The 135,491-nt window shown below is 38.5% G+C and overlaps 4 protein-coding genes across 6 annotated transcripts; 2 read left to right on the top strand and 2 right to left on the bottom strand.

The window, feature by feature from the left end:
• Positions 1 to 300: 300 nt before the first annotated feature.
• On the top strand, positions 301 to 12,941 carry atxn1b (ataxin 1b). The gene is made up of 3 exons (XM_032554664.1): positions 301 to 606; positions 4,463 to 6,500; positions 6,671 to 12,941. Exons 2-3 carry the CDS (start codon positions 4,707 to 4,709, stop codon positions 7,352 to 7,354), a joined length of 2,478 nt encoding a protein of 825 aa, XP_032410555.1. The 5' UTR covers positions 301 to 606; positions 4,463 to 4,706; the 3' UTR covers positions 7,355 to 12,941.
• Positions 12,942 to 16,477: 3,536 nt separating this feature from the next.
• On the bottom strand, positions 16,478 to 70,308 carry itga8 (integrin, alpha 8). The gene is made up of 30 exons (XM_032554652.1): positions 69,910 to 70,308; positions 69,564 to 69,694; positions 67,097 to 67,197; positions 66,893 to 67,016; positions 63,831 to 63,892; positions 63,376 to 63,421; positions 60,885 to 61,010; positions 60,706 to 60,750; positions 55,532 to 55,575; positions 51,759 to 51,815; positions 51,592 to 51,644; positions 51,292 to 51,497; positions 45,282 to 45,479; positions 40,401 to 40,446; positions 40,203 to 40,310; positions 35,437 to 35,492; positions 34,009 to 34,166; positions 33,762 to 33,893; positions 32,387 to 32,454; positions 31,785 to 31,932; positions 30,209 to 30,301; positions 26,876 to 26,955; positions 25,113 to 25,193; positions 23,802 to 23,907; positions 22,559 to 22,717; positions 20,081 to 20,197; positions 19,869 to 19,982; positions 19,681 to 19,782; positions 19,468 to 19,590; positions 16,478 to 17,718 (listed from the first exon to the last, which is right to left on the bottom strand). The coding sequence occupies exons 1-30, from the start codon at positions 70,128 to 70,130 to the stop codon at positions 17,629 to 17,631; spliced, it is 3,195 nt and encodes a 1,064-aa protein (XP_032410543.1). The 5' UTR covers positions 70,131 to 70,308; the 3' UTR covers positions 16,478 to 17,628.
• A 2,794-nt stretch (positions 70,309 to 73,102) lies between these two features.
• On the bottom strand, positions 73,103 to 101,769 carry mindy3 (MINDY lysine 48 deubiquitinase 3). Of its 3 annotated transcripts, none has more exons than XM_032559095.1 (16): positions 101,639 to 101,769; positions 99,996 to 100,270; positions 99,622 to 99,701; positions 99,421 to 99,481; positions 99,125 to 99,331; positions 98,932 to 98,983; positions 98,029 to 98,143; positions 97,733 to 97,806; positions 96,842 to 96,921; positions 96,570 to 96,640; positions 94,454 to 94,534; positions 83,338 to 83,410; positions 80,501 to 80,573; positions 77,983 to 78,070; positions 76,060 to 76,131; positions 73,103 to 74,026 (listed from the first exon to the last, which is right to left on the bottom strand). In XM_032559095.1, the coding sequence occupies exons 2-16, from the start codon at positions 100,222 to 100,224 to the stop codon at positions 73,877 to 73,879; spliced, it is 1,506 nt and encodes a 501-aa protein (XP_032414986.1). In that variant the 5' UTR covers positions 100,225 to 100,270; positions 101,639 to 101,769; the 3' UTR covers positions 73,103 to 73,876. The 3 variants fall into 3 exon arrangements, with proteins under 3 accessions (XP_032414986.1, XP_032414985.1, XP_032414987.1); XM_032559094.1 differs by having other exon boundaries at positions 99,996 to 100,305; positions 101,639 to 101,768; XM_032559096.1 differs by lacking the exon at positions 94,454 to 94,534 and having other exon boundaries at positions 99,996 to 100,305; positions 101,639 to 101,768.
• Positions 101,770 to 102,476: 707 nt separating this feature from the next.
• LOC116717660 (probable assembly chaperone of rpl4) lies at positions 102,477 to 134,844 on the top strand. The gene is made up of 11 exons (XM_032559187.1): positions 102,477 to 102,720; positions 102,854 to 102,963; positions 103,043 to 103,189; positions 103,312 to 103,461; positions 106,044 to 106,147; positions 106,255 to 106,378; positions 108,234 to 108,326; positions 110,742 to 110,810; positions 118,860 to 118,913; positions 124,793 to 124,942; positions 133,268 to 134,844. Exons 1-11 carry the CDS (start codon positions 102,654 to 102,656, stop codon positions 133,436 to 133,438), a joined length of 1,239 nt encoding a protein of 412 aa, XP_032415078.1. The 5' UTR covers positions 102,477 to 102,653; the 3' UTR covers positions 133,439 to 134,844.
• The last annotated feature ends 647 nt before the right edge of the window (positions 134,845 to 135,491 follow it).

Below are 135,491 nucleotides of genomic sequence, written 5' to 3'. Positions count from 1 at the left end.
ACATTCATGCAGCCCGTCTGTCTGAGCAAAGCATTTCAGTCTCCAGCTCTCAGTCTCTCCCTCCTCTCGCAGTCTGTTGCTCCCTCCGCCCCTTCCTTCTCAGTGTGAGCGTAGTCTGGGCGCCGAGCCAAGTGGAGTGTGTTTTTTTGAATGAATACCTGATGCGGCTGATGAGGCTGGCTGGGGGAGGAGCTGTGTCAGTAGAGTACTGAGAGAGAAAGAAACAGGAGGAGGGAGGGATGGAGGGAGGGAAATGGGGAGGGAAAGGAAGGGAGGCAGAAACACTCACTCACACAGAGAGCAGGAGACAGAAAAGCAACCAGGCAGAGAGAAAGAGAGAGGGAGCTGGCGGACTGGTGGCCTTGCATAACACTCAGTGGAGCAAGCTTGTACGCAGGTCTTGGTGGGGTCTGCAGCACTGGGGAACTTCCTTTTACCACTGGCCCTCGTTGCAAAGGGCAGGTAAGCCTGCGAACCGGAATCCACAGAGACAGCTGCACAAAGGACAGAATCAGGAAGAAGAATCCTGGGATACTTAGACACAAACTGACACTGACAGGAAGAATCATTGGACATGATCTGCAGGCAGTGGCTGTGAACAGACTGGTGAGCTATTCTTAGTACTATTACTCGGTGGGGGCGGGAGGAGGAGGGGGGGGGGGGGGGTGTTTTTTCTTCCTGATTTGTGGCATAGTAGTAATTCTGTCCTGCTACTCCACTCATGCGCTCTCACTGTTAAGCCCCCAGAGACCGGAGTCCCAGCATCTGTCCTCTGATCTGTCCAAAGTCCCTAGTGGTGGATTTGACCCTGTTTACGTTTGTTGCCTGCATGCATGCGTGTGTGTGCGCACGTCCTTTGCTTGTTGCACGGTGCGATTGGAGTGTGCCAAGCAGTGATGCAGAACTCTGGAGTCATTGTGAAGACAAAACAGCCTGAACCCCACTGCCTGTTCTTACTGTCGCTGCCACACGGACGGTCCGCCTCTTAAAGGTGCAGGCGGCACTGTTGCACAGCCAGACAGGAAAATGTCTGTTTGAAATATTAGAAAAAAGCATTACACTTTACAGATCTGCTTTGTGGCATTGAAAGCTGATTTGTTTGTACTCCAGAGAAGGTGACGTCTTGTCTATATGCAGCAATTCCCTGTTAAAACACTTGTACATATTGTCCTGTACAGTACCTCCCCTCTCTGTTTCATGCCAGAGCTCAGATTGATAATGATGTTTTTGTTTTCTATATATAGCCTTTCGCTGGACAGGGTAATCACCGTGTTTCTATGACTGGTGGCAAATATTGTATAGATGGCATGTCCCTCCCAGGGACCTTTGGTCTGCTCTCCCTTTTCCAACATCTCAGTATACCATCAAGAAAGATGTGGTTTTCTTTCTTGATGCACCACTGCATAATCCCCCCTGCAGAAAAATGTTATTGCTATGAAGCAACGGATCAATGCAAGGAGTAAACACTCAGTGGGAGCATGAGAGAAGACTCATGGCTGTGGCAGAGAAGAAAGAGGTGGGGGTGGGTGGGTGGTATTGGAGGAACTGGCAACTGCAGCATAAGTGAAGAGATACAACCCTGCTAGGGAGACTCTCACCTGGAGACAACACAGAGAAAGGGTTCAGCCACACAAATCCATCTTGGAGGTTTATGCGCCATTCTGGTGTGGAGAAAAGGGACCACACATTGGGGATGGTGGTCCATTTCTCTCTATCTGATTGATGAGCTGAACAGAGCACGTCTTGTCCCCTCCACGCCACTGTGTTGTCATCCCTCTGTACACTCATCTCAGAGGTGTCAGTCCTGAGTCAAGGTTCCCATGCTGCGTGGCTCACAGTCTTGAAGGCTCGCCTTTGTTCTCCATAGTAACATCTAAGCCTTATGTGTGTTGGTGTCACTGCTCTAATTATAGGCTGACACAGGAAAATCTGGAGAGGCTTTTTGACTGCTGAGCTTTGTGTGTGCCGATCAGTCCGTTCAAACTGTTGGTGTGTCAGCTGGCTTTGTCTGCCAGTACTGCTTTGAAGACAGGAGATGCTTGTGCTTCAGATGTGATGTCATTACAGTGTTGACACGGTGTTGCTGAGGTGGGGTTGTTGCCAAAGTGCAGAGCGGTGCTGCACAGTGTAGCTCAGACAGACTGTAGCGACGGCTGCGTTGCTGATCGGGGAACTCTCGGCAAGGAGGAGGGGTGGGAGGGGGGCAATGGCGCTCTTGATGCTGCAGGCGCTGCTCAATGTGGGTCAGGGAAAAGCAGAACTCATATCTTCTCCTCTATGTCCTCCCCATTTCTTATCACCTTCCTCTCGTTCTCCCCCCCACCCTTCCACAGAGCTCTGCATCTTTTGCCTCCTTTCCCCTCTTCTTTCTATTTGCTCTCCTCTTTTGTCGCTGTTTCGCTCCATCTCTGCTGCTCCCCTCCTTTGTTACATCTGCTGAATCTTCTCCGCTGTAAACTGTGCGGAGGTTCTCGCTGCTTGTGGATGCAGTGACCTTGTCAAAACCAACACTAGAGGTAGTTGCTTCCAAATAAAACATGACCAAAGTTGCCTTCTGTTTTCGTTTTTTCCTCCCCACCCTCCGTCTTTATGTAACATGTCTGTGGTTGCCTTTTGTAGTGAACCACTGACATAAAAACACTCTGATGTGGTTGAACGGTAAAGTGAAGGTTCTCTAAACTGAATACATGGGGAAAAAATTGAATGTGTATTTCTGTGCTATATATGGAGAGTTCATTTCAGTGGAGTTCCTGGCTAATGAACAACTTTGAGTCCAGTGGATTTACTCACAGATAAGCCTGCCGGAAGGAACTGAAACTCTGACAAAGAAACGGTGAAAGAAAAGCTAATGAAAAATTTTAAATAAATGTTTGAATTTAATTAAAAAAGAAAGACAGGTGTGGATGAGAATAATTATGTTGTACAGGGACAGTTCAGGATTTTTTAAGTGTGGATCTGTTGAAAGGTTATAAGCTGCTAATATATCACCTGCAGTAGATAACTCTTTGGTGTCTTTTTTTTTTCTTTTAAATAAATCCAAGTTACTTGGTCTCTTTCTAATGGCTAGTCCAAGGTGCCAAGACCATAGCTGGTTGTCTTAGCTATAATCTTGAAAACATCACAGGGGTTTATGCAAAACCTGCTATCTTCATTCATTTTCTAAATATTCTTCAACTTCATTGGAAATAAATACCTAATAATAATAATTGTTAGTTCATAAAATACTGTTGGCATAAACGACAATGGTGTTTTCAAGATCAGAGTTGTTTAAGATGGTAGGCTACATTGATCTTGGTTCCTTTTGAGCTAGCTGTTAGTTTCAGCCTCTTGAACCAGCTACTCTGACTCTACACTAAACAAAACACTTAGAGAGTTATCTTCTACAGATATTAAATGCTCACAAATGTTTAACAGAATATAATTTTGTAACAATTGTAAACTAGTACTTTAATATGTCCTCTGTGTGTCGGTGAACTTAATTCCCCTGAAGTGCCAAGAACTTGTTTTGCTTTTCATTTAGTGTTCTTGTTATTAAGCTAAACTCCAAAATGCTCTTATTCATTGTTTGCTGTCAATTCTGTGTTCCTTTATACTAAAAGCTGCTCAGAGATTTTACAGCAGAATAGAATATATTTGCAGAAAAAAATACCCATTTATGGATGTGGCCGAATTCTTTAAAATAAAATTTCATACACCTGTAAGTTGTTTTTCCAGTACTTACTGACCCAGAGTATCTTTATGGGGATGGGTGTGATGTTTACATATTTCAAGCAAGACTCAACACATGTTTTGAGACTGCAAAAGACAAATATTACAAGAAGGGGTTTCTACAAATATTTTAAGAAAATTGTGGCATTTTAGAAAATAAGGCCCTGGAAAATGACCATGGTTATGTACTATCAAGGACACTGGATGCAAAAATCACAGTCGAGAACTGCTTAAGGAAGCCACTGAATGTAACTTTTTCAGCAAAGTGCAGCTAAATATGCACAAAACTGTTCTTTACTGTTTGTTCCTTATGCATTAACACCTTAAAGAAAAGATTTTGTTGTAGTACAAGTTCTTGTAGATCCTGGAGGAGGTGGAATCTCTATAGGGTACTCTCAGACAACAACAGCTTTATTCTGGTGCATGAAAAAAATTGAGTCAAATGTTGTCTTTATGCTTGGTGCCACCAAGTGGCAGAGCAAAGAATTAACTGGGTAAAGAACTAACTGGAAAACTAATCTACACATTTGTAATATTTTTAGGTAACACACACACTCCCCCCCATATATATATATATATATATATATATATATATATATATATATATATATATATATATATATATATATATATATATATATATATAGTGAAAAGGGTCTACTGTTTTTGACTATAGTAATAAAATAGTATTATTATGTAAATAATGTACGTATTGATGCCTGTAAGTATTAATTTAAGTCTATTTTGCTTTCAGATTTTTGTCAACATTGTGGAAGAGGCAGACTGGTCAAATATGATTCCTCATGAAGTTTGTGGAGCTCATTTTTTGAGCTGGAATGACTCCATCTTCTCTGGTGCAGCTGGAGTTCTCCATCAGTGAACACAACGAGTCAAAGCCAAAGAGAGCACACGGAGGGCCCTGAACAATACCACAGAGAAAATATTCTCATAGGTGCAGAGAAAGTAGTACAAAGGAGCATTAAGACATCTTGGGCACCATGAAAGCCAATCAAGAGCGGAGTAATGGATGCCTGCCTCCTAAGAAGCGTGAGATCCTGGCCCTGGAGCAGAGGCCAGTTGTAGTAGCTGCAACTACACCTCCTATTGCAGTACCTACTGACAGTCCCCACACAGAAAACCTGGCCTGGCTTGCAAGTGTGGCCAGTGAACGCTGTAAGTCCAGAGAGACAGAAAGTCCAAGATGTCCTATTCCCTCTACATCTTCTTCTTCTCCTACCACGTCTATCCCTTCCCCAGCAACTACCCTTTCTGCAGTGCCCTTGGCCTCTCTGCCTGCAGTTTATCCAGCAGCCCTTCCCCAACAAGCTGGAACAATCCAGTTTACCCAGCTGGGACCCAATGTGCAATTCATCAGTTCTGGGCCCTATGCTGGGTACATCTCCTCCCATATCATTCCAACTAATGCTACTTCTGCACCTAATAGCTCTGCATTAGTAGGACAGCGCACCCAGATAGATGGTTACACCACTGCCCTTATATCACCCAGCACTAAAGGGGAGCAGCAGTTTCAAATTGGACTCTCCCCTTCAGAGTTGGCTCCTGTCACACTTCCAAGTTCTCCCCAAGTAACCAATCAGTACATCCATCTGGACAATAGAACACCTTTGACTGTGAGTGGAAACGCTGTAGCATCACCTGCAGCTCACCTTCAGCTCCACCCTCATGCAGCTGTTCTCCCACAAACGCTTACACTTGCCCCATCACAGCTTGTGGTTCAGTATGCAGATGGTTCAGCTGGAAAGAAACCTGAAGGCCATGCTAAGAGTGTGCTGAATGGGGAAGTGGAAGTGGTCAAACAAGCCAAAGTCTCTGGGGCCAACCATCAGCCTGTCCAGAGCTATGAGGCCAGGCATATCCTCCTACCTGCTGACTATGGCCAAAACCCTGCAGGTTTGCAGACCTCTTTGGTGCTTGTTGCCCAGCCAAACCATGGAGTGGAACATGATGCTGGCTCAAATAAAATTTCCCTGGTCCAGACTGAGAAAGGAAGCATTTGTTTAGGAAAGCCTGTATCCAGAGCCTCTTCGTTCTCTTCGCTTTCTTCCTCAGAAGTGGTCAAGTCTGTTCCTCATACTGTCATCCAAACTAGTCTGGCTCCTGAAGAACTGCCAGTCAGTCTCTACTCCTCCACACAGCCTCCCATCATTGGCTACATCACCAGTGCAAACCAGCATACTGTCAGCTACCATGCAGCACTGCCACAGCACCTGGTCATCCCAAGTGGCCAGTCCCTTCTCATACCAGTCAGCAGTGCCAACAATGGCACAGAAATAGAGGTCAGTCGCACTGTCAGTGCCATTACTGCCACTACCCCTCAAATATCCACCGCCATGCCACATGCCTACCTGGCCACAGCTCTATCTAAATGTGAAGCTCTTGGCCCAGATGGAAATCAACCGCCCTCTGCCCCACCACAGGCTGCAGCCTTGCCTGCATTGCCCTCAAACCCAGTTCCTGCAGTGGTGGCTGCTCCATCCCAAGCTCCCACTCCTGTGCCCACTCCTTCTCCCTCCTCTGTCCAAGCCTCTCCCTCCGTCTCTTCCCCATCTTCTCCTGTAGCCCTCCCTCCTTTCTTTATGCGAGGCTCTATCATCCAGCTGGCTGATGGGGAGCTAAAGCGTGTGGAGGACCTCAAAACAGAAGACTTCATCCAGAGTGCTGAGATCAGCAGTGAGCTGAAGATTGACTCCAGCACTGTGGAGCGCATAGACTGTGGGCAAAGTCCCAATGCAGTGCTCATTCAGTTTTCTGTGGGGGAGCTCAAAGCCCAGGTAAATTATTTCTGAGTAATATCTTTCAGGTTTTCCACGTTGTTTCTAAAAACATTATTCAAAAATTTTAAGAACTCAAGTCTTTGTGTATAACAGAAAGATTTCACACTCAAAGACAAGATAAGAAAGTCTTAATAATATGTGTCTCTTGTGTTTATACTCCCATCTAGGTGTGTGTAGAGGTGCTGGTGGAGTATCCATTCTTTGTTTTTGGCCAGGGCTGGTCATCTTGCTGTCCTGACCGGACCACGCAACTGTTTGAGTTGTCATGTGCCAAGCTGTGTGTCGGTGATGTGTGTGTGTCACTGACCCTCCGTAGTTTGAGGAATGGTTCCCTGACAGATAGTCAAGCATTGGGGACCAAGCTGAAGATGGGTTCACTCTCTGACCTGTCCCACTGCGTGGATCCTAATGTGACGAACAGTACCAATCCCAACCCTCCTGGCAGTAACGGTAGTCTCCTCATGAAGGCTTCCACTGCCAACAGGATGGAGAAACTTCATGTTTCTGGACTTGGAGCAGGACAAACTGGTGGGCTCGTAACATCACCACCTCCAGAACAGTCAGAGAGGATGTTCAGAGGTGGACCAATGCTGGCAGGCTCTGGGGGGGCAGAAGTAAGACAGGAACCACTGAAAACAGACATATCTGCCCTCTGTTCTGATCCAGAGAGACCTTTTGTTCGCAAGAGACGCTGGTCAGCTCCAGAGCGAGACCAGACTGAGAAAGCTGAAGAAGAGCCACCTGTGACTCTGCCTAAGCCCTCCTTTCTACCCCAGGAAGTCAAAATCAGCATAGAGGGCCACTCAAGCGCTGGGGGCGAAAGATTCTTAAAGAAAAGAGTTGACTGTTAAGAGAATTTTAAAATACCTATTGTCGGCTTTGTGTTTAGCTTCTCTCTCTTTTCACTCAATCATGACTACTGTAATATAGCCTGAGATTCTGCAGGATATACATGTTTCCTTTCACACAAGGAAGAAGTAACGTAGAGCACCTTGACAAATGGTAACACACAAGATCAGTGCAATCAATGCTGAAAGCAACAATGAATGCAAAGTGAATGTTGATCATGAATGGTGGACGTCTATTATAAGAGGGATTTATGTGGGACTAGAATGATTTTTCTATTAACACAATGAAGCACAGACACTGTTGACATGTTTGAAGAAGTGTGTGAGTGGAAGGTTGAGCAAGAGACATTTGGTGTTTTAAGGACGATGATTAATTGGGTTGACTGAGAGCTTTTCTGTCTCATTGGTCTGATTTGACTTTTGTCCCATCATCTATAACTTTCACACCATCATGACTGCCTGAGCTGTAGTGAGAGGCCTTGTTCCTCTGCGCGAATGTTTGTGTTTGTTGGTGTGTATGCTTTTTTTTTGCTGTGGCTGTGAAATGGAGCAAAGGATATGAGGCGATACTGTTAGCTGCGAACTCGGTCCAAGTCGTGGAAATGATGACTAAGAAGGCTTGAATGTAACAATTCCCTTAATAGTGACTCATCAAGTCATGCATGTGCTGTTTGTTACCAGCCTGATGTGTAAAATGAGAATGTGGCTCAGAGTCTGATGCAATGCTGTTGCAACAGGCTAGTCTCAACAGTTTTGTGTAGATAAACTCCCATGGTGATATTTCTTGGTTCACTACTCTGAAACTTTCCTTAAAGGAATGCATGTTTCAGGGTACATTATTTATGGCTTCTGCTTATTCCATTTTTACACAGAGATTATGAAAAGTTTACATTTCAACAAAATGTTAATAACTGAGCTCTCTCATAGCTAGCCCTTCTATGATATTAAATATAGCTACTAACTCAACTTATTTTTGTTGGACAGTCTCAGTGCATTTGTATTAATGTATTATTGAGAGCAAAAACTAATAAATTGCAACTGTATAACAGGAGAATAAAACAGGACTGAAGTAATATATGTGAGGACTGGTTGCTTCACCAATATTTCTGCCCTGATATTTATTATACCTGGAGTGTTGCTTTGATTCTTTCATGCATATTTGAGAACTCCTTAGATCTCCCATAGTCCAGCTTAAGGGTGCTCAGACAATGCGCCGTCTCTTTTCACAAATTTCTTCCTTGGTGCTTCAGTCCACAGATGAGCTCTGCGCCTTCCTCGCTCAGCTCCACCAGAATAGCGGCAGCAGCATTTAGCAAACACCTGGTGGAAATGCGAATTTGCTGAGCTTATCATACAAACTATTTTGCAGCTCACTGCTCCTACAAATAGTTGTAAACAGCACAATGGAGGAGAATTGTTGTGATGACATGCTGAAAGGGGAGTGTTGGAAAGAGCAGGAATTTTTAAAGAGACAGAGGCCTAATTTCAAGGCATCAAATTGCAAAAACAAATTAATTTCAAATTATGTTCTACATATGCAGCATTTTTATAACAACTAAAGGTAACATAGTTACTTGAATGAGCTATAAAATGGCGCTATGTGCCTACAGAATTCACACTTTACCACCCCTTAAATAGATGATGTCCCATGAATCTTAACCTTTGTACACAGACTAGTGTAGCACTAGAGTCTCAAGATTCAGATAACACAGCAGGCTTTTACTGTGATAAAGTTGCTCCTCTAATAAAACAAAAAAGATTGACAATACATGTGTCTTTACTACAAATATGTAGGGTCTTTAATACAAAACATTTGCCCTTAGAATATGCAGTCATACCTCCACTAAATATAGAAACTCTTTTCAAAGAAAAACATAAAATCAACTTGAGCATTGAAACTGTGGACAGTAATCAATCTTGTTCTAGTCCTTACTCTACTATTTTCTTCCTGACCCCTAAGCTTCCCATAGCTGCTCAGGGAAACAGCAGTTTAAGTCAACAGAAGATTTACTCCTATAAAACTGCAAAAATATTGTATTATTTATAAATACCCATACTCACAAATTATTTGTATTAGAATACACGAGCTCAGAAAAACACACAACTTGCTTGACTCTTTACCTCCTGTTTACATAGATAGCGTTAAGCTGCAGACTTGGATCTGAGGATACAGGTGCACCAACATCACCACATCCTACCTGCAAGCTTAAATATTTGTAATTTTTCCAACATGCAACTAGAAAAATCTGACTGAAGTGCCAAGCTGTTATAGAAATTTAGAAAAGGCAGGTGTGAAACTTCCAAAAGTTATTACATCCAAGGTATGGTAAGCAGCCGGTCAGGACTCCAGCAAAAAATAAGGCTATTTTATTTTTGTATATGTGCTGGGATGTTTCTAGTTGCATCTGCAAAAGTCACTCCTAACATTTTGTTGCTAGTCAGAAAACTTGTGCAGATCGGTGAACAACCTAATTACCAAAAGGAGCACAACTCAGACAATCCATTTTCATCAACTTTTATTTTTTTAGTCACTGTAGCTACCTGTTTAATAGCAGAGGTTGTAATGTAACTTGTGAGTAACTAATATGTGCAAAGTTTTACTCAAGACATGTAAGTGGCAGCTATTTTGGAATTTTGGAGAGGTTTGCTAGTAAACTTCACTTCTCAAGTCATAATTTTGGCTTTTAGATGTTGCTCAAGCAATTTTTTCCGGCTTTTGATTTTAAAAAAGAAAAAACAAAAACAACCCAACAACATTGACATTAAGCCTAATTAGCTACAACTGAAATTCAATTCAAAACTCCCAATGGGAATTAAGGAGAGTTCCCATTTCCTTATTTGCATGCCATGTAGAAACTACATAACCAGATGAATATTTTATTAAGCGAGTTGAGGATATTGCTTTATTAGTAGTGATTAGTATCCCTCTTGAGCTATGAAAAGTTAAAATGTACATCTTTTGCTGATTTTAATTGCATACAAAATGCTGCTGCCACAATTTGTTTCATAAGATTCCCCACCAGAATTGACCTAAAGGCCTTGCTAGAAAAGTTGTCGTTCTGTCTATAAATATTGACAAAGGGTTCAGGTTTATGGGCGACTGGTCTCATTGTTGCTACTTTGCATATTTTACAAACACCAAGGCCTTGATATTTAACATGTATCAAGTTTATAGCAGTACATCCGGTTTTACATTGAAACCTTAACATTGGTTTGTCTCTCTCAGGTCAGCTCCTGATATCTTAGAGTGATGGTGTTGAGATTAAAACACCAAAATCTTTGTGTTTCTGTTCTAGAAAAAGGAGACCTTCTACAGTTCATACTCAGGAAGAAAGTGTAGGGAACAGATGGTATTTGTTGTGGTGTGCATGTGTATGTGGGAAGACCTGAGATAGCATTCCCATGTCATTAGTCAAGTGTGTGTATATGTGTGTTGAAAAGCAGCACTTTGATGGAGCGTCCAGTTGGAGCTTGTTAGCAATGTTGAACCTCTCTTGCAGTTTTTAGATATAACAATAAAAGTGACTTTTTCCTGTCACTTTGCATGTTTTGCAGGTTTGTCAACGAGAGACACCAATATAGAATGTAAATGGACATGAAGCAAATTTTATTTTTCTGAGGATTTATAAAGCTACTATTCAGAGAAAGAAAGAGATGCAGAGCTAACTAGCCACCTAGTGCTGATCATGTACAGTGAAATTGTATCTTAGAGAGTGTACAGAGTGTAATCTAACCTTTTAATGTACTGTATGTGCCACAAAGCCTCCTTCTTCAATCATTCCATTGACTCACCAATACCTACAAGTTCTGCTATTGTTTGTTCCGACTCTGGTATTGATCAAATGTTCATGAATGTGCTAGGTCTCTTTTGGGAACACCAGCGTTGCTGAGGCTCCTCAAAGTTTAGTTTGTGTGAAAAATGGACTGCAGTTTATTCTAATAGCCATTAAACTCCTAGGAGGTGTTTATTGTATACCCAGAAATCAGACTGTTCTGTTTGTGTGCGACTGCTCAGGCTATTTAAAAAAAAAAAAAAAAAACAACAACAAAAAAACACTGCCCTCTGACTGTTCTCCTCCGATGATGTGGTCTTATATCCTTCACTGTTACAAAGTAGAACTACTGTTTGTCTTAATAGGTATTTTCTTTCTCCTCACTTGGCTCATGTTTGTAGTTTTCCAAAGTGAATTGTTTTTCAAATACAGTGCTGACATGTTATGAGACAAACCAACTAATGAAATGTGGAGTTTATTTCTGACTGAAATGTTACGGTCATAGACTGATGTAAAGGAAGTGGATGTAGCATCATGGAAATTAATGTTCTGTTGTTTTTTCTGCATCTTTGAATTTGGCACCAGGCTCATTTTTGAATATTTATTTTCTGGCCTGATGTGAATACCAGAGTGGACGCCAAGCTATGGACTGGTGCTGTGATTCTGGCTATGAGATGCTAATGGTTCCCGTTATTTCCTGGACAAAAGATCAAATAAAACTTAAAGTAATTTTGTTACAATAGGTAAAAAAAAAAACCCTAAAGGACTTGGCTAGTTGATTAATTAAATCAGAACAAATTATATCAAAACTAATAATATAAAATAAACAGTGACATGAATTATAAGTCTATTATTCATATAAAACAATTATATAATAATAAAAATATAATGTATTTACAGACAAGTTAAAACACACTGATGTCTGTTGAATATACATTTTAAACATTTGTTTTGTTCAGAGCAGAAACTCTAAGTTAGAAAAGTGATTTATTTTCATCTGAAAAAAATTCTATTTTAATTATTGGATGTCACATTCAAATAAAAAAAAAGAAAAAAAAAAGCTATCTGGCCACTACAGAAGTTCACTGGTTTGTTCACATGATATTTAAATTACCAATACTTCAACGTCAAAGGAAATTGAGCATGTTGGTTGTTAGGAAATCTGTACTAGTACTGAAAGACGCTCTTTAGCATCATTTCACATTGAAGCAAATACTGACAAATATTTCACACTGAAAACAAAAAGCAGTTTTAGTCTTTTTTTTTATTCATTATGAAAAAGCAAAGATGTTTCTGCCTTATTTCTCATTCAATAAACTTTATAGTATTATGAATTAATTGCACTAATAATGAGGGTTTGACATAGCCAGTACACTCACAATGACTTATGTGAAAAATCTTCTGTATTTTATATATAGAAAATTCATCTTTTTTATTTTATTACTGCAGGTTTACAGTAAAATGCCTCAGTTGTCAGAGTTTTTAGCCATCCCTATCTGTTTTTTAATTGGTTTGTGGATCAAGATGCTACATTCACCTTTTACATGGTCTGTGGCAACTGAAAGTTTTCTTATGGCCAACAAATCCACACTTTATGCTGTCGCCTGCATTAAACTGTAATACAAATCTTTATAAACTGTTTACAGATGTTTTTTTTTTATTGTTTTGAAAATAATTACAAAAACTCTACAGTAAACTCTACACTATGCTTAAAGTTGAAATATTTTGGTTTTCAGACACATTCCTGTTTTTATTGTGGTTTAATCTTAACTGTTACATGTTCTGAACAGATTGATCAATAAAATCTGGAGAGGACATACACAGTCTGTCAAGAATAAATCACACTGTCACAACTGTTAGAAAGAAAATGTAAAGAAAACATATAACTATTTGTTCGTCAGAGTGTGTACAATTAAGCCCATAATAATATCTCTGGCAGATTTAGATTTGAATAAAAAATTTCTTTCCACCAAGAAGTTTTTTTTTTCTGATGGAAAATTAGAAAGTTATCTCTCAAAACCTGAAAACCTGCTAAAACAATGTTAAAGCAGTAGCCCTAACAAATGTGAAAAAACACTTAAAATATGTCATGTTAAAAAAAATGCTATCCTCTAAATAAGCAATATAAAAAATCTTTACAGCAATCAAACTCTTTTAATAATTACTGACTTTTTTTGGTATTTAGAGATTTTATCTTTGTAGTATTTAAGGTTTGAAAGCCTCCTTGCACCACTAAAATCTTTAGCTACCTTCACAGAGTCCTTATGAGGTTAAAGACAGAACCCCTGTCTATTTCAACTCCCAGTTGAAATAATCATGCTGGCTAAATTAAAAGATTACCTTAAGGTTAAATCTGCCAGAGGTATGATTAATTTTGGCCTCAACTGTACACTGTATTTAGAATTGCTTAATCATTAGAGACCTACAAAACCCTCCACAATTATTGGCTCCCCTGATAAAGATGTGTGGAAAAGCCTGAAAATTAATGGTTCTTTTAGAGGCTTGGTAAAACCAAGTGGCAATTATTAATGGAGAGATTTTATTTTACCTCCCATCCCATTCTCGTCACTGTGTTTGGTGATAAGCTAAATTTGTGTCATCATCCATTCTTGTTTGTAACATTTCCCGTTGCTTAAAACTGAATTGTTGCTTTTACTGTTGAAAAAAGTAGTAAGAAGTAACTTTCATTAAGAAAATGACTTACTAATGAAGATAAACACATCTGTAATGGCACATTCTCTCATCTTTGCTATTTTGAAGATTGACTAGAAGATATGTGCATCTTTATCATGACGTGTAATCGATGAAAACTTAATTATATGTCAACGTTTCAGGATGCACTCATCAAATTAAAAATAGAGAAATACTAACTCTGCTTATATAGTTAGTGGTTCTAATAAATGTGTCATTGGTAAGTTTATTAAAATATTTTTTTATTAATTTGGATGTTTTTCCCCACTGAATAAAATAGAATTAAAAGTTGGACTTCTTTATGTTTCGGTGTGAGACTATGTTGCTGGAATAAAAATATGCATTTCTTTCGGGCTTTTTTACTCATCTGTACCAGGGGCGGGAAGGTGCAGGGTCCATCGGCATTTTACAGCTACGAACAGGAACAGATTCTCACATAAGAGAAATGCTTGCTGTCTACTGATGGGATGTGCTGTCAGTAAGAGAACCTTATCTCCAGGCTGATTCGTAAGGAAGAACCTTGCTGATGCAGACAATTTCACATATGCTGAGCTGTGAGTTAAACAGAGCAGTAAAAATGAGCAGGTGTAGAGTCTGTAGAATAAAAGAAGATGGAACAAAATCACTTCAGAAGTTGGAGTTCAGGTGCCACAGATGTGAAGAGGCTTTAAAACAGACACCAGCATTAATTTGAAGGTTTAATGTGAATAAGGAACCATTTTGGTTAAAGATGGCTCCTGTAAATGAATAATTTCACAGTTTGTCTGTGCAATATTAAGAATGGCATAAAAGTGCCACATTGTGGTGATTTTTGAAACTGCACTTTGACATATCGGTGTATTAGAGTGAGGATGTCGGTGTGACAAATGCATAGAAGCAACAAACAATCTCTCTTAGAAAAATACCAGTTTACCTGTTAGACATCTTAACAATTTGTAAATAGCCAAAGTCTTCCATTATAATGTCGGTCTGAGAAGTAATTCTCATCGCCTTGTACAGACCTATAAAACAATTTAAATTGTCACTGTTCCGTTGAATAACACACAAGACGTTGCTTCACCTAAGATGTTTTCTTTTGCACCAGCTTAAACAACCCAGGAAACAGTGGGAGTCAAAGACTTTAAAAAATTTTTTGTAATTGGAGTCTGTTAGGATGAATTTCTGTATAAGATGCAGTGTGTCCTATCAATACAGTATGTAGTAAGTACCAATGTTTCTTTATTTTGATGGTGTTGAGATTTGTTGTTAAAATTCTTACTTCAAATGTTTGATTTGAATTTTTATCACATATATTCAAGGAAATAAAGAGTCTGAAAAAAAATGCAGAATGTGGTTTTCCTCAATGATAATTCATACTAAGATTCAAATGATGTCATGCAAAGTATTCACACCACTTAAGCATTTACACAATTTGTCCAATTATAGCAGCAACTAATAATGCTTTTTAATTGCAGAACTTGAACATTACACTTCATAAAGTTCAATAGGTATAAAAACTTTTGCCAGGAGCTAAATTTACACTAACATTAAAGTCTGGCGTAGAGAGCTTATGGTTTTGGAAAGGAGAAAGATACAATGTGCTTTGGCAATAATTTGAATGTACTATGTGGTTTGCCAGCAGTGAGATTGACAAATGTTTTCAGTCAGTTGGACCTGAAAATATCTTCACTTTTTCTCTCTTGTGTTGATTTTTTCAAGAGTAAGATTTCCCATTCCAGAGCACAGACAGTAAAACGCACCAGAAGTCCATTTGCAGAACCAATGCCATGTTACAAAAATCTTACATAAATTTAGAGTTTCAGATCGTGCAAATTTTAATGTGAAGGTTTTGTTTTAGCAAATAAAACAAATTATGCTAATTTGCAGTAGCTAAAACTAAACTAAAATACAAAAAGAAACTATTGCTCCAATGATGAATTCAAGTCATTTGATTCCTAATACATATGCTTCATAAAGTTTATGACCTTAAATCTCCTTAATAACTGACTTAGCAAATAGACAGAAATCATGTCTTTGTTTCGTTTACAACCTAATAAATACCACTTTGTGTTTTGATTCAAACTCAGATATACATCAATTACAATGAAGATTGCACAAAATATAATAGCTTGATTAGTTTCCATTGAAATAAAACATAAACACATTTAATAGATGCATTCTCTTTCAAAGAGTAACCGGCTTGTATTGTTTCATGCTGCTGCTGTACGGAAAATGTTCTGAATGAAAAAGAAAGCAAATGAGCAGCTACCTCCATTCATTCAGTGCTGACATGAATGATAAATCAGGATAAAACTGGTTTATCCTGCGTAGAGAAAACTTTATTCCATTAATGTTTCTATAGGACAACGGCTTCATGGCAATTAACAGTTCAACTAATCAAACAGAGTCTAATTTGAAACAGAAAACATTCACAGGTATATGAAAAGTGTTTAACTCGCTTAACTGTTTTTGTTAGCAGAAACCACTATAAAAGATTATACAGCTAAAAGCCACAAGGTGGCACTGTTCTGCTTTTGTTGTCATTTGTTTTCTGCAGGGCCAGAAAGAAAGTTAGCATTTTTCAGTGCACCGTTTGGGGGAGCAAGAGTCCTTCCTCTGAGTTAAAGAAACCCAGCAGTAACACTGTGAAACTTACCTGCGCATTTAAAGCAAACCACCAAAATCCTTTAATAACCAAAGTTTTATTCGGATAAACCTTCACATTTGATGTAAAAATGAAAACTTGCTCAAAAATTAAACTTACATTTTTAAATTACAGCATTGCTGACAACCAAATACTTTCTGACGGATGCTTATTCACATTAAAAACATGTGAATAAACATGTAATCTGATGTGTGAATGTCAACAATATATATATATATTTACTGCTGTGTTGTTCATAAAGTCTCATCTTCTCCAGAGAAAAAAAACTCAAAGGTTTGCAAACTTAAGCAAGCAGTGTGAAGCTTGAGCTGTGGAGATGTGTTCTTTTTCTTTAAACATAAAACCCCAGAGCTGCAACAAGACAATAAGTTATTTATTTTGTAACAGTTTCATCATGTTGGTACTTGTCTAAAAATGTGTTGCTTTTAGAAATAATACTTATCTAACACAACCAACCAATCTTACAGTATATACACATACAATGAAGACATGAAGCTCTAAAAAAGTAGTGCCAGTGTAACAACAAGCTTCAAAATCACACAACACCCAAATATTGCACGTACATTTATAAATATACACTTTGACATTGTGCCCCTTTTCTATACCCTATGCATGTGGTAGCGTGTTTAATGAATGTAAATGTAAACTGCAAGGTATACAGCTTGGTTCGAAGGAAACAGGGAGAAATTAAGTTCTGTGGATTATAAATCCATAAGCTACACTTCTTACACAAAGATTTGCAGGAATTCATACACACTCACTGAAACTCATTAAATGCACTTGTGCATAGATCTCAGTTGTCTGCACAAAAACAAGAAGTTTTGTCCTCTCAACATAATCCACTCGGTCTTCAGTTGTGGTGCTTCATTGGAACGTATAAACAATTGACATGTGTGGGTAATTTAGCCTGACTTGTGTGTTGTTTTGTTCCACTTTGTGTGCTGTGACCTCACTTGTTCTGGTCCCAGAGTTTGTGGCACTGCAGTTTTTTGCTTTTAGTCAGTTTCTTTAAAACAAATGAAGGTAGAAGACTTCCAAACCAGGGACTGGAGCTTCCAGATATTACAGATCTCAGATCTGACAGATCTCAGATCTGAATTAGGTCATTCAGAAGGTGCAGCTTCCTCCCAAACCACAAGCTTTGAATCAAGTGCTGTCATTCATCTTCTTCAGGCATCCCCAGTTTGATCAGATGTTAGCTTCTCCTGGTCAGAGACATTGTCATCTGCTGGCGGCCGTGCTCGATCGAAGAAACCACACTGAGGGAATCAAATTCACAAGTCAATATGCAACAGAACAAAAATGCTGTCAAAGACATATTAAAGGAACCATATTAGAAAACTGTGCCAAAGTTTAAAGTTCTGAGTCAATAGATCTTGATTAATGGTTGCACTTTAAGATCTTTCAAAGTTTTTCTTTGGTCTTTTCCTGGTTTTATGCCAATTTCCACTCTAGGACTGTGAGACTCTAGAAAATCTAATAATTTTGAAATCACAGTTCAGAATTTTTCTGTCCAATTGTGATTGATCTATGTTTTCCCTCACTCTTGTTTTCTGTCCTCACAGTTTCTCCAACACTTGCTGTAAGCTTTAGCAACTGAAATGTATACCTTCTTTATATTAAGTAGAGTGAAAGAAAGAAATCAGTTGGCTGCAGAGCTTATGAAATATTGCATCTAAACTGGCCTTAGCCTTTCCAATTTAAAATATGGTGAATCCCTATTACAGTTTATTGTGGTAATAATAACTGTAATAGTTATTATTACAGTTAATAATGAAGCTGCTTTGTTGTTCCTTCACATTTGTACAAATCAAAGCTGGCTCAGGAGAGTAAGAACATATTTTTTGTTCTTGTTGTTTCGACCACCTATGAACCGGTAGTGGACATCTAACCATAAGCAACTTTACTTTAACCTATTAACTGTTTAGGCATAAAAAGCTTCCAAGGTACAAGTTTGGGCTTTGAACAAATAATGCATAACTTTAAAAAAATAGATAGAATATGCATGGTTTATACAGAATCTTGAAGATTTTTTCCACAGCACATTAGTGCAGTACCTATTATTGTAATGGGGTGTGAGAGTCTTTAACATGCGCAAAACCTTTTGTTGCCAAGGCGGCAAAATATCTGTTTCCAACTGCAAAGAGGAACCTGATGACAGTAGAGGCTGCTTATCAGTGAGGTATAGCCTTCACCTACCAGCATGACCTTCTCATGTCTCATCAGGTCTTATGCCACAGTTACAACAAAATCCAGCCCACAGTGGGCTGGCAGTGCTTCTTCTAATTTATCATACTGTTCTTAGTGGTGCTTCTGGATGCCCTGCCACTGCTCTGGCAGCATCCTGAAGGATCTCAGCAAGCAGCTAAAATGAACAATCCTGGAACAACATGACAATACATTTAGCGCTATGATCGGTCGCCTTGAATTCAAAGAATAGTTTGCACTGGTGTCTGATTCTAAGGAGAAGTGCACAAATCTCCAAACTGTGCATGTAAGTTGAACAAAAGGAGTTGTGTCCTCCGGTCAGATACTGAAAATGCTCAATATTTTGACCAAACAGCCAATAAGACATCCTGCCACTGTATTTAGTGGTGAGAAGAAGACAGGCTGACAGGGTGAGCAGCAGTGTACAGCAACTCTCAGTGAGATCACCTAAGAGTGATAAAAAATAAAAAGAAACTGTTTTTACCTGGATCTTTGGTCACATCCTTACAAACCGTACAAAATAATCCCTGAATTATTCTAGTTTTTTTAGAACTATAAAAAATACAGAAAATATCTGCATGTTATGTCGACATAGTAAGGTAAAAGGACTAAATAGAAAATGTCAGAAAAGAAGACAAGTCCAATGAAAAACTTTCAAAAGCTTATGGTAGCCTGAGGAACTATTGATGAGTGCCACAAACTAGAAGAATGTTCTTCCTTTTTAGGACCAAAATCTTTAGAAATCGGAATTGGAATAAGAGTGTTGCACAATACTGTGAAAACTACTTCTGCTTATTTACCTTCCACATAGCTAATGTCAGCATGGCCAGCACCAGCAGGCCTAGCAGTATGGCCAGAATGATGACCCAGAGTGGAACAGCAAACGACACATCAGGAGTCCCCCACAAGACGAGGGTTCCCATCTGGAGAAAAAGAGATGCAAATGACTCCAAATTTATTTTTCCAACCTGAGAATATACATGCATAGTGATTGTTTACTGTTTCTTTCTTACTGATATTCTGTGTTGAGGCAGAGTAGGGGGCTGGATACGATAAGGCACAGATATGACCGTAAAGGACACCGTTGAGTTGAGAATGTATGGGTCGTTACGCCGCTTTAAGATAAAATACACAACTTAATGGGTGTGAAAATATTCAAAGCGCAATATTTAAATAATTGATGAAATTTAAGAATTACTACCTGTAGAAATGTATGTGCCCACAGTCTCGATCTAATCTTAAGCACAGCACTCTGGCCTCGATCCAACCGACCAACAACACACGTAATCCTTAGACAGGAGATGTTGGTGCAGTTCTGGATGTGGAAAGTAGGAAGACAGACATGAAGCACCTGTGAATCACTAATGAATGTTTTTCTAGCTTGTTTTCTTGAGAGAAGCCGGGGGGACTCACCAAGGTCTTGCTGCTATAACTTTCAGCTGTGCTGACAGATCGTTTGTGGCGGTGAGGAGGATCAGTGGTGTTCCTCAGGAAACCCAACAGCTCTGGGGTGTCCTGCAGAGAGGAGATCTGAAACAAGGAGACGGTGACAGAATATTAAGAGTCTGGGATTTAGAAATGGTGGATCTAGATCTTAAACATAATATTTATCAAAGAAGAATTTCAATTTTACAGTACAGACATATCTCTGCCTTGTTTTAGTGGTCTATAAGGTGGATGTAACCATCGCAAATAAGCAGAGGAGGAAGCAGTAAAAACAATGTTCAAATATCTTTGGCATGTATTTGGGCTTTCTGAAGACAATTCTACAGTGAAACTCAATGATTGCCACATATTGCTTATTTTATCAGCATCAAGATTTGGAAGACGTAATAAAATCCCACAAAACGTCCAGCTGCAGAAACAAGTGTAAAATCTTATCAAAGAATGTCTGGTATAGGCTAAAGTTGGATTTAAGGAGATTTAATTTCCCCGGTTACACTGTCACATTGACATTGAGAAAAAGAAAAGACAGGAGAAAATAACCCACATGTCCTCAAGTTTCAGATAACACAGATAGATTTTATTGTTTCTGCTCTGGAAGCTCAGCTTTGGAGGGAGGCCAGAGGGAACAGCTTGATTTGATATTTTAATTTAAATATTTAAAAAAGCCAGCACGCTGAGCACACATTGATTATTTTCTCTTCTCAGACCAACTATTTTTGGGACCAGAATGCCATTTGTTTTCTTCCTCTCCTCCAGCCCTGTGATTAGAAACAGAACCACAGACTTTTTAACGAATAAATGAGAACATTTTATGCCACAGTTGGCCGATTGATTAAATGACTGATTCTGCAGCGTTATCTCAGAAACATCAGTTTAAGAAGAATCTGCTGTAATCAAACCAGTGTGCACAAAGAAGCTAATATTTTCTTATTAAAGTTAAAAGAAAGATGGGATCACTGCTAATGGAAACACTTCCAGCGTCTGAAATAAGCCCGGTCCTTCCTCCTTATTTTAGGATCTTGTTGGAGTAACAGTAGTAACTGTATGCAGGACATTATTTTATATAAAATGGGATATATTTGTCTTTCACATTTATTGACGCCACTATAGACAGCCTTAAAATAACCATTTATGGTAGGAGTACACTTTCACACTGAAACATTTAAGCGTTTTATATTGAGCACCTTGCTTTACAGAGAAAACAAATCAGTTCAACCTAAAGGTTCTCATTGAAATAAATAAAAAAATAAATAATGATAATAATCAGAAAAGGTTCACCAAGCACAAACTCAACTTTCTCCAATAATCATGTAATCATGTTAGTCCCAGACCTAAATCATATAGGTCTTATATGACTCATTTTCTGGTAGATGCTGTCAGATTTCTCTTTTAATTCTCAGATTTCAAAGAGTTCATGATGCTGTTCACCTTAGACTCATTCATAGACAAACAGCTTCACAGATCCTCCACCATACAGAACAGTGGTTTTGAGAGATACTCTACTATTATTCATCATTGGTTTCATGGCAAACTCAGCTTGCTAGTACTGGTTTTCTAAAAAGCTCAAAGTTGGCCTCCTCTGACCGAAGCAGATCGTTCATTTCAGTTAATAAAGTCGAAGAAGCATTTAGAAAACTGTACATGTTTACGTTTGTGTGGGTAGGATAAAAAAGCATTTTGCCACAAGTCCCTTTACATACTTTTAGCAAATAAATTAAAAGACCGCTATGGAGACTTGGTGATCATTTGATACCAATCTTCGCTGAATCAAACTCTGACAATTTGTTGTAAGCCCCTTCCCACCGTACTCACTGTGTGTGGTTCTCATTCAGCTTTGTTTTTGCCACAGTTACCATTGTTAAAAAGTCAACTTTTAGAGCAATTTAAGGTGGGCTGCAAATTTTTATAGCCATGTCCTGACTTGCAGTGATCAACACATGTCTGCCTTATTTGAATGACAAGTTTTCTAGTCTTCCTCATTTCAAAGAGTGTTGAGCATTTTACCCAGAAAGAAGCCTCTGTGTCACGGCATGTTAATCTAAAATTGAAAACACTTCTAACCTCAACTTAAAATTGAGAAGTTTAAACTATAAAAATGCTTCAGCTACATTTGTGTTGTGTTGCACCCATGATTTTGTTAAAATAATATTTCATAACATGGGATTTTTGCTTCACTGAATGAATCCAAATAAAGGAAGACAATTTTTTAAATATTCGCCGCAATGAAAACACATCTTGACCAGGGGATGGTGCTGAAAACAACAAAACACTTGTCAAATGAGTCAAACAGAGGGTATTTTTAAATTGTAAAGGTTCAGGACATATGTATATTTCAGGTTTATGTATATTTATTGATTTCCATTACAGCAAGTATATCTATGAGTCCAAAAGTTTTGGTTTTGGAATACGTGTCAAATGCATGAGCTTGTAAAACATTGATGAAACCTGGAGGCCTTGTGGGTTGAGGCTGGTGTTTGTCCGGCAGCTAATTGGGCCGTCAGTTTGAATCTCCATGGCGTACAGCAGGTTCTCATCACGGAAACGGGCAGGCCAGCCGACTTGAAGCTCAACCTGCCCAATACTACTGGGACCGGCGTTATGGAGCTGGAGAGAGAGAAGCAAAAACAGAGAGCTGTCAAGGTTTTACCCTCTTCTCCCCTATTAGCAGGTCTCATGTGACCAGGGCTGTAATCAGGTTATCATAACTGTGGTACGATGAGACAGGCCACCTGTGTTTTCATGAAGATAATGCTAATGCAGCCTTCAGTCTCTGGGGATTGAAAGGCAAGACAAGTAAAAACTTCATCATGGTTCATTGTCAAAACTAGTGGGAATGAGTTATGAGCCTAAATCGACCCTCAATTTAATAAATCCTCTTTTTGCCGTCTTCGTCTCACCCCGATGCAGCTCTCCCATCACCCCCTACATATAATATACTGAAGCAAGTCATCCAAACAGGACATGATCCTATCCTGGTGCTGCAGGGCAAGAATTCAAAAAAGAGGGAAAAAAAACTCAGTCCTCTACAACTAGAAGCAGCTGCCCACTGGGAAAAGTACCACAAATGAAAATCATTATCAGCTGCAGAACAGGCCAGACAATGCTGCACTCAGGTTCAATGAAGCTGCCCGCCATTTAAAGCAAAAAGAAATCAGTGTAGACTGACAATGGCTTGCTGTAATCCGTCTGCAGTTCTCACTCCTTCTGCCTTTTTTGTCGTTATCTCAAAATTTTAATTTGCAACACTCATTTATTGCACATTTCTGTGTCTGTCCTCCCTCCTTCATTACTTAACTCCTTATTCCCTTCTGTTTTTCTTCCTTCTAAGGCCTTCCTACCCTCAAAGCAGTAATTACTGCTGAGCTGGAAACCTTTGATGAGCCACATCCTAATTCTTTATAGAGCCACTAGTTTTACTGTGACTGTGTTTTAGTGTTGCTGTTTACTTTATCCCGAAGAGCTCTCGCCTCCTCTTAGCCTGACTGCAACGTTCAACACCTATTTTATCCCCTCATTTTTTCTTCTTTATCACCAAAAGTAAGGACAGAGTTTGATGTGCCCTCCCCCTTCCCACTCCATAGCTCTCCACTTAATTTAATAGAAAACGGGCTTAGTAGTTTTCAGTTGATCTTTCTGTCTAATAGAGCTAATTGCTTTCAATTTTGACATAAATGCATCTGAAGTGTACCTCATATATGTGTGTGACTTGTGGACCAACGTCATCCTCCTTAACAGGTTTCTTTTTGGGTTCCCAGTTTGGGAATGGCAGCACAACCTGAGAGGGATGAGACACCCTGCAAGGACAAATTGATTGAATGTAAACACAAAGTTTTATCTGAAAATGCACATAGGGCAACAAACAGAAAAGAAAAAATGGCCAAACAGACATGCATGGACACACACTCACACCTTAGAGCAATTTAAGAGAGGACAATTAACATGATAAACATGATTCTGGACTGTGAGAGAAAAATGGAGTACCTGGAACCCAGGCATGCTTGTGGAGAACATGCAAACTCCATGCAGAGTCTTTTTTCTCTCTCTTTTATCTAGAGAAAGGATTATGTTTCTTGAATTTCAATGGAAGATACCTGGTTTTCAGTAAATGTTCTGACACCATCGCCTTTCAATGCTGTTGGAACTGCAGTGTATAAATAGTTTGATTTCCAGATAATTTAGGTGCATGTCCAAAATTTCATAAGCATCATATGAATGCTCATGAAGTTTTGTTTATATTGTCTTAATACAAACATTTAAGAAAATGACATAAACATTGCTCATTCTTGTGCAGTGGCTTTTTCTGCTTTTATGAATATTAGCAAATGTATCATTTTCAGCCATGGGGGATACTTTTAATCTGCAGAACATTTGCAAACTTTTACAATTGTGCAAACAGACTTAATCATGGTTTGCCAGATTAACGGAGCGTCCATGTGCAACTTTGACATCTCATATAAAGAAAAAAATAATAAAATCAGTGCCGGATACATATGTTGATCTTCAATCTGATCACTGTTGTGATACCTTTTGTAGAGTTTATAATGAATTAACTTCAGTGGAAAAAAAAGATGTCTAGGTTTTCAGTTAGCAGTGTGGTGGTTGCAAGCTGCATGGATGTGCAATCAAACTATTTCAGCCTCCCCCCATGATCAAGGCTAATTATCTCATTTCAACTGGAGAGTAAAATCACCATCATGTTTTACAACAACAGTACTTTAAATACAACTAAAATGTAATATTTGTTATATTTCTCCCACTCCTCCCCATTGCTTCTTCGTTTGCGTGCTCAACTGACCACACCTAAACAACAGCATGTCAGGCACCAGGCTTTGAAGTGTGTGTGAGAGCTTGTGTGTATGCATTAGCGTGGAGGAGCTGACAAATAACCCTGTATGCATATAGTTTGGTTTGAATCTGTCAATAAATATGTGCTGTTGTATAGAAATCCAAGCATCATTTCCTACAAACAACCAAAAACTTGCAGACATGTTGGACTCACCCGCGTAAATCAAGCTGAGCTTTAGCAGCAACGGTCAAATTCAGACTGACCATGTTACTTTCAGAGTTGTCCTTGTTGGAGCTGTAGAGAAAAATCACAAACACAATAAGCAAAACTACTTAAAAATGCCTTAAAATCTGTTTTTAAATACACTATCTAAACTTTTTAAAAATAAACCCCTTTCAAAGAGATGCATGTTTGTCATATATGATAAAATGAAAACAAGATGAGTATTTGAAAGAACGGCCCAACAAAAGGGTGAAAACAAAGTCAGAAATGACAATTATAAGCATCTGTGTGCTATGATGTAATAACCATTTCAAAACTGAGGACGCGGCTGTTCTAATCAAAAGAGATAATGAGTTCCAGCAATGATCTCAAAAACACATCTAAAGTGATTTTGGTATAAGTGCTAACATAAGCTTCTGGAACGGCCCTGACCTCAGTCCATTTGGGAATGATGGGCTGTCCTTTAAACTCAGTCAGTTTAAAGGAGCTGTGTGAATTTTGCCAAGATGTCCAGACAAATATTCAGTCAGAATTATGCCAGAGGCTTTTTGATGGCTGTAAAAACAACTTGGTTGGAAGCGACAAGCAACTAATATAAGTGGGAGTGTATGCATATTTTTTTAGCATGCATGTATAATATTGACACTATAAAGACAAAAAAACAAACAAACAACAACAACAGTGAATTCAAAGTTTAGACTCATGTTTATATTTATAGGATGTATTGAAGTTTCTTGTTGTGTTATCACTGTATGTAGGAGCTATTTATCTACTTTCAGTTAAATCTTGGAATTTATATTATTTAGTTCATTTTTATTTGCTTATTTTCTAGTTGATTTATAATTAGAATGTTTGTTTAATTTGTTATTTTCAAATAGGTTCTTTCGTTAGTAATTCACTTAATTAGTTGATTAATTTCAGTTTGGGACGCGGGTGTGTCACAGTATAAATAGGTAGGTTTTAGTTAGGTCATTATGCAAGTGGGTGGTCACATGGTTTTTTACCAGTGCCAGTATCAGTCAGTCAGTCATCAGTCAATCAGTGAGAGAACAGGTGCAGGAGTCAGAACAGGAGAACTAGTAGGATCCTGTGAATCCTGCAACTTGTTTTTATCTGGAAATTGGAATAAACTAACGAAAGAGCTGCATTTTGACTGTTTCGATCCCTTTTTTGAACTGCGTAAGCCAGAAACCCCACGGTGCATCAGGTGACTATTTGAGTTTAATTTACTTTGCTTTGATCACTTTTGACTCTTGAGTTTGAGACAAATAGTCACTACACTGTACAATGGAGGACAAAGAAAAGTTCAAATAAATCAATAAAATCGCAAAATGAATGTGACATTTTGTGTATGATGAGTGCATGTAAAGTTTTCACCCAGACTGTATGTCTTTCAATTCATGCATTTCAATTCATCTCATTTATTTCAAAGAGCTGCTGTTTTACTTAACCTCAAAATGTCCCAAAACTCAAAGATGGTCATAATGAAAATAGTATGATATTCAGCTGACTCCTTGAAAGGTTCACTTTGTGAATAGCTGCATGTACAAAATGACAAATGGTGCAATAAAAGAAACAGTTTGCATTGTGTTTCTCCTGTCCCTAGCTCTCTCCGTCCCTGTGGCCAGCCACATGAGACCGCAGACAGTGGTGGTATCAGCACGGACTCGGGACACATGTACACAGATCAGAGGAAAGACAAACAAATCCCTGTGTGTATGTTGTGTGTGTGTGTGAGCTCATGATTGTGTCACCTGTGGATCTGTAGCTCAAAGCTGATTTTCGGCCCGGAGTCCTCCAGCCTTTGGACTGAAAACCTCAAACCGACGGACAGCTGTTCGGGAACATCAAGAAACCCAAGAAACAGAGAAAATGTATTAAAATCACGTGACGACAGAATGAAGAGGGACCCTATAGGAAGACGGTGAGGAATTAGATGCATGTGTACATCAAAGGCAGCGCTGAACAGACAGTAAAATCCTTGTAACCGGATCCCCCCCCCCGTTACTTCATAGTCACAATATCTGGATTGTGTATGCGTGTGTTGGTAACAGCAAGTTTCCTAAATCTGACAAAAGCCAGACTACAGACACATACTTAAAAACCACAGTCAAGTTCCTTGTCTCTCCTCTGTTTAAATCTCCCTGTCCTCCAGGCTAACGCAAAACACGTGGAGGCTTTGGTATGCCATCGACTGCAGTGGCGCGTGTGTATTTACAGCACATGTGATCTTCGCTGAAAAACAGGACGAGCCTCCGATGCAGAGTGGGGGAAATGACAGCATGCAGACTTGTATTAAAAACTTCAAGAGCCATATCTCCAGGGGGTGAAGGGCTACAAAGTCGAGCTATCTTTACGGGACACGTTAGGGAGACTTGGAAGGGAAAAACCAGGCGGGGGAAGATCTAAAGAGGCAGGCATCAAATGTGGAACGAGCCTCCATCAGCTAATGAACATAGAGGATGGGTGACAGGGGAACTCAAGGACAACACAGTCCACTCTGCTACTGGTCTGTCGTTTGAAAATCTGAAAGTTGCCAAAAGTTTTTTTGTTGTTGTTTTTATTATGTCTTCTTTGTGAAGATGTGTGTAAAAGAAGCTGCTATTGACACCCATTTTAACTTTCCAAAAGAGCTTGCAGTTGTCATGTCAATCTGAATCGCCTGTGTGTCCACAACACATTTAGGTGAAGTAAATAAACTTCTTCTGCATTTGGGTACAGTAGTCCTGGGGCTGCTCAGCTTTGGCTCATTAGGTTTAGCTATAATGCAGAAAAACAATGGTTCTTCAGAGCAACATTGGGGGAAGTGGTTTGAGAACTTCTGTGGGGTTATTTTGGTGCTTTCGTCAGTCTAAGCTTGCAGCATTGCAAATAAAAAAAAGTTTTTGTGTAGTTTGTTATAAATGTCACATGTCAACATAAGATATGTGTAAAACCATTTCTTCACAAACTCATTAAATTTGACTGAGGTTTTTGAAAGATTTCTAAATGATTTTCCTTACAGAGTGGTGTCCATATTTTTCTTAAAGATGTAAATGCTTTAATTTGCTGTTATACTTAACTAAAGTATGACAAAATGATTTTTATGCAAATTCTAACCAGTGTCCACATTTCTTTCATTTTCTATAGTCCATACAGCATCTTATTTCACTGTTTTATCAGTAGCACCTTCAGATAGTTTGAACAGAAAAGCTCCACACACCATTTTATACCCATTTCATTAATGATACATTACCAGGTTAATTTTCTAGATAGTTATATATTTTTATGAAATTTGGAAAGAGAGAAAACAATAATATTCATGAGATTTGAACATTTTATAATTGTTATCTTATATTGAATTCTTATAAATAGTCTGGTAGAAAAGAGTCAAGACTGCAGTGTAATTCATGGTGAAGGACAAAAAAAAAAAAAATCCTCCACCTGAGTTGCAGACAGCTCCATGTTGCGAAATAATCTCCTACTAAAGAGAAAGATATTGATCGAAGTATTAGCTCTACGTGATCAAACGTCTTGAAATATCAGACATAATAAGACTACATAAGATTAAAACTGAAGAAATAAACCACAGTGTCTTCATAAATTCCCAATTTTTACTTAAGGTTGGCCAGATCTCTCGTAAAAAGAGATTTTCAATCACAATGAGACATACTAGGTTAAATAAAATCTATGTTCATAAGAAAATAAAAAGTAAATATGTTTTAGTAAATCTTTTGACACTTTTTTCAATTAAAAAAAAATCCATAGTACAATTATAAACCAACTAATATTAGCTTGTTCTTTCATTACAAAGAGCAAAACAATTTTCTTTTTTTTTACTTTCTGCACATCAAGCACAGAATGCACAACTACTACTGGATTAAGCAGCGGTGTACTCTTTTTGTATTTTGCTTAATTCTATGCATGAGGATAAAAACAGCAATACATAAATGTTATATATAGTAAACTAATTTCTATAAACTATTTTAGGATTAAATGTTGGTTTTCTGTTCTAAATGAAAGCAATTAGCCCATAATAAGTATTTCATATATACTGTGATATTGTGTTATTTTTACCTAAGGCTATCATAAATCTCATTCTTACACACCAAATGTGCACCGTCCACAATTTGAAGCTATCAGTGGTCAAACACTGACACAAAATGAGTAACAAAACCAAATAAATGTAAAAACAAATGTAATAGAAAACATGAAGATCTGCAATTAACCACTAAAGAAAACACTTTATTAGATTACAAGAATGTTCTTCTGTTCATTGTGCATCATATATTAGATACCATAGCAGTGGAGTTCCACTGACACTTGGTAGATGTTTGATAAACTAAATAAACTAAACTCTTTACAATAAAGAAAGAGAAAATTCAGGCATAGCGGCAGACCAGTGAATAGAAATCTGCATTTCTTCAGGCATGGACACCAATCACTCTGTTCTGAGTCTCCACAGCCGTCATGTGGCACAAACAATGAGCTCTAGTGGTCCGACTAGTGCTTAGAGAGCTCATATGGAGTGTGTGTAAAGGTATGTTCTGCATAAGTTGATGGATTCCCGAGCGTCCAACAGGGCAAGGGGAAAAGTTGAATATGGGAAACATCTGGCCAGCTGTCAAGCACACAAACACACATGGCCTCCTCCTCCAAACTGTGAAACATGACCGCATAATTGATTTATCAGAATGCCCCGTGTCAACTCCCAAGAGCTGACGCACCTCTCTGCCAGCCTTGACATCTTTAAAAGAAAGCCTCTCATGCGACAGGCTCTTTTTTTAGCCGAGCGCATGTGCAACAGAGTGCTAGAATTTCATGTAGGTAGAGGCCGCTCTTTATCTTACAAAGCCTCAGCTTCCTGCATGTGTCGGCCGCGCAGGAGCTTAATGGATTATTACCGTGGCACGCATGCACAAGTTGAGCGAGACGCAAGCACAGCCATGGGAGCCAGAGGGTGAAGAATGCGGGTCAAGGTGATGATCGGTAAACTTTGGAAACCATCACTCAAATTAGGCTTGAAGGGGAGGCGAGGATTTCTTAGCAAGGTTGTTTTATTAAAGCGCCTGAGTCTGTGTTATCCTTTTTGAGGAGTCACAACTCACCTCCGTTCCTGTCACCATTGGGTTCCCGAGGTCACAAACCACCATTCTGGACTCATTGATTGTCTTGTACTCGCAGTTCAGCTGAGAGAGAGACTGCAGGAAGAAAAACAGATGAGGCTGAGAATGTTAGGAAAGAGAGAAGGAAGTAAAGAGGGACCATCAAATCAGAGTCAAGAGGAGGGGGGAGATAGGCAAGGAAGAGTGATGGATACTCTGACACTAACAATATAATCAATCAAATAGCTCCATTACACACTCATTAGCACACGCAAACACACGCACACCCCGGCACCCAAACACACACACACGCGCACAAGCTGAACCTATCCATTACCATGGTTCCTAATGCAGGATGTTAATCATAATAGGGGCTTTTGGGCTGATGCCAGTAAAGCATATCCTGCTGATAGCCTCGCAGTAATTAGGCCAAATGCATGACTTAATGACACAACAGGAAGTGATGCTGCACCTTAACTGCAGCCTCAAATAGCACACCCCCTTAACTCATATTTGGCTGAGCCTCAATAAGAAAACTGTGTTAGTCTACATACACTCTCCATCAGCATGAATGTCATGTTAAATTAGATTTTTTAGGGATGCATTTGAACCATTATTATTATTATTTGTTTGAATTAGAAAGGAGAGATAAGACTAATTCAGAGAATATTTAGAAGAAAAACTGGGTGCACAAGTTTCATTTTAGTTCTGATTGTGTCTTATTGTCAGTTTTAAAACCATACATAGTGGCTCATATATATACATATAAGTCTTTTTAATATATAGATTAGCAAGTTGATGAGAAACCAAACACTTTTCATAGCCAACTTGACAGAAGAGTTCATTAATTTTTTTTTGTTTCTTGATATGGAACCCACTTTTAAACAAGCTACATATCTTTTTTATTTTAGTTTATCTTAGATCCTTTCCAAGATCATAATGTTAGCCTGATTTATCCATTCAAAAAGTTGCTTTATTCTGTGTTTAAGATCACTGCTAATGAAGGGAAATGGAGAAAAATAACTTCTGGAAAAAGGTTTTAGAGTCAGATGAGACAAATATGAATGTGTATGGCCAGCATAGCAAAAACATGGTCGAGATTGAGATTTTTAAACTTAAGAAAATTCTAACAGCAAGCATGGTGACGGTAGGATCATGTCGGGGGTTTGTTTCACTACCTCCAAATTCTTCAACGTTACCTCAGATAAACAGTTAAATGTTTGATACATTGAAACAACTGGATGTTGCATAAGTATACCAAACAAACATCAGAACTGAAAGCAGGTTAACACAACATCCAAGTGAACTCAATTTAATAATTAGCAATTTATGGAGAATCTTTAAGAGCTAGATCTGAACCAAGAACATCAACCTGGAAGCTTACAAGAATGGTCAAAGATCAAGCCTGAAACACGCCTGAAACTTGGTGATTGCTAAAAAAAAATATTTCTGGCTTCTCTGAAACTTGCCTTGGGAAATTTAACCCAATAGAAGTGTGTGTTCACTTGTGCATCCAGTTCAAAATTAAAACATCATGTCTGCGATGAGTGTATGTAAGCTTCTGATCCTGAGTCCCTACCTCTACCCTGCGCTCCACTCCAATGTAGTCGGCCTCTGGTGGTATCAGTGTGTGCAGCTCGCTCTCGTAGGCCCCCTCTCCGCGGTTCATTGCAGTGATGGTCAGCATGATCAGATTGTCGTCTCCAATCACCAACTCTGAGCGATCCCTGGATTTGTGTGTTGAGACAACAGCACACAAAGACAAAAATGGACAAAAAGAAGCAAATTACTGCATTTATCATTTTTAGGACTGGAGTTAATGTGCAATCAGCTGCAAAGGAATGCACCAACCCCTCCACCCCCCAACAGTGCGTGAGCCTGTATATGTTAGTCACTGGCCGGTGAGAGGATATTTATATAAAGCTGCCATGGAGATGCCGTACAGCTGGAAACACTATACAGAGAAGGCTGTTTCACATACACGTGTGCACACAAAATCTCTCACAGGTTAAAAAAGGACCAAAATGTGAGCAGGTTCAATGTAAACTTTGTTCATTGGTTGAGGAATAGCAGATTTCTGTCTTTTCTTTAGCTTTTCTTTCTTGTGAGCCTGTTCTTAGGATGTCTAACTGTTGAGCATTTGCAGGTTGGGGTCAAAGGGCATGACTGTTAAAGTCTTACATGCTGGCGGAGAGCTGCAGGTCGGGGATGCATATGTTGTCATCACCGCAGTCCAGCAGGATGTAAGCCTGGGAAGAAGAGGTTATGGGAAAATGTTTCAGGTTACTCTAGACATGTGGTTCTCAAACTTTTCTCACCAACTTTTGTCAAGCATCACCTTACTGACAAATATGTGCTAACAGAGATAAAACTATCTTTAAAAAAACTGTATTAGTCTCTTGGTACACACTTAGTGGTATTTACAGTAACTTTTTCATTTTTCTTTAAAATTTCCAAGTTTAAAGATGAAAAAGTTAACAGAAATTTCCCCTGAGTTTCCCCTGTTCTAAGTGAAATATTGTTGGAGGTTTCTTTCAAATCTAACCTCTATCCAATATGACTCCCTAACATGCAGAACGTAATAGCCACTGTAAGAACAGTTCATGGGTCCTTTCTTTTTTTAAACACATGCCCGGTACTTCATAACATATGAGAACTGTTGCTTTAGATTTGATCATGAAACAAAAGTAGGCAAAAATCATCCCTGAAAGCTGGAGATCTGTCTGAACATGTACATGTTGAGTTCTCAGATTATCTGACAATCTGACTAATTTGTTCGTAAAAAGCTAAGAAAGTCTTCATAACTTTCATCAGTGGGTGTTGAAAAAACACAAAAAGTCGAGACATAATTGACAGTGGAGTCTTGCAAATTATAGACAACCTACAAACAGAGAAATCTGTGTTTTTCAAATAACTAAGATTAAGTAATCAACAGGTGGATGAATATTCTTTAGAAGTTCAATCAAGTCAGCTCGCCAAACCTGAGCTGTGGAAAATTTAGAAGCTCTCAGTGTTTATTTGAACACATCCAGTTTGTTACAGAGCAATCAAAGGAGGGCTTACATTTCATCAGTTGCATGTCTAAAATGTTCTTCTTTTGGTTTTGTTGTACAGCAGGCCATTTCTTCATCATTTCCTAACCGTCATAGATTTTATGGGTAATGGGGTTGAGCCTTTATATCATTTAAAGTTGGTTGATATGTAATTTTGGCAGCATTTTTATGTGCATGCGGATACTTTTATTGCATGTCAGGCTGGAACTCAGAATATATAAAACAGACACATCAGGGTTTTTATAATCTAAATGAGTTTAACGTCATCATTTCACGGGTTGAGCATCTTAAAAAAGCATGTCAGCACTGACTAGATGATTATGTGGACACCCTAGTATTCCAGTAGATCATTTGATTTCAAAATCAGATGATCATCTGGTAATGGTTTTCTAATCATCATCTAAAGTTTAATTGGTGGGCCACAGAGCAGCAAGCTTTTCCTGGAGAGCATTTTCCTGGAACTAAAGCCTTCTGTTGTACTTCTCCACAGATTCTTCACCCACATGTTCCTGGAGGAAGGTGCTGCTATACTGGTTGAGAATAGGAGGGAGAGTTTTGTCACTAGAAGGTGGGGCCAGGCTGTAGTTCAGGGCCAGTGCAATGGGGGTCAGCTTATCCCTGAACTCGTCCTCCTCCTGTGAAGCAACAGAATTAAAAATAATATGAACTTAATTATCATTCTAGTGGTTAAACTAGTAAATTTAATATTCTGTAACACTGCATGTGTGTGCTGATGTGGGATTTGCTCACCTTCAGATAAATCTGGTAGCTCAGACATCCACGTGGGCGACGTTGACCGAGCCTGAGGAGCCCTGAGTGCTGAGCCTGCTGGGTGTCTAAGAAGAGGACTCTCTTAACCCCGCCCCTTGTGCCTTTCAGCCAATCCAGATGCAGCTCTGCTTTTAGATCTGAACAGATGATGTCAACAGAAAAGGAAGGATTCAGATCTCAGATAACTGGACTTAATGACAGCAACACCACAACAATAGTAGTGCAAAAAGATATTATTACAGTAAAAGAAACACACCCCTTCACTGTCAATGTGTTATACTTTATGTGGCTGTCAAGTTTTGCCCATTTTGTCATGTTACATCCACAAACGTCAGTGGATTTTTATGTAATAGACCAAAACAAAGTAGTGCTTATTAATAAAAGATGGTTTTCAACATTAGAACCTGAAAAGAGCAGTGTGCACAGTGCTTTGAGACAATAAATTATAGCTCTACTTTTTTACTGCAACCACAAATACAAGTTTTTCAGGGAATGCCTCTACCAGATTTGCATCTGTGTGAAAACTGTAAAACTGTCCCATTGAGGCTCTGTTGTATAGAGTCTGTTTCTTCTTCTTTCAGTGAATTCTGACAAGCTTCTCTCATCCTGCTTGAGAAAAAGTTTTTCACTGCATGATGTTGCCATCACCATTTATAAACATATAAATATGGATGATCTGCATTGTGTTTACTCACTAATGACTTCTAACAAACCTCCCAGCTGTATTTATACTGAGATTGAATGACTGCACTTGATTCAATGCCAATTAGGGGAATTCTCATAGCAATTGTTTCAGTGGAAAATCTGTACACAAAATATGTTGTTAAACAAGTTCTAAACAGTGTATTTTTTCATTTTACAATTAGGCACTACTTTGTGTTGGTCTGTCACATGAAGTTCAAGTTAAAACACTAAACGTTGTGGTTACAAAGCGACAAAATGTAAGTAAGTAAGTAAATCTAAGTTAAGTGTTACGAAACTATTTTCAAAACTCCACAGTTTTTATTCTGATGGATCAAACATTACTACAACATCAAAAAGGGATCTTGGGTATATCTTATTCCCATTTTGCCTTTTTCTTCATCTAACTCAGGGGTCTCAAACTTCAGGCCTCGAGGGCCGCAGTCCTGCAGTTTTTAGATGTGCCACAGGTACAAAACACTGGAATGAAATGACTTAATTACCTCCTCTTTGTGTAGATCAGTTTTCCAGAGCCTTAATGACCTAATTATTCTGTTCAGGTGTGGTGCAGCAGAGACACATCTAAAAGTTGCAGGACTGCGGCCCTCGAGGACTGGAGTTTGAGACCCCTGATCTAACTGGAATGGATGCAGTTGCTTCGGTAAAATGGATCTGACAATTGCTCTTCCTCACTGTAAAAGTTTAATCTTGTGTCCAGATGCTTACCTACATTGCTGGGAATCCCCATTCCACTTACTGCTGCACACACGTCCACCTTAAGGCTGGAGGAAAAAGAGAAAAATGTGCTTTGAATTAATTAAGGAAATCTTCCAAGTTATTCAAATCACAACTAACTTTTCTACAAGTACAGGTGCACTGTGCTCTGGGCTCAACAAGTCGAGTGCCTTAATTTATTTCTTACGTTTCTAACATAAGGTGAATTGAAAAAGCAACACACTAAGTAAATAAACTGTTTCTAAACAAGGCATCTGTTCCTTTCTTTCTCCAGGGTTCAATAGGAATTACCGTGGAGGCCCTACTATTAGACACGCAGACATGGGAGACTGGGAAACATTTCTGCATTTCCTCTTTTAATGTTTATTAAGCCATGTGTAATGGTGTTTTTTTGTGCGTTATCACTTCCTTAATCAACAACAGGAAAGTGCCTCCCACAGGGGGAGATCTACACTGCTAATATGCAGTAATCTGGAGGATCTCAAGGGTGTAGCTTACTGCAATGAAGCAGATGACCTCATGCAGGTTTTGTTTCAGAACTGGCACCTGAGAGTGTGCTTCAGTGTCAGGAAGGTTTGAGCAACCAGGTTGCAGATGTTGTGGACATGAGTGTCTCTGCTGATAATTAGGATTTCCATTCATTAATACAACAATGATGATAATCAGTTGTTAACATGAGTTTGTTCTGAATGAGAGTTAATGTGACAAAACATCAAATTGGTTCTAAAAAAATACCTTCCCATGTGGTTGTGTTTTTGTTTAACATGTGTTGTCTAAATGAATGCGTGTGTTTCAGTTGTGGGAGTGTATGACTCTAATAAAGGTTGTGTGTCACATTTAAGTGCATGTTGCACAAAAATGACCCCCCAGGTCAGTCATTACTGTATGCAATTTTCCCCGAAATGCATCTGCGCTTCACCATCCTACACAATTCGAGACGGCTCTCAGTCTTTACAGTAAATCCTTTTCTGCAGTGCCAAGTCTGCTCCAGACAACCCACACAACTACATACATAAATCATTATGAAATCGGATTACAGAGCTATTTTTTTCCTCAGACAAGGATGTATTGTTGCTGCATTAGTCAATAAAGATATAGATGGATTTGGTTAAAGTCTTGTTTTGTTTTTTGTTTTGTCTTTCTCGGAGTGCTTTTGCTTGCTTTGTGACTTGCTCACTCTTTATTAGGTCCAGCATTTCCTTTGGCCTTGGGTGCAGTTATTTGGCAGGTGTATGCACTTTTCATACTTAAGGAAGCCAGACAATGCATTGCACCAAACAATTTCTTTTCCAGTTTAACTGGCTCTAATTCAAGTAATTACTCACTTAACAATTTCCCTTTTCACTGGCCCACTTTTATCTTTCCATTTAGCTCCAGGTGCAGGTCTCATGTCAAACTATTATATTAAGATCACTGAGCTAAGCATTGTCCTCGAAGGGAAAAAGTTTTGTAAAAAGTGTAATTTGAAACTGAACATATTTTTCTGAAACAAAGGAGAAGAAAACAAAATCATCACTTATCAAACTGGTGTTACAAATAAGTATTTTTTGGTGGGGAACTTGCTAAAATCTTGCGTTTGAATCCTGGCCGCGGAAGAGAAAAACACAAGATTAGGATTGTATGTGAAAATACTGCCTGGAAATGTTAGCCAGTTCTTCAGAAAAGCACAATATTTCTCAGAAAAACAGCTTGAAATGATACTTGTAAAATGATTTAAATGTTCCTAATAAAGTCCTAATTAATGAGCAATGCCAAAGTCACTGAGTAAACTCAACACATCTTGGTGTGCTATTAGCTGCACCCCCAGTCAGCCATGCAACCACAGCTTACGTAAGTGGCCTCTTTTAACCCTCCCACAGTCTTAGTGTGACGATCAGGAGGAACTTGGTAGATGTCACCGTCAGACAACGGGTGCGTCCCAAATCCTGTCAGGTCCAGAAACACACTGTATGTATGTATGACTGTATGCAACTAACAAATCGAATTATTTTTTTTTAGTTTGAAATTATGCTCCTGCTATTGAAAAGATGAAAACATTTCAATGGCTTCCATACATCTGTAAAGGACGTAAGTTATCTGGAAAATGCCAGACTTTGCCTGGGGAAAAAAGGTTTCATTTTGCTCTTTAATCTAGAAAAAGAACACTATATTTCCCAGCCAAAATATTTCAACAAACCTTAAAAGTCCATTGACATATACAGAACAGCGGCCAGCATTGTTTTAATGACTTCCAGGGTTAAAAACAGTTGAACTTATCAGGAAATTACATGCTTTACAATGTGACAGATATTTCTTACTGTGTGGTTTCAAGCCCTCAGAAATGTCCCCAAGTTTCTGAATGTCTCAATCATTGCTACTGGTCTAAAACTCTATAGCAATTTATTTAAAGAGACTCAATTACATTTTGACAAAATTTACACAGTTAAGCGCTTTTTGTTGATCCAACTCAAACCCAGTTCCTTTCCCACTCGCTGCCAATACTCACACAGCGCCACAGAAAAACCACTATGGCAACTAGCCAAGCCCAACGTCTCTCGTCCAAACACTCCTTCAGCGGTTCCAGCGCCAATACTTCAGGACCAACATCAGGCAGTGGCCAAACAGCGGGAGCATTTCGATTGGTTCCCTTCATCTAAACTCAGGCCAAGGGTGTTCAGAGCCAGTCTGCCACCCACACGAACAATGATATATTCAAAACAGAATTATGCAGTCTTAAAATAATTGCAGAGTCCTATAAATCTGAGTTTTCAGGATATATGAGTCTGTTTCATCCAGGGGGCTGCTTCGTTATTGCATTGGAGAATTAGACAAACAGTCTTTGGCTGATGGCAGACGTTTAGTACCCAGGGGTGAAATATTTGTTACATCTGTCTATGTGAGTGTGATTTTTGAAAGAGTATATTTTATACTGCATACCGTTTTAGGATGCAGTATGAGCAGGACAATTTCTGCTCACACTGCTGAGTTTCAGTGCAGCAGTGGGGCTTATTAGTTTTATGTTTGTTTTAGGATTTGTGCTCTTTTTGCATTCTTTTACCTGCACACACACGATTAGCATAAGAGGGTATTAAACCTGGATATGTAACCTAATTAGGTAGTCCATTGTGTCTCTTTTAATAGATAAACTGGGGAAAAAATACTTTGTTTAAAAAGAACAAACCCATAAGACTCCAACTGAGTGACCTCCTCTAGTTGAAAAACCTCATCATAATAAAAATGGTTGCTATGCTGCAGCACAACAACCATTTTGTTTGCTGCTGTTTTCTCCATTAAGCGGTTGTAAATTTATTATGTCCCCACCTGAGAGCAGTGGAGCCTACAAAGCAATGCAACAGAGGTTCCTGTCTGCACCACTGGGCATTTGCTTTGCTTTGATTTCCTCCAAGAGAAAAGCATTTTGTTATGACCAACATTTGTGTATTTCCACATTGCGACACTGATGTAGAGTTGAGTTCCTTTTTGGCAATTTTGTTTGAAACAATGTTAAAAGGTCGATCAGAATAGGATGTCTTTGTCAAGAAAGAGCAGCCCAAAAATAACCTGATACATCACATGTTTTGTTAAACAGAACCAGAGGAAGTTGTCAGTGAGGTGTATTTAGAAAAGGACTGACATTTATAAATAGATATTCAAAAATAAAACGGCATTCAATCTGACAAGCTTTCTGGCCTTGAAAAGCTAATTTAACTTATCTGATCAAAAGGGTGAACCTGAAATTATAATCTGTGCTAAAGTAAACTTGAAGAACTGAAAAAACGTTTAGTATTTACATACAACACTGAAGTTTGGCAACTCTGTCTGGTAAGACGTGTGTTTCTATAATGTTAGTCTCTCCTGAGAGTCCAGCACCCTCTCAGTGTTACTAATACCAACCAAAGATTGAATTTTGACCTTTGTTGCCAAACTATAACAAAATACAGTTGGGTGAAACTGTATGAAATTGAGTGCAAAATAACAAGGAACAAAGTAAAACAAAACAGGAATGGGAATTAACTTAAAGTGTGGCTGATTGAAAATTCAGAAGAGGAGTAAGGAAATAATTCCCCAAATAAAAATTAGTTAGCTGATCAGGTAGCAATCAGAAGATTTTAAGTTTTTGTTCATGTTCATTTAATGCATGACAACTCAAATTCTCCATTTCCTGGCACTCTGATGCATTTTAATTTTAGTTTCTTTTCTTCGGTATAAAATAACATTTGGGGACTCCTTTGAATGCATGAATATGGACAATAATTTTTTGTTTACCTAAAAATTACTAAGTCTTTCCCGAAGATAGATTCTGAGAAACCTCACATTTTTTTCTATAAGTAAAATAGCATGAATGACACTTAATGTGATTGAATTTAAAAATCCAGAGGCTTACAAAGGTAACCTTACCCCTTTAACTTCAGATTTTGCTGTTACAATCACAAGTGTCAAAGTATTTTACCGTAATTGTGGTGTTGAAGGACAAGGATACATTGGCTCAAAATGTTTTGCTAATATAAATCTGAAAAATGTGGCATTTTTCAGATTTAGATGTTAGAAGCTACTTAATTTGTGAATATGCTCTTCCTTATTAGCAGATCAAGTTTTTTTGCAAAGAAAAACGGGCAAAAACTTTAGCAAACTAAAATACATGGAAGTTTATGGTTGCAATCCAACAAGATGTGAAAAAGTCTGAATACCTTTTCTGCATATATTTACACAGGTGCAGATAATTAAAGGAAAATATGTTAGTGAAATTATAAAATAGAAATACAGAAGGTAATTTTTACCAGGTAACCATGTTATTAGTCTGAGGCAGGAGACACTGCCGGTCATCAGGATTCAGGATTCTGGGCGTTAGGCTCATTGTAGCTTCCACAGACACTACAGCTCGAGACCTGAACACATGCAAAGCAAAATATTTTCAGCAGGATGAAACAAGAAGCACAAATGTGACAAAGTAGCATTTTTGTTTTTGAAACCTGTACCTGTAGACTGAGACTTCTCCTGCGCCAAATGCCCCTACGATCAGATCTTCACAGAGACACGGGGAAAGCAAGGAAAGAAGAGGGGGGGAAACAGTAAGCTTCAAAGAATGCAACAGATGGGACTAATTCTAAGGTCTCCAGCAATCTTCATCAAACGCAGACACAGCATGTAATAAACACATTTAAACACACACACACACACACCCACACACACCCCCATACTCCAACAGAGATGCAGAGCTGACCCTCTGATATCAATTTGCATTTTCTTTCATTCTTGGTCCCTTTTTGAAAACAGAGCTCAATAATGAAACAAAAAATGATCATGTATTTCTTTTTTCATTTTAATAGTGAGCATACGATTCACTGCGAAACATGCGTGGACCACACGTTGCATACCAGGCCCAAGTTCACTTGCCCCAATCACAGTTTGCTAAACAACAACATTTCCCAACATCCCGCGCAGCGAGGACTCCAAATTGTAAGCAGCACCAGATCTCATCTATGTGTGATTTTTTATTTGTTTTCATGGGCTTTGTGATGAACACATGATTTTAATTGGCTCCCTAAGTTTAAAATAGAGACGGCATTTAATGGATGTGGTCAGGGGACACATACCAATGTAAGCCACACACACGCACGTTCACGCACACACATGCACACAAGTACTGATTAAAACAATGTGAAACTAGAAAAGAGCCACTTAATGGATACAAGCTATCGCTGCCAGATGCAGCAGGAAGTTAAGCTGTGTGATTCTGAGAAAAACACAGTAACTTTATGCTGCACGGGAGAAATCTGCTGTGATTTTGTTACCAAATAGTTTCTTATATTTTAGAGCTGCCTCTATTTGTGATTTCATTATTTAAAATCTGTACACTCTAAGCATAAAACCTCTTAGCAACTCTCCTCAGGAGGATGGAAGCAAGCGTTGGGGTGTACTCTTGCAGACCGTGCATGCCAATTGGTGTGACTTCTCCCTTTGTGCATTTAGAAGGAACAAGACTAACTGAATCTAACAGAAACACATCTGTTTCTGCCTTTGGCTACAGTCAATGAGTCCCCCTGAAACCACAACATTAAACATTCAGGCCTTGTCCCTTTCCCCCTGGAGTGCACTATGTTCCTATGTAAGTTGTTCTATGACGGCGTGTGTGTGAGTGTGTGTGGGGGTGCCTGTGTGTTAGTGCCAGGAATGTTCTGGTCTGATCGACGTTATCTGGTCAGGGTCAGAAAGACCCTGAGCATCTCCGCTTCCGATACATGTTGTTGATCCACTGTGGCCAACTTTATGTCAACTACTATCACGATGAACAGTGCAGCTATGTTTTTTTTTTCTTTTTTCTTTTGAATCCTAGCCTATTTTTAGGCTTAAAAAGGTACTACATCATTGTGCATCATCAGAGCCAGTGAAATAAAAAGGCCAAACAAGGTGATACTGAAGGCTGGTTTTGTAATGCAGACTGCTTCTGGAATCTTTGGAGATTCATCAAATGAACAAAATTACAGAGAATGTTGAGACTGTTGTGCAACACTGTCTTCAGTCAGAGGCTTATTTAAAGTAGCTGCAATATGGACTGCTACAGGTGATCCTTCCTCCTGACAGCTACCGCCATTTACAACAACTCTTTGAAGAAAAATAAAGCTAAATTTAATCTCCCACTGGGATTAATACAATTTTGTTTTACATTTAATTCAATTATCAGGGAAGTATCTATTTAGGGCAGGAAATAACTATAGAACTAACGCACTATGTTTACGTTTGTTTGACATCATTTTAAGGTATATAAGTAAGATATGAATGTCAGATCATTGATGTTTTCCAGTCTGGGACTGGACCGTGGCTGACCCGTACCACCTGGACTGATGTTCCTAACAAATGTTCAGAGAGGAATCAGAAAACTTGCATCTAAATGTTTTCAAAACTTATAGCAGCAGCTTTAAGAACCTCAAGTTTTGTATGAGTTTTTCCTTTTTACAGCACTTTCAGAAAATTGGGTGTAACAGAGCAGCAGGAGAAGGAGGGCGGAATGACTGGAAAACAAAAGCGAAACTCTGCCTTAAAACCACAATCTGCAAAAGTCATCAGAGGTAAGGTGTGGAAGAAGACCACCTCATCGTCCAAATACCTCAGTCCATCTTACCGTTGTATTTCTGAAACCATGTAGCTCAACTCCTGCCACAAATATGTCAGCTTGACCGATGTATTTTCTCCCTGATCTAACTCTCGTGTTTGCTCATGTAACTCTGCATGACATGAAACTGATTTTGGGGTTAAGTGTGTGTGAGAGAACATAAGTGTGCGAATGGATGATTGAAAAGCTAAATCAACTCAAATTCCATGTTTTCTTGTTTTATAAATTCTGCTTAATTGCCCAGAGGAAGGCTTTGCCAGATGCTGTTGTATTTTTTTGGGTTTCTATGAACGCTTTGACTGAGCTTGTATTCCACACGCAGATACGCGATCCTTTATAGAACTGACAGGTACAAGATCATTCTGGATAACTAGACTGCTTTAGCTGATGGTGTCCTTCCTGGATTGAAGAAAAACACATCTTCCTCTCTGAGTTTAGACAGACTGTCAAGCTGTCACTCAATGTCTGCTGCAACTGCCTGTTTGGCTGCAGGGAGACCGGCCTTGGTGAGGGAAGCCTGAGAGCCGATGGCCCTTAGTGGTTAAAAGAGAGAAGTTAATGATTTCTTTATTCTTGGATTTGCGAACCTTTCAAATATTTTGTTCGCTTATGCCTATTTCAGTCTCAAAAGCAGGATACAAACCATACAGAGGGGTAATACTATATGGCTGGTTTAGTTAAGATTGTTTTGTCTGGAAGGCTAAAATACACACGCTAATGACGCAACCATATGGCATAATACTGTATAATGAATGAATAAAGTAAAAGCCTCGCTATGAAACACGGTGGAAAAGTTTTTCTTCTGCAGCAAAGATGGATGGAGCTAAATACTCATTAATCTTGGAGGAAAAACCTAAAACCGGGGTTCCAGTTCCTGTAGAGCTGCTCACAGATGCTGTCCACTCCATTTGGCTGAGCTTCCACTGTTTGGGGGAAAAAAAATGGGCGACAGCTGCTTGCACAAAGTGTCTTAGGGACTGATCACAAACGTAGGAAATAATACATCTAATTTGGGCTAAAATAATAGCCTAAGTCAATTTTGCCAAAAGTGATTATTTTTTTTGTCTGAAATATCTTTTTTTTTTTGCTAACTCCCTTTGGACAGAAAATGACATAGGCCATTACTTTAGGAAGGTGAAGATATAAAGCCAAAATGCAACACAGTGGAGTTTGTTGATTTGTCTTGATTTTTTATTTTTTTAAAAAGGGTGTGAATACTTTTGCAACAATTTGAACAGCCAGCTGAATTACACTTTGGCTCCATACTCATCAAATAAAAATGAACTGGCAGGACTGAGCTTCTGTTCCCTGTTCAACAAACTGCCTGTTTTTGACCTTTTACCTAGAACCTAAGAGGCACGACCCCCGCCAACATTCAACTCAACACTCATCTTGGTTCGTAATTAGGCTTCATATTAGTCAGTGGACTTTTTAATGCACTGTCTACTTCTGTCTGCTACCTTTTCTTCCAGATCACTATTTTTTTGTGCAAGTTCAAAGGCATGATGTAATTTGGGGATTCATAGTCCATTAAAGCTAAAAGTGGAGCTTAGTCATCAACTTCTGTCTCCTTCTCCAGTAAACTAATGACATTTAATGTTGAAAGGAGCAAATGGTGGCTCGTGCAAGCCTCCCAGACGCCTGTGCAGGCCCCTTGTGACGCTGATCAAACACCCTCAGCTCCTTTGAACGTGTGCGTGTGTGACTTTACTCTCCTGCAAGCGACACAAAGAGTGGATGTGTGGCACTTCCATTAAATATCTATCTAATGACAGACGGAGCATGCAGTACATGATTGCGTGCGTGGGCGTGTGTGTGTGTGGGGGTGTGTGCGTGTGTGTGTGTGTGTGTTGGCCCAAAGCTCCGCCACCCGTGAGTTTCAGCTTATTTCTCCCAGTGGGTTTCCACCAGCACAAGTTTGAATCTGATTTGCAGTGGGCCTGTGCAGGTCTGACTGGGACCTGGTGCCTGGCACACGCTCAACGCTCGTGTGAGTCCAACGATACTTGTGAGTGCGTGTGTGTGTGTGTATGTGTGTTTCTCCCCAATATCCTGTTTGTGGAGTGAAGAAAATCTGTTTTCATAGGCGAATGGGAAGGAAAAGGAGGAAGGAGAGTGGGGGGCAAAGAAAAGGAAAAGGGGAAAAAAACTAAACAAATTCTTCATTTCAACCTAAATTGGATTAAAGTGGGACTCACACAGCTTAAGTAATGCTGAGAGAGGAATGACTCCAAATTAGGTGGAAAATAACGTAGTAAAGCTGATTTTTACAGATCTGCTTTATTTGAATACCTTTTATTGTGAGCCTACAACTCATGGACACAAATAGCTGGGGAAAATGACCTACTTCTTAGTTAGTTTTATAAATCGGGTGTAACGGGTTTTTTTTACATATTTGTGAAGGTGAAGATGTGGGTGGCACAAAAAGCAGGGATTTGCTGCATGCAGCCTTTTCTGCACACAGACACATGTCAGGTAGATAGAACATGCAGATAATGTATTGTTCTACTTTCTCTCCTTCTTGACTACTGTGAATCCCTAAAGAAGGGATGCAGCTCATGTCAAACATCCCTGTACCCCCTTCTGATTACTTTAGCAGATAGAAGTGGGAGAACATGGAGAACACGGACATGGTAGAGCAGAGGTGGATGAAATGTGGAAGTCAGGAAGATTAAACTGTGAAAGAATGTGAGCTGAAGAAGGAATTTTGATTAGAAGAAGATGGATTGAAATGTTGAAAGTTTACCAGGATACTCGTTGCCGTCCAGATCTTGGCCTCCTCTCAGAGTGAAGCCATACCCTGGCAGATTGCTGCTGGGCGTCCTGGTGGCTTGCAGCTCCTGGCTCAGGGTCAGGCCTCGCGTGGATACGTCTCTATTACCGTTAAAGATCAACACTCTGCCTCCGCGGTCCTCGCCTCCGAACGGACAGCCCACTGCCACGTCTGAGGGGTGACACACACGCACGTATGTTTTTGACATCAACGGCTGTTAAGAGCTCCTCCGAGACAAGAAGTAAAGAAAAAACATTCAGGTTGGAGGAAAAGGAAAAAGGAAAGAAGAAAACAAAACGGCTTGACCTTTCAAACTTTGGAATGGCTACTTAGTTACTTCACCAAATGTTTATTTGCTTTGTATATTATTAAATTCTTTGCTCTGACCTTTCGTATCTGACCAGAGGCTGATTTGCTATCTGTCTATGAGCGTAACTGATAAGTGGAAATAGAAAGAATAAACGTTTTTCAAAATTATTACAAACAAAAATCAGAAAATTATAGCCCCGTTTATTTTCATAAATAAAAACTAAATTAAAACTATTCAGTGCAACCAAATTCCTTCTGAAGTCACCTATTATGCTTACACCTAATATTACTTACAGGGTCCACCTGGGTGTAATTTAATCTCTGTGTAAATACAGCTGTCTGGTCAAGATCTTAGAGGGTTGTTATTGAACAAAAATGAAATGTAGCTCCAGTGGAGATGGAGAAATCCTCAGCTCAGGTAGCGGAATCTGTTGACAGGAGAACTATTCGTGCCCTCCACAAAGATGGCCTTTATAAAGATTTGTGAAAAAGAAAGTTGGTGTTGAGGGATAGTCAGACGAAAGTCTTGTTTTCAGTTTACTACAAACCATGGCAGAGACACAGCGAAGCGGGCGGGAAAAGATGCTCTGATCAAAACTGAGCTTTCTGACCTCTACACAAAACGCTGTGCATGACAGAAAACGACAATTCACCCTGAAGATACTATCCCCACAGAAAATCATGTAGGAAATCATTTTGTAGGATTCGTTTTCTGTGGGATCAAGGTTTGCATCGCAACAAGACATCTACATTAAAGATACAGCTGGATTTAGATTAAGCATTTATGCCTTAAAATGGCTTAGTCAAAGTTAAGACCTATACCCAATCTCTTAAAATGAATGTACAGAAGATGCTGTCCATGTAACCTGACAGAGCCTGAACCATTTTGGAAAGGATAATGGGCAGAAATGTCTCTTGATGTGCAAAGCTGATAGGGACCCCAAATATTAAAAAGAAACAAGTCTCGGCCGGTCTGTTAAATTTCTTTGCCATAGCTGTAATAATTGATTTTAATAGATTTTAGTATTCAATATAAGCTTCAGGGAAGGTTTGTGATATTTGTACAGAGAGAAATGTTTGATATCCAAATGGTTATAAATTGATATGGCTTTAAAATGCAGCCTCTCAACTTCAAACACATTCAACAAGATTACCTCTAATGGATTCTTAAGAGGCTTCCCAAAAAATTTGAGGGATGGTTTTAGAAAAAAATTCAAATTCAACAATTAAATGTTCATCTTGAACGCTGAGTTCTAAGTTATCGTCAGTAGTGACTCTCTGGAGCCATAAACACAATCTATTTCCCTTTGTGAAGCAGTGCCAAGACTTTATTTAATGTTTTCAACTGTTAGTTTCTGTATGTTTTAGCCTTTTTTCCTCTCAACAGACAGACTGCAATCCAACCTGGTGATTTATTAATGCATCTTCACCTTCAAAAACCACAGCTTTACTTTCACAGCATGCTTTGGGTCAGGCTGAACTGTGAAGTAACCGCCAGTCAAATGTTCTGTATTTGGCTCAATCTGAGCTCACTTTAAGCTGTAAGCTGCAGAGTTCAACCTACCGTTCCACATGAAATCGTTAAAAAGCAATAGTGACCCCATGCCATGGAAAGCCAAGCATGCTATGTGGCACAAAGCCTACACATGTTCTACAGATGATGTTGCTTCAGTTCACGTTCTGATTCCAGAGATCTGCATACTTTTGCCTTTCCATAACACAGGCACAGACTGATCTTATTTTCTTGTCTAGAGAATGCTGCTGCTGAAATGGATGGGCTTTTTATCAAACAAATACTGGAATCTACATTCTTGAAACATCTATAATATGTTTACCTTGAAGATATGATGATCTTTCTGCCTTTGGCTGTAGACCTCAGTGGATTATTTTTCATTTTTGAGCTCAGGAGTATGTTTTATTTGCCTCAAATTTTATCACTTTGCTTTTTTACCCATCATAGATTTGTCTGTACCGGTTTGGTGAATGTTTCCTACCTGCTTTGACAACAGATAAGTTAAAGTACTTTTCTGTAATTTACTCACGGTCTTCTGTAAGAAAATATAATTACAATGCTGTCAAAATGACCGCAAAATGACCGGGCATTTGCTGTCACTGCTCCTAATTGACGGAACAACTTACCCTTCAACATTAGATCTGCCCATAGTCTTGAACACTTCAAATCACCCCTTAAAACTCATTTTTATTCTTTGGCATTTATATAAGGCCTGACATTGTAATCTTTTTGTCTAGTCTATTTTTATTCTAGTTCTAGTCAGTTTGTTTCAATTCTTATATGTTTTTATCTGTGGCTTTTTTAAATTGCAAAAAACAAACTTTTTACATGAAATTCAATAACTTTCTGTTCAGAATTAATAAAAAAAAACTAGAAATATAAACTGGTACACTGTCATGTACTCTACGTCTAAGAATGTGGGCAATAAAATGCTTTGGCTACAGGCTATAAATGAAAGTGTTGGTACAAAATGGATGTATGAATCAGAGAAATTTACCTGGAGTCACATATTTAACTTGCACTGGGACATGCTTTTATCAGCCCTAAATCTCTAAATTTACTAGCCAATAACAAAAATAATGCAGAAATATTCAACACATCAGATAAAGCAGGTTTGATTTGAATATAAATTTGAGCCCACAATATAGGAGGCCTGCATATTGAAGAAAGATCAATTCTTTATCTAACCTGGACTTAAAAGTCAAAGTAAAGATGACAGTCTGTTCTTTAAGTGTAGAGTATTTACATCAGTGTTATATTACTGTGATGTTATCTAAAATAAGGAAAATGAAATACTGTCCAAATGTTGATTGTTGAAAAAGCACCTGTTTGCATTTTTTTTGCAAAAAATGCATTTTTTTAGGATACAAGCAGATTTTGGGATATATTCTTTAACTTGTTAATGTCCATTCCTTTGCACTGTCCTACATCAGCACTATAACTGTCCAAAATCCCTCTAGACATCCTGTTTGTCTCTGGACCCCCTCTCTCGTAGCCTAAACAACTGGTTCCACATGAAGCAGATTGTGGGGTAGAGAGAGGATAAATGCAACCATGTGTGTATGCAAGTGTATAAATGAACCTATGTGTGTTCATGTGTTCTGAGTCTGTATGTCTGTGTGAGCCATTGTGTACATAATTGAATAGCTGTACAAAAATAATAAGCTCCTTTTTAAAAAAAAAAGTCTTCAAATAATGTGAAAGTCACTCACTGGTATTGCTCAACAGCGTCCCACACAATGCAGACAATCCAGCAGAACACCCACTGCGATCACTGAAACCAAAACTATAGGAGACTCTTACTCACAGACTGAAACAAGCTGATATACTGAACCCAATGGTGACAGGAAAAGCTGGTGTTGTCGGATGAAAATTATAAACAAGCGGAGCCACATGGCAAATTACATTAGCTAAATTGTAAGGGCTTACCAGCTGACACTTGGGGAAAAATATCGTAAATATGACGGAGAACGGGTATGGTTCTGTTTTTGAGAAGAATTTTGGGGTTGCTGTGGGAGATGGGGGGAGTCATCAGAGTCATTTCATAAAGAATGTCTGTGATTATGTTAAAATCAGAGGGCAGGTTTAATGGTGCCTTGCAAAAGTACACATGACCCTTTGAACTTTTGTCACATTTTGTCTTATTACAATCATAAGATTCAATGTATTTTATTGTGATCTTGTGTGATAGACCAACATAAAGTGGAAAAAAGTATACATAGTTGTCTCAAACGTTTTACAAATACATTCGGAAAAGAGATCCATGTTTTATAGAGTCACCTTTAGTAGCATTCAAAGCAGCAAGTCTTATGGAGTATGTCTGTGGTGCACAACTAGAGCATTACGTTTCTGGCCATTATTTCCAGAACAGCTTAAGGTCAGTTAGATTGGATGAAGTTAGTGAATCACAATTTTACTTTAGTCTTGCTATACATTATCTGTTGGATTTAGGTCTAGACTTTGATCAGGCCATTGTAACATATGAATATGCTATGCTCTACACCGTGCCACTTCAGCTGCTTAGTATTAAATGTCCAACCAAACTCCTGCCACAGTCTCAAGTATTTTCACTGTAAATGGTGCAATTGTCTGAATTTATACATCTATTTTTTAGTCACATACCCACAAATGAGCACATATTCATTACAGGAAGCTAGAATCAAATTCACAACTAATAGATTTTCTCCCAGTATTGCCCTATACTTAACTACATCCATCATCTGTGACCAGCTTTCCCATCCTTGCTTAAGAAAAGCATCCCTTACAGCATGTTGCTGCTACTTTTATGTTTCAAAGTAGGATGGTCTGTTCAGAAGAATAGTTCATTTTCCTCCACAGATAGCACTTTACATGTATTTCAAAGCGTTAAATTTTGGACTTATCTGACTAGAGAACATTTTGCCACATTTTGCTGTGTCCTTCACATGACTTTTTATGTCTCTTTCAACAATGGCCATCTTTTTGGTCAGATAAAATGTCCACTTCTTAAGAAAGTCTTTCACCTGAGCTGCAGATCTCTTAAGTTGTGCCACTTTCTACCTCTTTGAGTTGAACAGTCTCTGTGAGATGTCCAAAGCTTGAAACATTGTTTTATAACTTTACCCTGCTCTTTACCTCTCAATATCTTTATTCCTGACTTTTCTGCTGTGTTCCTTGGTTTTCATGATGCTGTTTGTTCACTAATGTTCTCTAACAAACCTCTGATGCTGTTACAGAATATCTGGATTTATACAGAATTTAAGTTGCGGACTGACAAAATCCAGACAAACCCTGTTGAAATTGTAAGGTGGTAAAATCTGAAAATGAATGCTTTTTTGAAAAACCACTGTACAGTACACGAACACAGTAGTGTAACAATAGCAATCAGAAATCCTAAATCACCAATCTGCCAGGTTGACTCCAAAATCCTGAACTATAAAATCCTGCACATATCTGAACTATTTTCCAGAAATCCTCATAGTGTCCCAGACTGACAGACAGCAGATGTGATTTATGTTTGTAGCAAGGAAAAGTGTCAGTATTGATCCCTTGGTTATTGATCTGCTGGTTAATGGGATTTAAAGGAACGGTGTGCACTTTAACACATGCTGCCCATGAGTAAATTAAAAATAAATCAGTAGGACTGATGTCATATAAGGGCCAGATGTGGATCCCTTCATTCATCTTTAATGGCACAATCCACAGGTCTTAGCATTTGGGCTCCAGGCTTTGTGCGTGTCAGTCATTGTCTAATTAACGTGAGAATAAAACAAACACTTCCATGAGGAATGAACTCTGGGCTGCAGTACAAAAAAATCCCAGATGATTCTATCTCAGGCCACATCTGGTGAGGTAAAAATAGCCCCCAATACACACAACATATGTGCCTTCAACGCAGTCGTCACGATGAAGGAAGGTTCACACACGCAAAACCTTTCGTCGCCGCACTTCCTGATTGGCTGAAAGGATTTAAGGATCCTGACAGGATTTCCTCAGTCAGAGAACCAACAGGCAGACAGTCACAAGATCACAGAAAAAAACCTGGTGCTCATTATAAAGACTGCCGTAAAACGTAAACCGCACATAGAGATGCGTAGCAGCAGCACATGAAAAATATTTATAGGATTCCTTTTTTTAATTTCTCTAAGTTTTTCATCATCAGAAAGCATATTTTCTGCATACCATTATATCCATCCTGGTTGACATCTCCCAGCGGTGCTATTGCGGTCCCAAAACGTCCAAAAGTGTAGGTGCCACTGAGAACAATGGGTTCAGAGAACATGAGCGGAGCCAGCTGCAGGTACAGATACACCCTTCCCACCTCTCTGGGTTTGCTCTCCATCTCCCTCTCCATGTAGAGGGGTGCTCCAACCAGGATATCGTCTGTGCTAGGTGGACATACAATATATGCTTTCAAGAACAGAGGCAAGGATGGCGGTGAAATTACCTTTGTTTCAAATGACAAGGGAATTCTCTGCTTACTCGTCGCCGTTCAAGTCAGTGACGGCCACCGAGTAGCCAAAGTAGGACGCCATCTGAAAGACAGACGAGGAAACAAATATTTAGTTTTTAACCAAAAACCCATAATAATTCAATCTTAGGACAAGAACAACAGGTTCTTGGGTCTGGGGATATGATGATGATCCCACCTGTTCCCCTGTGAAGTTCTGGATGAAGGTGAGATTAGTGGAGTTGATCATTGCCACCTGAAACAAACAGACATAACAGGGAGAATCTGTGATACTTGCATGGGATCAGATATTGCTGCAAAGCTAATGACTTGATCCAGCCAACTGCCCACTGGGAGAAAGACGAGGAATTGCTGCAGAATCAATGATTGCAACTTTCTATAAATTGGCACTGTAAAATGTATTTGACTGCATTGTATTATATCTATAGTGGGATGTATGTGATTGAATTTAAATCTGTGTGTATAATGTTTTGGATTTATATTAGAGCTGCACAATATTAGGAAAATATATCATTTCAATACAGCAACTCACCATTTTGATGACAATATTTATAATTAATACATATTTCCCTGAGTTTTTTTCCTGCACCATAACATAATGTCCCCTCCAAACTTGGTGAGTTTCAGTATCTTTAGTCACTGAAAACATACATGAAATGTGAAAAACAAGCACAGCTTGAGGCTGTCCAAATAGGAACATAATAGCCACCATACATTGTATTCAAACAGGACTTTGTGGTTGTGATATTGCTAACACTGATGAAGACTGCCATTGCATTTATTGTGCAGCTCTAACTGACCTGTTGTATATTTCTGTTTATGAACTGGACCAGTTTTCTTATAAATGGTCAGCAAGAGATATTTGCAGTGAATTGATGTTATATAAAACAATGACTTGACTCATAAAAACACCAGACTTTACCACTGTTGCCCCTCAGCATCAAACATACAAACCACATGACAGACATTAATTCAAGAAAAGCAATAAAAGAGCTTCTATAAAACTGAAAGTTTCTTCTCCCTGCTCTCCCTCTCCTTGTGCAACACACCCCCTCCTTGCCCCCATGTCTCTCTACTACCCCCATCCTAACCCCAGTTTCAGGGAAAGACAGAAAGGGGAGGCTAAGAATTCCTTCATAAGAACTAAAATAACAACCACATGGAGACAGCCAGAGGCTATGCACACATACAGACACACACATGTGCAGGAGGATGCATGTTAACTCAATCACTGATCTCCCAGAAATGATCTTAAGAAGTGTAGACTTACGGAAATTTACGGACAGATGATCGTGTGTAAACACAAACACTGGATCAATAGCTTGAAAATGAACTTTCCTTTGGTCTCAATTGTTGGATTGGTCACAGAGGAAACCTGATCAGGCCTGACAGCCGTTCCAGAGCCAAGCCTCTAACATGGCTTACCTGCTCACACACAGCCGCCTCTGCTGAGACGCTCAGAGAGAAATGTTTGTACTGGGCAGATTCTTCTGGCATTCTGTTTGTGGTGAGGCCTGTGGTTACACTGCAGGTTAAGGGGCTGTGAGTGTGTGTGTAGAACAAGGTTAGGAGGGTTAGGTGGGGTCAGTGCCCTCTAAATAAAGCGGAAGCTCTATGTCATTAAGGAGGATTGACACAGTTAGCCCTCGGGACATGTTCCCATAAGAAAACAAATGTTGTAAACTGAAGATGCACAAACAAAACTGGTGCAGCCATTTAACACATAGTAACACTCAGGACTACATTCATTTGGACAAACATCCTTTCGGGGGAATACATTGATATAAAAATAACTATGTGACAACTTAAAGTATTTTAATGTTTTTAACAAAATGTGTCCAAACTGTCAATAATTTGTGCCAACCTCTGGAGAGCCAAATGTAGTCAATTTTTAAGAAGCCCTTGCCATATTTCTACTAAGTTAAATCACAATAATTTGAATATCATTAAACAAGTAATTTATTTCAGTAATTCAGTTTAAAAACCCCAAAAGATTCATTTGAGAGACAGTCAGTTATTTTAAGCATTTATGTTTGTAACTTTGGGAATATCATGGGCTACAGATAACGAAAACCCCAAATTCAGTTTCTCACTAAATAAGAATGTTACAATGTTACAGAGACCAATAAAAAAGTATTTTTGGGAATTAAAAGTTCTCTGTTATGGTTATGTTATTGTCCAGAGAGAAATAGTGAGGAAAGTTGTCCGGCAGACAATTGCTGATGCCCTCTACAAGAAGGTTAACTACAAGCTTTTGGCAGAGTCTTGTGTCCAAGCATAGTAATGGAAAGTTGAGTGGAAGGAAAAGGTGTGAAGGGAAAATGTACTAAAGCAGGTTGAAAGGACTGTCAAGCACAGTCCGTTCAAAAGACTTCAGGAGAAGCACAAAGCATGGACTACAGCTGGAGCCAGACCTCCAAGGGCCACCACACATAGATGTACCCAGGTCATGTGCCACAACTGCTCTAGTCCTTCTGATAGGCGCCTCCTGGACAAGAAATAGCAGGAAGGTTTTACCTGAACGATTAAGAAAATGACTCTACTGTTGCTCTGTGGTCCAAAGTCCTCCTTTCTGTTGAAAGTAAAGTTTGCATTTCATTTGGAAATCAAGATCCCCAGCTTTGGTGGAATTGGGGAGAAGCACAGAATACAAGCTGTTTGAGGTCCAAGGATAATATGGGAGTCATGTCATCTGCTGGTGTTGGTCCATTGGGTTTTTAAGTTCAAAGTCAAAAGAGCTAACAATGGAGATACTGATTTCAGTTTCCAGCAGGACTTGGCACACTGCTCACCGTACCAATAGACAAGTGATGGTATCACTGTGCTTGACTGGTCAGCAGATCTGAACTAAACCCTCACAGACAATCTATAGGGTATTTTCCAGAAAGATCAGAAATACCATCGCCAGCAGTATAGATGAACTGAAGGTTGCCATTAAAACAACTGGGGAGTCTTTAAGATCATTCAACTGAACCACTGGATGATCTCATCCACGCTCCACTCCATCAATGCAGGAATTCATGGAAAGAAGCAGCCTTGACCTGGACTGCAGGGACAAACTATCCAGTAGGTATTCATGTATTAAAAAAAACTTTTTTCATTAGTTTTATGTAATAATGGAATTTTCTAAGATACCAAATATCGTTATCCGTGAGCCATAAATGACAAAATGAACAGAAATAAAACATTTAAATATATCACTGTGTGTAATAAATCTATAAATACGAGTTCCAATTTTAACTGCTTTGTTCTCTTTAGATGAATCTACGTTATTGCTATGGAGACCATGAATGTACCATGAAATATAATAGCAGACCAAACATTGCATTAAAGTTATTATTTGTATACACTAGACATTATTTGTGCATTATTTATTGTGCCCTCTGCAATGGGGATATAAAATGAAACGTCATTCTAATGAATACTAACGAGAATATTTTTTTCTCTTCCCTCAGGTTAGAGGCAGGGTAAAAAGCATAAAGGGAAAGAACACAGGCCTTTGTTGTCCCAACAAGACAATGACTTATGACAAAATGTCAGAAGAATCCATTATTAAAACAAATGGAAAATTCACTTTATGAGTAACAAGTCCCCTAAAGCAGGAAGAGAAAAGTGAAAATAGCTGAATGATTTTTAACATTTGCATATATTTTCTTCAATTAAAAAAAATAATTTCATATCAAATACCACATCTGGGGCTACAATATAAATAAACAAATTAAAACTCAATCGTATGAATACAATTTCAAACAAATTATTGCCTGCAAATATGAAACTGTATGTATTCATATGGGTTCTGAATAACTACTAATGCACAAGATCAATACGTTTGAGTGTTTTATTTTGGTGTAAAATGACAGTTTGACATTTGTGAACTGTGAATAATCTGATTTAAATAACATTTTACTAACTGAATTCTTTGGCACAATGCATTCTGCTGTCCATACTTACATATCCAAAGTTTTGTGCTCCTCTTGGGACTCCAGTGATAAGTTCTAGGGAAATAAAGACATATTTAAATTTGTGTGAAAATGATGCACAGACATGAAAACATCCTGATAAAAGGTTATCTGGGAGGCCACCACCCTCCCATCCGTCCCACAGCCAAACCCCACCGATCGGGCACTCAGACTCTTCTCTACCGGAGATTGATGAGTGCAGCGCTCTGAACTTATGAGGATGATCAGAGGGTCCCACCCAAAGAGAGCAGATAGAACCCCAATTTCCTGCCTTGTGTGTCTGAACCCAGCAGACTCGACCGCCAGACTAATTCCCCGCTCCATCTTTGCTCTGAGCTCCCAGTTACAACCAGCTCTCCACTCTGACAGTGGTTTAAAGAACACGACCACAAGGAGCTTTGTACCACAACACAGCGCATCAGTGAGCATGTGTTGCCTCTTTAGACTCACTTTAAGACTCCGTGACATGTGTTGTGCTTGAGGGTGTTCAGAGGCTTTGCAGGGTTGGTATGAGGGCATGCAAATGCTGAGCTGTCCCGCAGAGTTTCCACTGAATGCTGATTGGTAAAGATGGCTGAGAAAATGGGGAGTCTCTTAAATTTTTGACAGACTGTGTGGTGACGCTCTTTGAAGAGAAAGCTATAAATTGTGTGAAAAATATCATGATTGTGGTGTTCTGTCTGTTTTGTCTTTAATAAAACAGAGCTGCTTTTGCGCTGAAATTCCTTGTGCTTTTTATTTGGACTGCAGAAAAAAAAAAAAATTAACTTTAGAACTTTAAATTGAAACCAAAATGGTTGAAAGAAGAAAAACAAAACAGCTTGCACATTCCTATGTACAGAGCTTTGAAAAAAATATTTATATCCCAGGAACTTTCTCACATTTTGTCACTTTGCAACCATAGACTTCAATGCACAGAAAAAAAATGCCATAACTCAATATGTGCAATAAGAACTATACAATTTTCAAAGGTTTTGCAAATGAAAGACTAAAATATATCATATTTGTATTCACTCCTCTCCACTCCGAAATAATTGTCTTATTAATCTAAATATAATTATAGCTATTCTGCGAATGTTAGTGACTAAACAGTTAGTATTCACTAACTGTTTGTTAGTGAACAAACAGCACCAACAAACTCAGCAGACAAGTTGGGGATAAAGTTGCAGTGAGGCTTAATGCAGGTTTAAGTGATGAAACAAAATCCCAAAATCTAACTAGAAAATTTCGGAAGAAATTTAGCCGGGGCCTGCCAAGGCGCGCCCGTCGGGCTCGGGCCCGGCGTCGTCGCGCCGCAAATCGGCGTCGACGCTAAAGAACGCCGCGACGTAATCAGTGGCACGCGGAGAACCGCAAGAACGTTAAGCGAGGCGGACGTGCACAATTCGGTACGATTTAAAATGTTGTCAAGGCTTTTATTTTGGAAGTTTTGTTAAACTTCATTTCAAAGGGCCAAACTAATCCCATGCGTAATAGTCCTTGGGTTAAAATAGTTATATAATGCTCAAAACACAAGTAGCTGATGTAAAAATATTCAAGGCTTTTATTTTGAAATTTTCAGTATGCTTCATTTTAAAGTTCTGAACTAATACCACGTGTAAGAGTGCTTTGGATGAAAAAGTCAAATAAAGGCAAAACAGAGCAATTACCTGATGTAAAAATATTCAAGGCTTTTATTTTGAAATTATTATTATGCTCCATTTTAAAGTTCCGAAGTAATCCCATGTGTAACAGTGCTTTGGATGAAAAAGTCATATACGGCCAAAAAGAGCAATTACATGATGTAAAAATATTCAAGGCTTTTATTTTGAAATTTTCAGTATGATTCATTTCAGAGGGCCAAACTATTCCATTGTGTAACAGTGCTTTGGATAAAAAAGTCACATAAAGCCAAAAAGCGCAATTACCTGATGTAAAAATATTCAAGGCTTTTATTTTGAAATTATTATTATGCTCCATTTGAAAGTTCCGAAGTAATCCCATGTGTAACAGTGCTTTGGATGAAAAAGTCATATAAAGCCAAAAAGAGCAATTACGTCATGTAAAAATATTCAAGGCTTTTATTTTGAAATTTTCACTATGCTTCATTTCAAAGGGCCAAACTAATACCATGTGTAACAGTGCTTTGGATGAAAAAGTCAAATAAAGCCAAAAAGAGCAATTACATGATGTAAAAATATTCAAGGCTTTTATTTTGAAATTTTTGTTAAGCTTCATTTCAAAGGGCCAAACTAATCCCATGTGTAACAGTTACTGAGTTAAATCAGTTATATACAGCCCATAGCAGCAGGTAGTTCTAAAGGCCAGTTCTCAGTCCTGATCTGTTTCAACTGAGGATAGTTAGAACTACAGCGATGCGTATTTGTAGTCCAAATCAGCAGCCAATAGCCTCTTGAGTTCCGTTGCTATGTTAAATAAGTTTCACACCAAGGTGTGAAGTGTTAGTGAAAGAGCCTGAGAGCCTCAGAAAATCCTGTCGCATCACTTTGCTCTGAAGCACCGTGACAGAAAACCGTACGGTCTAGATAAATTTCGAAAACATTTTACAGGAGCAGACAGGCGTATCAATGTCAGGACCGATTTTGATACTAATCGTGCGATATTTGTGGGCGTGATGGCGATTTCAAAAATGATTTGGGCTGAAAAAGTTGTCTTGATCTCCCACTCTAATCAGCGAGAGAAGCACTCTAACTTTAGGAAAAATGAGAAACTTTGGGTCGCTTAGAGGCAAATTGTGGACAAACCGTAACTGGTATCGACGAGCCGTCTTCACTTTCGAAGAGATCACAGACGTATCTACAAAATGAAATTTGAATGGCATTTCTAGGTGAATTTGTGACGACACAGAAAATCCTCAAAAATAGGGTATTTCTAGGATTTTTCCCATTGACTTATAATGGGTTTTTTTTCGTAGTTTTTTGCGAATTATGTCGCCACGTTAACCCCAAATCCCACCACAAGTAATAGCTCCAATGGCGTGAATTTTCTGCACGTTTTGATACCTCATTTGTAGGTGTGCACCCAGCGGTATGAGCCGCATTAACGGTGACGGAAGAAAAATAAAGAAGAAGAATATTAAAGAGACGCTTCTCTCCGACAATAGTAATAGGTTCCTGCCATTGCTTTGCATGGCAGGCCCCAAATATCCCACAGAAAAATGCTCTGCCAATCATCTAAAATATAAACAGTAAAGTACAACTGCAAACCTAGTGTCCATTTAAACCTGACAGCTTTACAGGTAACTCTGAAGAATCAGCAGAGATCTATAGCTCAGGTGAAAGGATCTGTTGAAACACAGAGCCCATCACCCTGAACAGACCATCCCTACAGTAAAATGTGGAATTGCCAGAATCATGCTGAGAAATTGCTTTACTTCAGCAGGGAGAGGAAAACTGGTCAGAGATTGCACAAAGAAGGTTGAACAGAACACTGACAAAAACAAACCTGTAACAGGCCTTCTACCACAAAAACCTCTTAGAAGCTGCAAACGTGTAATTTCAAGATGTACAAAACTAGTAGACACGTACCCCAAATGACTAATTGCAGGGAAAGGTTGCTTCTACATTGTATTTACTTAGAAGGTCAAAGTACAAACGTACCTCCCACTTTTTTGTTTGTAAAAAAAATATTTTCACCATCTGTCTCTCTTCTTCCACTTCACAGTTGCCTACTTCATATAAAATCTAAATAAATAGCATTTAAATTTGTGATTGCAGAGAGACAGCGTAAAACGCTTAAAGGAATCTGAACACTTTTGCAAGGCTGTGCAAAACCTTTTTACCTTTTAGATTCCTAAGAAGTTCAAACTCAGAATTAGATTTAAAAATAAATATATTCTTTGTTCTTTAAGCTGTAAGATACTAAACATCTACCTTAAACATTGGTATGTCTGTGTAACATTTTATCAACATACAAATTTTAGGTTAAAAAAACCTATTTGCTCTCCTAGAAACAACTTCTAGGAAAGTCAATGTTTGCGTACTAGTTGGAGCCAAACAAAGACAGGAAAACATGTAACTTCTTTGGAATAATGTCAGATCAGAGCCAGATAATGTTTGATTTTAAGCAAACAGTACCAAACAATAGATTGCCCAGGATGAAACTCCCACCTAAAAAGCCATGCGTCTCTTCCTGGAGGACTCCTTTGATTGTGTCTTTGAGCACAGAAACGGGACCTCTCTTTTTTGTTGTTTTTGTGTGTGCCTGTATCTCTTTGCATCCCATATTTCATCACCTCCAGACGAAAGCCAGGATCAGCTCTTGACCTGAAAAGGTTTGTGAAGTCTGCCAGCAATCATCTTAACCAGTCAGAATGGTGGACAGGAAATCCCTTTATCAGGGGTTCCTAAAGACTTGTCCCTCCTGGGTCATGACCTAGATGGTTTGAGACAGCCCTTGTTACTGCTTCTGACACAAGACAGCATTGTCCACTCCTTATCCATCACTGTATTAACCATTTTATTGTGTAAAATCTTCTCTCACTCATCTACTAAATTAATGGCATTTCTGGTTGAATTTTTTAGGTTTTTAAATCGACAAACTTTGTGACATTCACTTGTAGTCATGTTGTGAAACTTTTGCAAACAGAGTCTTCTTTTTTAACATTTCACTAAACTGAAGCTTACAGAGAGAGAGGGATCTTTTCAATTTTGCACAATCACTCTAGAACATCATGAGTTATGGCTCATTGCTTATATTCTATTCCATTTAGCTCATCCCACATGATTTCTCCAGGATTTAGGCCCAGATCTTGGAAGAAGGTTCATTTATCCTATCGAAGAAGACACTTAAGACTGATTTTTTGTTTATTCGTAGATTTTACCTAACATTTAAAAGCATTTATGATGCCATGGACTCAAACAAGGACTCAATGTGGACTCAAAAGTGGTCCACATTTCATTGGATGTATTTAATAGTATGAGATACTTTTCCACTTTATTTCAAGGCAAACCCACAAGGAGTGTTAGTTAAACATGAATTATGTTTGTGAATGTAGGACAGAAAAAGCTTTTTACTGCCATGCATGTCGGACAACCCATTGACAGATATATAGAGTCTACCTGCTGTTATGCTGACTTACTAATAATTCCTAGAAATTCTGATCAATGTCAACAATGCTTTTTTTTTCATTGAGTTTTCTCTGCAGTTGGTTGTAAGTCTGCTCACCTTGTTCTGAGTCTCCTGTAAACTCGCCCACTGCCACAGAGTAACCTGAAGAGATACACGGTGTTGGAGTTCATTTTTAAAAAATAATGGTTTCGGTATATGATCTTGTTCATTCTTGATAATTAGGCTGGTTATCATTAAGCTTATGATTCATGCATGAGTGCATTCCTGAGTGTTACCAAGGTAACTGTCGTCATTTGTGTCTTCAGCAGCTCCGGTTTGTTTCTCTCCTGGAACTCGTCTCAGGACTGCCTTTAAAGAGTAGCCATTCAGTATCTCTGCTATCCCCGCTGTCATCACCTGACCTGCACTCACACACACATAAACACACACAAACTTGTTGGAGAAAAAAACAAACAGAAAGAAGAGAGTCCTTGAGACATCTGCTCTTGGACAGTGCTCTGAACCACATGGGAGCTGAGTAGGGGAGCCCCGCTGCTAAAGTTTGGCTCAGCTGCCCGCTCCATGTGAACCATTCCTAGAGTAAAAGTAACACATTTCAGGTAAAGCAAGAGCAGAAACCCCAATGTTTCTCTGAAAAAAAATAAAAATCACAAATCCTCCACTTCTCTCTGCAGAGAGGATTATAAATGATAGGTGGGCACTCAAACAACACCCTTCCTCTTCTGTTCAACAAGAGGTTAAACAAACAAATGATTTTATCTGTGGTCATCCTCTACCTTCCATAAATCCTCCTTTATGTGTGAGCGAACTGTCGGGAAGGAAAATGTGCCCTCTTAACCCCCTCACCCGTTCCTCTCCCACCGTGCTTTGAGTTTATCTCTCAAGCTAACACGTCCAGTCAATATTAAACCTCCCTCAGATTAATGAGACAAACTGTTAACACAGATGCATGAGTCACTGCTGCTGATTTGAGATGTTCTTCACACCTGGCGATAACAAGGTTGTATATAAGTCTTATTTTATGATGAATCAGGCCGAAGGCTAAAGATAATCAGTGTATATTAGAGGCCATAAAAATCCAGGCTGAGTGCTTTTATAAACATTTGTAGGAAGTGTTTTAACAGGAGGCAGCCTGCCTTGCTACGCTGCAAACAGAGAGGGAACCATCCATTAAGCTTTTTATGTTGCATGTGTAATACGGGTCTTGTATGTCGGACCATTCATTATTTAACATCTGGCAGCAGCAACAGCATTAATACTACAGCGCATGTCAGAAGTTTATATATACTCACCATCTGCAAAAATACTCCATTGATTTGGGGATTTTGATAATACACTTCAATATTTTATTTATCAGGAAGGACATAAATAGAAATATACTTACACCTATCACAATATATCTGCTTTTTAAAGGATAGATACTAGAGCATGTAGTCTGAATTAACCAAATCATATCAGTTTAGTTTAATGGTAAAATACAAAAGGGGGTTTAATAATTTTCACAATGCACAAAATGAAAACTACTACTAAATTTATAAGGTGTATATTCTATACTTCTATTTAAATCTATGTACCAAAATAACAACACATGCTTTTGATATCATGATTACAGCTGAATTAAGCAGAACAAATAACTTTTGTGTTCGCTGTGATTCCCTAAAACAGTGATGGTTTTACTCATAACCTGATGTTATACTTTTTGGTAAATTTCTCAAAACAATATATTAATTTCTTATTATTATGTTGCAGTTTTGAGCTCAGAGGGAAAAAATAACACAGATAAAATTGTAAAGAGCTTATAATCAAGTTCTTATATTCCAATTCAATCTTATTTGTATTAATACCTGTCCAATACCGGGGGGAGAGAGAAAGTACTGTGACCTGCTGCTGTTATAGAATTTTGTGTAAAATCTCCAGTTCATTTAACAACAATCAGGGAGAAAAAATCTATTATTAATATCATCTGATAGAAAAAAAATGCCCAAATTTGGTATCAGTAAGTGAGTTTTCACAACACTGTAAATCAAGCTAGAAAACTAAGTCTGGTACATTTCTAGCTCAAAAGAATTAGCAGTAAGTTTTGGGATTTGATAACAAAGAACACAGAAAGGAGTGTGTGCAAGTGATCAATAACAGTCTCCATGTTCCTAAGAAGCAGGTGCACATCTTTTCTATTTCTGGCTGCCATACACATTCCTAAACACCTTCAAACACCTGGAGCTGGAGGAGTACAGACACACTCCAACAACTTCTCTGTCACACTCCAGCTACACCTATTAAGACACTTTATCCCTCTGCTTTAGTCAACCATGCATGTCTTTTTTTCTGTCTGACTATCTGAACACTCCCTTCTCATCTTTCTCTCTGAAGAACCATGTATCTGTCACAACCACAGTAAAGCTAATTTCTAACTACTCTCTCTCCTCACTGTGCACTCTCCTATTTTATTTCCCTTTCTCTGAAGCTTTCCCTAACCACCCTGTGTTATATCTCCGAGCAGAGGGGCAGCTCCTCCACACTCCATTTCACCCCCGATCAGCTCATTACAGCACCTAAACACCCACTTCCTGTTCGACTGCAGCCAGAGAGAGGCATTAAGCAAACGGGCAAGGGAGGAAAAAGCGGGAAAAAAGGCGGCAGAGAGAGAAACTATTTCAACCTTTTAAAGAAAAGATTCAGCAAGTGCATCAGTGTGCATATTTGGGCTTCACTGCTAGGTCTCATACCGCTCATTCGCTATCATTTCAACACTGCTGCTTTAGTTACCTTGCCAATAAAAGCTTCCAGGTCCTCCTAGTACAAGCCTTCCCTCCTGCAATGATAAAAAAATTGGTCAGTTTGCCATAATTTATGAAGTAATCTGAACATGTTTGTGCAAACAGAAGAGTTACACTGTTTGGCTTTGTCATGGAGGCTATAGCTGTGTGTGTGCACACATGTTTTCTGCTGTCATGCCTGTTGACATCCTGCAGAGAATGACAGCTTCCTGTACAGGAGGGTAGAGTTGGATCATGAGGCAGAGGTCAAGGTTCACACAGATTTTACAGTGAAAGAATGTGTGCATGTAAGTGCATGTTAACAGGCAGTGGGTCACTTTGAGAGGCGGGGCTTCTCCAGGGAAGAGAGCTGCCTCACCGGCCATAAATCTTTGAAGGTCTTCAATTTGATAATCCAGGACATCATACCGATGAAAACTTGTGATGCATCCTGCAGGTTTTTACCTTAGTGAAATCCACACTGAAACCAGCCTGGCAGAATCCCTGTCCCTCTGGATCTGGATCATCTGAAAGTAACAGAAAACACATGCAAAATGTATGGAAAACTGTTTTTCACTAAAGATTTTTTTTAAGGGATCTGATTGCTTTGCATGAACATCAAATCTAATGCATACCCAGATTTTGGCAACAAGGTCAAGAACCAACAAACTATCTTTTCTTCTGGTTGCAGATGATCAGCTCTTTTTTAGTATAACACCTTGAAAACGTATTGATGTCCAGCCCCTTTTATTTTTATACCACTAAGTAAAACTGGAGTCACCTAATCAGAAAGTGGAATTCAATAAATGCCATTCACAAAGATCAAAGAATACTAGACAAGTCACATCATCACCACCGTGGTGCATGGTGGTGGCAGTATCATGCTGTAGGGAAGACAGTCAGAGATAATAGGGAATTGGATAAATACAGAGATAAATACATGGATATTCTGGAAGAATACTTGTTAGAAGCCGAAATAATTTCAGTCCGTAGTTGAGAAAGGATAGTCGACACATACCACAAAACACTGGCAGCTGAACAGAAAGGTTCTTCAGAGTATAGACTCAAGAGGTTAAATACATAGGACGTCATGATTTGATTTTCATTTATAAAACATTTTGAAAACACGCACCTTTGACAATTATGTTACATTGTGGTGGCTTTACAAAACATCCCAACAAAAAAGATTGAAGTTTGTGGTTTTAGGGTGAGGAAAATGTGGAAAGCTCACTGGATATGATGATTTTTTAAAGGGACTTCTCATCTACCAGCTAGTACAACATAATTTACCAAAACCACTTTAAGAATTTTTTACCACTTGTTCTAAATCTTCTGTGGAGCGAGCAAATATTGACATAAAAATGTGAAATAAAATCTGTGTAATTGGTAAATCTGCTGGATGTCCTTGGCTCGAATATTTAGACAGTTTTAGTGTAACACAGGATGTCTCTTCCCAACAATAAGAGAAACTTGAATCTCACATAAAAAAAACTAAAACTAATCATCTTTTTTTCTGTTCTAAAAGACATAATCTAACTGCACATAAACACACCAAACTTACCGTGTGCATCATAAATTTGTCTTCATTTCCCTGGCAGCCTGAGGTGAAACTTAATGATGCGTGACTATACAAGTGCATTTACAGAGTAAACAATAAGTCAGTTACAGCAGAGGTCTGAGCGGCCGCCAAAATATGTTAATATGAAGGAAAAAAAACAGCTGGTGGCAGAAAACGCTGCCTCCAGCACACAATACAGACTCAAGTTGCCCAGTCCTGAAAGCTCTTCAAAATATTCCCCTATGGGAACTGTTGAGTTTACAGCGCAATTATTCATGTCTTGATTAGTCAGCACAGACATAAATAACATAAATTGAAATATTTAACACTGAGCCAGTTACCAAAGAGAGGACGTGTGTATAAAAGCGTGAGCATGATGGAGGGCACACCAAGGGCAAGATTTTATCTGCTGTTTACTTTGTACCACCTGTTAGCCTTCATTTCTTCAGATCATGACATCTTGGCAGTGTGCCGTATTTACTTACAGAATTTAGAAACTCGCATGGAGACGGTGAAAGACACAGAAAAGAGTTGGATGTATGAAAAGAAGACGTGTAGGTAAAAGGTGGGGAGTGTGAGGGGTGCCATAAATCTAACGTACAGTTGTGATGACAGAGGGAAGAGGGCTGAGGAGAGAGAGACTGATTAACTGATGAAGAGATTATTTTTAGGTTTCCATGGGGGCTTATAAAAGATTGGGCTAGGTGATTTGTTATGGGGAAAGAAGAGACAGAAATTGCCCTCTTGTTTCTGTCTAGTCATGCTGATTTGTTTCTGTTTCAAGTATCTCACATGTACCTCATTAAACTTTGAAAAGAATAAATACAATATGTCTTAGCGATGATCTCATGAGAGAAAATAATCACTAGTGTGAGCATTGGCTGGGTACAGGCATTAGGTTATACTCAGGTTTCAAAGGTTATGGTCTCTGGACGGCTAAAAATTACTGCCATGCAGTTCCTGTGTCTTAAAATGTCAAGAAGGTGCTGTTTTCTCCTGCTGTTTGAACCAAAAAGGAGCATGCAACTTTTCCAACCCAACCTACTGATGTGCACTGCTTGTCAGCTGGACGAAAAGAGTCTCCTACACTTTTTCCTTGCGCTTTAGAAAAACAAATTTGGTTGTGATGCAAAACACACAGATTGACTGGGATAAACTTTAGAAAGGGCAAGTGGAAAGGTTCTGGGAGTCCTTGTGCCAATTGCAAGATCTGCCTAACCAACCAACTAATATCAGTGTCTACAGTTGTGTGAAGATTATAAAAAAGTTCCCACCAAGCAAAATAGTTCTCTCCATTAGTAAAGATTGCCCCTGAAATTGAAATATAAACTTTCCTGTCCAGGGATTTCCTTCTTATCCTCTTTACTCCTATTTAAAAGCATGTGCAAAATGACTGCAAACTACCTCATCTTGAAGCTGGGTGTTCCAACAGGACAATCATCTCAAATCTGGGTAAAGAAGGAACACCGGGCAGCATTAAGCTTCTAGAAAAGTCCTGTTCACCTGCTAGAAATTTGTAGACTGTGCCTAAATGTCAGTCAATGTCAACCAAACAATTCAAATAAACTCTACCATTTCTAATTTGAAGAGTGGTCAAATATTCACCAGAGATTCTGCCAGGACGTCGCTGATGGCCAAGGGAAACCCGTCATCGCCAAATATCAGTGGGAGATTATGTGTAGATTTAATCTACAATTAAATCATATGTTTCTGCACAATTCTATGTTTTATTCAGTGGAGTTATTTCTGGTCTAATTCTTCACCACTGTTAAAACTATGGTTGGAATGTGTCTCTCTAAGTCATAAAATAATAATTCTGATGTCCACTGCAAAATAAGTACAGCAAAATACAATGTTATCGATTTCTGTGGCGATTTGCTTTTTAAAACAAGGTTGAACATAATCTAAACACCTAAAAGCACAACATGTAGATGAAGGCTTTTGCAGGTGAAAGTGCAGATTTACTTACTGGTTCTGCAGGGTGAGTACTCTGCATAAGCGCTGAAGTTCTGGACAGCAACATAGCAGGTTCCCACGGGGTCCTTCTCCCCATCTCTCTTTACCGTCCGCCAGTGGTAGAGAGGCGCACAGGCCTGCAAAGAGTAAATCTCTGAGTTTCATTTTATCAACACCTCCAAACTTCAAGAGTTACGTCGACATCATGTCCACTCACCACCACTTTTCCTTTGTGCGTCCTGACTGATGCTCCAAACCACTGGTGGGACTTAAACTCTAGAGGCTCTCTGGTGCCGTTTACTTTAATCATTCTGTTATCTGGTAGAAGAGATAGATGGGCAGATGGAAGGATGGAAAAGGCATAAACACAAAAAAGGCAACAAAACAGAGATTTCAAAGTGCTTGCTGTAAAAGTGACATAGTCTCTGGTAATGTGGTCTGTGATCATTTGTCCTTAATGAGCAAGCGTAAACAGCAAACTCCTAAACAGGCCTTTAACACACACAGCAAAACACCATTTGCCCCCCTGAGACTAACACTTGACAGGATATGGTGGCTTTTTTTCTGTTAAAGCCTTCTCATAAACAAGTAACACTCAAGAAACTGACTCAGACTGAGACAAGATCACAAGGATGATGGTTTAGATTCCACACTGGAAATCTCTATAAAATGTCCTATTTGGTGTATGAGTTTTAGTTGATGAAGATATTTTCCAACACTTTTTTAAAGACCAGCTGGGTCTCATCAGACCCACGCAGATCCCTCCTCATTAAGCACTCTGCTTTAGCACATGTGTGCACAAGCACATACAGTGATTTACAGGAATACAGTGGTTTCAGACAAGCAGGTGTTTGATTTAGCACTATTAGGCTTTTGTCTTCTTTCATCTTCTATTAGTGAGTTCAAGAAAAGTGCTGATTCACATTGCAAACTTCTTTCTGAACACATAAATTCTTCTTATCATAATTGTCAAGACAAATAATACAAATGATAAAAATATTAATATCAATGCATTCATTGGGATTCTATGTGAGAGACCAACACACAGAGTGATGCATAACTGAAGTAGAAAGAAATGAACATGGTTTCAACTCCAACTCTAAGTTCAGTTTTGGTCTCACCTGACCAAATTTTATTTCAAGTGTAGGATTCTTACAGCTTTCTTTCAAAAAGATGCTTTCTTCTAGCTAATCTTCCACAAAAAAGGAAACGTAAAGTGTGTAAAGTGCACAACCTGCGAATTGTATTCACAGATTCTTCAATAAGGATCTCTGCAGCGTCTCGCTGATAGAGATAGGCTCCAGCACCCCTCCCGACCCCACAAGGAACAAGAGTGTAAGAATATGGATTGTTGGATGGACGGATTTCTGCAGCTCCTCCAGAGTTACCAGGAGCTTGGGGTATTGGTTTTTTAACTGTGTCCATCTCGAAACATGTCCAAGTCTTCATCCCCAACTACTACTTTTCCACTTTTGGCATACTATGAATGCAGTTTCATATTCTCTCTAACTTAACACCAGCATAACAACCCACAGTTTCACTTTCCATCCGCCTGAAGTTTATCTCCTTAAAAGTCAAAGATTTAAATACTGCCTTCTGTCCAACATGCTGTGTAGTTTTGCATCTTTTCTTGAATTCGTAAAACATGTGATTTCTCCTTAAAAAGAAGAAACCACTGCTTTTATCATTCAGTGTAATCTGCAGCTCTTCTTGTGATCTCAAAAACCACGAAGGAGAGGGACAGACTGATGGAGAATCAGAGCGGGACAAGGGGTGTGGAAAGGACACAGGCGTACATTTTCAAGATCTAATAAAAAGCAGACCTCACCCAATCTCCCGGTCTTTCGACTGGGAACCAGATTCCCATGTGCTTACAGTTTAACCCCCTCCCTATCACACCCCCTATTCGTTCCCTCTAGTTCACGAACACACACTTTACTAGTCAGTGTGTCAGAGACATAGATTGGACACTGATGATAATATATTGGATAGCAGTACGAACACGATGCAGCAGACTTGTGGGGTGATTTGTTTTTCATTGCCAGGAGAAATTCATGAGATCCACATATTTTATGTCCTTTTTTAAATGCAGCAACACATGTGATCACTCATGAAGACTAGAAGCAAGCAATCAAAATATTAAAATGGACCAACCTGATGAGCAGGCCAAATACAAAAGAGGGAATATTCATCCCTCAGTTTATGAAATGTTTTAAAGCTAAGAACCCCCATCAGTTTCAGAGAAAAAACGCACCAATCAACACTATGCACTTTGGAGGGCTTTTGAATTTTACTAAATATTAAATAAAGAATAGAGACATTTGTGTTGAATCAAAAGTGAGCAATTGCTTTATTTTCTGATTGATTAAAAACTATAGTCTCTATTCAAAAACCAAATCCCCCCTTTTTTATCTTTTATATTAAAATAGTAAAAAATCTAAACCGATCAAAATTTCTGGGAAGTTCAGACCTCAGAGAAAGTTGTAGTCAGTATTGGTCAAGAAAAGCCTCATTGGTGGATTTCTAATGAACATGTCTATCACGACCTAATGTCTATCCAGTCCCTCCAAATTCTTTTGAACAGTCGCAGTCCCGAGAAAACAGAATTATTCAAAATCTGTCAGTGTTTTTCCTGTTGTGATCCGAAAGAAATAAAAAGTTTGAAAATGTATCAGGTGACTCACTGGAATTATCAAAGGGAATCTGTGTGCAGCTATCGGGCTGTCCTGGCCAGGGACAGTAATAGACGGCTCCAGCCTCCACGATGCCCGGCTGGGAGGTGTTCGCTTTAGGAGCCCCCACCAGCACACTAATCCTGGTGGGTACAAGGGGAGAGGAGGAGAAGGGGACAAGGCATATAGAAGACAGAAACAGCTAATTGATAATTTAACATGATCAGTATAGGGGAATAATACAAACACTATCCACCTCACATTTTGCAATTTAACCATTTTATAATGAATAATTGGAGAAAACAAAAATCGAAAACAAACTTTTAAGGAATATATTGGAGCTTATTTGGTCACTCACGTGTTCCTCTCAGTGTTTGCTTGATAGAAGTCAACAGAATATCCGAAATAACTCCCGTCGGGTCCGCTGTAAACCGTGGGATGCTCTGCGTAAAGGTTAAAACTCCAAACGCGGTTTGGCGCCGGCCACAGCACAGAGAGCACCCCCAGCATAAACATCCCGGCGGAGGAGGCACAATCCCACACACGCTCCATCCTGAAGGAGAGCAGGCTGCGCGGCATTCCCCAGAAAAGGAGGAGAAATATAGAGGGCTCCCTATGTGCAGGTGAGGGAGAAGTTTACACGTTTGTCCAGAATGTGAAGATCGCGCTGCTGCACTCCGTCTGATCTGCTTCTTGACACCCGTAAACCACCAGATCTAGCCAGAGCCTCCGCTACACAAGACTGCACCGCCGGGCTCCCACCCTCTGCACAAAACGTACCCCCCCCCCCCCCCCCTCCCTCCCCCTCCAACACACACACACACACGCCCCAACGCCCGCACACACACCAGGCACAAACCACATCCAAGCGCGCAAAGGGAGGTTGGCGCGTCACCGCTCATTTTACAGCACAGCTAATTTATAAACCCCATCCCGAAGTAATTTATTGTATTAAAGTAACATTTATGTAACAAACCAATTTACAAATGCCTGGCGCGCGCAAATAGTGGACGCGCACGCGCGTAATTAGTGAATTAAAACACCTTTCAGTTCTCCTTTTTAACAAGCCATTCATACCCCTAAAACAGGACCGCGTTTCCTTCCGTTGAGAATAATCTCTTGTAATTATGTCGCTAATTATTAGGTCGGCTCACAGCAGAAATCTCTCAAGTTATAGGACGTGGACGTTTTAAAGTAGTCTGGTGTGCCCCCACCACACCTCCGCATCACCGTTTCACTCATCACCAGGCGATTTTACCCTCCCTTAGACCGCTGAGGTAACAAACTTTCTTCATGTTGGAAATAATATCCTCCGGTGAAAAGCCGTCTAGAGGTGACAGGCCACACCAGACTGGCTCTGTATATTTAGTTTTGCACACTTAGGAGCATTTGTCTTGTAAAATCTTTGGTATGTTGAGGAGAAACTGTTGCACCCTCTTTATAAACGCAGGAGTTGCTAATTTACATTAGGGGCCCAAGGTTGCATGGGGCCTTGAGCAGAATTTGATTTTGGAGCCCGCCTCTACGTAGTTAAGCCTGCAACTACTAAGGCAACTAAACACCGTTTAAGTTATCTAGGCATGATTATTTTTAATTCCGCATGTACAAAACCCGTTTTATAATTATCCAGTTAGCCAATAAAGAATTAGACTATGGGACTGACTTTCATCCCAACCACCAACTAACTGTTCCAGTGTGTGCTGAACCTGAGGACATCAGCACAATGACATAATCTGCTAAAGGTCAGGATGTGGCCCTGAAGTTACCAAATCATACACCCAGCACTCCTTGATCTAACCTTTAAACATTAACATTTTCCAAACTGGTGACCACTAAAAATAGACACCAACCACCTTATCACCTTGCAAGTATTAAGAGTGCAAACACATTCATGGATAAAAGTTTGCCTTGGTTTTTATGAATTCAAATTCCCTTTAGTCCCCCAGGGGGCCATCGTTAAGTTCAAGGTCTGCCTATACCTCGAGTCAGCCCAGGTTTAAGTAATAAATTAACACCTTAAAAAAATAAAAATCAGGAAAGTGTGGCCAGGATAGAAGGCAAATTCTTACCTGCCAAGTGGAGACCTTCATGTGACCCAAAATGTTTCACACCAATCCATTCATTCTGTCCTCCATTTTTTAAATTTAACATAGGCTTGGTTTATCTCCTTTAGAGCAGTAAAGAGGGTGTCAGACTAAAGAGAGAGAACAAGGAACAGAAGAGGGTCTGGTCTATCTCAGGTGTTTCTTTGAAAATCTAAATGAACAGAGAGGAGAAAAAGAACTGCACAACATGAACAGTTGGATCAGCTGCAGACGTTTTTCCCCCTGTGACCATTAGAAAAATAAAAGGGAGATGAGGATGATCAAATGTGAAAACAGTGCAATGGTTTTGCTTTAAGGCAACCATGACGCAATGCTATTTATCAGGTGTCTTAAGTGTAGAAGTGTGTTGGTGCAGACTTTAACATCTGTCTTCAAATCTAGCAGAATCCCCCATTACAGCATTACCAAGAATACACACTCGTTGTTCAGGCTACATCCTGTCAGTGTGCTCTGATCAGAGATTTACTGCAAGTCACTCTGGATTGATTACAGCACAGCAACAGTGGTTTATTTATTTCACACCAAGCCCTTACTCCTTTTCCCTCTCTATAAACTCATTGAATTGCATTTTTTCTTTATTAAAACACATGCGGGCTAGATTACTACACTAATGTTTATGGACAGAGTGGGAGAACAGTTCTCCGCAAATTAATAAGTTAAGTTTAATTAAACTAATCTGCAACCTACAATTGTTGAAAATGCAAATTATGCCTGTATTTCATACTAGCCAACAGTTTGGCATTGTGTTTGAAGTAGAAGTGTAGAGTTTGATTTGTCTTTTTTATGGAAGTTTTGGTGCTCGATAAACACCATCTTCTGTCTGAATAGGATTACTTTCTGTTTACAGAGAACCACTTAAGTCGCCATTAGTGTCTGGGGGATTTATTAAGATACTGATTTAGATTCTCTCTGGGACACACAACATAGGTTTGTGCTGATTTACTACCAAAGCTACAAAAAGGAGCTTAGACATTTGAAACCAGAGGTCATCGCCTGTTGGGTCATGACAAATTTATACAGGGTTCCTTGATGTTTTTTCATGTTAAAAATTCATACTTCTCCAGCCTCCTATCTCTGCAACCTGCAAACACCACAGAAATGTAGAAACAGTATATTTGGACAGATGGATTGATAGTAATAAAGGTCATAAAGGTCATTGATATAGAATAGTCAACAGAATGAATGGATGGAGGAACAGAAGGATGATGGACAAATGAAACAATCGATCTACAAATGGCTGAAGAACAAATAGATTGATGATAGGTAAGCAATTGGAGAAATAATTGACAAAATTGAAGAATGGATGGTTGATAAGATGGATGGATAAATGAATGGACAGATGACGGTCAAACAAATGGAAGAAAATATGATGGACAAATGGATGGCCAGGTATCTAGGAGGAAGTTGTTTAACATGTAAAAGCTTAAACAAAAGCATCACACAGCATTTGAACAAAAGAAACAGTGTTTATTCCAGAACCTTTGAGCGTGATAATAAATACAAGCACTTAACCACCATCCTACAATGCATAAAGCTCCCACAGAGCACCTAAACCAATTTGAACTTGGTTAAAATGCAGAAAACTTCCAGTTAGGATCTCTCCTTCGGGGTTGGTCCCTTTAATGCTGTAAACTCCAAGCAGTGGAAGTGGCTGTTGGCGGGCGTGTGAGTTTGTGTTCTCATTAGAGGAAGCTTTGGTAAGTTTGAACAGTTCTGTAGCTCTGGTGTAAGATTAGGGTTTCACAGTCGACTGGCTCTACATGTGGTTCAGTGTGACATTTAACAACACGCTTGCTGAACCAAATTCGGCTTTCTAAACAGTGTTTACATGTCTGCTGCTAAACTGTAACAGAAGTTATCAGCACAGCACAGTGCTGTTACAGAAATCATTCTATTCTTTTTCAAGATGATCTCATCACAGACATCCTGTGTCTTAAATACAATCAATGGTGACTGCAAAGCAGAGTTTGCATTTATGTGGAATGTGTGAATGTAGATGTAAGAAATGGATCTCAGGCTTGAGTGCTTTTTCCATTAACATGTTTGTCCCCTGTGTGCATTGGGTTTCTTTTGTTGTTATAGGTCTCTGTTGCATGTGCGTAAGTCTCTGAGGTCTGCTGACCTTCTGTGGTCAGTGTGCACAGGGGAAGCTGAGGAGGGCCATGTGGCGGGGGCCGCAGTGGTCCGACCACATGCAAAGACACACCAAATGTTTCAGTGCTAGTTCATTGATGGTGAGAGGTTGGTGGCCCACAGCAGCTCAATGTAGGGCCACTTGGTCTGCAGGCAGCGCTTCACTGGTGTGTCGTCGGTCCGGACCATCGGGTCTTCGAAACCAAGCACCAAGGCTGTCCCCTCCACATATTCAACCTAAAAGAAAGTGTCAGGGGTGTTCAGGAGCAGAATCAAAAATGTGCTCAACATTTTTTTTTTCTGCTTTTAGATAACTTTAATCTATTGATGCTGAGTTTTCTATGTCAAAATGTAAGTGAGTGCACAACTTTCTCTGGTGACAAACACTATTTAAACAAAACAAACAAAAAAGTCACAGGACAAACTTTAGCAACCATGTACAGAACAATATTGCAACATTTACCCCTGAAGGTGAGAATATGGTGACTGCTGTGTGTTTGAAGTTCAGGTCGTTAGAAAGACAAGACATCTAGCTTTGTGGGCATGTGCTACTGACGATATACTTCTCCTCCCACTTTAAACTTGATATGAGCTGAAAGCTCTACAAGAGTGAGTGCAAAACTACCCTACAGGACTTAATCTAGTTACTTGTATCCAGGATCTTGTTCTTTCAGTCATCTCATTGTTTTGAATCAGCTCTTGTTTTAACACAATAGACCAGAGCAGCTCCTGCCTTACCCCAGAGGCTCTAAAACCATCCATCTCTTGCTCCATCCCACAATTACTTGTGAACATGACATAAAGATACATAAACTCCTGTTTGATTATCTGTAAGGAGAACTCTACCATTAGAAGATTCAGACTTGGAGAAGAGGTATCTCATTTTGCTCTATGAAATGAGTGTCATTAAATTTATTTATATAGCGCCAATTCACAACACATGTCAGCTCATCGCTTGAAGATGTGAACAGATCACACTATAAAAAAAAAAACTAAAACAAATATAAGAACCTGAGATTCCCAAACGAACATCTTTCTCCTCTCTTCTCTTGAGCTTCTCTCTCTGAAGACCACAAACAAAACATGGCAGTAGGGACAACTCTGGTTGACTACAATGTGGCCTGAAATGTATTCTTGAAGGGTCACTTTTCAGACTTAATTAGTCTATTGAAAATGCAAACCGAAAAGTCTGTAAAGGAGAGCGCTATTATTGAGGATCCAAGGTAAGATACAACGCAAGTGAGCAAATGGAACAGGAACGAGTTAAACAGGATTAGGTTTGGCCAACTCTCTCAATTTGTCTTGGAGAAGCTGGCAAAGGTACAACTTCAATGATAGTCAATGACACAATCAGTATGCCAATTGTTGCAGGATGACATTATTGCTAACTTTTTCAACTTTATATATTTATATTTATCTTTAAAAAGGGTTATAATTAGTTACGTTGGGGCTGTGACTATAGTTCAGAATACTTAGATGCTAAACTATGAACATGACAGAATTCAGTTTCAACCTGCTTGATCTCAAGTTTTTGAAATACTTCTTGTTCAGGGTTAATCTGCAAAACGCTACACAGAGCTAACAAAACAAATAAAGCTATTCACTTCATCTCATAGCAGACATTTCCTCTGGAGGGGTCAGAGGGATGCATAAACATATACAGCAGGTCCTCTCAAAGAGACATGTGTAGGAGACGGCTGTCAGAGGGTCTGCTGTTTCCATCTTGAGCTGTGGGAATGGTTTTAACATCCTAATCTTATAGGTGCCTTGCTACTACATGTGTGTGTATGTGTGTGATTTTGTGGGAGCACACATGATGTACCATTTCTTCAACTTCAGGTAGCAGGAAAGCTTCCAGAGACATGGCAGTGTTGGTGGATGGGAAAACTGATATTCCTGAGTACAAGGTTTATGCAAAGCCACCAACTACATCCACTGACAATCATCCATCAAATTGAGGCTGCTTAATAAGTTTGTGTTCCACCATTTTTCAAAGCAAGTCTGCTGACGGTAGCCTTAGCACTGAACCGACTCGAAGAAACAGGAGGGTTTAGATGGCCTTCGAATGGATGGACAGGCCATTAGACTCGCAACAGCTACTGTTTATTCTGGAGTGGCTGGCCGCCTCCGGCTGTGTGTATGCACGAGTGTGAGTGTGTATGAATGATGACAGGAAAAGAAGAGAGGTAATTGGGAGAGCGACTGGAAATATTAAAAGGAACCACCACCATTACTTATAGTGGAAAAACCCATATGAAAGAGTGGCTTACCCTCTCTTTGTGGTTGGACTGTTTAAGTCCATTGTAGTGGTAGACGGGAAATGAGTCTGGGATTCCTGAATCCTGAAACAAAGAGTAAAAAACATGCTTGGTTGTCAAAAAGAGGCTCTAAGCAGACTGTTCTCACAGACATGGAGGTGAAGACTGGCAGTAGCATAACATTCATAAACCAAAAAGTCAAACAGTCACATCCCTTGCCTTCAATAGGATTTATAGTAAATCCCATGTGTTAAACCTAAATGTGTGTTTATTTGTGCACTGTGAAGCTTAACTCCAGTATCTACAAAAGCTTAAACAATGACCGCAAGTAAAGACACTTCCCATGAAATTTTTTTGAAGGCGCAAAGAGGACTTACAGGGTGTGTTGTCCAGCTTCTCTTGTTTGTATGCCTATATATGAAACCCTAACCCTTGCAACAATCCCATGTGTGTCTGAGTGTGTGTGGGTCCAGTTGGCTAATGGTAGTGTAATTTCTTTGCGGCTCCGAACCATTCCTCTGGTGATTCCCTAAAGCCCTGATCACTTTAACACAGTTCCCCTCCATCTCTTCTCCTCCGTCTTCTTTACCAGTTCTGCCTCATAAAAGCATCTTACTGCGTTTTCTAAGCTCCTCAAAAAGTAATCTCAGATGATTGTGAACACACACACGTTTCATATGAGACGCCACAGGAATGTTGAAAACAGCACTATGCAACAAGAACCTTTGTGCCATCCATGTGTGCACAGTCTGTCCAAAAGTAGTAAACCTCCTGGAGCTTTTTCACATTTGCTTACATTCAGATACTAAATTTCAATGTATTTTATTGTGATTTTAATTTTCAAATAAAACACAGAAGTACATAATCAAAGTAGTGCATAATTGTAAAATCTAAGAAAAGTTGTATGTTTTTCAAAAAAAAAAAAATAGCACTCTTAAGTGGCCAGACTTCATATGTTTTTATTGCATGTCTATTAAGCCCCATCTATTATAACAACATTCAGTTCAACAAAGTAGAACTCTTCTAATTAGTAAATACAGTCAACCTGTGTTTATTCTGATATGGAAGGCAGGGAGAAGATTAAATGGAGCCAAAAACTGGTTAAAAAGCTCTAAGCAGATGAGACCAAAATGCAACTCTTAGATCAACATGCAAAATTTTGTCTGTAGTAGAAAACTATAATTATGCCTATGCAAACAGAGGTTCATGTGCACAAATACCATTTATGTCAAGACTGATGTACTTAAGACAATTATCATTTGACTACAAAAAAAAGAATTAAAAATGTATGTTTCTTGCCATCCCTTCATTGATATGTTAGCTATTTATATTTATGCATTTTAATATAATAGACGCACAGGCTTAATAAAGTTTTAAATTTACACATTACAAACACATTATTCCAATGGGCAAACACTTTGGAGGCTGCATCATCCTGAGGGGACACTTTTCTTCAAGAGGAAGAAAAGGCCATTAGACTTTGAAAGCTGGTCAAATGAATAAAGCCTCTTAAAAGCAATAAAAACATATCCATGTTGGCCCAGTTAAAGTCCAGACCTAAATCCAAATAAGAATCTGTGGCAGGACTTCAAAATTCAATTTTCTAATCTGACTAAGTTTGCACAGGATGTGCAGATGTGCAACTAGCATGAAGCAAACTTCTTTAAAAGTATTAACCAACTGTGTGCTCAAGCATCCTTCTCCCTCTACATAACCAGTTTCCAATAAAACACAGCAACGTTTGTGGTTCTAACTTGAAAATGTGTTAAAAAGTTTTAAAAAAGAAAAGCTCCTTGGCAACGAGCTGTAAACGCAGACCTCTCTCAATATGTTTTAGCCATGATATGGATCATGTGATATGTGGAAGGCATGCGTCATACACTGTATCTTTTGAAGTGAAAGCTGATTTCCAGACACTCTCTCACACACACATACCTGATCTGGGAAAAACTCCAAGAGAAAAGGGCCCAGAAGAATTATGCCCAGGCTCTCTGGATCAAGCTTGCTCTTCACCAGGCTGACGCTGAGAAGGCACAGACATGGAGAACAGAGACGTGAAGTCAACAAAAACTCAGCAGACAAAACAGAACCAGAAAAATGAAACAACAAGCATATAAAAAAAAAGAGGAGGAGGTAGTGGGAAAAATGCATCAGTACAGCACAAAATAACAAGCTTTGTGTATGACAACTGAGCCAAACTTACAATCACCTCATCACTCAGTGTGGACTTGAGATGCATGTTTTGGTCAGTGTGCGCCTGTTTTTCACAAATACTGTGGTACAACTAAATATACCTCTTTCCAGACATTCCTGTGTTGGATCAGTGTTATTATTATTCCACTACGATAAAAAATTGAACAGATTGTCCTTTTAAGGGAGAAAAGAGGGAAGAGAGTGTTTTACTCAGACACACACGGAAGAGAGATCATTCCTCAAACTACTGCTGAAACTGCTACAGAGCAATGGAGGCTCTTAAATCTTTATACTATGTTATGTAACTGAATGACAATAGTTTAGCAATGTATTAACAATAATAATAAAAAAAAATCACAAGAATTATAATAATATCCGTTTATTAAAAATACATGGTTGTGAAAAGTTTGAGAAGAAGTATTTGTAGTTGATTTGTATATATATATATAAATACACACAATAAAAAAAACTATCAGGACTATTTACATTTTTAATGATCTGTGGCTTGATTTGTTCTTAGATGCAGTCAGATGATATTTATAGCATCAAAACCATTACATCTGTCAGACTGATATTACACCGCAGGCCACATTTATTGGCACCTCCAGTAAACATGTACAAGAAAACCTAAAAATAAATGTTTGTATGCTACTATTTTCCAATAGTAGCATAAAATACCGCAGACAAAATTAGTTGATAATGGTAACAGGAACCTCCAATCATTAAATCCATAATTGGATACATGGTCTTATTTCTTACAGCCATTGGTCACCAGACTGCACAAAGATCCTCACCATGACTTCACCTGGAATCTTGTGTTTTGGGCACTTCAGACCTTTTTTTTTTTTTTTTTAGAAAACCAACATAGTTGGTTTGACGAGATACTGAGGATAAAAATCTAAAAAACGACCTCAGTCCAATTGTAAGATTGAGTGGAGGATGTCACCAGGAGATCTTTAATAGATAGCTTTATACAAAAAACCCCCCAAAAAAAACAACTAAAAAATGAGCCATTGCTGGATGGTTAAACACAATAATCATTAAAACATATGAAGGAAATCAACACAGACATTGTTCAACAACATCCTTTTATAATCACTTTAATCCTAATGAAATGGACTCAAAAAAGTAGACAGTCTAGGAAGACTGCAAAAAAAGAGTAATTAAAGATCTCTGTATTGCCTGGAGTGATGTAGAAGAAAATAGAGTGCCATCTTAACAAACGTTACTGTGCAAAGTATTAATAGCAGATGTGTCAATCATTATTGCACTTTTTCTAAAATCAGTTATGATTTCTCCCAACAAACTAATTGCACTCAGCTTAAAGGTTGAGTTTTTAGAAAATTTTCAGTGCAAGATCAATTTGTTTGACGTTTGTTCCAGATTTGTGGTGCAAAGAAGCTGAATGCTGCTTTTCCGTGTTTGGTTCTGGTTCTGGGGATGCAGAGCAGATCAGAACCAGAAAGATCTGAGTGGTCTAGAAGGCTGATACAAGATATGATTTAAAATGCATTTAAATGTCTTACAGCATCTCTACCAGGGTTGCTAATAAGTGTTCAAGGTGCTGTAGATAACCAAATAAAAAGTTCTGTGACTGTACAGTGAATAAATCTATCTACAAAGTTGGTTTAAAACTTAGACTGCCAAAAGTTATTTTCAGATCCCTTTAAAACAATACCCTCCATCGCTCTTTATAATTAAGAAAAACAATCTAGATGATCCTGTTAAATTATTTACCCTATTCACTTTTTTTACTGTAAGAATCAATGCACAAACTCTGTGTGGGAATGAATGTGCCTTGCACTGGGAGTTTCCCTCCTGCTTGCTACGTTTGTTGTGATCTATTGGCCATCTGGGGGTCTGCAGACCTGATCGGTGGTCCAGTATTTGGCAAAGGTCTCCGACTGCAGCATTCGGGCTTACTGTTCCTCAGAGAGAGAAAACATGCTTCTGTTTCAAGCGGCGCTTTTAAGGATTTCTTCGATCTCTTTGTCTTTGTTCCTGCTGTTAATGATCTCCCTCTAAGCCAGTTTCTGACTTTTTCCTCCTACTCCTAAGCTTTTATAGCGACACTCTCTCTTGCTTTACTTCACGGCAGCTTGATAGTGAAACCTGAGCGCAGGGTCACTGACCTGGCCTGGCCTTGACTCAGGAGGTAGAACTTTAGAAGGTCCACAGGTGCGACGTACAACCACACAAGCTAACACTTCCCCGACACACACACAATCTTATAGTAAGCCTTGAACAGGCGAGGACTTACTATTCAGGCTCTGAGACAAGGTCAAGAGCTTTCATTACATCCTCCAAAAGAGACTCTGGTATGAAGCCATTATCTAGAAAGAAACAGACAAAAGGAGGCATAAGGAGACATTGGTACATCATACACATAACACAATAAGTTGAGACAGGGCAAAGCTTTTAGAAACACACGCACACACATTGGCACATCAAGTTACAGATCTTGTACAATGAAGTCATCTGACAACTCTCATATAAAACTCTTGGTCCTTTCGCTCTGATTGGAACTGCATGATTGTGTTACCTGAAAGCAGTAATTTTAAATGCAAACATGTGTTTTTGCCCATTTTCTCTGGCTGGATATTTATAGGTTTATGTCACTGTGAGCTAGTGGGTTATCTTGTTCAGACTCTTGCATATTCCCCAACTGTGTTGTGGAGATTAATTGACGATTACGGAGCTTGCTCTTTCACAAGCCGCTCTTTTCTTCTCAGTCAAAAACCAGATGTGGTTCCCACAGCGACAACTGATAGTGGCTGTGAAGTAAAAGGATGCAGGCACACACAAACAACGCAGTGCAGGGACATGACAAACTAATATTCAACTGCGACAGAGACGGGGAATTTCTGAGAGAACTTATGAGTCAGTGTGTTGTGTGTGATTGTGTGTGGCAGAGTTTTTTCCATAACAAAAGGAGCTGTGCTGACTCTACATGCGACAGACAGTTTTACATCCCTTACCGCAGCGCTTAACTGTACGCTGCATGGATATGCGTGTTGTGTACAATATTCTCCTTTCATGTGTGCACATATGCCGTTAAGAGTGTGGGTTCACCGACAGTAGACAAAGCATGTGCTTGTGTGCACGCGTGTGCATGAGAGCAGACCATATGGTATGCAGAACCTGCTGGCAGATGACAGCGGCACTGCCGTACTGTGCTACAGGAAGGAACAAATGAAGAGCAAGTAAGAACAAATGACAGTTATGTTTACAAATCTATAGTGGAGGTTTTCTGAGCAGACAGGACTGCTTCTAGCTGGAAGGGCTAATCTCAGCAGGTCCTAGAATTACATTCAGGATGAGGTCCACAAATCAGAACGTGCTCCAAAGGGCCAGAAAGTCAACAGGGCTGCTTAAGGCAACTGAGAATGATGCGCTTCATTTCGCAGTATAAACAAATGTATATAAACACAAAAGTTTCATCTATGGGCTGTGTCTAAAGTATTCACTGAGACAATATATGACATTGGGTTCATGAAACCAAAGGAAAAAAAAAAAACAAAAACTACATTTTTCATGTTCTTGTTTGACTATTAAACAATAATTAACTCCTGATGTAATAAAAGTAATTACACCAGGAGTTCATGCTAAAGGGACATCCAACTGTGAAAACATGATACTTGAAAAATAATATTTTAATATTAGATATTTTAATATATATTGGAACAGTCCTTCAAAATTGTGATATTACAGACTTGCAATCACATAAACTGTGTAGGTTTTACAAATCAAAAACTTCGTTTTACAGACTCTTCATTAAGTGAAGGATAGCACTGATCAATGTGTAGTTGTCATGTTTGTCAATCTGAACATAACCTCTGCAATTTCTGACCCATTTTGAAATGATTTTACCATTCGTGAGACAAGTTTCGGGATTGGGCCAAGTTTCAGCTTAATTGCATCGTGTATCATGTAGTATACACTCTTTCGAACTTCAGATTCAAGATTCTGAAGTGCTGCTTCGACATACAGCTTGAGCAATCAACTCATCTGAGCTTCTGGTCGTACAGTGAGAGAACATGATTTGAATACTGAACTCTGCATTTCAGGCAGTATGAGCTGGAGCTGAATATAACTGAAAATTTTGTGCAGTGTATGCCCACAAGTCCTAACGTAAAAAAGAAAATAGTTTCCTTTTGTTTTCATGAACAGAATAAAAATAATTGGATAAATTTCAAGCTACATTTTAAAGTTGATTTTTCGTTAAGCATAGAATTAACTAGTTAAGCTTTGAACAGAGCAAACTTTGTTTGACATGGTCAAACAACTTAAATAAAAAAAAACAACTTTTTTTTTAAATTACTGAAACCTTTTCTTGATGATTTGTGTTTATTATTACAAAAATAAATGTCTTTAAAAAGGTAAGCTATATTTGGCAGAAATAAATTAACCGTTCTTTGAAAATAAATAGGTTGTTTTGGTTCGTTACTATGAATGCTACACCAGAGTGGCACATAGTGCATGCCTCTAATAAACAAAGTAGATGTGGAAAAATCCTCTGGGCAGAAGATGCAAACAAAACAAGATGTGCCGTCTAAGTGGAAAAAAAGAACCTATGGCTGATTGTTCCTTTATGTCTTTTGGGCTGCATTTCTAGAGATGTTCTCCTCTTTGTAAGTAGAAACAGCTGTTTGTAAATAATATGTCCTCTAAATATGATATTTTAGTCACATCTTATGCAAATTAACCCCAGAGGAAAAAAAATAACAAAAAACTAACTTCCAACTTCAAAATGCAGATAAAAGAAATCAGTCATGTCCTTCCCACTGCCTTTTACCCCCGTCAGCTGGAAGCAGCAATAAGGGAGAGAAAGAGGGGAAAGAAGAAAGAGGCAGGATGGTTGACTCAGCTGTTAGAGGGGCTGATCTGACTAACTTCAACAACAACAGCAGAGATCAGAGAGCCATCTTGTTCCCCATGTAGAAGAAAAGGAAAGAGTGACTGAGAAGGGAGAGATGGGCAGGGGAAGTTTTCAATTAATCTGAAACATGGGGAAAAAAGAAAGCCCACAGGGAGTGGGGTGCAAGATTATGATCACATGTGCAGTGCAAATGATGCAAACACTTGTTGCTTATTTACCTTCCGGATCAAATGACTGGAAAACCCTTCTTGCTTGTTCTGATGGAGATTCTGGACCTACCAACGACATCTCCTATTGGGAAACAGCCAAATAGGTAAAAGAGGAGAAAAGGAAGAAACACAGGGAGAGAAGAATAGCAACAGTTAAAAAAGAAAACAAAAAAAACAAGCTCTGGATAACAAACTGGAGGAAATGTATCCTATGCATAGAGATTTTTAACTAATAAGAGGAGAGAGAGGGACGACTCTCAAAAAATGGAACAGATTTTAAATTGGTTTCTCAAAGAAAAGAACTTCTACAATTGTACAACAGAAGGAGTACTACAGCAAAGAGAGAAATCATGGCAGAAAATTAAATTATACAATTAGGTTAAAAAAGAAAATATAACCAAAGTACTACACATAAGTATTACATGAGGTCAGCATATTTTGTCAGTCACTAGTGACTTTGTGGTGCAGCAATAATGCATGTTAAACATGTATTTGATGTGATAGACTAAATCTGTGCAGTGAGAGGGGCTGAAGCAATCAGCAGAGAGTACTGGGTAATTAACTGATCCGCTGATAAACTTAGACAGCTTGTTTTCAGTCCAAACACACAATCAGGAAATCAAGCCTTACACATATAGACCATGTTCTGTGATAAACTTTCCTGTGTTTGTTGACTAAGAAAGGGCTTTACACTAACGCAGTGATGGAAGGGAATGAACAAAAGTGAAATGCGTTTGTTGATCTACACATTTTGATGCCTTTAATGACAGGCCTACAATCTACAGTACATATTTGCCTTGGGAAAGTATTCATAGTCCAAGTTACACACAGAAAACTTCAATATTTCTCATTGGGTTTTTAAATGATGGAAAAGCAAAAAATCTTACATAACTGAAGTGGAAAAAGAACGCATATTTTAAGAACTGGTCCACCTAGACAAAATTTGAAATCTGTGATACATGCAAAACTCTGTATGGGGCAGAAAACTGATACTTCGAGTTTCACTGAACACAGTATCCCCATGGTGAAACATGCATCATGCTGTGGCGATGGTTTTTATTCGGCTGGGAAAAAGTAGAGGCTGCAAAAAAAGTTGAGAGCTGGCTCACATTTTCAAACAAAACAACACATTCAGCAAGCGCTACACAGGAATCCCTGTCTACCCATATCTATTATATCTCTTTGCATTTGATAGATGTGCAAAGCTTGTGCGACAAATACAGGTGGCTTGTAGGTGAAATTACAGAGAAAATGGTTTCCACCATGTATTGACTCTTCAAAAGCGGACTGAATACTATGTAAATTAAAACTATGAATTCTGTGTAGATCTAGCACATCAAATCCTCCAAAAATACATTAAAAAATTTAGTTGCAACAGGACAAAACACTAAGGTAAAAAAACAACAACTTTTTTTACGCCTAGAGTAGATAAGCATTTTATTCTTGGTAGTGAACTTTCTGGAGGCTTTAAACTTTAAACTCAGAACTTAACTTGTACAACAAGATTTCTTAAGCTTAGTCTTATTTTTTCATAAGAATTTGATTTTTTTTTTTAAACTTAAGACTCCAATTTGCTTGAAAGATTATCAGAAACCTGACAAAAGAACAACCAATGAGTTCTTGCAAGAAAAACTTTTTTTTTTAAGGCAGAGGAGGCCACAAGATTAAAAATAAAAACCTAAAAACAAGATGAGAAGAGAGGAAAATGAAGAGAATAAACTTTTAAGCATTTTAAAATATGCCATTTTTTTATTCCAGCTAAAACACGTGCAAAATCGTAGATGAAAGCAGAAAGGGTCTCACTGTTCTTGCCTGAGTGTGGGAGGGCAAGTATTTATGACAACAAATCGCTGGACAAACACATAATGTTTTGAGAGAACAAATGAACCCTGCTCATCTCCTTTTAGCTGGCCTCTTTATTAAACCTAGAGCCTCAGATCCACACAGCCTGCTTGGGTTTCACAGTCCACTTATTACTGTATTCGGGGCTTACTCAGCGTGAGAGGGGTATTCAAGCAGACACATCAAGAAGAGATGACTCCCAGCTGCTGGCTCTTCAAATGTAAAGAAAAACAGTCACACGCCAGAGAATATATGCTCACATACCGTTCTGTCACACAAACTATCGCAAGGGGGCCGACATGTTAACATTACAGGCTCCATAAAGCCGACAGCATTTTTGTCATAAGCAGAATATGTCAGTGTTGCACTGATGATTGTGGACAACGGTTTGCAGGAGGAGGAAAAGTGATGAAAAGCTCTTTAAGATCTAAAAACAAACAAATCAGACCAAGTTTTATTACAGTGACCTGCAAAAGTAATCATACCCTTTAAAAACTTAACATTTTGTTTTTCTACAACCACATACTTCAATATATTTTGGCAAATTGGAATTTAAATAGATAAACCAATTTGTATTCAGTCCTTTTTACTCTTGATATCCTTCAGGAAAATCTTTTCGAGATTAGTCCCTTGACAAGAAAACTAGCTGGTCCATGGAGTCCATTTGTATTCAATTTATTATCCATACCTGAACTGTAAAGGAAGAAAGGCACAAAGAAAGCTGTTGCTGAAAGAAAGTTTCAGCAACAGGTTTGTTTCTCACATGTTTTCTAGGGTGCACATAAAGCATATCAGCATATGAGCACAATACTTTGTGTGGAGACAAACAATCCCAATATTGAAACATAGAGGTGGCAGAATCAGCAAACTGAGTTCATGGGAAGATGGATGAAACTAGATTACCAGGAAAAAAGCTATCTGGTAATGGTGTTGCACATCCAGATGACATCATAACTTGTGAAAGATAAACAAACATGTAACTAAAGTACAGGGTTTCTTTGTGCTTCAAGTTTATTGCAAACATAGACCCACGATCGTGAGTAATGCATCCATCTACTGGAAAAAAAACCCCAAACTTTTTCTAACTTCTATCTAAACAACATAGTTTAATTTAAAAAGTTGCATCTGGCTCCATCTGCTTTTTTGGCAAAGAAACAATTCAGTTGATGTTTCTTAGACTTTACGAGAATATCTTCATGTTCTCCTAAAACATTTTCTGCTGCAAACAGAACCTAGCACACTACTTGCATTGACAACCTGAATCTGTTGTACTAATAAGCTAATATTTATTTTAGTCCAAACAGTTATTTGTAATGTTGATATTGCGTACAGTGAATAGCGATGTATTGCGCAGCCCTAAGCAAGATGCAGGGATACATTGGAAGACAATTTGTTGCAGGCTGCAGAACAGAGATTTACTCTAGAGAAAACAATACTAAAACATTTTGTATGTTTTGGAATGGTCTAGTCAAAGTCCAGACATAAACTGAATTGGAATTCTGTGTCAAGCCTTAAAAAATTATGTTTACAGATCTTCTCGGTTCAAGTTGAGTGCTTGAGCTACTTCATCAAGAGGAATTGGCTGTAGTTGTAGTTGCCAGATATGCAAAGAAAGAAAAACATCCCTGCTGCTGTAATTGGCCATTTTCATTTGCAAAGGAAATACATTTGAAATCAATTGTAATTTGTGATTCCAATGTGACAAAATCTGGGAAAGAATAGAGTATGAATACTTTTACAAGCCACTTTATACTATATGTTCTAACAAATAAAATAAGTCTCTTCCCAAAGTGAAAAACTAGGAACCTTTATACTCAAAGTTCATGAACTAAAACAGCTTTCATGTAAATCATGTTTACTGACAATTGCAACATGAGACTGGCTTTATCAGAGGATAAACATTGCAAATCGGTCATCAGGGAACTAAGAGTGACATGCCTTTATGGCGTTTTTTTTAAACCCACCAAAATGAGCATGTTGAAAGGAACAGAGAGAATTGTGACTCATTGTTGTAAAAGATTGTGCAGATAAGCACAGGCACTAATAACGGCTGCAGAAATGACAGAACTGTGTGTGTCTCTGTATGCGATGACATGTCTGCTTGCTTGTCTTTGATCTGTGTTTTATTAGAGGCCCCAGGAAGATGCTGCTGAGTTGGAAAACAAGTCACGGAGCTAACACTCTCTGCAGGGAGGTTTGGAAGTGCGCGCCTGTCTACTTGGTGTTTCTTCTTTCTCCACTGTGAACATGTTAGTAAGAGACAGAATCTGAGCAATAAACACACTGCATCCCATGATACCAAATGTTTGCTTATACAGGAGCATTGAATTCTGTTCTGCTTAGAGCTCCTACAAACACACAAAACACAGCGTCACACGCTGCAGCACCAAGGCCAACTCACTTTAAGTGTAGCTAATGAAATCAAGGAGCACATTCCAAACTCTGCAGTTTGACCTTTTATGCACAAACCCTTGACCTGCATGACAACGCAACAACAATATACCCCGAATGAGTAAAGGATGAACAACATACAGATACACACTTCCTGACTGATTAAAAAAACAAATTATACTGTGGGATTATTTTCTCTAACCCAAAGCAGCAGTAAACGGGATAAAACAAGACTGTGAATTTAAGAACTAATTTAATTGCTTTATGCAGTATGAAGAGAGAGTGCATTTTTGATTAGTCAGTTTCCAAATTTTTCACATTTAAAATTCCATACTTTTCCAGAATAAAAGCTGTAGACAAATTTTTAAAGAGGAAATAAGTTGCACAAACAGAAGGATGGAATAATAAATTCATATAATTGGGTAGATGGACAGAGGAATTAATAAACTAGGGAAAATGGATAGATGAAAGCATAAGGAAAACAGATGGTTAGATGGATGTTGGATAAAGATTATGGGCAAATGGAAGAATGAAAAGGGAGTAAACAGAGAGAGAGAAGGAAAACAAACAGGAAGATGGAAACCAGGGTACTGAATTGAGAGACGTAGGGAAAATGAATAGACAGGGAAAATACAAATAGGGCTGTCAAAATAGTTGATATATCAAAACAAAAAATGATTAAAAATAAAATAAAATAAAATATATTGAACAGAATTCATTTGTTCTCTAATTTGCCCAAATTATGGCAGTTCTGGTAGAAAAGCTGCAGAAACAGAGACGCTCAGTCTGTCCCCTACCTGCAGGCGCACACCTGCCAAAACAATGGGTTGCTATTAAAAGTTGTAAATTCCAACATGGCGAGGACATTTCCCCCAAAAAACAAACAACATCATATCAACCTTCTTAAGCTGACAAAGCAAACACAAGTGTCGTTATGAGGTATTTTCTCCTCTGATGTGGACAGTGGAGACAAAAAAATCTTAAGCGCTTCCCAGGACATCTGCTGGAGAACTGGTTCTGCACCACACGACATTCTAGTCACGTAACACTTTGTTCTACGTACTGTGGTATGAGTTAATACAGGAAAATGTTAATCAGCACAAGGCTTAGTAGAATACCAAATACTCAAGCCACAAGACAAACCAGTGTTCCCCATACATTTAGTTCTAAAGACATTGGAGACTATATGGGTGATTACAATACAGGTTATGGTGATACAGTGGTACCTGACAAGAAAAAAAAAAGTAAGAGTGACCGACCCTGCTGTATTTAGTCACCCAAGAAAATATTCTTCAGTGACCAGAAAGACAGAAATTGTACAGGGCTTTTTCTGCTGAATACATTTTCTTGGATCTTGTTTATGCTTGTAATAGGTTTTGCATGAACTAGATATAGGTCTGTTTTCAGTCAATTTATTTTAGTATAGAATGACCCTTTATTTGTTCCAGAGTAGTAAAATCAATTTGTACCAATATTAAATTGACAGGCAAATGCAAGCACACACTGGCCCACTAATGACAAGCAATATTAACACAACTGAATCAAAATGGTACACACTTCACAAAGGATATTAAATGTTACTAAGCGTTATCTTGTTTACTGCCAGACCAAACAGCAAAGTGACACTTAAATTATATAATTTTGTAAATAAGGGTTCAATTGTCCTCTACTTAGTCTTGAATATTATAATTAATCATATTTTTGCATTCAACTAGAAAGAGAAATGTAATAAGTTAGTGCAAATATGGATTGTTTTTATTATAGTAAATGGACAGGCATATACTGTACAGTATGTGTAGCTATACAAGATAATACCTGGATGGATTCAAGGACAGATATATGAATGGTGGACTGCATAAAACTTTTAGACAATGACACAGTCTACAATTTAGAAAAATAAAAACATTTCATTAACCTTAAGAAAGTTTTGAGATTGTATAAGAACCTTAGATATTAGCCAAAAGATCTCGACTGGCCTGCAATAGATTTGAAGTTCTGTTGACTGTCTGAGTTATCGTCCTTTGTTATAATCTGGTTGGGTTTCCTGCATCATGGTCTGCTAGATAAAGTACAAAAGCTTGTCTGAAAGTAATTGGACCCTTTCAGCACTTGTGTCACTTCATGGAATGTCTGTGAATGGGTAAAACCTTCATCAGCATTTTTGGGGGTTCTTCAAGCAGAGAAGATCTCTCACTCATCTAGTTTCCCCTTTCACTTTGTCTCTTGCCCTTGTTACCTACCTTTTCCTGGGATAAGTAGGTACTCCAGTTTTGTAGTATTTCCTCCCTTTTTGCCCTCCACTTTTTGTTCATTCTTCCTTTCAGACTTTATCTCCACATCAAGGTAGCTACTTCAGGTAAGACAGGTAGGCATAGCCTTTTACTAGAATTACACTTTCTTTCCCTCCTGTTCTCCTAAAGAGGTATTGTGTGTGCTGAGAGGCTGTGAGTGGACATGGAGTATATTTAAAGGTCTCAGTTTCAAAACAAAGCACAGGTCTTGGATAATGTCTCCAGTCTTGTTCAGAGCAGGTAGAGATAGCCTTACTACAAGACACATCGAGTAGAAGGTCAACATGCAAGACCTTGTTATGTAAATGTGTCATTACTCTGTTTGTGCTTTATAGTTTTTAGTTAATCTAAAAAAACTTGGGTCATATAAAAGCATATGACCCAAGACATCACAGGAAATCACAAGAAACAATGAAAAGCTTTTCTCCTGTCACATAATGAGAGTGCAGTTTCTGCTGGAGGTCTGTGGGTATGAGCATGAGTCTCGAGTGTGACAGACAGAACAAAACAGTGATTTATGAAACCGTCTTTGATAACCAAAAGTGCGTCTCTGTGAAAAGAGATGAGACACCAGTGAGTAGTTGTATAACACACTGATGGCTCCTATAACACTGACAAACACCCAAGGGTGAACGAAGAATAATGCAGCTCGTACACACTTCCTATGACAACCCTTTATCCCATTACAATGACCTTTGGTCTGACCTGTCAAAGGTTATTAATGACTGCTAATGTACACCGCTTTGTTGTTTTGTGTTTACATATGACCCGCACCCACTGATCAAATGAACAAGGGAGCAATCCTGTTTAGAGGAAAAAAGATCCTTAAATGTGCCTGTGGTGTTCTATAGAAATCTTCCTCCATCTTTTTATTGCACCTTTTAAAAATGATTTAATGGGTCAGCAGCAGTACCGGCAAGAATGGCATCGTAGACAAGCCTCTTATTGTGCACGCAATACATTTATATTCTCGTTTTAAATAGAAAAAGGTTCCGTAAAATGAAACTAGGTTTTAAAGAATACCTATAAAACAGTTCTGTATCCAGATTTGTCCCAATTTAAGATGGTCCAAAAACCCTAAAAATTTGAACATATCGCTATGTCCCTGGGCCCGTCTTTTGTTCCAGTGGTTACATTGTAACAAGTCCAGTCTCCAGGAAGTAGTTAGTTCCACATTTCAATTGCCTAAATCTACTGAGTTTCCTTCATAAATGAATACAAGTTGGTTGTGCATGGCAGCATATCATTCAATTATTTTCTAGGGAAATCTTTATTTCTTCTCAGTCAGTCCACTTTCTTCTTTTTTACTAGCCTTTAAAAGACGTTTTGTGTGTAGACAGAGGTGGAAGTCTTAGAAGACAGAAAGCACCATAACGGCTGTTACCTCTTCAAGTAAATGACTGACCCAGAGCACAACTACTGTACACGCAGTCACACAAACACACACACATGCAAGTCCCAGGAGAAGTTCAGATACAGCCTGTGAACCTCATCACTCAGTGAGGGTAGAGTAAAGACTGATGAGAAATGTCACAAGAGGATCCCCCTCCCCTAAGCCCCTTTCCTGAGTGACCACTGCAGTGCCCTTTTTAAGTGCATCCTTCCTCTCAACTTCCTTTCCTCCCCTTTTCATTCCATGAGGGACTATTAAGGTAAAGAATAAGATTTGCAGGATGATCCTTCAATTGGGCAACCTAGTCACTAAAAACTGGAATGGAAAGTAGGCTGATTTTCTGGAATATGACTCTGATTTTTTTATCCTTCTCCTCTACCTGCATACTAAAAACTCCAGTCAACTCCAATCTCCAATCACCAAATACCAATCTTTAAAAGGCCGGACCTGCTGATTCCGATTTTGGCCAGTGCCAATTCTTTTGTTTGAAATGTCACAAATTATAGCAAGAAAGTCACTGAGTTGGCAACAGTGGGGTCACTATTGTTAACTGCAAATGTACAGACATAACCTGGTGGGCCAGTCTATCCATAAAACCTCTCTCATGGAAGAGCAGAAGAGGACAGCCAGTGGTTGATTTTTAGACCTTTTCTGACGTTGATACGATCAGAGGATGAGATTGGCTTCATATGCAAGTATTGGCCAATCACTGATTTTTCCAAAATTAAGAAAAGAGGTGCAAATAAATTGACTGGCTGATAAATCAGTGTACACCTTATTACAATCCAATGTACAGCCACTATGGCTTTTTCTAGCACACAGACAAACCTTAATACAGGAAATAGAGTCTTGGAATGTGAAACAGAAATGGCAATATTTATTTTGTGTAGGCAGATTAAATAAAAACAAAGATGACAATTTAAAAGCCATGGTCACACACTGACAATCGCTCAGGGTAATAAACATGAGAGGATTTGCTGGAGTTAAAAGCATCATAATTAGGTATGATTTTGTTTTGTTTAACAAAAAATAGAAAATAAGCTTCAAATTAGTTTGGTAAACCTGACAAGTTTTATTTGGACTTTCTTTAAAAGGAAATCTTTTTCAAAGTAGATCCAACAAGTCTACTTTTCTCTCCAGTTGGTCTTTAGCTTGTGAAGCAGACTACAAGCATCAACATGTAGCTCTATCTGTGTATCTTAACCAGTTTTTGTGTTCTTAATGGATCTCAGTGAAACAAATGCATTCTGATGAACCTTTGGAATCGCATTCCTTGGAATACTCCAACCAGCTAAATCCACACACGCACACACCACTAACGCTAATCAGGATTAAATTTCTTCTGCTCTGCAATGTGAATGTACATACAAACATATCACCAGCCTCAGGGACTTGTGTGAATCGGTAACTCATTAGCACATACATGATTGGTTCGTCACAGATCCAACATCTGATACACTAGGACTGCCGGGTGGAGCTTTAGTCATGTAACCGAGCTTTTAATCAATTTTATATTAAGGGTGTGGTGTAATAATAGAGATGACTTCCTAGACCCTTGATTTAATTTTCAATCTTTTGCCGTATATAGTTACAGTCTCACTGATGAGCGTGATAACCTGGTTTAGTACAAGGTGAATGCATTCACACACACCTGTATAAGGAAACACACATGACGACACTCTCCTCAGGTTTCTGTACCAGGTCCTAACATTGCCTCAGCTGTAATTTGGGATTAACCAGTTACAGCATTTCTGGAACACCGAGTAGAAAAGGTCAGAAAAAGTCTCGTGTTTTTTCAACCAGCTGGAGTTTTGTGAACTAAGAACACAGAGCTCTGCTACTGCAACAAGACAGTCCAAAAAGAGATTAAAAGCTGTAAAATTACAACAAGCGCAGCAAAGTTTGTCAAAGTTGTACAACTTTAACTCGGTAAGCAAGGAATGATTTCGCAAGTTAATAAGCATAATTGCTACAACAGAATCATTGGTTAGTTTTATTACTGAAAACCACAGCATTTAAGCATGGCATTTTCACAACAAGACTATGTTTCTGTCCATTGCCCCTGTAAAACTGGGATTCAACAGAAACCATTTTGGCTGCATTTCATCTCTCACATTTATTCCTTAGGTTTACAAACCAGCAGAAATCTTGTAAAAGGGGATGTATAAACAAATTTAAACAATACACACCATAAGATTAAGGTCAAAATCACTGTAATGCATAATGCTGGCCTGGCAGGGGGTGTTAACGATACCAACATTTAAGGATTCTAAGCATCACTAAAGCTGTGGCAGACTAAAGAGCCTTGTATTTTCTTTGGAACCTTTTAGCCTCTCAGCTTTCTCTGTTTTGACAAAACAGGCAGGACAATGTAAGCCAGATGCCAGGGAAAAAAAAAAGGAAATAAAAATAAAACTAGACAGAGAGGGAAAAAAATAAGCATAAACACACACACGCCGGCACACAGAAAATACAAAACAAAACATAAAACCTTCTACTATTGTTGTGGCTTCTAGTACAATTTGTGATAATAATTATGTGAAGCGTAATCATCATAATTAATTATTTCCAGATATAAATTGCATACAAATACCCATTTTATTTTTAAAAGGGTGCAAACACAGGAGAAAAGTTTTGTTCAGTTAAATATCTTTGTTAATGTGACCCTTGCATTTGCAGCAAGTTAACACCACATTAACAGTCACACTCTAATAGCACAAAATCATTTATTCAAATTACGTAATCATCTCATTCTTGATTATCCATTTAGTCAAATATGAATGCTGAGAGTGTTTGAGACTAAACTCTACCAAGAAAAAAAAATCTGGAACATCAATCCACATTGTTATAATTGCCCTGACAGTAAAGGTAAACCTGGTGTCTTTTACTGAAGCCAAGCAGACTTTTGCATCATACAATATAACAAATGTACTATTTAACTCCCTTCATCCCCACTTGATACTTGATTGGTGACAATCCAACATACAGCACCTGCCATATAAGACAATCTCCTGTGTTCACATTCCTTCCCCCTCCATCTCTGCCTCACCTGTTTTTCCACACACACTGATATTTGATCTACACAAAACTAAATCTGTTGAGCACATTCCTTATTTTAGTTTTTCTAACCTGCTGAGAAATATCTGCCTGTGTTGCACACTCTGTGTCGGTGTGTGAAATATGTGCTGGATGAGTGCACTCAACTTGCCTTGGTGAAAAATACAGAGAGATGTGTTTCACTGCCAAGAATCCAAATAGGGAACTTTGGAGATTTGAGGAATGTCCCGACCTAAAATAGATAAAATAGATTATAAGAGGAGAGAATCTATTTTTGGCAAGTACCTCTATGATTTAGCATTTGCTTCTAATAAAACATGTCTTTTTCATTAGAGAAATGTACTGACTAACTGAACAGAAAAGACAAGTTACAAAAATTAACTCCCCAAACACCATCAGGATTAAATTAAAAACTCATATTCACCAAAATGATCTTTCCCCTTGTTTGGAGAACATGTATGTTGTGTATTTATGGGAACACATGCACATTGCAAACAGGTTCATTATGTCAATTTGCAGACTGGCTTCCATATTTTTATGATAGCTTGATTTCTCTTTTGCACATCCATATTAAAATTTTAGCTCTTTGTGACTTAAGTTGCAACAATATGTTAAAATCCCAAGATTCATGATCTCACAATCGTTTTAGAAAATACCTTACTTATTTTGTGTAACTTGGATTTGCCTCAATCAAAAAGCTTAAATATATAGGTATATAAATGCCCTAAGTATTTCTTACATTTTGAACACGATTCCCTCCCAAACTAAATGTACTTTATTAGAATGTTGTGCAACAAACCAACACGAAGAGAAAGGAATAGGAAAAAGAACTTTTTACAAATGAAACTCTGAACAATGTGGAATGAATATGTATTCATTCCCTCCGAGTCAAAACTCCAGTTCCAGTTCAGTTCCAATTTGAGTTGTAATTCTTTGAAAGCAAGTCTCTACATTTTTACCTGCAAGTCAGTTTGGATGGAGATGGTTTCAACAATTTTCAAGTCTTTGCTTGGGTGACTGAAGCTCCAAGGCAAACACATTCAAGCTATTATGCAAAATCGACTTTTTTGAGCTTTATATCATGTTAAGATGTTATTTTCTTATCAAAGACATAGCCAGACTGTTGCTTTAATTCCTTCATGCATGTTAGAGAAATCCTTGAATGTCCCATGGCAGTAATTCGGGGGTGCCTTAAAGCCTGTTACTGCAATGCAACACTCATTTACCCAAAGCTTTGCCTTGGCGCTTCAGTCACCTAAGCAAATCCCCCATCCCCCACTCCTCCTCCACACAGCTCTACCAGACTAGCGGCAGCAGCAATCAGCAAAAACCTGGTGGAACGGCGCATCTGCTGAACTTTTTATACAAATCGCAACACTTCTAAAGACAGTTGCAAATGGCATCAATGGATAGTATGGAGAAACATTGTTGTGATGATATGCTGAAGGCCAAGTGTTGGAGAGCATAGGAGGTTCTTAAAAAGACTGAGGCCAATTTCAAGGAGTCAGATACAGCTATAGGGTGTAAGTCAAATTTCTTAAGTTGTTTTCAATATATACAAGATTTTCATAACAACTAAAGGTAATACAGTTGCTTGATTCCAGTGTATCTCCCACCCCCTTAATTGTATTTAAGCTTTACACTTCTAATGTAAAAATTTGCTTTGATCACCATCTCTAGCTCTGGCTGAATGTTTTCTTTTCTCTCCAGCTGGAAGGTGAACCTCTGCCACAGTCACAAGTCTTTTGCAGCCTCCAACAAGTTTTCTTCCAGCATAACTGTATTTAGCTTCATCTATCTTCTCATTTCTCTGACTATGTTCCCGCATAAGGGAAGCTTCCCCAAAGTGTGATGCTGCCACCATGTTTCAAGACGGGGATTGTGCATTAAGAGTGTTGTCCATGTAGTGTTTTAATACAAATAGCAATTAGGTTGTAGGTACTGTTCTATGTTTCACATAAAAGCAGAAAATTAAAGTGAGAAAGTGTGTTGTGTCCTTTTGATTTGTTTGAACAGTCTACTTCTAAATCTTTTAAAAAGTGTTGTAGTTTACTTTTACTGGAAATTTACCAGATCTCAGAGTTAAAAGCAACATGAATCAAATATCTATTTACTCGTAAGTTTTTGTCCTCAGCTCAATTGTGTTCATCTTGAATTCTCGATCAAAGTAAACTGTAGTTTAAAAAAACAAACAAGTTTTCAGCACACTTAGCAAGAGCTTGACAGTTTGCTTATACTTCTCATTTATCTTCTGCATGTGTTTGTACCTTGCAGTAGCGCAGTGACTCCATAAGCGTGAGGAAGCCAACAGATGCTTGTTTATGAATTCCATGCAACTCTACAAAAAAATAAACAGAATTAAAAAGAGAGGTGAACATTGATATTATTGATGGAAGATTGAGTCATTTACTGTTAATATGTGAAGATATGAAATTAAACCAATGACTAATCTCAGAGAAATATGGTTAAAACTAGAATTACTACTTGCTCTATGTGTTAATGAGATTTATTTTTCAACAACATCAGGGCCAGCTCTTACTCATGCCAGAGCATTCCCTGTCTCCATCCCATACATTAGAGACGGCATGGCCGGTTATAAGGAGGTTCACCAGGCTCTGACTGAACGAGAAAAGGACAAGAAAAACAATGTTTATGTAAGAAACAAAATCTGCTGTGCACATATGTGCTTTGTGAAGAAAATAGGGAGAGCTCTGCATAAAATATTAAAATCAATATGTTCTTAAGAGCCACTAACATTTCTTAGAGAAACTTTGAACTTCACAATGCTGATCATGTACAGTATATGATGTGTTCAGCTCTCCCTCGCATCCATAAACTCAAACTTAAACTGATTTTGTGCAGCCGAGAGTCGCAGAAGTTTCCATAGAGACAATGGTCAACTTTAAGCCCAAATTAAACTTAAAGCTCATGCTGTGATCATGAAAACAGAGACATTATTCCCACTTGTTCTGCATCCCTTTTATCTTGTCAATATGTGGGAGCTTGCTGCAAGCAGGGAGAGACACCAGCAGCGGGTTTAGAGGTGCAGTAGGCAAGGATAATGTATTTGTATAAAATCAGTCATATATATGGTTTACACATACAAAATGTGCTGTACAAGAAATGAATGGAAAAGTGTTAAAATAACAAAATCCTTTATGTTTTGCTGACTAAAGACCCCAATGTATCAAACGGGGATAAACAAAGGATGAAAAATGCAGCTTAAGGCATTCCATCACTTCTAATTTTGGGCTCTCACCATCATAAAGAGAAGTATAGACAAAAGAACAGCAAAGTCTTTAATTAGCAATAGAATTTTAATAAAAACAAAAATCTACTTTGTTTTACTAATGTAAACTAAAACAGCTTTGAATGATAATCATTTTAAGTCAGCTTAATGCTGAAGAAACAAGAAGATGGATTTGTATACCTTCCGTGACCATGTATAGGGTCTATGAGGGGCTCTGTTGGGTCCTGGATTTCATTTCTAATATTCTCTATGCCCTGCAAAAAAGAGCAAAAGATAACATTTGTTGAACATTTAGAAATCTTTGCAACCTCCACATAAAGTTTGAACATTACATATTTTTGAATAAGTATCCAAACGCAAAACCGAATATTTGATTTGTACCTAATTAACTTTATTTTTTTAAATCCCCAGAAATCATATTACCGCCATCAGTGTTTGAAATTACCATTTCTCCCCTGCTACATTTTTCCCCTTACCTTAGTGAGGATGACAGAGTAAAGGAAAAGCAAAACCCCACAGCACCCCCTCCAGGACTGGTATAGAGACAGCACCTCCTCTCTGAGATCAGACACTGACAGGACAGTTCGCTTGCTGCAGGATAAAGCAGCAAGTAAGAATAGTATATAGTAAAAAAAAAAAAAAAAATATATATATATATATATATATATATATATATATATATATGAATTATAAGAAAATAAAATGAAACAACAGAAAGTAAATTCCAAGGGTGTCAGGTTGTAAAATGTCACAGGACATGGATTGTGTTTGCCAGTCCTTAATGTGTAAAGATAAAAAAAAATATGATGCAAGACAAAACAGGACAAAGAAAAATTAGACCGCTAGGGATTAGCGCGCCATCCTTCTCATCCTATTGCTCATTAAAAAAATACCAGTGAAGCTGTCTTATTTAGCATGCACCTCTTTGCTTTGAGCAAGCTTTGCGTTTTGCTGACTGTAGTCTAAGCTGTCAGGGACTATGTGATCAAATTTCAATGTTTCTCACAGCAAGCTCAACCATGCATATACTTAATTTGCTGGTGTGTCTTTAAGAGACACCTTGTGTGTAAGCATTCTTTCAACAAGGCAATCAATGAAAGCAGAGAGTTGGCAAATTGTAAGGAGAGTGAAATTGAAAGTTCAATTTAAAAGCCAAGACAGATAAATTGAGACCTCCTTTTTATGCTCCTCATGCTTCTGAGAAAAATGCAGCAGACTATAAAAATCCTGCACTTTAGCAATTGTCAAATCTCATTGTTTGTTTTAAATCCCTCCCTCCACAGTAGTCATCATTTTACAAGACTATATTGGGAAAGGTATTTATGATGAGAGGAAATATTAGTATGGTATTTGATAAAAATGTAATAATCTTAACTTACTGAAGTACGCTGTGAAACTGCTCAAAGCCAAGGTCCTCAGCAGCCAAAGCAGCTAAACACAAGAAAACACAATCACAGAACCATCAAGACAAAACATCAGACTGTCAGAGTTAGTCTGTCAAACTTCAGTAAAATGTATTTAGTTGGGCAGGAAAAGATGCAGTCAGTGAGTGGGCGATGATACAAGACTAACTTGGCTGCTGTTCCTGTGGTGACTGACTGCTCTCTGGTCTTGGCATGTCCTGTGTTTGAGACTGTGTCTGGGTCTTAGAAAGCGTGCTAGTATATGGGCTCTGTCCCTTGGCCCATGTCACAAAACAGAACCCTGTGGAGGGGCTGGCACAGGCAGACTCAAGGATTTCACTCAGTGTTGAACACAGGGCCATCTTCTGATCCTCTTCTAACAGAGACAAACATGAAAATATCAATTGTTTTGGTTAGACATAAGGAAAACAGTAAAACCAATAATATTTTTTTTATGGAAGTTACCTGACATTTGTCTCCATGTGGAATTTTCTCTGTTAAAAAGAATGTTCTTTAAAAGGAAAGCCTGCAAAGAAACAAACTCAGTTTACAGCAATTGGAATTTTAGTTACATGTCATGTTAGAAACTTATTTAACATTCAATGATCTAATCTTGTTGCCACTGAATGTACTAATATTCAGGCTGTTGTGCAGTGAGAAACTTACCTGAACAGGTGCAATCACAGCACATGGTCCTCCTTCAAACTGTTTCAGAGCCGTTTGCTCATGCTCACTAAAAACAAACCCTGTAAAAAAGGGAAGTCTTCATTCAACAGTGAGCCAGTAATTCATCTAGTATACATATTTAGGCACACAATAAACAAAATTTCAGCTGGATCTTTAGTAAAACAAAGACTAACAACAGACCTATACATAAAAAATAAAAGAGGAAGATTTAAAATGTTCAAAATAGTTTGATAAACTCTAGCCTGTCTAGCCTGGCAGAAAGATATATTCTTCCAATAAAATATCAAATGTTTGCCAATTTCTAAACAACTGAAAACATGGACTCACTGTGGTTATCACAACAAAAGCCCTACCTTGAGACCATCTTCGGAAGATCGAAGTGGAAACTCCTCCCCCTGATGGTTTTCCCCAAACCAAATCAACCATCTCCTTATTTAACTCTGACATGATTGGCTTCAAATCCTTAGTAACGCCCTCTTCGGTCCGACTTTCATGCAGGGACAAGAGAGGCTGTCTGTTCTTAATGAAGTCTCTTCCAAATCGCAACACTCCACTTCCCAGGGCAGTGTGTACCTGTGGCATTAGCCACAACTTCTCTCTGTGGTCCAACTTCGTCTGAGCTCAGGGGCTGGCAGCAAAATGGAGCATAGGTATAACATCAATCTGCCAGGCAACAGCACACAAACACAAATCCAGATTTGCTTTTGGTTAAGGTGACTTCAAGAACAGACAAAACAACTGTTATATTTAGTAACAGAAGAGCTTGGATTTTGTATAGTTGGACAGATATTCACAGATTTGTACTTTACTGATATTCTCAAACAAAGTGCTGTAAAGTACTGCTTCCCTCTAGTCAAATTGAGTTATATAATGACCTAACTGATCACTGTATTAAACATTTACCAAATAGATATTTCCAAGCTGGTACTAATTGCAATTTCTTCTTAATGTTTGATCAGCAGATTCTGGTTTTGGTAAATTATGATTTATTTTTCTAATATCCATCATAGTCATCTGTGTACATTTTATTTTAATTCAGTGATTTAAGTTAACGAAATTGACCATATGAAGGAAAAAAAGCTTTCTGAAAAAAAATGTCTGTTTGTTGTTGTTTTTGTTCAAGCCAGAAAAGTCATCTTCTGTCTTGATGACTTTTCTGCATGTCTGCAAAAAAGTAGCTTCAAATGTTTTCCCCAAAATAATCTTCCACCATCCATGGGAAAACAAAATGTTCCACAAAAGGTGGCGCATTTTCTTGCCACTTTCTGATGAGATCAAGTTGTTTACTTCAGTTTTCAAGTTACAGTTAATTAGTAGAACATTTTATTTTATTTTAAATAAAATATGAAAAAAGCATTACATAAACTTGTTTTGTGAAATAATATTCTCTGTCACAGCTTTTAAAAGCTTTTGAAAATTTATTCTACAGCCTCTTACGTTGTTGTTGAAAAAAAAAAAGCAAAAACTTTTGAGCTATTGTCGAAACTGACATGAGCAGTGATGAATTATGAAGAAAAATTCAGAAAGATTTTTGGGCGTTTACTACTTGTACTACACAATTTAGCTTGGGAAGTGTTCTTGAATTACATTTCTAATGAAACATAAAAATTGCAAGCTATATATACGCAATGACCGTACACATCACGTTTTAAGTATTTGCAGAATCTGGCGCTAATAGTTATTTGAACACTTGCTCGCTCTGCAGCCAAGCTAAAAGGCTAGCGGCTTCGTTAACGTCAGGTGGTTACAACGGATGATAAACAACGAAATATTTAACAACGAGCGAACAGCTCACTCTTTATTACAGTATGGCGAAGCAAAAGTTAAAATATTAGGTAACTTGACGTGGCACCATCAAGCATTAGCATTAACACCTTTCAGCTAACCTTACATTGCCTTATCATTCAATTTCTTGTCACTCCAGGGCGGCGGCAGATTTAACGGTCGTGAGAGGCTGCAGTTTGTCATTATTTCGACGTAAATATTCTACACTTACCTCAAAATAGACTCGAGTATTAGGGGGTCTGTGTAGACTGTATTTTGTTGAGCAATTTCACCGCTAGCCTCATTTCTGTCATTCGTTTATTTACAACAAATTGTAAAATGAAGAAAAAATACTGCGTCCATTTGACGTACTATACTATTGGTTGAAATCGAGAAAGTTCCGGATGCGTCACAAGGCGTTTTCTCGACGCATTGCCTGATTGGCTCGTCACCTTGTCGATCACGTTTAGCGCATCCTCAGAAATGGATCGGTAAATTTAAAACACAGTTTATGACTTAATTTTTTTATTATTATAGCTTTCAGAATATTTCTGCAAAAACGAACATAACACTAGATGTAAAATATTTTACGTTTCTACTTGCTAAGTTTTAAAAATGTATTCAGTATGATTGGTATTTTGTTCATTATCTGTCTCCGTAGTTGTGACTGTGGATGCATTTCTTAACAATCAGCCGGTGAATGACCTGGGTGGAAATGATCGCAATGATAAGAGTATTTTCCTTTTAAATATAGGGAAAATTATGTATATTTATTTTAGCTGAAGGAGGTTAGAGGCAATCTGTCAAACAGATCCTGGATTATTATATCAACAGCCGTTAACAAAAAGCAAAAATTACATACAATTTACCAGAGATCACCTCCTGACGCATGCACAGCGTCAGGAGGGTGGGAATCAAAATCTGCAGATCAAATAACTTTATTTAGAAATATGCTTAAATATCAATGACAGTGAAAGAGGCGTCGGTCGAGCATGCCGGTTGAGGAATGGACATGTCACGACAGATGCACTGTTTGAGATTGATTGTGTACAAACCACTCCTACACGGCGTCCCTATTGCCTCGTCAAGTCGCAAATGGGGCGCACCCAGCTTCAGCAACTTACCGCATGCGTGTTGCATGCCGCCTGCTGTTCAGAGTTCTTTAGCATGCGTGGAGTATATTTGGGAAAAGCTTTTTATTAAGGGGCAAAATTTATTGTAAAGAGTAACGAGCGTTATTTATCAGTATGGGAGGTCAGGCTAAGAACAAGAAGAAAAATAAACCCAAGAGGAAGGACAACCGTCAAAACAGGGGTCAGCTGTGCAGTGTTATTATTATTATTATTTTTTTGTTGTTGTTATATCCAATGTAAAATGTGTTCGTGCCATTTATCACTAAATGAGACACTAGCAACTTTTCATTCGCGCCTATGTTTCATCTCCACAGATGGAGGATTTGTTGATTTGTCACCTCAAGAAAGGATGAAAGTAAGAATGCACGAGAAAGCCAAGAAGAAGACAGCTGAAAAGTACTCAGTACAGCAACTACTAGATAAGGTGCTTTTAAAACTGAAACATTTCACCGTAGAAAGTGGCTAGGTTTTATTCTGTACATTTATTTATCTTGTGTGTTCAGACTCAGGAGTACATGGACAGTTTTGACTTTGACATGGCCAAAGCTTTCTGTCAGAGAGCTTTGGATGTGGACTCCAACAACCTACAAGCTCTTGACATGCTGGGACACATTTGCTCTGAATTAGGAGACATGCAGAAAGCTAAATCAATATCCTTTTGTGACTTTATTTTCTTTATACATTATCTACTGATTAGTCACTAAAGCATTGTGTATTTTGTTCATTCTGTCCTGAAATGGGAATTGTTTGGGCTTCCTTTACCAACTCCTAAGTGTTTCTCCGTGCAATAGACCTGAGCCCGGATGTTGGTCATAGCAAATACATGTATCTGGGACAAATTCACTCCGGCCAGGAGGCTGTGGACTACTACACAAGAGGAACACAAGTTCTTCTATCAGTTCTAGAGAAGCAGGAAACAGAGGTTAGTGAGAACAACTTCTTACCCTTTGAACCTATCCACATTTGGTCACTATACAACTACAAGCTTTAATATATCTATATATTAATTACAATTATATTTATAGATACTGTAGTTTATGTGGTAGACCAATCCAAAATAGTGTATTATTACCAATATAAAAGAAAATAATAAATGCTTTTCACAATATTTTAGAAATAAAAAACAAACTTGTGGCATGCTTTTGTTGTCAACCCTTCTGAGTGATGACTTTGCAGAAAAATCTTTTTCTGCAGTAACAGCAGTCACTCTTCTGTGTGTATGTCTACCAGCTTTGCACAGCTGAAGACTAAAATTTTTGCAAATTCATCCTCATAAGAAAGCTCATACTAATAACTAAACAATGTTCATGTCTTGCCAGTTTCTCAATTACATTTAGGTCTGGCTCTCGACTCAACCTTTCTAGCAGAGGGATATTCCTTGATCTAAAACAAGTGGGGTCTGACCACGTGTGTGAAGTAAAGAATTCTCACAGAATGCTGCTGCCGCCATCATATTTCATCATAAAGATATTAGTTTTTGGGGTTCGACAGTGCCACAGACAGTGTTGTACATATAAGAAAAATATTCTAAATTGGTCTCATCTCACCAGAACAACAGTTTTGTTTTTTTTCTCAGCTAAGGTAAATTTAGGCTACAAACTTGTTTTAATAAAGCTTAACAATCTCTAGCTGGACATTTTATTACAGTGAACCATTTGAGTCTTGAACTGCACCGTGGCACTATGGTTTGTTCTGTTGCTTTGTAGCAAGAAGGTCCTGTTTTCAAATCCTAGCCTGGGCTCTTGTCCATGGAGATGCATGTTCCCCCAGTGCATTATCGGGTTCTCTCAGGGTCTGTGGATTTCCTCTGAGAGTTCAGGCACATAAATGTTAGGTTAAATTGTCTCTCTAAATTACCCGTTAGTCTGAGTGTGGGTGCATGGTTATTTGTTTTGTGTGTTGCCCTGTGACCAACTGGGGACCTTCCTAGGGTCGTCTAATGACTGCTGGAGATAGGAAGCAACACACCACGACCCTGCATGTACAAGCTTGTATAAATGATGGATGGATTTTGAACACTATGGTCTCTTTAATTTTATATTAATAATGTCCATTGCTAAGGAGATGATTGTTTAGATTACAGGCTTCAGTAACTCCAGATGCAATAGATACCGAATGCAAATCCTGACCAGGCACTCGGTGGGGTGCAAATGCACGGCTGTGTTAACCATTTCTGCGTGTGTCCCACGTTTCCCACATGTTGTCTGAAACTGCAAACTGGGGAGCTTTTTTTTCAGTGATGACTTTTTCTTTGCCGCTGTTATGCAATGTCCAGATTTGAAGAGTGCATTACTAAGAGATGTATCATTAAAAAAAAATCTAATCCCGATGTTAAACTTCTGCACAACCTTATGCCCTTGTTCTCCAATAATCTCAAACAAATTTGTATTGAATAATTATTTCTAAGGAAAATCTCTTCAATCTCTTCTGGATTTTGGGAATCAGAATAAAGAGGGCTGAATACAAATCTATGCCCTACTTTTTGACAATTCTGAACTATTTTCACATTATATAACATAAACTCCCAATAAAATACATGGAATTCAGTAGTTATAGTTGATAAAATGTGAATATCCTAAATGTATCTAAATAGGTCCTATAATGATGCATCTTGTGTGTGTGTATTTTTAAGATGAACATTTTAAAAATGTCATTCTAGTTGAAATTTAAGACACTTTATGTTTTGTCCACAGGAGGGTGCTGTGGTCTAGAGTACACCTATAAAGGATAGGTTCTATAAACAAGTTACATGATGATGAAGGGTCTTCATGTGATCATCAGCTTTAGGAAGCACAGGCGTTGTTTCCTTCACCTAGAAGTTTTACCTGTTTAGTTAAAAATGTGTGTTATTTCTTATAAAATAAACTAGATTTCTCGTTCGCCATAAAAAGCCTGAACAATGGTGTGGACAAATGTGTTAGATTTTTGATACAATTAACTAAAATCTCCTGGAGTCACTTGAAAAATCCTAAACACTGTGACAGAAAAGTGTCTTTTTCAAATCTTAAAAGCAGATAAAATAAATGCTGAAAAAAAGACTATTTGGTATTTTCCTGGAAATGTTTTTTTAATGAGACTAAATTGTTCAAAACTAATCTTAGATGTGACTTAGTTCTTAAAATATTTAGTGGGTGTTTATGTCTTTCTTCAGATAATTACTGAAGTACAGATGTCTCCATTAAGACTGATGAATTAACAGAAAAAATCTCTGTGTTGAAATATGTCATTCTGCAGAATGTGTATACGCTGCACTGAACAAGAAGAGGGCATTTGGGGCTTTTTTTGTTAGTTATTCATTTATAACTCAGATTTTTTTCTGCTTGACACAACCATGTTTTCAGCATTAATGGCCTATTCAACTGAAGTTCCTCTGGGACCATAGACAAGTGTTTCCTAACATTATGTAACTATTGATGTAAAAATACTTTCCTATTCATTATGTTTTCATATTAAATACTTCATATGATAATCTCTAAGTCAGGAAGTCTGCCTTGTGCTGCTCAGGCTGGAGCCGCTGGAACAACGGATGAGAACGACGAGGTCCCTTCAAGGAAGGATGTCAGCGTGGCCTACTGCTCCCTGGCGGAGATCTACTTAACAGACCTCTGGTACCGCAGCAGAACGACCTGCACTGCTGACAACCAGAAATACTCTCTCACGTTTTAGTCATTTCCGATAACTCCACATTTGGCTCTTTCTGCTTCTCTGATTGTAGCATGGAGGAGGGAGCTGCAGACAAGTGCCGAGAGTTCATTGAAAAAGCTTTACAGTATCACCATGACAACCCGGAGGCTCTCCAGCTTATGGCCAGTTACCTGTTTAGTACAGAGAGAAACCAGGTCAGTCCACACACTCACACAGGGACTCCAGATGAATTATCGCCACATTAAATCAGGAATCTGCCGAGTTAATTATTCTGAGCAGATTGAATTGTATGCCATTAATCAGCAGATGGACACTTACATTAACACGCACACACAGATGGGTAAAGCCAATTGGAATGTTAATTACTGGGCAGATCATTCAGGTCATGTAGTCATCTGATAAATTGAAAGAGATGAGGAAGCATGTTGGACTCAGTTTCGGAGAAAACTGCTACATCAACCTTACAGTTTTATCCTGGAAGAACATAGAGGATTTGTGTAAACTAAATGGACCCATAATTATATTTATTAAAAAATAATATAGTAATAAATCCATCACTCGACCTCCTGCAGTGTGAAGTATTTAATAAATATATTATTTATTCATAAATCAATGTTGTAAATTAATTGATTGTGAACATACATTATTGAAACAGTGTCATTTGTGACTGAATATTTCTTTATTCATGAAAATATTGTGTTACATAGCTGAAATAATATCTCTTGAAATTTTACTTTTATCTTTTTTTTTTACTAAAATCTTACAAGTGCAATAAAACTCTTGTAGATATGCACTACTTACGTTTTCCTGATTAGTGACAATTTCTGATTTTCTTTGAGGTTCAATGTACCCTATCTGGTTATAATTTTATTTTCAAAAGATAGTTTTGCAACAAAGAGAAACACAAATGTCCTGTAAGTCACTTTATCTATCTTTTGTAAATTAAATAGAAAATCGAGGAATTGTATCGATCAGAGTATGCAACCTTAAACTTTCTGGGGTTTATTTTCTGCTTTTTGATTCAATCATAGACCAACAATTATGAATTAGTTATTAATTTAGATACATTCTGTGAATAAAAAGAAAAAAAAATCTGATTATTTTGATATCTTTTTTAATATTTAAATGTGTTAACATATGCATTGATCTTATAGATTGAAACTAAAACATATTCTAAATCAATCAAACTCTTTGTTTTTTGTTATATTGTAAAAAATGATCCATGATTATTTTACACCTAAGTGATGTAGGTGACAAAATATTATTTTTCTTACTCCTAGAGAAACTGAAAGTTGCAACACATGCCAGAGAATGTGTTGTAGCTTTTAAATGAGTGAAAGCTTATCTTTAGTTACAGAAAACAGTCTTTCGTCACCACCGCTGGCGAAGCACATTCTCATTTCATTAATGTTTTGAAATCACAAACTCTTGACCACAGCAGGAGGTTGATTAGTTATCACTGTGGGTTATCATGGGTTAAAATTAACAATAAAGGTTAAAGAGGAACATTTACATTATATCTCCCATCAATGACACGATGGATTCCTGTGAGTTAATGGAGTTTTAACGAAGCATGAAAGTAACATTTTAATTATAACTCACTTAGCTTTTTCACTGTGTTGTTCCATTTATCCGTGTCGACAGCAGGAAACAGCCTTGAGCTTCAAATATGATCTAGATTCAACAGGTTTGAGTAAGTTTTCAACAAGATCTCAAATCGTTGATCTTTAAATTGTTGGGAAGTAGTCAAGAGTTCAACCAATGCAGTACCAGATGAAGCCTTTAGGGATCAGGCTTGCCCCAGATTTTTTTTAGCTATCCATACATCCTCAGACCAACATTTATTTATTTTTTTCTTTCAGCTAAGCTGCATTGATTATTATTTACAATAATTAAATTAAATCATAATAATTGGTCATTAATGTCTATGGAGAATCAATTAACCAGTGTGTAATTCGAGAATATTTGCATTTGTTTATGTTCGTAGAAGACATATCTAAAAGATTTTACACAATTTGATCATCACATGGATCTTTCATTTGTTTATAGGAAGGGAAGGAATACCTGTTGAAAAGTGTTGGGATGTGGTTACCTGCGCAGAAGCAAAGTGCAGCTTCCTCCACGACAGAAGAAGAAACACAGGTAAGCTTGTTTTCTGGTTGCTATTTCTCTCACTGCCACAAATTATATTCAGGTTAAGAAATGCACTGCTCAGAATTTTGTGGCCAAGTTCAGATCTCTGGCTTTGATGTTAATCTTAACATTTTAAGTGTTAGGATTAACACAGCCTTTAAAATAATTTTAAAAAAGCATTATCACAGAGGCCACTTTTTAATGTAACTTTAGCATCTTTACTTTTTTTTATTAGCAGTCAGAACTTTTGAGGCCCTTAGCAGGCGGAAGTGACTCAGGAGTAGAGCAGGTGGCCATGGCCCTAGAGACTCCCCATTCGAATCCTGTTCCTACCTGGGGATAATCAGGGGTTTGCGTAGGGAATGGCATCGGTCTTTAAAAAAATCTGCCAAGTCCGTATGGAGGCAGCTGCTGTACTGAGGCAATCCGTTAGAGAGAAGTGCCGAAAGGACAACAGCATCACTTAGCGAACTTAGCCTTACAGAAACTCTAGTTTATTCCCTGGACAATGCAGTTGCTTAGCTTAACTCTTAAGATTTCCAAAAGCTGCCAAACTTTTCAAATCCAATGTCTTTAATAGCATCAGAAGTTTAAAAGCTCACAATAATAAACTAGAGGAATTTTGCTTCACTCTTAACCTCTTCAAACCTGTCTTAATAAGCTCCATGTTCCTCTGAACTTTACTATCAGCAGACACACTAAAGAGTGTTGCTGTTGGCAGCGGTGTAAGGAAATCTAAGTTTTGTATCATTATTGGTGTGTGTATTGCGATGGCTCCAATTATTATTTCTACAAGACAACGTAAATCTTCTGATAGCCTCTTTCACTCTTTTTGCTTTCACTCTGGGGATTTTTCAAAGTTTTAAAGTTTACATAGGAATTCAATTGAATTAATTAGAATAACAGGAGTAGACCTATAATTTAAACATGCATGTTTGTCCCTTAGCAAGAACTTATATATTGTAGCATAACTTTACTAAGATAATTTTATGCAAGTACAGCTCAGAATATCTATGCTATTGCTCCATCACATGAACATCTCACGCTGCTTTATGCATGAGTATTGGCCTGTGCATTTCTAAAACCTTGGACTTTTGAGGCCCTATATTTCAGCTCAGTGCAGAAGACTATTGAAGTCAGAAATATGCCCATTAGCCACATGAAGTGATGAAGGTTTGGTGATAAATATGTTGAATGCAAAGTATGCTTAACTTTAATTTTGCATGCATTTCTGCCCATAGCAAAACAATTTTTTGATTCTAACAGAGCTCCCCTCCCCTTTGTCTTCTCCACTCCAACAAACTAGCAGCAGCAGCGATTAGCAAACACCTGGTGGAACTGCAAGTCTGCTGAGCTCATCATAGAAATTATTCCTCAGTCTAACGCTCCTAAGAACAGTTTTAGACCCCATAATGGAGGCGAAATGATGACACGCTGAAGGCAGAGTGTCCGAAAGAGTAGGAGCTTCTTAAAGAGCGAGTTTTAAATAGGGGGTTTTCACCGGGTTTTCACCCCCAATGTAAGCTTACTCCCATCTGCTTGTGTCTGAGTGTTTTGGACAATCAAAAACCAGGAGGTTAATCCATAAGATGATCACAAACAGCTTTCTCTTTATTTAATTTTTAAAAACAAATCCAGATATCTAAACATTTTTTCACATAAAGTATTAAAACTGGTAATGGTTTTATCCTGGTTTTTGTTTGTCCTTGCAGCCTTATGGTGGTGTCTTAACTGAGCACCTGACTCGCTGGTTAAGCTGGAAAACTGGTGGTATTCTGTCACCAGTCACCATCCAATTTAATTGGTGCATCTTTATTCAGGTTTATTTCAAAAAGCCTTTTTGGACTAGTCTGGCTGTCACAGTGTGCTTTGCAGCAGACGTTAAGGACATCGGCAAAGATAAATTTGTTTTTAAAAAGTAGGAGATAATGAACGGGCGAACATTAAAAAATAAAAAAGATGACACAAGCCCTTCACAAACGTGTGCTGTTAAGTCACAGTGCGTGAAAAAAACTGATATGAAAGGCAGCACCAGGAGTCACTCTAATGGGGAAAAATAATGGCTGCAGTGCTAGATTTTAATATCTCCAAATAAATTATATCAGGGTTCATTTAAAAAAAAAAGAATAATGTGATACAGGAAAGGGTTTTGTGATGATTTGGTAGAACAAACCCCCTGTAACTCCACAGTTATGACTCTTATCTTCACCTGCAGGTTGATCCGAACTCAGCCTGCTGACACTTTGACTGAGATTAACAGCCATGCAGCTGCGGAGCATTTTGCAGCCTGAAATTGGATCATGTTATTATCAGACAAAGGAAGGAAGAACTCTGTTTGATTTTTCTCGTGTAAACACTCCTCCAAAGGTGGTCAAATTGTCCTTTATTACTATTTTCTGTCTTTTTTTCCCCCACTTCCTCCAGAATGAAATCCCTCCGTACGAGTCTCGCATCACCACAGCCAAACTGCTTATCGAGTCAGAGGAGTATGAGGTAATGTATGTGCTGTGTGTTGTGCTTGCACGCTCTGTTTTGGCCAGTCAGTGCGTGATTCGCTGCAGGAGGCCGGCCTGGCATTTCTTTATGTGTGTATGTGTGCTTTTCTTTCTGCTGAATAGCGCTGGAGGTGGGAAGGCCATGCCTGGTCTTTATGCCCTTCAGAGTTTAGTGTCAATAATTGAAGAGTGGTATTTACAGAGATGGGCTGGGGAGGGGGTGAGGGTACTGCTGAAGGGAGGAGATGGAGGAGAAAAAATGGAGGGGAAAAAAATCACAATGAACCTCTGTTTTGATGAATTGCTGCCATATCTTTGAAACAGCACACTCATCTGCTAAATCACTCATCAATTTCCAGTTTAAATGGCCTCAATTTCAGTGGCTCGCTGCCTTCAGTTCGGTACTGAACCTCCTAACAATCATTAACGCTTGAAGTCATTTTCTATGATTACTGCCACACCAACAGCAGTGTAGCAATTTTCTGTTGTGATCCAATGATTAATTTCTAGTCAATCTTGTTGGGTGGTTTATGGTTATTACTGACAGGAAATGAGCACAGTGTCCCTTTTTAAAAAGTTTTTTTACTCTTCCACCCACACAGCTCAGCTGCAGTTACATATTTGTGTGTGTGTGTGTGTGTGTGTGTGGGAGTGGAAGTGGGAGTGGGAGATGTGCTGTCAGGTGCATCAGTGAAATGACAGCGTTTCAGTCCATAGTTTCTGACATGTCATTTGTCTTCATCCTCCTGTTGGTGTCATCAAGCCTGAAACCTGAGCCTCGGCTGTGCTCAGAGCTTTATAATGTCACATAATTTACCATATATACCAACATGGGTATGTATCCCAAGAGAATGTATCATTCAGTCAAATTAGTCTTTGGCCACCAGAAGTCTGAAATTTTTTGAAGTTAGTTGAGCTTTATGTTCTTTCAGGAGTCAAGTCCCAGACTCGATTTGGACGAATTAGGAGGGAACACGCCTTCTCATTGGTTCATGTTTTGCTGTGTAACATGTAGATGGGCTTTTATTAAAGGGTTCATACACAGTCTGGAAAAGTATAGAGTTTACTTCAAGTATAAAAAAATGTTTGTATTTCCATTTACCTTTGTGTATATGTTTTTCTCTGTTTTTAATCCCATCCGTGTCCATCCATCTCTCTGTCAGTCCAGTTAGATCTGCTTGTCCATTCCTCCATCCACTCCTTGTTCTAGTTGGTTTATTTAATCCATCTGCATGTTATCCATCCATCTATATTATAGCTTAGGTTTTTTTCCCGTATTTTTCAGTCTGTAATAACTGTTTCCTTCTGGTCTAAAATCTGATTGGTTCTCCAATCTGCAGATTTAGTGTTGAAGACCCAAATCTAAATTTCTTCTTTAAATACAAATAAGCTGCAACAACCTTTTGGCTTAGGATCAATAGAACTGATGTTGTTTAATCTAAAAATTCAATTTTACTATCACTTTTTTGGCTCATAAATAGACTTTAACTTTCTACATTCACATTTATGTTGTTTCAAAAAAAACCTGCATGTTATGGCTTGTGCCACATCGTCTCTGCCTGTGCAATATATTTCCTTGTTAGTAAGTTAGGGGAAAAATGTGTTTCTGTATTGCACGCTGGTGACAGATTCAATCTCCAAAAATGATTTTTTTCCCCCTTGTCTGTTGGTGTCAGACAGCACTTCATCAGCTGTGAACTCTTCAGTGGATGACAGTTTAAACAAGAAGCTAACACACCACCGACCTTTGGCTCAGTAAAATAACACCTCTGCTCCCATTACCTTTAAGGCCATACACTGCCTCGTCAAGAGGGAACTAAACAGAAAAAAACAGAAAACAATCCACCAAATAGGTAAAAAATCCCGCTTATAATACAAGTGCTTTGATCCAATTCTATAATTTAATTAAAATGTGCAACTTGTGAAATGCGTACTCTTACTGCAGAGCGACATATTTCAAGCCCTTATCAGCTTAATTTCATGATTATTGGTTAGATCTAATGAACACCCTAAATTTAAGTTCTCCGAAAATTAGAGTATTACATTTGACCTTGAAAAATGATTCCTGTTGCAGAAATGTCAGTCTAATAAAAAGTGTAATCATGTAATTTACAGTATATACACTCAGTACGTGGTCTTGGCTCTTTTTGCATGAAATATGCCATCAATGGGGTGTGGTGTTGAGATGGTCCATCTGGCTTTGCTGAGTTGTTGAGCATAAGTTACTATAATAGCAACCTTCATCTCATCTGCCTTTTTGGGTTTTCTTTCTCTCATCATCTGTACTATATATTATAGACTCTAGGGGGGTTAGGCCAGGCCAGTATCCTGACATAAAGTCCAATGGACCAACATAAGCAGACGACATGGTTCCCAAAATTATCCCTAACTTGAAGCTTGACGGTGGACATCAAGCAGCTTGAATTCTGTACCTCTCCACTTTTCTTATGGGCTCTGATACCTTGATCATCAAAAACAAGAACGACTTTGCCTTAAAACAGAATTTTGGTACACTGAGCAACAATTCAGACTTTCTTTCTCCTTGCCTCCAGTAAGACACTTTCAATTCTGGTGTTCAGGCGTGGCTTAACACAAGGAGGGCGACATACTGTATGCATCACTTGTCCTAGATATGTCTCTATGTGGTGGTTCTTAACGCACCGACTCCAGATGCAGTCCTGGCTTAGCTTGTGCACCTTTTTCTTGTACACATTTTCCTTCCACTCAACTTACCATTAATATGCTTGGATGCAGCTCTTTGTAAACAGCCAGATCCTTTGAGATCTTCCTGACGCCTATATCCAGCAGCCACTAAGGATGTGAGCATAAGTTACTCACATCCTTAGTGGCTGTGAGTAACTAAGGATGGGTACAGCCTGGACAGGTCACTAGGCAACCAACTTTTCAACATTTTAGTTTATTGAGATGCTCTTTGACATGATTGATATGAGTTGTACCATATTCCTGAAAAGCAACGTTAAGATACACATCCTGTGTTTCTGGTATATATATAAAAAAACTACATTTCCGCTTAGCTCAAAATGTTCTCGTCTATCAAGCAGACATATAAACTAAGCTAATTTTACTGAGAGAGGAGCATGATTGAATGCCAGGATTCAACTGGCTGAAACATCCATAGAGTCATTTAGGGAGGATAAAACATAATTTTCAGTCATTGATTGGCCACCCAAGATCTCTTGCTTCAACCCCATTAAGAAGATTTAAGATCTACTGAAGACTCCTCACAGCACACTGACTATATCCTCATAAATACCAGAGCCAGACAAAAAGTTAATTCAGCTATAGACATAAAAATTGGTGTGTTAAATAAAACTAATGTTAAATGCAATGCTGTCAAAAGTAAAGATTTTTTCCTCCTTTTTTTGCCCAGGAAGTGTGAAACAGTTAGAATTTTTAAGGTGGTTTAAAATATATATTTTAAGATGGAGCTTTTACTTATTTTTGTTGACAACACATTAAAAATCTCTAAAACTCATAAATAGCTTGTAAACAAGGGATTTGAATGACGGCTGGACCTGGAAATTAGCTGTTCCAAAAATGTGGCATGGAAAAAGAACAAGAAAAAAGTTCTCCCACATGAGTAGATTTCACATTCTATGATCGTTCCTACTTAATTTGGGAAAGAAAATTAGCCAAAAATACTTCTTCAAATCCGTTCCCCCCTTTTGATTCATTTCACAACATGAATGTATGCCAGAAATGTCATCTTTCACAGTGCTAATGGAATATGAGCTCAAAGATAATTACAGAGCCCTCTACATTTATTAGTGCCCCTGCTAAAGATGTGTTAAAAGCCGTAAAATAAATTTTATTGCAGTAACATGTCATTTCACATTGATAATTTTAGACAAATCAAACATTTAATTTAAGCATATTATCAAAAGAAACAAACATGCCAAGAAATATATTTTTTAAACAAAATAACAGTTGCCACACTTATTTGCACCACTGTAGAATAATTCAAACTAAAGCATTTTTGTTGTTTGTCCATAGTCTTTTTTTCTTGGAATTTAAAAATGAAATGACAAAGCCTGTTTCTTACAGGCACTCTTTAAAATTGTAAAGACAATATACATATCATTCAAATAAGGCAAAGGATGTGGTGATCTTCATAAAACAAGAAGTGGTAACAAGAAAATAGTTTTTTTTTCTAAGTTAGCCTATATGTAGATTTAGAGCAATGATTAGAGTGTTTAAAGTGAGTAAAACTGTGAAAAACCCAGGCTGGACACGGATGTTTGGGGAATGTTAAGGAAGTTGCATCAGTCGTGCTATTGCAAAGAACATCAATTTTAAGGCATGTTTCACATCTTTGCCAGGTGTGAAAAAGACTGTGGATAGCGTAATAGTCCATCTTTATAGAGTAAATAAAGTGGCTGTTTTCATAATTGTTTTAAACCATATCTTTTTAAATGTCTGAATTTTAGGTTCAGACATTTGCTTTTGGTCTACAAGTGTAGAATTGTTTTTTTTTCATTTACAGCATTTTAATCACTGGAATCAAAGTAATAAAACTGCGTGAAATTTTCATGGATAAATCTGTGGGGATATAGTTTTACTGTATGTTTATGAATTCAAAATCTATTATTTCATAAACATACAGTGAATTAGTTTTGAAGGAAAAAACGTGGAAAAAGTCAAGACATCCGACTGAAAAAGTGTGTAACTTTCACCCCAAAGACACTATCACATCCAGTACAGAATAATAGTCTACATAACAAACAGGTCAAATTCATAAACAGTTTTATATATTTTGATATAAATACAAGTTAAAGACAAATACAGTTCTATTGCAACACAGTACGGTATCATACATTGTTAAGGACCAACTGACCTGCATTTAAGCTCATTGTTTTAATTGGGGCAAAAAAGTTTTGTTTCTCTATTTTTGTTAGTGTCCTGCAGAGCTCCCTTCTTTCTCACTTACATTGACACAAGCACATAAACACACAAACATCATCATCATCATCATCATCATCATCATCATCTGTCATTGCTGCTGATTTACTTGTCACACAGCAGACGGGGAAACGGGCAGCTACCTTTTTCTGACAGCCATTACGGCATCTTTCAGTGCAGTTGTCACACAAGCTGGTGGATAGTATCGTACCTACTCACCTTGTCACTTGTGTTCACTTTTATTTATTTACTAAACGCTTCTGTCGTTAAATTTAGACTCTCGTGCTGCTTCTGTCTTCCATATTGCTCACGAGCAGAGTTTGCATAGACTTCTCCTAGATTAATTTACTTCGGTGTAGCTATCCCTGTTTGTGTGTGTGTGTATGCATGTGTGAGCTATGGCGCGCCCTCACTTGTAAAGTGATTTGTCTTTCTCCAGTCTCTGCTGCACGCTCCAGTAAAATGATTCTGTTTAACAGCATTGCCTGAAGACGACACACAAACACACAAACTGCACTTGAGCACAGTGAACATTATAAATGAGTTCCTCCCCAGAGTCCTGCTTTTCTTTTGCTATAGAAGTCTTGAAATAAAGAGGACAGGGTGATTGTATTGTTTTTAGTATTTATGTGCATCTTGTTTTTTTCTTTTGCCCCTCCTTTCCAACTTTATCCCTCTTTTAATTTGTATCACTTCCTATTTTTCTCTTATCTTCACAGGAATATTAATCTTGTTGTTGTTTAGAGCGTGAAGCAGCTTAAAAAACTCTGAATCTTTAATCACTTGCCCCTGGGCTGACCAGTGTAGTTAAGAAGTTGGAGACGATATAATGGTTATCATTGCTCACTTGTCCTCGCTTCCAGATATATCTCGTTCTATTTTTGCTGCTCTAAAACTGCCTGTTCTATCTGTTGTTTAATACCCCAGCAGATCTTTTGTCCCATCTAATAGAATGAACTTTACAACATTTTGTCATGTTACAACAACAAACTTCAATGTTTTTTATTGAGATTTTATTTGGCAGAGTAACACGAAGTAGCAAATAGTTGCAAATATGTGTGAATAAAATGAATGCTACTTTGTACTTTGTAGAACTACCGCTTTCTGCTATTAAGTGGCAGGCATATTTGCTTATTCTTATTACAAAATAGTTTAAGCTCAATCAGATTGGACAGAAAGCATCTCAGATCATTAAAATATTAATGTGTATCTGGGCACACACATGAATGTGGTTTAATGTCCATTGTCGTGCTAGAAGTTGATCCTCAGTTCCAATCTCAGTTGTTTTGCAACCTCTAATAGATCCTGGTTACACATTTTCTCACCAGCACCAATCCATGTAGATCCTCCAGAGATGCAATGGGCCTCTTGGCTGCTTCTGTAATTAATGCTTTCCATATCCAACTTATTTAGGAGGTCTAAAATATTTTGGTAGGCTTTCAGTTTTGGTGTTCTATAACCCAATTCTCACTTAAACCTTTCCACATGTTGCTACTGATCTGTTTGCTGTGATTCTTAGTCTTCATGATGCGTTATTCATGCATGTTCTCTAACAAACCGCTTCATAGAACATCTGGATTTATACTGAGAAAGATTTACACCCAGGTGAACTCTATGTTCTCACTAGATGACTTGTCAGATATTTGGTTTCACTAGATATTATTTAGAGGCATGACAATTCAGAGGGGTGAATACGAATACGGACCGTTTTGAAAAACAAAGGTTTGAAAAACAAAATATTTCACTGAGTTCACAAGCACTTGTTTCATTTTGTGTGTGACATATAAGCTCAGTCATATTCATGAAAGTTTATGTTTGTAGATAACAGATTGCAAACTATTCACAGAATGGAAACACTAAATATTTATCGTTGGCACTTTATCTTTGTGCTCATGTGTTGCAGTGAGACAATGAAAGCAGAGGAGATAATTGTGGCGCTTGGCATAAATCCATCCCTCATCGGTTGAGATTGGGTGTTTTTGTTTTGTGTGCTTTTAATCAGTCATTAATTAATTTAGGACAATAGGTTCTCTGCTCATAATTGGTCTAGCAATCAATCATCTGACTCTCTGACATGCACGTTTGCGCAGTCTTAACGAGATACTCTCAATTAACCCGACTCTCACTCAGTCTGTGCAGGCGGCGGGCCTCTTTATCATCACCGGAACCACGTTGCTTTAATGAAAAGAAACTCCACAGAACAGCAGGAGGAAGAGAAAAAAAACTGGGAAGTTCTCCAGCTAATAATTCTGCCTTAGCAAAAAAAACAAACAAGTGCAGCTTGTTGAAGTCACATTTTTGTTGAGCATTTGCTGTCGGTGTGTGTATGTGTGCAATTGCGGGGGTGCATGTATGTCTTTTATTCTTGCCCTTCACCACGGGTGATTGGCGAGCGGTCGCCTCCAACCTGAAGTTGACAAAAATCAATATATCATCACCTGGGGCCTTACACACACACAAAGAGACTCACAAAGGCAGCACAAACCACAGGTTCCACATGGAGAGAGATGGAGCTAAACAAACATGCTGCCTACTTTAGTTGAGCTCTGATTTCTGTAATGGAAACTTCCCACAGACAACGCTCCAACAAAGGTCAGCTAACATTTGGCTCCTTTGAGACCTCAAACCGCCTCTCCAGGACACTACAGAGAGTGACTCAGACAAACACCCTAAAAGTGGGGTGGAATATGGACAACGTGTCAAGTTGATCTTTAGATTTGTTTGGGCCTCTTGCTCTATGAGGTGAAGGGAGGGTATGAGTAGGTTGTCAGTAAAATGATTAAAAGGGCCATTGGAAACAGTGTCTGCAGTGATTATTGACTGTGCAATAAGCACTCATGAGTGTGTATATTGACTGCCGTGTCTGTTGTCTTGTTGGTATTGATGGCAATGTGAATGGGGACGCTGACCCCTTAGATACTTATCAGACCCTCTGATCACTGTCATTGATTGAGCTGCCTGGAAGATACACAACAACGCCAACAACAATGTTACTGGTTACTGCGAATTTATTTAAAGCCATTGCACACAGTACATTTTGCTTATTTCTCTATTGAATGAGCATTTGTATGTAAAACAGTTTTTTCTTTATTCTGTTTCATTATCTTACATTCTCTTTCTTCATTAGATGGCGGTAGATGTATTGGAGGGTCTTCTGGAAGAAGATGATGAAGTTGTTCAGGTAAATAATACATTGACTTTATGAAATAAATAAATAAAACATGCTTAAGGGAATTTGAAACATGTACACTACTGTGTAAAGGTCTTGAGTCATCAAGTAATCATCTATATAGTTTTCTCGCAAGTTGCAAGACTTTCTTAATATGTTCTATCCACTTTCCTGTGTTTTTGCAGTTTCTGTTTAAATCCATAGACCTTGTGATCATAAAGTCTTAATTTATCTTTTTACTTTAGCCTCTTTTTTCACTTGGGTTTTCCGCTGGTATTTTTCTTTTTGGTAGGCAAAATAACTCCAACCTAGGAATCATTCAGACACAAAAAGACTCTCAGACAACTTGACAAAAGAAGTTATTTTAAATCAGATATTTAGGAACTTTGATTCTGTCATAATGAATTGAATTTATGTTCTCAAGTGCCACCTATTATTCAGCCTGCAAGACAAATACCAGGTATGCTAAGAATGATCATCATGCCCGCAAAAAAGGCTTCATAGTTCATAGTTCTCCTGACTAAAATGCTATTATTTAATGAGCTGCAGGAGCTCAACCAGTCAAAGCTTTAGTCAGATTTAAATATTTTTTTGGTGCAAAAATGAAAAATAACTTGCCCTCACTTCAAGAACTCTGACAATTAATTTTTAAGGTTCAGATGGTTAAAGTCACTAATAAAACATTTCTGTCTCTTATGATTGCTGAGCAAGCTGGTTGCTAAAGAAAGTATGTTTGTGTTTTATTACTTGTCAATCCAGTGGATTAAAATACCAATTTTTATCAGTCTTACTGCAAACTGTTGTCTAATTATCATGATGCAGTGCCCACTTCTGTATCACACTACCTCACTTATAGCGTCAGTGGAGGAGGTGAAAGGCTCAGTTCTTTCAGCTGAGGTGTTTGTGTCTAAAAGTATCAACATGTCTACCTGTATTGCAATCTCAAAAGATTTTATTCTCAGAATTATTGTCGTCTTTATATTAGCAGGGTTTTGTAGAATTAGATGTGGTTCCAGAAAGATGACTCAAATATGATTTATTATCAATGTTCACAAAACATACATTTTACATTAATAGTGGTTCATACTGTCATAAAGTACCAGTAGTGTTTCTGTTTGCTTAACACTGGGAACTGAAAGGAGATATTTCAGTATCCAGTAATGTTATCAAAATCCAAAGATTTTGAGAGTGACAATTACTTCAGTTTATGAGAAATGTTGCTGCTTCATCATTACACGGTCTTAGACTTAGATTTTCTTCTAGGGTATATTGCTATTTAATAATAAACCTTTGGAAGTTTCACATGCTTTTATTGATAAATACATCAATTTTAAGCAAAGCTTCTGTATTTACAATATCAGCAATTCTTTTTGAAGATTTCTGCAATTCATCCATAATGCCACTTTGGATGAAAAAATCTGGGCCAAATTCTGGCACATGGTGTACTATTCTTGCTCTATAAGTGCTTGAAATCACTTTTTTTTCCTTTTTTTTTTGGTCCAGTCACTTTTTGAGGAATGACTGTTGGCTTTTATTGGGATTAAGATCTATAGAGTTGATTTGCCAGTAACCTGAAATGTCCTTGTCTGGGTCCCTGGGCCACTTAGTTATCACTTTTGCTTTGTAATGCAGTTCTCCAACTTTCTTGAAAAACATAGTTTATCACCAAATTGGATAAGGATCCATATCCAGAAGATTCCTGGATAATAATGGATGGTGTATATTTATGATAATGTGGTGCATCACTTTGTTTATAGAAAACAAATTAGAGCCAGGAGGAGGGTCTTGGCATTGTCAATCATGCACATGTACGCACTGCTCACATCCTCCCTTTGCTCTCTGCTGCCACAGCTCCTTCCTTACAGTGCCGTGAATGTACCAGCTAGTAAACATGGCCACCAACGACAGAGGATAAACAGTTTTCCTGTAACAGTAAGTTGTTTCTCCGCCCTTAGCACAGCTGCAGCGAACTGGCAATCTTGAGCTAAGCTCAAGATTGAAGATGCACGTACACAAGCATATTGAACAGTGCTAAGACCCTCCTCCTGGCTCTGATTGTTTTTTTATGAGCAGGCGTGTTGCATTTCTCTACAGGGAGGAGGCAGAGGAGCTTTATGATTTATATATTTTTTACTGTGCATCTGTCTCACGCTGTACTGTCAGGATATACTGACAGTTTTAACAAGTTTTAGAAAAGTTAACTACTGCAGCTTTAAAGCAAAAGACTGGCATACTGAAATATAAAACTTGTGGAAATTTGTCCCATACTGCCCAACTCATTGCTGGTTCAAGTGGAGGAACTGAATGTATCAAAGGTATGGTAAAGACAGACAATTACACTGCAATTTAGAACAATTTGTGCTCCCGCGTCTGAAAACTAGGTCTCAGACGAAGTTCCAGGGTCTTTCAGAGAAACATTAAAGCAGGACCCAATCATACATGTTACTGCACAAAGGGACAGTGGAGAAGGAACAGCTTGTTATATAGCATCCAGCTATGAGGCCTCATTTACTATTGTAGGGGGGAAAATGGCAACTTTAAACTTCAGAGGATCAATAGAAGAGAAATCATACAAACCAAGAGCAGGCTGTTACAGGCAGGGTCTGGGTAAAAAAAAATCTTTTTCTTAATGTTAGTGGATTTCTTGACAGGCACAGGATTATTGCAATTACTGATCTGATAAAAATAAAAATAATTACAATTAGATTTAGTCATTCGGTTTATACCATATCATAACTTGTAGGAAAAATATTAACAAAAACATAAAACAAGGTCTGGTTTTATTAAAAAACAGAAATATAAGCAGATGTTAATATCACGCCTTGTTATAATAAATTGTGGCCATATGTGGGTGAAAGAACACAGGCAAACGTGTATCCAGAACACTGGTATTAGACCCCTGTGTATTGAAGATTAAATTTGAGTGTTTCACTTTCCCAAGATTGAGATTACATTTATAATGCTGAACATGATCAGATCGAAATAGAAATAAACTAAAATAGGCATCTTATCAGTTATGAGTGGAATTTTAAAGGAAAATAGTTAAGCTCTATCTTTTTGAAATTGTTGATTCAACTGAGCCAATTGGTGACTGGAATTGAGGTCATCTGATGTGAGCAATATGCACACACAGATACAGAAGTATTGCTGCAAACTGTGTCATGAAACTTGGAAAAAAATGAAGAAAAATTTCTATAAAAAATCTTGACAAAAAGAAAAAGGACTTGATTTATGGTTCTAGTTAGCATATTTCATAATGACAATGAGGGCTGCACAGTGGCGCAGTTGGTAGCACTGTTGCCTTGCAGCAAGAAGGTCCTGGGTTAGATTCCTGGTTCTGGGTTTTTCTGCATGGAGTTTGCATGCCTGGGTTCTCTCCGGGTACTCCGGCTTCCTCCCACAGTCCAAAAACATGATTGTCAGGTTAGATGGTCTCTCTAAATTCTCCTTAGGTGTGTGTGTGTGTGCATGGTTGTTTATCCTGTTTGTCTCTGTGTTGCCCTTCGATGAACTTGTGACCTGTCCAGGGTACCCGCGAGAGGCAGCCTTATTAAAGGCGTTAACTCGTGTTCATTTTTATACATACAGTGAATAACAATCCATAATTTAGGTGTGCCAATTTATAACCAAGACCGTAAACATTCTTATATTGGACTTGGCACTGAACCTATTCCATGGTGGCATAAATACCTGTATTCTTAGTGGTTCAGTAAAAAGTATGTGCCAATCTGCTCTTAAAATCCTCTGTCAGTAGCAGAAAATGGGAGTTTGTCGCTAAGCGTTACATAGAAGAGCACTCTTCCTCTCTCTTTTTTTCCCCCTGCACTCCACCCTCAGGCTCAGCCTCCCACACAAACCCCTCCACAGCCAGATTGAGAGCAGCCATCGGGGGCTGAACTTTTAAACTCACTCCTGAGACAGTTGATTTGAGCGGACCTCCACCAAGCCACACAAACAAACAAACAAAAAAACTGGTCCAAATGGTCAGTTTTCTTTTTCTGTTCATTTTACAGACAAGAAATGACAAGACAAGAAATGCATAAGTGAGACATATTTAAACACGGCAGTAACTCACTCCCCTCGTCCTCGCGCTTCCTTTCCTGTGTCAATTCCTCCTCTGTGCAGCTGATAAGTGTTGAGCTCTCACATCTGCCTGCTTGCACTTTTGCATCTCAAAGCATGGAACCCTACTTACATAACATTAAGTCTGCACAAACAACCGAGCTGGTGTTTTGCCAATCTTGTTTCAAAGGTACTCGCTTGATTCATGATCGCTTTGTTCTTCCCTCGGTGGCGCCATATGGGAGCTAAGATGCGACTCGACTTTGAAATTATGACAGAGCCTGCGATTTGATTGACACAGTCAGAATTCCTTTTAATATGTGTGCTTTTGTGTGAAGTTGTAGCTGAGTGGAATAGATTTCTTTAATTTGCTCACTTTAAAAATTTTTCATATAGATGCTTAGTCGTTTTTGTTTCCTCCACGCATCTCGTGGTGGACAATCCGTCACAAAAAATTTAAAAAATTTACATTTTTTAAGATAACTAATGTTTGAATTAGGAATTTAATTAAAACATTATGTATTCCAATGATATTCTCACGCTTTTTGCTGATTTGCATTCTAAGTAAATACCACAAAGAGGAACAACACCAGAGTCCTATTTCTGTATCGTTGCTGCTGTTGTGATAAGCACAGCTGCAGGGGGAAGGGGTAACCTCCTACTCAGCCTGCTGGGCGACAATTCTGGATTCAGCGTGCCATGCCACGATGTGTTTGTTAGCTAAATGGTTGATTTGTCAAAGGTGCTGGGTCTCCCACTGCCGCTACCCTCAATGAATAATGAATAGAGCTAATATTTGTTTCTTGGTGCTTGAAGAACAGTGGGTGGGTGATCTTTGCCCTCAGATGAGAGGCGCGCACACACCTCCGAGTTTGGAGTGAGTTAGACGTGATTGTTTTTAAAGGTGGAAGGCTTGGTGCAGCTCAGTTGATGTGATTATCCAGAGGCAAGAAGCATGATTATTGGAGGTAAAGAAAACTAGATGATTTCAGAGCAGATACTTAGAGTTAAAATATTCCACCTCTGTTTAAACTTTTTTAGTTAATAGCATTATTTCTTCTTTTTTTCCCCTTCTTTTTTATCTCTACCTACTGATATTTGGCGTGGTCAACAAGTGCAACGGTGAGCACATTGTTGTTTCTTTTAACGTTTGCTGCTCAGGTGTGATACATATCCTAAGCTTCAAAATCTGATTTCTGAGGAAAATACAAAAACAGCATGTGCTCCTGTTGTTTTGGCATCTCCTGCTTGTTTCTGCCTCTGTTTCAGTTAAATATTTCAGGACAAAAATACCCAAATCAACAGCTTTTATTTACTGGGATACAAGTAACATGTACAATCATTATGTACTTTATTAGATACACCTGCTCAATTGCATATTAGCACAATGCCATACTCTTTTATTTTTAGGTTGGCAAAAGTCCTCAATGATGCATTTTCCCCCCATTACTGATAAAATGTCCATCCTTGGCTCAAATAACCCTTTGTTGAAACCTAAGTTTGCTTAATATCATCTCTGAACACCTGGAACAATAGCAGCAGCAGCAGAAAGTGACTCCAGGTTAATCTCCTGTATATCCAAGAAGAGTAATGATTGTACAGTAACATATTTTAATAAAGTTCCCTGGTACAAAGAGCCTTAGTTGCTGCAGCTGCAGCTTTCAGTCAGATAATGGTGTGCATACAACAAAAAAATGTATCCTTCCTGTCATGTATCATCAGTTCTGAAATCCCTCTCTCTTAATGCAGAAATCTAACTGAAATTAAGAGCGCTTGCTTTTTGCAACTGAAGTCTCTCCAGCTTACCCTTCTCGATCTGTATCTCTTAGGTTTGGTATCTGTCCGGCTGGGTGTGCTACCTCCAGTGGGAAAAAGCAAAACAACACCAAGAAAGAGAAGAAAGTGAGGCATTGGAGGAGAATGAGGAGTGGAAGACTTTACAGGATGCTGCAAGGTCATATTTGACTAATGCTAAAAAGGTAATTTTGTTGGAAAAAAAATCAGCAACATCATTCTCTTTGTTCAATTTTAATAAATTAATATCTCAATGTTTTGTAACTTAAGGTTTTGAGTCAATAGACTATGTCAGTGGTCCCCAACCTTTTTAGTACCGCGGACCGGTTAAGACTTCGCAAGTTTGCTGTGGACTGGGGGAGGCGTTCACGTCTGGAAAAGCAAAGCGGAGCGGTGGGGAGGGTGCGTGCGTCGGGAGGACCGGGGGGGGATATGTGCGCGTAGGGAGGAGACGGAAACCGATGCTGTTTGTGGGCTCAATGTTGTCGCCAAGACATAACCGACAGAATCCGGTTAAAGGATTTTCAAAATAAAACATCCTCCAGACTCAATACATAACACGGAAATTTTTTATTTAATTACTTATTGCGCGGCCCGGTACCAATTGGTCCACGGACCGGTACAGGTCCGCGCCCCGGGGGTAGGGGACCACTGGACTATGTTGACGTGCTCGTAGGAGAAAAACCAACAGATCAAAAGCCAAACAAATAATAATTCACACACATTGAACACTTAATATATCAATAAAAAAAAATCTCCAAATATGAAAATGAATAAATTTTTGTACCATGTTTATTCTTAAAAATGTACTGATACACTTCCCTATAAGCCTATATGGTGCGTCAACATTGGTATGAACTGAGTGCAGTTTCTCCCCCCATTATGTGCATCAACAGTGAGTGCAGATAGTTAACGTCTAGTAAGCTGCCACAATAGGTTATCCTCCAAAGACTTGGTTCTTGTCAGAGAAATAGCTTATGCAGCACCATGAACATCAGCCCATTCTCACTAAGCTTCATTGTTGCATCAGAAATAGCTGTGCAGAATCTCAAAGATGTTAAAGTTTTCACCCAGCTCCCTTCGCCACCCCCCTCCCTCTTTCCCACAAACAGACACACACAAACCAAGTGATGTGTCTCATTTATTCTGTCATTCTGTCAGGGAGTAATACCTCTGTGGAGCAGTGATTCATGTTAGTCTAAAATCCAATAGCCTTGTAAATCAGGCAGCCTGGGCTAAAGGATGGCAGACCCCACCTACTATTTTTTTCTCTTACTCCCTCCACCCCCATTGCCTCCTGTTATGCATCTTCTCTACCCATCTGCCACACCAAAATGTGCTCTTAGAAATGAGTAGCGGCAGGTTAGTGACAATACATTGATGTTTGTTCTCTCCGGACTGGCAGTATATTGACTTGACTGTCTCCTAAGCATCTTTAGACTGCGTCTTCAACTGAGACAGAGAGGCAGTAAGTTTGCAACAGGCAAGAGGGAGAGGACATGGGAATCTTGTGCATATTGATCATAGTTGCCAGCAATGGGGAGTATGAGACAATTGGAAAAATGCAACAAGAAACGGGATAAATTAAGTACTTAGCTGGGTTGCAAAGAAAGGCAAAGAAAATAGGTTGAAAGTCTTGTGAAAGAATTGTGCGAGACTTCGGAGCGTGACGGATAAACAGCATAGCAGTTTCTCTGCAAGCCGAGTGGAGCAAAAGAATAATGTGAACGGTAAAGCACAAAGACCTTGGAAAGGTGAGGTGGAATGTGTTCCGGCTCCCTCACAGCACATTCAATTCTGTAGCGTTGAATGTGTGCACGTCTATCCATTGTTTAGATGCGATCTAGATTGAATCTGAGCTTCATTTCAAAGCCTCAGCTTGAGTTTTAATTATTGATATGTTCTCTGCTAGTTAAAATGGGCTCCAACTTGGAAATGAGGCCCACAAAGCCCAGCGGCTGGTTTTGGCACCAGTCCACTTCTGTTCTGCAAGAACTTACAAGGAGTTAAAATTACCAGTGTCATAACTTACTTTATGACCCTGGTAAGTTAAGTGTGCAGGGGGGCGTTGTGTGAGACAGGCACATGCACATACAGGGTCTTGCAAAGGTACTCATACATACTGAACCTTTCCAGGTTTTGTCTTGTTAAAGCTAAAGTGTTTTATTGCAGTTTTATAAGATAAACCAGCAAATTATCATATATTTATCAAATGCAAGGAAGTGATTGATTTCTTTTTTTTTTAAAATTACACAGAAAAATCTTAAAAGTGTGGTATGCACTCGTATTCACTGCTAAATAAAATTTGGTGCCCCAAGGTTTTTTAGAAGACACCTAAAATATAAATCCATCATCTAAAAACAATCAAATGCATACCTCCAAATACATGACGATCACCTAGATTGACAAGTTGACCAAGGAGAACCATGTTAACTCTGGAACAGATGCAGAGATCCACAGCTCAGGTGGTAGAAACTACCAACAACAGGACAAAAATTAGTTTTGCACTCTACAAATCTGGCCTTGAATAGAGGTAAAATAAAAGTTATTGTTAAATATGAGTCCAAACAAAGGCCCGTTTGCAGTTTGTCAAAGCAAATTCAAAAGAGGATCCTCTGGTCTGATGAGATCAAAATTAAATTTTTTAGTCTATACTCATAATGCTATGTGTGGAAGAAAATTAACACAGCAAAAAAACCTGTTGGAGGCTGATAAATGGTGAGACTGGAGTTTAGCTTCATCTTATGCAGGACAGAAACTCGACAACTACAACCAAAGCTACAATTGTTTAGATCGGGGCTGCCCAAAACTTTTTGAGACCAAGATCTACTTTTTCTCTCACCAGCTGAGATCTATCTCGTGACACAAAGACATAAAAATTGTAAATTAAACTCTCTTGACTTATTTTATATGCAAATATATATCAGTTATAGCAGAAATATTAAAGTGATAGAAAACCTAGTGCAGTTTCTTCCTCAGTGAGATTCTGACACTGGGAGGAGGTTACTGGTTTCTCTGTCACAAGCTGGTTGCAAACCTGAAGCCAGCAGATGTCAGTCAGTTATGGTAGATCTGAAATTTGGTTTGATGACCTCAATATGAGAAGCTACAGACTGATGGGAGGAACCAAAGAGCTCTGCAAAGGTAAAGGCAAATCTTCTGAAGTTGGGATATAATTAATTTAATTTCCCATAATTATCGCGGTAGAAGCCATTTGTTTGTTAAAATTTAATGAAATATATTTGCCCTATTTGATGTTTGTTGTGAATACTCACAAGTGATCGAGATAATTAGTCCAAGTTTGTAGTTTATTGAACGTACAGAAACTACAGCGGCTGTGATGCGCCACAGCAAAGGTAAACAAAGGTAAAACAACCCAAACAGGTGATCAACTCAAAACCACTCCTACCTTTTTACTCTCCGTCTCTCTCGTTGTCGTTAAGCACACCCGTTGCCCTGGCAACCGCCTGCGCCCCGCAAGCCGAGGAGAGATTACGTTAAAAACATAACATTCAGTCCATTACGATATCAGGTTTCCAGGCTTGATATTTATTTCTCGATTATTAATAAGCCTCTCATGAACACAGCGGTGGTTGATTAGCTAATTTAAACTCCTGCTCTGCTAGTCAGTCGGTCTTTGAGTCGCCTTTTTTTTTGTTAATGGAACCAAAAGGCACTGAATTGCGCAACACCTTGTTGAAACAATAATTACTGAGATTATTAATTTTAACACTTTTGGTGATTTTTTAAAAATTATTATTTTTTAATGAAGATACAAACATTTAGGATCTTAGTGAATATTTTGATAAGTCTGTCAAAAGAGGAAGTGCTGGTCTCAGCGTCCTGGCGGCGTTCAGTTTGTCACCTACTGCCAAGATCGACTCAAAACCTTCCCGCAATCGACATATTGAGCACCCCTGGTTTAGACCAAAGCATATTCATGTTTTAGAATACCACAAAGTATAGACCTAAGTCCAGCCAAGCATGTGTGATGCTAGAGTGTTGTTCACATCTGTTTTCTATCCAATGTAATATTGGTTTATCTATTTTGCAAGTGATGGTCAAAACAATGTCTCTACCAAGCAAAGCTGGTAGAGACATAGATTTGCTGCTGGAAGAGAAGCAAATGGTGGCTCTACAAATGATTAACTCACAGTGTCTAAGTACAAATTCATTTAATACTTTTCAGATTTTTGTTTATGAAGTGAAAGGAGATCTTTTTTGTTCAATTATTCACTAATCTCCATTACATAAAATGCCAACACAATATATTGAAGTTTGTAATTGTAGCATGTTAAAATGTGAAAAAAGCACTGTATTTATTCATGTATGCTCAAATTTGCCGAATTGTTTGTATTATTTAATTTCTGTGGGGTTTTTGCCAAATGCATCAGGTGCAAACTGCTTTGCAAAAGAGAACAATGGGGGAAAATTGATTGGAAAAAAAGAGTAGGAGATGACCAGCAGAGTGAGTTGGAGCAAAAGAAGAGAGGGGGGGACCAGGAAAGGGAATGAATTAGACTTGGTGTGTGTTTGTGTGTGTGTGTTGATGCAGGGGGTGTGAATAGTGGGCCTGGGTAAAATCAATAGTAAACCGGACGTGAAATGGAATTCGAGATAGGGTGCGATTTGAGGAGGGATCTGCGGTGTATGCACACAAGGACAGTGTTATGTATGATGGTGTGAAGGGGTGGATGTGTGTGTGCAGCAAAGGAAGTTAGGGGAAAGAGAGGTCAAAAGCTTAGCCATTTGAAGTGGTTGAAAGGGTATCCCACGAGCACAGATTGTGGGCAGGGGGCTAGTCGTGTAATTTTAATGCTTTTCCCCTACAAGGATGTGACTGGAGCACCTGGGGTGTTAAGTTGTGTGAGTCTGTGTGAGTTTTGCGGTCAACTCTCTGGAGATTTTCAGCGACATGCCCTGTTCACACTCCAGAAGCTCTAATCTCACCCACTGTCACACCCTTGCCAGTGTAGAATTGTTCATAAAACAGTGAGATACAGCAGATAAGTTGGGAGGAAAAAAAGATGGTCTAATGAAGAAATATTCAGACCTTAAGGAGTTCATTGAGAGGACTTGGCACTATTCTGCCAAAATGGTAGACGATTGTGTGCTCTTTGTACGAATATATAGATGAGAGCAAGCAGAGACATCCGTCTCCTTGACTGCAAGGTCGTCTAAGGGGAGTGTAAGAGTGCAAAGCTGAAAAGGAAAAAAAAAATGGACGAGAAATGCAGCGGTATTAGCAAATGAAATAAAAGAAAAGGTGAAATGAAAGTGGAAGTTAAGCATAGGTGTGGAGCAGAGGGCGAACAATGATGGAATGATTAGGCTTTTACCACATAATCAGCCTGTCTTTTATCTACCATATGCCTGGTAGGCAATTTCTTCAAATTGCCTACCAGGCAATGGAAGGAAAAGAGTACATTGTTGGACACAGGGTCGAATGGTGTGTAGCTTTTACACATTTATCTTCTTCACACTGGGTTATAATACAGATACAATACAGATCATTTATAATGCATCTAATAAAAAGGGGAGAGAATTAAAAACGTATCATTCACTCGTATTTTATGGTAAAACCTATTTTAATTTTGAAAATAAGAAGAAAGTGACTGCAAGGGCATTTTAACCCACCATCTACCTACAGAGATTACATTGTGTATCTAATTTTCTACAAACTTCCCTTCCACAAACTTCTACAAACAAAAATTATTTCTTCAAAATTACTTAGCTGACTTTTGAAAGTTGAACACAGCTGGATTTTCCAACACTAAAATGATCCAAAACACACACCAAAACTGGTTTCTGAATAAGAAAATCAGGCTAGTATCTATTCTAATTCAATGCAATCCACAAACTAAGCCTAAACGTGGGGTACAAGACAAGAACATTTTGATCAATTTAAATTTATATCAATTCAACCACTTCTCCAGAGCTTTATGGGACAAATATTAGTGAGAGCATATGAGAGATATGCCACTCTGCTTTTAATCTTGTATGTATAATTTCAACCTTGTGTGGATAAGAGATAAATTCAGACTTGTTCGTCAATTTCCCCCCCCCCCTAAAAAAGTCATTAAAGTTATGCTACATTATCATCCTACCCTGGAAAAAATGGTTCAAAAGCATTAAATCAAACCCCTAAACTGACAATAACTGTAACCTGAGGCAATATTTATTCCACAGAAGCTGCGACCTGTTAAAGTCAAAGTCACTTCAAAATGCAGGAGCACATATCGACAGTGGTTGTGTTCGTGCATTCTTACCTGTACAACTGCATGAAACATGCGAGCAGTTATAGTAGTGGTCAGGTGCGCTTTGGTCCATGACTTTAAAGTGGAGCAAGAAAAAGCATGAAAAAGTTATACGATCACACACCCCCCCTCTGTAGGCAGCTCTCTGGGCCGTGAAAGTGAGAAGAGAAAAAAAACCTGGCTGCTCTGAATGAGAAATGCCTGTGTTTTGTCTTTTCGGTTTTTTTAGCGACAGCCATGCTGATCTAAGCAGCGCTCATTGTGGGATGCGTAAAGAATAGCTCCTGTTTGTTTTCCTCTCTCAAACCTTCACAAAGAATAATCGCGTTCAGTCCCGTAGACACAATGTGCTATTGATTTGCAGAAAATATCTGCTACCTGCAGATAGAATTTCCAGGGAGCATCTAGTGGCTTAGAAAGCAGACAAAGTTTGCAAATGTTCGTCTCATGTATTTCATTATTGCTCAAATGAAGCTCATGTGAAATACGCCACTCTATTTTTTGCCCGAGGCTGCAACATGCACGTATTCTCTGCTTTGAGCCAAGCCTATTGCCAATCCTATTGTAAAGCAAGCCTCTCTTTTTTTGCAGGTATACATCTCTAGGCATTTGAAAGTGACAACGCTGTAATGAAAATCCCTTGGTTTGTGTGGCTGTGTATGTGTGCAGCAGTGGTGTTCTGAAAGAGTCTGGCAGGGTCACCTCTCCCCCCTGGTATCTGTTTCTGTGCCTGGACCTGGGTCACGCTCTGCATCCCCGGAGCTCCGATCTGCAGAGACAGCATTCGCTTAAATTTGCACACACACATACAGAGCACACATTTTACCACTCCAAATGAGTTCCCATGGGACTGCGTGTCTCCTGTCAGGACCTGCTGTTGCTTAGAGACTGGTCCTGGGGCAAAGCAGTCACTCTCACTCACTCCCCCGGCCTCGTTACACTTTTACTAAGAATGATGGCGCTCGGCTGTGTATTGTCCATGAGCTTAAGTGAGTGTGTGCTCTATGCTACACATTTTTAAAACTAAATAAGATTCCCTGCATTGAACACAATCATCGTGCTTTTTCCATGTTTCTAGAAACGGTAGTTAAATTTAAATGGCTGCATTTGTTTTTTCATACTCTCAATGTGTATACAAAACCACAATCTCATCATGCAGCCCCTTTTTTGAGTTCAGTAATTACACACAAGAAGTCTATTTTACAGAGATAAATCTGCTGGCAGTTTTGAACAGCCCTGCGTTTTTCTTTGTTTTTGTTTGTTTTCAAATCACATTTTACTGTCTTTGTGTGTGCACAGGAGTGCATGCATCTCACAACAGCAAGAGGAAGAAAAATGGGAGATTTCTTCTGTCTCTTGTGCTGCTAAACTGTGTATCCAAATGTGCTAATTTGACAAATGAAGGACAAAAAGGCTTTAGCAAAGCTGAGGTAGCTACTGACGGATGACAGATTTGACTGGGTATTTCAATTAGCCTAATGCTGAAATGCTTAAATCTAACTACTGAGCGGTACGGCACAGGTTGGTACGGTTTGGTATACTAGTTTGTGCATTTCATTTATAAAAGCAGCCCATACGACTGACCAGTAATGCACACTTCCTGGCCCCCCTTCAGTTGTAGGTCCATGGGACAATGATACAGTGTTAGTAGGGCTGCTTCTGTAAGCTTTTAGTTGCTGTTAAAGATTTGTGCAATGAGGCTATTTCATAAACCGGTTCCTCCAGTTTCTCACGCAAAATCAAGAGATCACCACTGCCTACTCCCACTTGCAGGTGGCAGTATTTCATACTTTTACAATACTGCTGCCTTAGCCTCACTAGATGTAAAGTTTCATGTTGTGTTCCAGTTATCTCAGAGCTCAGGGTTCAGTTTGAGGTCACATCTCAATGTTGTTATGCAATGTTTGGTTTATTATTATTAAAACTGATATTATCATTACTATTAAAACCTCATTTTAATAGTACTGTGGTTTCCCTCTAGAGAAACCATGGTATATTTTTATCATATCATATAAGAACTTCATACCAGAAAATGACTAGTCTCTTCCCTTCAATATTTCTGCTTTTTTTATTTAGTCTTGATTTATCCAGGTAAATACTTTGAGAACCACTTTTCAATTACAAACATGACCACAAGGCTGCTGAAATAAATTGACTCATTAGACGCAGCTGTATGAAAACATTCCCTTTTTCTGCTCCACAGCAATTTCCATCCTTCAAGCACTCACATTATCTGCTTTTGTCTCCTTGCAGCTGTACAGTAAGCTGCGATGCGACGACCAGCCGATGCTGGATCATGCAGAACAGCTGCTGGGCGAACTGGGAGGAGAAATCGAGGAAGAAGACGAAGACCCAGCTGTGGACGACGACTACGAACCTTGCAGTGACAATGAAGAGGAAGTAGAGGCCCCAATGGAGCACTGACTGCACCCCATCATGTTTTCCTTGAGTTTTTGTGCTCTCTTCAAAGTGCCTTTTTGTACTGGCTTTTCAAAGATTAAATTGATTTGCACAAACAGAGCGGTATTAAAAATCTACTCAATCTCTTTCAGTTAAGTTGCTAAATGCTTTTGTCGAAATAAGTGCATACTTGAGTAATGCTTCCCCTAATCTTCTTGACAGATGCCAATGAAAGAAATTAGTTTTTAGAGGTTTAATTCTCATCAGCAGCCCTTGAATGCTTTACCTTCACTGCACACCCACACAGTTTTGTACGAGCGGGAATGTAACGCACGTACACAAAACAAAAGCACAAAAGAAGCATGTTAATTACTCTATCCTTTTTTCCTCAGCACAACAAGCAGAACTGCTTTTCCCTCTAAGCATTGTCAGAGAAACCCAGTTATTAACACTTCATGCTATTTTTACATGCGCTGTGATTTTAATGCCTAGTGTTTATGTAAATGCTTGATTTTTTATGGTATTCATTATGCTTCATGTGTCTCTTTTTTTTTTTTTTTCATATTTGGGGGGTTAAACTCAGAGACTTAAGACAATAGAGTGAATCTGACATTAACTCATGCAGAGTACTTCTCTCGCTCGCTCTGTTGCCGCTCGAGTGTTCAAAGTGACTTGCATAACCGAGAAACGAGCAACTGACTTTTTAACACAAGTCTTCACATAACGTCCTTTTAATAGTCCCACAGTGTTAAGGACATAAAAGCCTGGGTCTGTGCATTGTGGCATACAATTATTTCCTACAATGTATGAAATATGTAGTGCAGCACCATGTAAAGGCTTAGTTCTATAAATACGTTTGCTGTTTGTGGCCAAAGGTGTTTGAGAATGTCTTTGGCCCCAGCAGCTCTAAAGCAAGTATTGACTGTGTACCAATTTACTCTTTCAGCACAGAGAAATTAGTCTGAAATGTTTTCAAATCTCTACTATAAGCTGTACAGCCACTTCTGGCTTCAAATCTAAAAGATAAATGAGAACAATTGCCTTTGCTCTATTTAGACCTAAAATATATTGACTACACAATTTAATTAGTATCTGTTTAAACTCAAATTTAACAAGACTAGATTAGATTTTGATACAATTCTTGTCTTGACTATTTTGTACTTATAATGCAATTCTGGTGCAAGAAAGCATTTCCAAACAATGCATTCAACGTTTGAAGTTATGATGTGACAAACGGAATGGAGAAACATTTCTTAGGCGCTGTGTGTATTTGGTCACTGGACTTCAGAATGCTAAAAGAACAGTCACATATTATGTAAGGTAACATGAGACACTGCTCACAAAAACCTGTTAAAAGGCTATGAAAGCAGATTCATAAAAGTATTAAAATGCAAACTATAAAATGTGTCAAGATTGATGAAAATGATCCACTTAAAATGTTACTGCACATTATAGTTCAGTGCACTGATGACTCTGGCAAAGGAATGGTTATTTAATCTTTATAGACAAATAATTTATTTTATCACTTCTAAACAGGGTGAGCAACCAGTTCAGTATGTGATACTTTAAATATTTTCTTGATTTTTTTTTTTTTGTCTATTAAATGTTTATCTTAATTGGTATATCCTAAAATGCTACTAAAGATTTTTAAATGGATCTTTGAGACAGAGGTATATTATTTTTTTATCCATTTTTTTTTCATATAAAAGACAGCTTAACAACAAAAAAGATACTTCTTTACATTGCTTCATTATGTATTGAGAGATACAGAATATCTCTCAATAATAGGGTAAATGAGATACCCTTGATCTCATTTAAGATTATGAAAAACTTAGAGCCTCAATATAAATGTTTGAAATGTAGACAGAAGTGATATGTTTCTTAAGTTTAGTTTTGGAATGGATGGAGCAGGTAGAAAAAATGCTTCTGCAATAGTCTGTACTATACACAAACAGAACATGTGGAAACTTTTCCTAAAAACCCTGTCTGCATCAGCAAAGCATTCATGTTTAAATAATTACCATTTCTGATACTTATGTTGCAAGTTGTTAGAAGACACCTGGTTCCTCTGACCCTT

This window comes from Xiphophorus hellerii, chromosome 3 (assembly GCF_003331165.1).
Source record: "Xiphophorus hellerii strain 12219 chromosome 3, Xiphophorus_hellerii-4.1, whole genome shotgun sequence".
Classification (NCBI taxonomy): domain Eukaryota; kingdom Metazoa; phylum Chordata; class Actinopteri; order Cyprinodontiformes; family Poeciliidae; genus Xiphophorus; species Xiphophorus hellerii.
Note: the sequence above shows the minus strand (reverse complement) of the source record. Positions and strands in the feature narration are given on the sequence as shown.

What these genes read in the sequence shown, in the direction of transcription:
- itga8 (XM_032554652.1), bottom strand. Translation starts at nt 70,130, where the DNA reads ATGCCGCGCAGCCTGCTCTCCTTCAGGATGGAGCGTGTGTGGGATTGT. An exon ending in GATTCCCTTTGATAATTCCA is followed by an intron (nt 67,198 to 69,563) that starts GTGAGTCACCTG and finishes CTCTTCTACCAG; the next exon opens with ATAACAGAATGATTAAAGTA. An exon ending in CGCACAAAGGAAAAGTGGTG is followed by an intron (nt 67,017 to 67,096) that starts GTGAGTGGACAT and finishes TACTCTTTGCAG; the next exon opens with GCCTGTGCGCCTCTCTACCA.
- atxn1b (XM_032554664.1), top strand. Translation starts at nt 4,707, where the DNA reads ATGAAAGCCAATCAAGAGCGGAGTAATGGATGCCTGCCTCCTAAGAAG. An exon ending in TGGGGGAGCTCAAAGCCCAG is followed by an intron (nt 6,501 to 6,670) that starts GTAAATTATTTC and finishes ACTCCCATCTAG; the next exon opens with GTGTGTGTAGAGGTGCTGGT.
- mindy3 (XM_032559095.1), bottom strand. Translation starts at nt 100,224, where the DNA reads ATGCCACAGGTACACACTGCCCTGGGAAGTGGAGTGTTGCGATTTGGA. An exon ending in CAGGGAATGCTCTGGCATGA is followed by an intron (nt 96,641 to 96,841) that starts GTAAGAGCTGGC and finishes ATTTTTTTGTAG; the next exon opens with AGTTGCATGGAATTCATAAA. An exon ending in CCAGTCATTTGATCCGGAAG is followed by an intron (nt 80,574 to 83,337) that starts GTAAATAAGCAA and finishes GTTTCTTTCTAG; the next exon opens with ATAATGGCTTCATACCAGAG.
- LOC116717660 (XM_032559187.1), top strand. Translation starts at nt 102,654, where the DNA reads ATGGGAGGTCAGGCTAAGAACAAGAAGAAAAATAAACCCAAGAGGAAG. An exon ending in TACAGCAACTACTAGATAAG is followed by an intron (nt 102,964 to 103,042) that starts GTGCTTTTAAAA and finishes TTGTGTGTTCAG; the next exon opens with ACTCAGGAGTACATGGACAG. An exon ending in ATCTACTTAACAGACCTCTG is followed by an intron (nt 106,148 to 106,254) that starts GTACCGCAGCAG and finishes CTCTGATTGTAG; the next exon opens with CATGGAGGAGGGAGCTGCAG.